The 143,359-nt window shown below is 27.0% G+C and overlaps 5 protein-coding genes and 2 long non-coding RNA genes across 8 annotated transcripts; 5 read left to right on the forward strand and 2 right to left on the reverse strand.

Moving 5' to 3' along the window:
- The first annotated feature begins 21,921 nt into the window (after positions 1 to 21,921).
- LOC132921554 (uncharacterized) lies at positions 21,922 to 54,119 on the forward strand. Of its 2 annotated transcripts, XM_060984629.1 has the most exons (5): positions 21,922 to 22,116; positions 30,641 to 30,859; positions 32,138 to 32,759; positions 36,076 to 36,331; positions 53,367 to 54,119. In XM_060984629.1, the coding sequence occupies exons 1-5, from the start codon at positions 22,072 to 22,074 to the stop codon at positions 53,551 to 53,553; spliced, it is 1,329 nt and encodes a 442-aa protein (XP_060840612.1). In that variant the 5' UTR covers positions 21,922 to 22,071; the 3' UTR covers positions 53,554 to 54,119. The 2 variants fall into 2 exon arrangements, with proteins under 2 accessions (XP_060840612.1, XP_060840614.1); XM_060984631.1 differs by lacking the exon at positions 36,076 to 36,331 and having other exon boundaries at positions 21,927 to 22,116.
- Positions 45,270 to 48,497, forward strand: LOC132922552 (uncharacterized). The gene is made up of 5 exons (XR_009661029.1): positions 45,270 to 45,314; positions 45,346 to 45,648; positions 45,761 to 45,977; positions 46,044 to 46,295; positions 46,362 to 48,497. It is a non-coding gene; the product is annotated as an uncharacterized LOC132922552 (long non-coding RNA).
- Positions 54,120 to 62,431: 8,312 nt separating the features above from the next.
- On the reverse strand, positions 62,432 to 67,043 carry LOC132921518 (phosphatidylinositol N-acetylglucosaminyltransferase subunit C). Its single transcript, XM_060984582.1, has 2 exons — positions 66,493 to 67,043; positions 62,432 to 63,782 (listed from the first exon to the last, which is right to left on the reverse strand). Exons 1-2 carry the CDS (start codon positions 66,569 to 66,571, stop codon positions 62,860 to 62,862), a joined length of 1,002 nt encoding a protein of 333 aa, XP_060840565.1. The 5' UTR covers positions 66,572 to 67,043; the 3' UTR covers positions 62,432 to 62,859.
- Positions 67,044 to 74,734: 7,691 nt separating this feature from the next.
- On the forward strand, positions 74,735 to 81,092 carry LOC132922170 (UDP-glucuronic acid decarboxylase 1). Its single transcript, XM_060985531.1, has 8 exons — positions 74,735 to 75,221; positions 75,880 to 76,139; positions 76,534 to 76,819; positions 77,763 to 77,876; positions 78,564 to 78,751; positions 78,823 to 78,955; positions 79,901 to 80,034; positions 80,682 to 81,092. The coding sequence occupies exons 1-8, from the start codon at positions 75,125 to 75,127 to the stop codon at positions 80,757 to 80,759; spliced, it is 1,290 nt and encodes a 429-aa protein (XP_060841514.1). The 5' UTR covers positions 74,735 to 75,124; the 3' UTR covers positions 80,760 to 81,092.
- A 1,686-nt stretch (positions 81,093 to 82,778) lies between these two features.
- On the forward strand, positions 82,779 to 84,120 carry LOC132921771 (carbonyl reductase [NADPH] 1-like). The gene has a single exon (XM_060984968.1). It carries the CDS (start codon positions 83,018 to 83,020, stop codon positions 83,849 to 83,851), a length of 834 nt encoding a protein of 277 aa, XP_060840951.1. The 5' UTR covers positions 82,779 to 83,017; the 3' UTR covers positions 83,852 to 84,120.
- Positions 84,121 to 87,542: 3,422 nt separating this feature from the next.
- Positions 87,543 to 115,423, forward strand: LOC132922734 (LIM homeobox transcription factor 1-beta-like). The gene is made up of 7 exons (XM_060986400.1): positions 87,543 to 87,764; positions 91,480 to 91,735; positions 106,505 to 106,731; positions 107,241 to 107,413; positions 109,687 to 109,870; positions 111,848 to 112,033; positions 114,962 to 115,423. Exons 1-7 carry the CDS (start codon positions 87,743 to 87,745, stop codon positions 115,162 to 115,164), a joined length of 1,251 nt encoding a protein of 416 aa, XP_060842383.1. The 5' UTR covers positions 87,543 to 87,742; the 3' UTR covers positions 115,165 to 115,423.
- A 22,228-nt stretch (positions 115,424 to 137,651) lies between these two features.
- On the reverse strand, positions 137,652 to 139,181 carry LOC132920550 (uncharacterized). The gene is made up of 3 exons (XR_009660736.1): positions 139,022 to 139,181; positions 138,214 to 138,394; positions 137,652 to 137,840 (listed from the first exon to the last, which is right to left on the reverse strand). It is a non-coding gene; the product is annotated as an uncharacterized LOC132920550 (long non-coding RNA).
- Between the last annotated feature and the right edge of the window lie 4,178 nt (positions 139,182 to 143,359).

Here is a 143,359-nt window from a genome sequence, read left to right on the forward strand (position 1 = left end):
TTGATAAATTTTTAATATTTTCATTTTTTAATATGTTTATTTTATATGTTTTGATTTAAAATAATTTTGATTATTGTTAACCATTAATAACTTATTTCAAAAATAGACGCATATAAAACATAAAACACATGGTTTTATTATGAATAGAATTACAGATATTTGGTTTACTACCGTTTAAAATATAATCTTTTTTACCACACACACCCAGTATTTAACACATCCGATTAGTTGGTTTTCCTATACCATACATTTATCTTGCAGAAACTCGATCATGTTGTTTACCTGTAAATATTTCACAAAAACAATAGAATATTATGTAAACATGTACATAACATATTATAGTTTAAACCACAAATAAATTGAATTCAAATTTGACTAAATACAGCAGTTGTGACACGGTTATAACTCCCGTAATCAGTAAAATAAAGATTACTGCTAATCACAGGGAAAAAAATATATTTGTACCTACACAGGCAACATCGCATATAATAATAATAATGCCAATGCAGCAATAACTAATCAGTGTATTTTCATACACTAAAACGTTAAAACTAATTATACATAACTTGATCTATAAAATGATGCCTGTAGTTATTATAATAAATACATTAATTGAATCATTACGTCATAACGTAATACTGTAAATATTATTTACTGTATTTTACTTTATTTTAACATTGTATTATAATGATTTAGAATTCAAAATTAGCTTTTAAAGTTGATTATATGGAAATGTGAATATACTTCGTTTATTTCTGAATGAGTTGTCTCGCAAACAATATATTATTTCCTGTACAACTAAAAAACACTGTTAGATACCTATTTATAATAATTCATTAATACCTTTTTTTGCTGAATTAATTAAAATTATTTTTACTGTAGTGCATTTACTATTTTTTTTATAAATAATTTAAATAATCCATTATTTTATCAATAACATTATACTCGATCAATTTAAAATCAACTGTTGTGCACGGTTTTTTTTTTTTTTTTAACTGTAATTCAAATATATTAAAATATTCTATTGTTTTTTATTATAAATAAATTACACATGTTATTTTACTAAACGAAGTTAACATTTATTACAATTTAATAATAATTTATACAATATTTTAAGAGTAAAACATAGTATAAAAATAAAACTAAAAAGAAATACTTAAATACGATTTTAATTATTACAAATTGTTAATATACTATACTATAGGTATATACCAATATACCAATATTTCCCTCAAATCATTAACACGCGTAAAATAAATGAGCTCAAGATATTTAAGCCTAGGTTAGTAGGTTATAAATAATATAAAATCCAAATATGGTATTCAAAACAGTCAACGTACTAAAAATGAATTGTAAATAGGAACACTAACTTGATATTTTTATTTTAAACTCCGATTTACTACGTATAACGTAATTAATAGTAAATACCATAACCATCTGCACAAAATGACGGATTATTTTGTTAAAGTCAAGAAAAATTAACTCTTTAAATTTCACTAATTATTTAATCATACTTTACATGTACAGATACAAATTAAATAATATTCACCATTTCCTTTTATGATAGCAACATGAAACAACTACATAAACATTTCAGTACATTGCGAGCTCCACTCAAAATCGTTTTTTGATGGTAATAATATTCATATTATATTATTATTATAAGGCATACTCTAAAGTTAAATAATGTTAAGGTAATTTAAGTTCCACATAAACCCCACAATTCCTATAAAGTATAAATACCTTATGGCACATAAATGTATGTTTTTGAAATTAGTAAATCTTAATATATTATATTAAAATATTATTTAATATTGGGTATTGAATATTTAAATCAATATTATAGATAAGAATATAAATTTAATAAAAATCAATATAAATGGTAATAACTTATAATAATAATTTATACAAGATTAAGTTTTTGATAATACGATAATCTAAATTTGTTGTATAAAATATATTTATATTTAGAATTTAGAAATTAGAGATTAAATTAAACTGTTATTATTTATAAATTAGTTGTGATTTATGAAATAAATTACTCGTAAAAACTAATAAGATACCCCAAGCTTCATTATACTCGTACCTATGTGTACCTGTACAACTTCTCCTCAAATAAATCCTTGACGACTTCATATAGTATGTCAAATGCTAAACGTATTTATTATTTTATTGCCTATGTAGTGAAAGGGAATACATTTTTTGAAACCAATATCAACCTTTTAATTATTATGGCATTTTATGGTATGGCTTTTGCGCATGAAAAAAAATGTGATACAAGTATTATAAAATAAATATTATTTTATCGTAATAATAATATTAGTCACAATTAATCTGGTTTCCGGTCTTGTTAAAATTAAAATTTTGTGTAACTATAAGTTAGCTCTATTATGTAGTTCATTGAATGAATATAAACATACGACTTGATAGTTTACAGCTACCTATAATAGAAGTTTTAAACTAAAGCCCAGTTATTCCTTCACTTGTACATAGTTATTCACTGTTGGTATTTATTCTAATTAGTGAACTGTGGTAAATCATTATAAACTTAATAGTTTAGACTTTAATTGAAAGCTGTTTTCTAAAAAAATATTTTCTCTAATTTAGTAACCAAAATATATCATTAGGAAAATCGTTATGTACCTCAGCTTCCAATTCACCATTAATTAAATTAGTAATTGATAGAAGCTACGTGTTATGCTTAAACTGACGTGATTGTTATTATTTAGCTTCAGTATTAAACGTAACAATTATTAGTTAGGGTATATATTATATATTGTACACAGAAGCAGGGTGATTAGTTTAATAAAATTAGCTTGATTATCATTCAAAGCTTGTGTGTTATTGTTTTGTATGTTTTATAATTTTAAATCAACACTTCAGGAGAGAGAAATATATTATTATTTGTTATACTTAAATATATGTATTTAAAAGTACTTTATATACATTATATATATAATAATCAACAAATTATTGTTATTTCTTATTAATTATACACTATACAAGTAAAGTAAAAATATGAGTGTATATACTAAGAGCTTAACATAATACCTTTCATTATCAGTACACTATACACTGCTCATCTTAACATTATATAATAACAGTACACTTAGAAATTAGTTAAGTACATATTTATTCATTAAAATGTTCAAAAAAAATATTCTGCTTTAGACTACAAATTACTACGTGTTATCGAATAAAAAATAAGTAAAAAACCTAATGAAAAATAAAGAATAAAAAGTATTACGTAGGTTTAATGAATTAAACATTTAAATGATAAAAAATAACTTTATTTATTTCATATTTATTATTTTACATTTAAAAATTTTGTTCAATAGTTTTTTTTTCGTAAAATAAAACTATTGTACAAAGAGTAAATATATTTACTGTGCAAAGTTATGGTACAATTATAACTTATTAATAGAATGTCATACAAAATGCTTATAAATGTTATTATTAAAAAAATATTCATCGTAGAAACTTGAAACACTCCACTATTATTTAAATTATATTAATATACTTAATTCAATGTTCCAAATATTTAAACTATTTTCTTAAAAATTTATAAGGATTTGAAATATTCTAATTTTTTTCAATAATATTCATTTTCATAACTAAAGTACATAAGCTCTTAGAACAACCTAAAAACAAAAAAATTTCATGAATACTATTATTTTTTTTATATATATATAAATTACCCAAGATCAAATTATGTAAAATTGGATATTATTAGAGAGAAAAAAACTAAATTAATTAATTAATTAATAGCAGCTAGTAATATTATATAGGTAATATAATATATTACATTTGGTTTGATAACAATTATTTCAACCTACTCTATATTAAAATAGTATGTTAAAATACTGTTGTAAAATCAGTAGCTCAAAACTCAAAAATTACAAGTGTAAAAATTGTTAAAGTAATTTTTTTTTTGCCAATACTTCTGTTGAAAAACTTATTGAATACTGAACAAATATAATTTTGAAGGATTTTACCATCTTAGAAATTTTGGTAATATGATGGATAAGTGGCATAGTAAACTAACACTGTATTCGTTTTTATAGAAAAAGGTATCTGAACCAAAAATAGAAAATACAATAACAGAATAAAATATAAAATAGAATATTATTTGTCGAGACTTCCGCAAGATAGCATGACATTGTAATTAATAATTATTAATTCATGTTCTAAAAAAATTGTTTGGATAAAATGGATTTTATCCAAAAATTATAATTTGTTACCAAGGAATAAATAACCAGAGTTGTCTCAAATCATTAAATGTGACGTAAAAAACTCCATATTATTTTGTAAATAATAATAATATATATTATATTAAATCTTTGGTTAGAGTATATTATTAATATATTTAATGTTTGACGGTTGACATCTCGTGAAAAGTGCACAGATTAATTTAATTGGTAATAGTTATATAAAAAAAAAAACAAAATTAAATGATGAAATAAACGAAAAAAAAAACAGAAAATTATTAAAAAATATTGAAACACATTTAAATCCAAATTCATTTCGTTAAAAATAAAAAAATCATAAAATTATTTAGTGATTATTATGGTAAAAATAAAGTATAATAATAATAGGTTTAATTTTATATAAATGCGTATATTTAAAAGTTAATTGTTTTAAAGAACATTTGTTACATAACTTCTGTTATCCCAAATGTTTTTTAATCCTTTTTTGTACCAACAACTATATAAACATGGAATTGGTGAAAACATAAATTAACTATATAAAATTAATTACCATGTTTAATAATAATATAATTTATAATTTTACCTTTAAATTACAACATTATGCTGGTTTTGATTAAAAGAAACAGAAATCTGTTGAGAAGTGAATGCAGTTATTATAACATTACAAGACGATGTTTGATTACGATTTACGAGTGACGACTGACGTTTTGCATCTCTCTATAATGAGTACGAAGTGACAGTTGTATAACTTGTATTTATACTTCAAAATTAAGAATTAAGCACATTCACGAATCTCGAGGAATTAATTACGAAAATATTCACAATAATCAGAAATAAAACAGATATGAAGAATTCTGTATTACTAATTGTAGTATATTATTCCATATTCATTATTAATTTAATCTGATAAATATATCGAAATATTTACTACGAATGTATGCTGTGACACTAACATAATATAGTTCATTTAGGATAATTGGACAATCGAACTTAAAAGATTTTTTATGATTTCATAAGAAATATATTTCTATGATGAATTTAAAATTTAAATTACATTTTTAAACTAATAGTTAGTAGTTTTTAAATTTTGACGAATGAAGTACCAATAATACATGATATCTAAAATAAATGATTAAATATCAATGGTACAAATACGGTAATATATAATTACATTATATATTATCTATTATTATATTTATTAAATGGCTGTTATGAAATTATCAGATTACAAAGACTTATTTAATTTACACAATAGAGGACATAAATATACAACATAAACTGTTAAACTTCACAAATCACAATGAAGTTTAATTGAATGTGAACTAAATGAGATCAAACTAAATTTTATTTGCCTAAAAAATACAAAATTTGTTTTATTATAATCGACCTATTGGTACTTTATTTATTAATTTTTATGTAATTTGTATTAATTGATCAATATTTATTTTAAATGCATTTATTTATGAGTGCTCTGTTCCTTTTGTTATTTTTTTATATTATACTCAAGTTAATTAATTATTCATACTTCTGTCAATGATCCTTTTCGAAAGATCATAGTCTTTGTTCCATTACAACATTATTTTATAGTTAATTAAATTTTTTTTCTTCTTAAAAAATATTTACATGCGAGGGCCCCTGTGCAGTTTTTTAATTCATTAAAAATAATTTATTTTTCATATTTTTGACCAAATGATTTATCATTAAATTCAAATTTATAGGTTAGGTTAACAGCTTACTCCTCAATGACGATGTATACATGACACCTATTTTACCGTGTCAATTTTATCTATTCCCTTGTTTTTTGTATATTATAAAAGTAATTTTTCTGAATTTATATAAGTAAAATAAAATACAACATAATTTATTTTTATAAATGCTACAAGAATTAAATTGTTTCTCAATAACATTTCACTATTATTGTTGGTATAATGGTTTTAATTTGAAAGTTCGTATATTTTATTAAAACAAATTAATCAAATACAAATCAATGTGAACAAATAATTAATTTATGAGTTATATTAAAAACAAAATTAATTATTATTTTTTGAAACTCAGGCATGATAAAATAAATATAAAGAACTTTAGTCAGTGACTACATTATGGTCGTTAGAATTTGAATTAGCATGTATAAACTAAAATTTGTGATGTTATATTATATTATATTTATCATATTTCAATATCATTATATATTTATATTTATTTAATTCAGTTATTTTATTTTCTCTTCTCTAAAGTGCTACGGTAAGAATATTTATTTTATTATAATATACTATATACATATAAAATACATTTATTTAAAAAATATTATTTTAGATAATCATTCTAATGAAATACTTAATGACGAGTTACACTTAATACTTGTATTTTACATTAGTGCGATTACCTACAATTGCCCGTTATTTTCTCTCTAAAAATACATATTTGGTTTAGCTTTACGAGAATTGGAACTAATTTTAATTATTTTTAGAATATTATTTATTTGATAAAAAAACATTTTCATGAATCATTTCAATCATTATTAACTTTAATAATATAATATTTATTATGTCATAAATGTCTGACAGACGATTTAAAAAAATTGGATTTTCGGATTTATGTAGTTTATGATAACAAAAACTTTAACCGTAGCTATTTTTATAATGATGTATTGTCAATTTTTACAACTTTTGTTATATTTAATATTGCATAAAATAAATAAAATAATTTTATAATGATGATAATATCTAAGTAACCGACTAGTATTCAGGTATTACTGGATTAGACGCATCAAAGCATAAGTTTTGAATCTTTTAACTACTGTATTACAAGAAAATTTTCTAAACAATTAATTAAAAGTATGTAAATTATCTTATATGGATTTTTATAAAATTATACATTTGTGAGAAAACTGAAAATAGGGTAATTAAAATACTTAACATAATAATTTGTAACTACTTAAAATATTTCAAATATTTCTGTGTCAATAATATATTACACTATTAGTATAAACCATTCAATTTTTTTTGATCAATTTTATTTTTCTGTTCTTTATGATTCAAATACATATAGCTGGATTCATTGCATAATTATTTTAGCTTTTCTTTGGTCTTTCTTAAAATTATCTTTTTTCACCTAATTTCAGTACACAGAATTTTCTTCAAAATCATCCTTTTTAAAACTTTCGTTATTCAAATCAAGTAGTTTTGTGGTTTCTCAGGGTCCAAAAGGTAAATATGTTCTAGGTTAATTTATAACATTGTTAAGAACTGTCTTCGTTCTCTTTGACATAAAATATAACCTTTTCTTTCTATTTTTGAATCACCACACGACTACATGAGAGCTCCATTACTTAATGCTTTTGCATTACTTCCTCTCATGCACCATTGTTTATAATGTTTATAAAATCAATAAATTAAATTACATAGTAGTTATACTAGGTGAAAACTGAATTTACTCTTCAAAGATCCAAACTTAACGAAGGTTCACGTTTATTTTTGTCTGGCTTAACTACAATCGAAGCAATCGTGACTAATACACCCTCTAACAGTTCACCGATTTCCCGCCTAGGTAACAGTTACCTTCGTATACCTAACCTAATCAATCTGCAGCCACCGCCTTCAACAAAACTATTAACTGCTTTTGATAAACATTAATTTCATCACCACAACAATTGTTTTGCTCACGTTACAAGTATAGACACAGTTAACGATTTTACATAATCCGTATGAAATAGTTTTAAATATGTTCATTGAATAATAATATTTTTTTTAATGTTTTACTATACAAATTATGATAGGTGATGTGAAGGTGATCCCTTCAATTATGGTATTGAAAAATGTCGCTCTGCCGCCTTGAACGATTAAAAGGTCGATAAATTGATTTCTGACTGACTTCATTTGATTGTATCCGATTTTTATCTATTATCAAAAATATGTATGTTCATAATAAACATAATAATATAACTGTAAAATCTTTATTTATATTTTGTAACCTACGTGTTATTTAAAATATATACCACGAGATTTAACGAATATCACTTTCTATGGCTATGTATTGACGGTGTCGAATATAAACGAGAAAAAATAATTGACTTGGGACATTATGTAATATTTCACACTCACCGATGGGACGAATATTTTATCGGCCGTACCCAATTATATTAGGTACTAAAGATAATTTAGTACTTGCAGGTGATTCGCAGAAACTAAAATGTATTCAAAATTACATTTCCTCCAAATAATATATATTAAGACGAAATATGGTAATATGATACAATTGTGTTATTATTGCGGATATGGTTGGGCGAATAAATAACGACATTGGGGATATACTCGAGGTGAGTAACGAGTACATATGGAAACTATTTAAAAAAAAAAAATGAAAATTATTCATCACCGATTATTTTGATTTATCCCACTAACTTTTTTATTCTGAACATCACTATTAATAATTCACCAAGTTAAACAAGCAATATTGTAGTTATACGATTGAATGGATTAACAATTCTTTGAAATTCATAATATATTGTCTCATACATTATTATTATTTCCAATTTAAACTGTAGCAAATACCTTTGATTTATATGAATTTTACTTCAATGTGAATTCGATTCAATGTTCGTAGAAAGGTACTTATTAAAATCGTTTTACCTCTACCGGAAACCATAAGCAATATTGGTTTATTGCTATAGGTACTACGCAATACTGCTTCCTCTTACGTGAATTACCAATTGTATTTACTATTCGAAACTAACTCTGAAACAAGGTAGATTTTTCAGTTGTAAATACTTGAATTGTGTGCAAGTTTTTATTTTAAAATCCGTATTATTTATAGAAAAATGCCTTTATTTCTAGTATAAGTCGTAATTATAGTATGATTGCCGACTGGTAATATAAAAGAAAAATATTTCTTTTGTACCTGCACTATTTCTATTTCTTTATGCACTCCGTTGCAATTTTCCTGTACGCACTTTCCTCGGTGTCGTAACGAAAGCAATGATAATAATTCATCGTATTTAAATAAAGTATTTTGAATATAACTCAATTGAGGCCGCTTGTTGAAATATCTTTTGGTTTTTTAAAAAGTGTTGGTATAATGGATTATTTTCTTTGCGCTTCAAAAAATTATAAAAAATTGAAAATATTTCTTGTACAAGTAGCTGATTTTCACTACTGTGATATTGTACTCAAGTATTCATTTTATAATTTAACATTTATTATGACTGTTAATTTATTTTTATTATTTAGGTATTGACTATTTGTTTGTAATTACAACTACTAATAAGTTATATTGGTTACATTATATCTTATAATATGACAAATAATTATGACAAGGATAACATCATTTAGCGTCAATGGAAAAATCAAAAAATCTTTTATCTATTATTATTGATTTTTAAAAGATCGTTCTATGAAACAAAACACTTTATGATATAACATATTTACAAAACGAAAATATAATATGCGTCGATAGTAGTTATATTATAGCATGCGGAGTAAGTAAAATGCCACGATCGTATTCAATTTCAGAATACGCGGATGATGAATAACACTCATATAGTAATATAATATAGTATAATATATAATATATATATTGTGAATATATAGTAAAATTATTTTAGATGTCAGTGAAATGTTTTCGGTTAGTCTTGTTAACAAAATGCTTGAAGAAGCGTCAAGTCGCCATCAATAAAAATAAATAAAAAACAAAATAGGGGACAAAATTTACTTCTGCGAAAAATTTGTATTTTACCTGACATAAATAACCGGAATGATGGGAGAACGGTGGTGATCGACTATCGGACAAATGCCGATAGACAATGTGGTGCGTATGACGTGAGCTGTAGTGATTTCCGATCTACCACCTTGGTAGCCCCTGTAAATTGTTTTCGACATTCTGCGGGCAAGGCTAAAAGCACACAATTTAATGTCACACTTAAATACATATACGTTGCATGTTTGTCGACGAGTAGTGGTGTTAAGAGCTCCGAAATTCAGTAGATTCATTCCATTACACGCGTCTACCAAATTTCCTGGGTAAAATATATAATTTATGCTCTTTTCTAGAGTATAAAATATTATTAGGTAAATTCTTGTACGATTCATATCATGTAGTGTACCGCAGATATATAACCGTATTATTATTATCATTATTATTAAAATTGTTATTATTATTATTATTCAAGTGTAGAGGATTTATAACTGAGAGGTTTTTAATCGATCGGTATTGTTATATAAAATATGATTTTTGGCATTACAGCATTTAACGAACGATAAAATAAAGATTTTATACACTTTTCCAGTTATTGCAAGCAGCGGTTGTACTGTATATTGAATTAATATCGTTTATGTTTTTCGACGAAATCGGATTGTTGTCCGCAGTTACAGGAGCAACTGCATAAATCCGCTTCTTTTTCGATTTATATAATATATATAATTTTTTTCGTCAAGCGCCTAACGCGATTACTGTCCGTTTCAGTGAATCTTACCGTTATAAGATATTCCACTCGATTCGACAAGACAAAAATATAATCTACGATTGGAAAAATGTACACTTGACATCGAAATTTTATTTCGTTCTGAATATAGTCTGTCAGTGACGCTAACAACAATCAATGCATATATATATATATATATGTTACAAGGACACTATTTAGAACATGAAGGCTAAAATCACATAATACACCAATTGTCAAACTCCGAAGCAAAGAGGATCGCAACCAGTGCTGTGAAAAATACTTTTCAAATAATAAAGTATATAAAATACCACTCAAATAATATTTATATTTAACAATTTTAAATAATCTTAAAATACAAAAAAATAATTCGTTTTTATCAAAAATTTGTCTATTGCATTTCAAAAACATCAATGACATTCAATATTGTATTCAAATTAAAAGAAGTAAAAAATAATTTTAATTATAAAATAAAATATAAATATAATTTATCATTGATACATAACAATAGGTGTGTCACAAATCAATAATCTTAATAATAAACACGTGATACAATATAAAGTACGAATACGATAGTTAATAAGCCTCGCTAGTTCGCTACTCTCTCGCAAATTAAGATATGAAAAAAAATCCAAAAATGGAATAAAAAAGTAAAAACGAATACTACTCAAAATAATGTGATATCATTTTGAAATACTCATACGCAATGCAAATACATATCAGATTTATAAATAAGATTAATGAAAAAAGACGTAAACCAAATTGTTCTAATCTTTTTATAATATCAAGAGTCCATGAATAATAATTATCGAGACAAAAATGATGGAGTTTATTTTGATTCTTATGCAATCTCCACTATTTTTATTACTTAAAATTTGTAAGTTTGTCTATACTCTGTGATACATAATCGTTATAATGTTGGTATCTATAAAAGCAAAGTAATTAACAAAGATTTCAAATAGAATCATATTTAAAATATATATAATAAATCAAAAAAAAAAACTGATATAATAGTATTAGCAATTCAGGACCTAGTAAAAAAAAGTATTTCAAATACTCTCAAAACAAATAAAGTATTTAAAAAAATATTTGAAGACTCAAATACTTTTCAAGTTACAAAACTGGTGACCACTCCATTTTTATAACTATTCTGCATAAATTTTTAAGCGAGTCATTGTTTCCCGGGTTAGGTACTTAATATTTTGTTCGATTTAAAATACCTCTTTAGAGTAGTTGAGTTGTTCCCGTTTTCGACATAAAAAAAACATCATCTCGCATCCAAAAAACTGAAACATTATAAATAAAAAAAAACGGACTTATAATGTGTACTTATTTGTACTTAGAGTTTATTATATATAGGTATATTTAAATTTTATAGGAGATATTTTATTTTTCACTGCGGCCACAATAGACACGCGCCAAAATAAATAAGCAGCGAAAAAAATATTTTAGTTCGAAAATATTATATTATATATAAGCAACCCCAGTATAAATAACTGAAATATAATAAAGTGCCGATCATCCGATTGATTCGAAACGCTGCACGTCGAGCGCCATGACGAATACCTATATCGAGCAAATAAAGGCGCGTAGGTTTATAATATATGTTATACAAACAATATATATATATACGTACACACACACACAAACACATATAATGATATATAACGTACAGCTACAGATATTCTGTTTGTGAAACCTCCGTTGAAGCCACCGTGGACACACCGCCGAGACACAAAATCGATTTTACTCGGCAACCATACATCCAAAACTCTGTCCGCGAGTTATTGTATATATAGGTATACGTAACGGAGTTTGAAATGACGTGTTGTCTTTCTCGTCAGCTCAAAAGAGCATCCACGTACCAAAACATTATTACGCGTATTATTATTACGCTATTTTAAACAAGCCTTTGTCATATAAATATGTCTGTTATAAGCAAATAACACAACTGTTGACAACAGTGTTGCTGGTATAAGTATTATTACTAACTCTAGCTTATGGGTAAAACATAATGTGTGTTCTACAGTGAATTTTTACGACATTTACGAGTTACGGATATGTAAAATATTAAAATTTGAAAATATCATAATTCATAATTTAAATTTTAAAGAACACGGACAATACTCTTGCATTTAAGTTTGATTACAGATCAATTCGATATGGAATTGAACAACACAAAATCGGAACTCCTGAACACAAATCTGTCGTATTGTATGTTTGGAAGACGGAAACATCACATACGGATGTTGTGGCATCAAACCCGAAGTATTTCTCGAGCTGTATTCATATTGTACACTATATACAGGTGCTTAGTATCGAGTATGGAGGGTTGTTCTCGTCACGTCGGTTCACTTTATATACGTCATTTGCAGTTCCCCGCTAGAGTGTTTGGTGAAATTAGAATAATAATGCTCGAATTTAATGAGCCGCTATTTCGGATTGAACACACTTCATCTCGTGCCGTTGGCTGCATTTAAATGACTTAATGGGTTTTCATATTATCTTCAACCTGCGTTTATTCTGTGCCACTGTTTTGCTGTTTATCGATTATTTTATTATTATGATCCATCGTAAGTTTAAGAAACATGCGTACAGGTCGTGTTTTATATTATCAGCATATAAGTGACAAATTTAATCATGTGTGATATTTGTTATTTCGACTGAAATAATACATAATACATATACATATATACTTACTCTGAATTAGCTCTAATTCGAATACAATAAATATTGTATCTTTATTCTTCAAATACCTGTTGGATTTTAATAATAATATTTAGTATTTTTAAAAACAAATACTCGTTTTGATAATTATTTTTAAAATAATAAAAGTGATAATTTTTAATGGTTTTTAATATCATGTTAGAAATAAACTCTACTTAAAGTAGGTATTGACATTTATTTTCCAGTATTATTCGTTATAGTTATATATTGGTTACTAAAAAGTAAAAACTAAATATTTATTATATTTATATTTTATACAATATGGGACTGGTAGATACGCAATTTACGTACTCGTTACTCATTAATAACTTCTTAAAATTACTTGTTATACAAATGTACCTATATTATTATTTGTGTTAATGATCTGACTTCACAAAAGTGAACTAAACATGAAACAACCATTGTAAAAGAAGAATATACATTTTCAAATAAAATTCACATATCAATTTTTAAATTGAATCACTGTATTTTTAATTTGTTATTAACTCATAAACTGTTGAATAAAATGAAAATATTCAAATGACGCATTCACATAGCTATAAAAGTATTGAATGAAGCATTAAAGATTTAAAGGTTACATAATATAATATAAACCATTACAGAAATAACTTAATTCACTGAAGTCAAAGAATACAAGTTCATCATAGACCCATATATTTACTATTGTGATACAAACATCAAACTAGATATTATTGTTAAAATTGTAGAAATAATCAATATTATAATATGCGAGTCTTTATTTAAATATTTAAATATGCATTCGAAATTTCATATTTTTTTTCAATATTTTTACATTTCTATAGAAAAAAATAATAGTGAAAAACTTTGCCTGAACTATTAATATTGTGTTATGCGTTTTTCATCAAATATTGGTGATTTTGACGGTTTTATAATTTGTACTTAAAAAAACTTTAAAAAATGAAGTTTTTATCATCAAGGTTTTTGCACTTAAATAGTACATTAAGTATATTGTACATTTGTAATATAAATAGGAACTATATTTTTTTATTATTTTTGTTATTTATTGTATAAAAATATTTATTTTAAACTAGTAATAATATTATATTATCAAATGTAAAAATAAATTGATAAGGACCTGTACTCCTAGCACAAATTTATCTTATAGAAGAAGCTGCAATATTTAAAATTTAAATTAATTATTAATAAAATGTGCAATTTACTATTGTTACAATAAAGTTATTATTATTATAACTCCAAGAATTGCCATAAACGCACTTACCAAACCTTCTTGACCAAGAGGCAGTGGAAAACTTGATACTATCGTTGATGGCGCATGTCACTGGTTTTCTATCACAATCAAATTCCATCGGCAAGGACTTTGGCAAGGTAACCTAACCTATCAGTATTATGACTAGATTAAATAATATTATCGAATTCATAAGAATAGTTAGTATTAAGTTTCTTGTTGTAGAAAAACTAGGAACAGAACAGACTTAATAAGGGTCGTATCGTGGATAGCACATTATTGTGGAAAACATGTATAGAAAAATGAAAATAATATGACGAAATGTCCAATTAGTGTACTTATCAATGTATTTGTGAGATGCTTTCCAACACACTATGAAACACCACTATAGCTGTCCGGTCGTTTTCAAAGAATGGCACTATTACGAAAATAATTTGTGGCCGAAATTAAATATTGTTTTGACAAAAACATCAAGTATTGATTAACATAAATAATAATAATATAATATTTATAATATAAATTATATTTAAGTTAAATAATCGTTAAATATCGTTTCATATCAGTTATTATTATGTACCGATGTTTCATATTTTTTATTCTGAATAAAATTAATATTGTAATATGTCGTTAATACCGATCTAAATAAATATACATCGTTAATAACATTTTTACAGATTTTATTCGAAATCGTTATTTTATCGAAGGGTTTTTTAAAATTATAGGACTTAAATTATTATAGGAACAATTTCGAAAAATTAACTTTGACGATAAGCATTCTTTGTCATTTTGACACGACAAGTTGACGACTTAACTACTCTGTAGACGTTTATTAATCGTTCACACTGACTTGAGATTGAAGTTTCATATAATTAATCCATATATAGCTAGGTAGTTATACCACTCAATATTCTAGTTCCTTTTTCTTTTTCTTTTTTAATACCTACATAATAACTTACTATGGAATTTAAGAAACGATTTAACGTTAAAAAATGAAAATATATATTTGGAAAAATCTATCATAATCTGGGTATTTTAATACTCACATACCGGCCCGAAATCATAACTAAATATTATGTTATTAAAAAGGCACGATATTGAATAATTAAATCACCGGAGATAGATTGAAATTTATGAATTTTAAATAATATTCATAATAAATGTTTAATTCGTATTAACTATAGATTACAATCATCGGTTAATCGTTGAGTTTTAATTTTTCTGGTCAACACTGTCCACAATATTAATATACACATAATTTACTGCACTTTTTCTTATGGTTTTTTAGAATGTTTATTTTAGTCTGAAAAGCGGTTTAATAATACGAGTATGTGATATTAAACGTATTACACTTTGGTGTGGGTCCCGCCACGGTCTTCTTTCACTGCAGGTATTCGGTTAAAACTGATAGTGCGATGGCAATATGTTTTGAATGGAATTAACTCGTCGCAGCAGAAACGGGTTATTACTTATTCCAATCAAGACACTGCTACTTAGTCCCATATCCTCGTATACACAACCCGTTATAAAATAGGAGCTGTAGTCGTCGTGATATATACACTGCAGCGAACATGCAATAGTGAAAATAGTCGCGCTTATGTTATATACTATACAGTATTGTCTGTAATATATACGAGTATAATATATTAGGGACGCTGGACTTATTCGATTTAAAACACCATCCCACACTATTAATTCAATAAAATTTAAAACTACTTAGCTCGAAACGTAGTAGTAACTATATATATATATATATGGGTCGGTAGCCGCGGTCTAAACACTCGACATTAGGCTTGAGAGCAGAGTATAGTATTATACCTTTTATACTATATGTGTGTGTGTGTGTGTGTTTGTGTGTATAATACTACATCCGTCCTTGCGTGGTGAGCATAGAACGGCTATTACGCGATCCTTTCTAACGCTGGACATGACATTATCGCATTTTATACGAATACATTTGGCGCAATTGGAATATACATAACAACGAAATGTAACACTAATATTAATTGTTGCACAGCGGCTGTATTGTTATACATACTAATAAATTAGTAATAATATAATAAAATGCAAGCAATAGGAAATGTTTTCTATATTTGTTTATATATATATGCATGTTTTGTCTATCGTTATTTTATTGTTGAATTGTAATAAAATGAGACGATTTTACCCAAAATAGACACATAAATGGTGTCTGTGCAGGAACGAAAAAAACATGAATCGTGTGCCCAAATCATATATAAGTTGGTTGCATTGAAATGTAAAGTCATCATCATGTCTCATATCAAAATATTATAATATGTTTATTGTATGTGTGTATGTATATAATAATACATATATAATAATTTTGATACACAATACAGGTTACCTTGATAAATTAACACAATTTTCTCACCACCAACGTTTCAAGAATAGTTTCGCTTGTACAATTGTACCCTTTATATTTTGTTTTATCTTTCCACATAGGTCGTCACATAAATTTTTACATATTATTTTGGTTCAAAATTAGTAATTGATTCATGAGAATAATTAATCTTAAATTTATTACAGAACTTATATCGGGTTACGATGGTGGTCATTTTGTACATATTTATAATAATTGATTTGTTTTAAGTTTTAGTGATTAAAAATATATTCACTTTAATGACGACCCAGAGGACCCAGATATCTCCTTACAGCATAGAAATGTAAATACAGTTCATTTTTGACAAATTCAAATGTACTATCCACGATACACTGTGCAGTTGCGACATAATATTTTACTAAACAAATATATTTCTATACTTATATTGTTATTATAATCGTAATTGTATTATTCAAACTTGTATTTGTATAATTTTATATACATATATAATATATTATTTACTAATTAGAATATTGAAACAATGTTTAATTGATTTCGAATTAATTTAAATGTCACATTAGAAAGGCGGTGTTGATGATGATCCAGATAATTCTGACGAAGAAGATTTTGATGTATTCAATTTAGCTGTAGATTTTAATGAAAACCAGTTAAATTCAACTATAAATATACTTTTGATTTACCCTCTCAAAATCAACCAGAGAATTAGCCAAAAAAAATAAATAAAATAGATTTATAATATGACCACGTACAATTATTTCAGTCAATATTGTACTCATCATAATTAAGTATTTGTTTATATCTATAGTACAAATAACTAATTTTTGTAAGAACCTATTTAATAATTTGATAATAGAGTCCAATATAGTAAATTTATTTTTAATTTAATATTCACATTTTAAAATTTTCAAAGTAAAATAATTCAAAATGTTAGATTAAACTAATGTTATAGTTATTTTTTCAACTTACGTCATGTGTGATACATTTAACAAAAATAGATTTCCGAGCACAATTTTGAAGATTCAAAGTAAATATTTTTTTTTTGTTAATATTTAGCATATTTTACTTTAGAATTATTTTTTTTTCTGAAGTCAAAGTTAGGATGTAAAAATTAATGTGTGCAGACTGCAGACTAGGGTTAAGATTTAAATGCATGATTATAAAGTATATATTTATTTATAATGGAAATAAATTTCGTGATTGGACACCCTTCTCCACTTCCGGCGAAATTATTTTATTTATATGACTGATTCAATTTATTTTACTGTTGATATACTACATTACTACATTAAGCTTATCCCATTTTATACACATAATTATAATTTACCTTATTTATAATTTTACGTAACAATAATACCATGAGCCTCAGAAATGTTCAATTCGTATAGACTATGATAATATATTCTGAAAGGTTTATGTACATTTGGCTTTAAAAATTAAGTATTTTTGTATACAAGCTTAGATGAGTTCAAATAATAAACTCAAGTCACTTCAAGTAATTTACAATCATTAGGCTGTTAGAGTTTCAGCCATTTCATAAATATTCATTCGGTGACAAATTAGTGGGCTTTAAATACGTTATTACAAAAAGAGAATAAATTATTATTGTTTTGTACGTTTTTCCATTTCAACAAATGTTTTTCTTTGTTCGGAAGAATGTTTATCGACACCCAATATTTACGATAAACATTATATTATAATGCGGTATAAAGTTTAACATGAATGGCGATATTATAAGGTTTTGTTGTTTGTCGCCAAGATGTAAGTTCATTACTATGTTATATAATATCCTATAAATATAAACTACTTTAATAATAAAAAAACACGTGTCACGTGGGTAATTGATAGGTACATACTACACGTACATTATATTATACCTACCGTATAATGGAAATTTGAAATACACGTAAACGATGGGAATTATGTTAAACCAAAGGGTTTTCAAGACTACACGTGGTGCAGTTTCCCAAAAACACAGCTAAAAATAATATATAATTACGTCCATCTATAAATAGATGGTTAACTGTAAATCTTGAGTAAAACACAAAGCGTTTATCTTAAATTAATTAATAATGTTGTATAATTGCGCAACGTATATCTTGACTGTTTTTTATATGTCTTATACCTGTTTAAGTACTCCACAACACAAGGTAACTTTTTTAAAGGCAAATAGTAAACACATTTTATAAAAAAAAATATTAATATTACAAGTATTATTTTTTCGCACAATTTGAACTCATTAAAAAATTACTTATGAATGAAAATTATATTTTTGAGTTTTTTATTTTTTTAGTATTGTGCGGTACATTTTTTTATTTGGTATCCCTATGTAAAATATTGTACTTGAATTTTGTTTTGTAGATTATTTAATTATTTAAAAAATAATATTTCCAAAATCGTTAATTATTTTTGAGAATATGATTATTTATTAGTAATTAGTATAAAATAATTATCTTATATAATATTGTAATGTATTATCATTATTTTGTTTTTATGGTTTTTTAAAATAATATAATACAATTTTGATAAATATTTTTTGGCACTAACGATGAGGTTATTATCTAATGTAATTCAATTATTAATGAGTATATTATATCAACTAAACGATTTAAAGTTTCATTTATAAATTTAATAAGCGCATTCACGGCATTTGTCTAAGGTTGGAGGACTTCTCGAAAAGTTTCTGAAAATTGGTTTTATAATGATAGGTATTATAAGTATATTGTCGGTATTCGAAAATTATATTTTTGACTGTAATAATTAATATATGTTCAGCAAGTTTCCGTGTATGACGAGAGTATTTCTTATTCGAAATCAGAAATTGATCATATAATCACGTCTTTTCTGGATATTATGATTGGTTAAAGCCATGGTTTGAGGTATTATTATTTTTATATTTATTGTCCTACAATAATACTGCAGTCGAAGCCGTCTTGTCGTTATTGAAAATTCGTAGCGAGACTTTTGACGAAAAAAAAATCGTTCTACACGCAACAATACTCACAGTGAACATTCTTGACAGTTATTTTTGTCTATGTCTTTTAAATCGTGAATTGGACGTATATTACATTTCGGTGTGTTAAAATTACAAAACGTTCATATATATTATTTCCGATAAAAACTTATATTATAAAATAAATGTACAGCAAAAATAAAACGAGATCTGTGGAAATCGTTTTTACAGTTCATTGATGATAAATGACTCTTGGATTCCACGTGACAACACTTGTCTAGGACACATACCAACACATCTGTTACCATGCATTTAATATACATACTTGCAAAGCGTGAAATCAGTTTATGCGTTTTTGTAATTGCATTTTCATTATACCTCATAAAATAATGTTTTTTAATTATTAAATTATTTTTTTCACTGCTATTCAACGAATAAGAAGTATAATTAATAATAATATGTATATTTAAATTTATCTATAACATTACAATTGTATTTCCCCCCTCGTATTGGAATTATATTATTCTATTTTCCGATGTATAAATGAGTATTAATATATATATATATATTTTTTTGGTATTGAAAATGCCTATTTAATATATTATCATTGAACGTGCTTATTTCTCATTATAATATACTTATTATCCATAATTTTTTGATGTATTTAAAATTAATTCCAATTTTAAGTTGTGTATTGTAGGTATACTAATATAAATTATTTTTATAAAAACATAACAACATACTATGATAAAAATAGGTTACTAACAACTACAAAATATTTAATCTAATTCAAATTAATAATTTTATAAATTTATTTTTTATACAAGCTTACCACTCATTACATTTTTAAACCAAAAAATATAAATTTAATGAATAGGTACTATAATAAATAATACTTATTAAAATAATAATTTAATTTATGGAATAAAAAATGCACTTTTATAACTTATCCGATCAAGTATTTTTTATTCTTCATTGAAATTTATAAAATAAAATTCAGTGTTGTTAATAATATTCAATTTATTTAGAAGTCCTAAATGTCTTAATTTCCTTAATCAGAGTTATAAAAAATTATGTTTATTTAGTATTATAATGGTAAAAGCGAAAGTGTAATTAAATTTGCTGTATTAGTACCTACTTACTACCTATTAATTATTATTTTTTTTTTTTTAATTTAGATTATGGTTATTGTTATCTACGTATAAATTTAAAATATATTAAAATATAATTACAAAATGCATAGGTAAGTCGCAAGTAGTTCATTAATTACAATGATTTTTGAGCTTTTTGCATTAATTCTTTTTGCTATGTATGTGTATGTGTGCGCGCGCGCCCTTAATATATCATACACATATGAAATATATCTTAAATCGCCATCTATATAGGTAATAATATCTTACGATACCACGTTCAATTAACGATCCGATTTACTGCCATAACCAAGTCCTACCATATCGCGTCGTATAATAACGCGTCAAATCTAAACAACACGCATATATTATATACTATTTCGTGCAACCCGAGTCTCGGGGTCTCCTCGGGGCCATAATTTTCCGTGGAAAACGACAAAAATATCGCATAGGTATATACTACGTACATAAAATATATTATAATATTATACATGTATAAGGACTATATAATTCTACGATATATTTTTATTACGCGGATGATTATTATTATTTTATTCGGTTATTCTCCTTATTAATGCATAATTATATTATAATAATAATACATCTCGATCGTTTGGCCATTGGTCGATCCACCGGTGTGTTCCGTCAAGACCTGCACCGAAACGATAGTACTGCACCGTTCACAATTAGTATATATATATATGTATATATGATGATCATATATTATATACATGTACACTGCACGATTTCCCGTAATACTCGCGTAGGCGTGGGTGGGTTGCGCGCGCGTGTGTGTAGGTGTGTGTGTGTGTATGTGTGTTTTTTCCGTCTGATTTCCATTTAGCTTTTTGCGCGGCCACGCGATGCCGAGAGGCGCTTGCGTCCCAGCGGGTCCCGCCCGCAGATAAATGAGCGGGATTCGGCTGCGGAGACGTCACAAAGTATTCGCGCCGCAAATCGCCGGTGGTACACGGGCACGGCCACAGCATCACCGTCGTCGACGTCATCCTCGAGCCGCACGCTACGCAAGCACGCCGCACAGTCAGCCGGCGCCCCGATGAAAGCCGCAACGCTCCTGGCCGCCTTGGCCTGCCTACTCGAGGTAACCGTTTCGGTCCGATTAATATTAGACGGATTTACCAAAATAAACACTATATTGAACGGACTTCGTGTTATATATGTATATGAATATATATTAAGAATTTGTATGATGACGTATATTATGAAACTAATTAACTGCTAATAGATAGATACAAAATCCGAAATAAATAACCATTTGAAAATAAAGTAAAATAAATAATGATTGTTAATTAATCAAAATTAAGCGTCAATCCAAATATTAAATATAAAATGTAGTGATGTCAATTCATGATCAATGTTAATGATTCACATTTTTATGATAACTGTGTTTGGAAATTACAATTTAAATTTAAAATTCAAATCCGTATTAAATTTATAATCTATTTAAATATGGTTGATTCGTTAATCATATCATGATTAAATTGCTGGCTTATTATATACCTATGTATATATTTTTATTTTATTTTGTTAATCATTAAGTAGAGTTCGTACACGTATATTTAAAGTATAACTATATCGTAACAGAATAACAAGATATAAATTAGTGTATTAATATAAAATTAAAAACACAATAGTTGGTTAGTTGAATAATTTATCTCAAAATTAAACTCTAATGAAAAAACAACAAAAATATAAAAGCTGAAATCGGAATGGCCCTATTCTATTTAAATATTTGTACTAAAATTAAAATGTTTAAATAAATATTTTTAAGAATTAAAAATCAAAATAATCAATAACTAGGTAGTTAATATTTCACTCGGTTCACTAAGTAGTATATATTAAATATGTATGTTTCTGAATTTAAAAAATAAATTTTAATTCAGATTCAAAGTAAAGTAATGAATATATCATGGTTTTACAATAGTGTGATTTTGTAAAAAAAAAAATGTGTACACGTCTGCCTTTTCATTTGCATTTTTGGAGCATTAAAAATCCTTAAATCTTCAACTTAACATCAGAGTAGTTTCTGTAGAAAAATTGATACTTTCATGAGATAAAATTCTACTTTTATGAAATAATTAAGAAAAACTAAAATAAAAATAAGACTATAAATGAGATTATATTGAAACAATTCGCACTTTCTAGGCATGGTATTGTGTTATTAGAACTTTTGGACTATTTATAAACATAAAAAATTGTTGACTTTTATTTTCTATACATTTTAATAAAAATGTTTATATTATGTTAAACAGCTTGAAAATTGAATTCAAGACTCGTCTTAAATTGTTATCATCGTAAATATACAATCATTTCAACAGTTTAAAATTCAAATTTAAGTCATCAAATTCGTAAAAATGTGTTGTTAAGAATGCATACAATTTTTAATATTAATACTTAATACCTACTTGAAAATGTAATACAAGAGTTCTTATACATTTTTCTTACTAAAATTTAAAAAAAAAATGTTAAACATTTATCGTTATAACATTAATTTTTTTATGTGCCTTTGAAATTAAAGGTTTTATGACATGGATATTCGAATGTATAAAATGATGTTTGAGCCGTTTAAGGACACAAACAATTTTTGTTATTTTTTTATTATTCAGAATATATTAGTAGTTTTGAATAATAAGCTTATATATTTTTATAAATTTTAATATTATTTAAATTATCATTTTGTTTAACGTAGACATTTCAAAATACTCAGACTAATTAAAAGATATTTATACTTCATAGCTTTATTTGAAGTGTTTATTTCTTTTTATTTATAAGTGTCAATAAGAAATTGTATGCAAGGTTAAACATTTTTAAAATTGTATGCAGTGTTCATTATATATTTTATTTATAGTTATTTAAAAAACATGGTCTTGATTTTTCTATACACAATGCAATTCACAAAACATTTAAACTGATTTCAAACTATTTAATCAAAAACCTATACTTAATATGATATTATAATAATTAATAATATCAGGCACGTATACAAAATACAATTTCGGAGAGGGTTTACAAAATGACATTTATTATGTGCCGCCACATAATAAAACAATTTTTTCCTCGTTACTCGAAATTATTTCGGGGGAGGGGGGGGGGGGGTGAATCCTAAAACCCCTCTGAATACGTGCCTGAATAATATAATAAAACATAATAATGTATGTAATATTTTAAACAAAAATAAATTCAACGTACCATACTTAATATAGAAAACTAAATTAAGTGCTAACAGTACTTAATATAAATTAATTTTAAAATATCCCTAGAAATCAATAAAAATAACATCAAAACCGAGAAGAATTGTTTTTCGTATGCAATAAATTATCATTAAATTTAAATAATCTAACGAATTTGTTATGGATGTAATAAATAACATAAAGTGTTAAATACTAATTTAAGTAAAGTTAATGTATCAACAAATTGACCAAATAGAAGAATTAAAAGATAATTTTAATAAATATTACTATTTTATAAAAATTATAAAAATGTTATAGTATATATTATATTTTATACATTTAAAATGTATTATATTTTATTAAAATTGTAAGCAAACTTATATATATTAAATGTAAAAACATTAAAATAAAAGGGTTACTTCATATTTTATCATTTAATTAATCGAAGCATTTAACTTTTCGAAAAAAAATAAATAAAAATATGTTTTTATTTTATTAGTCAATAATATTTAGCAATATTTAGCAATAATAATATATGCTCGTAGTTTAATTCAGATAGAATAACAATTATACTTAAATATAAATATTAAATGTACACGCAACGTTTAACATATTGATTGATCAGGATTTTCATACGTCTAGTGGTTGTGTTTAGATTTTCCAATCTTTAATGATTATTTTTTAATAATATTCATATGGTGTATTTAATGGTGAAACTATAATAACTTCGTATTCTTGAAATATTATTAAATTTAAAAAAAAAATAAATGTATTTAAACTGTTATACTTGCATAAATTATCTAATAATTTATGGTTTTAAAAAAGGAGATAATTTATGATATTGTAGTTTTATACATCAAATTTTAAAATTAAATAATTAATTAAAACTACACAATGCTAATAACAAAAAGTAAATAACTTTAAGTTGTAGAATAATGTATTATAATTTAAATAATTTAAATATATTTTAAATGCTGAAAATTCTTTTTATAAACTGTTAATAGAAATGGATTAGCTTGCTTAAATACTTTCCGTTGTATTATAGTTACGGTAAATATAACATGCCATTCGGGCAAACATTATCACAGTATCTACCAAGTTATTAACTTCTGTATAATAATATAATACATTTATTTCATAATGCTCTAAGAAAAACTTTATCTAAAATTACTTTAAAAAAAATAACTTAAATAGGTACAAATATTTATTCACGTATTTCATTTGTAAAGGTTCTAGTTTAAATAGAATCTCGTGAAATAATTATAAATGATAAAATATAGAATAATTTTAAAACCTACTTGATAGTTTTATTACCTGACAATTGAGAATGAAAAATATCTCTATAACTTAGTTGTTATAGACGCTTATTAGACACATTAGAACCGAATTGCACAAACAATCCTTAACGATTTAATGAATCACTGGTAAGCTTATAGTCCCTTAAACATGATTTAATGGCCCATGGTTGGTCCATTAAATTTTAGTGAACCATTAAATTAATAAATTCTTTATACAACTCAGCATATTTTTGATAAGAAATATCTAAAATTAATCAATAAACAGAATAAAATTTCCGTGATATTTAAAGCACTTATGTTTATTTAAAAATGTCTTTAATACTTTAACGGTTTATGTTTATATATATATATATATATATATATACATAAATTGTTTTATTTAAGACATAAAATGGAGCTTTCAATATTGTTCTTTTTAGCTGAAAGATTCGAATTTTAATGAAATCGAACATTTAAGCAGTACTTCATAATTGAATCTCATAAGACCAGACTGTACTGATTAATAATTTTTAGACATTTATTTAATTACATGTTCTTAGTTTTTAAGAGGTGATTTAAGAATTTGAGTCTATATTTTATAATTTTACATTTGGATTATAAAGGTATAAATACCTTTAATTTTTTCGTATTAATAATACGAGAAATAAAATTTAAAAATAATAAATACTTCAAAGATACGCCAAGTTTATTTCCATATGAAATTACTTCACATAATATATTTTATTATAGCATTTTGCAGTTCTTCCATATCATAAATCAAGTACAGGAAATACGTCTTTCGTGAAGGTATTTGATGTTTTTTTAACACATTAATTTATAGTAGTCACGAAAAGCAGTAAGTTTATAGTATAAAATTGTGTAACAACTTGTATAGGATATTTTCATTACGATATGGCGTTGTGTATAACAACCATATAGGCATAATAATAGTAGAACTACTAAAATCGTTCATTTTCAATTGAAATTTCCAATAACAGTGTTCAGTAATAAACACAAATCTGAATTAAATATAGTAGTATATATATTAGTTGTATTCGATTGGAAAACTTAAAATATAAATCAAACGCGGGGTATTACATAAGAGTTCTTATCGTGCGTATCTACTACCTACTATAAAAACGGACTGCAGCCTCAGTTATAAGCTGTAGACCAGCCATCTAGTCGGTTATGTTTATTCGGGCGGGAAAGAATAAATATTTAATACCAATCTAGAGAGTAAAAAAAAATTAATACATTTTAGGCTCCAACATGTATACTTTAAAAATTAGATTTTCAAACGTTCCTGATGATTTTAGATTTTCTATTTTACACTTACCAAGAATTCTTATCTTTGAGACTTTAATATAATTATACTTTAAATTATTAATATTTAATCAAAAGATTAAAAATATTGTTCCGATAAAAATCCAAAATAACATAATTTATAAATATAATTCAATGATAAGAAGAATATTGTGTCCCATATATTTTTCTTTTTTTTTCAATTCACGTAATAATTGATGTCTGCACGTGTCAGTCATCTCAGTTACTCATTCGCAGACGCCAAACCCTCGTCCTCAAATCTGTTCATCAAACTATTTCTTTCAAGGTAAATAATTAGTTTTCTTTTCCAATTCATAATTTTACCAAAAATACTTTTAGGTTATTTTTTAAACCTTAAAATATTCATAATTTATTACTATCTATAACCTATTGATAAATGTAAAGTTATTATTATTTATGTTTAAATTATCAAAATAAATACAATATAATAGTATAACAGCTCAGAAAATAATATTTATTCATTCGATAAAATAATAATCTAAGTATATTATTTTAATATTGTATTAAAATCATAAAATTATAAATGGGGAAACAATATAATATAACTATATAACTACGAAACATAAGTATGTAGGTACTTTATATTATACCAACATATGGTACTAGATTTATTTTAATAGGAAATAATGTAGAATCTTATTTAAATCATCTAATATAAAAATTAATTTTTAAATTGAATTAAAAACCGCGTAATACTATACTCATATACAATTAAAAAAAATCAACTGATTATAATTAAAGAAGAGTAGAAAGAGAGATTATAAAATGTTTTATGCATATATTTTAGTACAATTATAATTAATGGATTGTAAAATGTGGAATTAATTTTACTGTTTAAACCAAACATAACAAATTAATAATTACGTTTTTATTCTGGTTGATAAAATACACGCCTTTTTTAATTTATTAGCTACATTTACATTACAAATACATATGAGTTCATAAAATAAATATGTTTAATCTAATTATTATGCATATTATGCATGAATGCATCATTATAATATTGAAAAAAGAGTATTTTGATTATTTAATATAATTGTCTTGAAAGGTAAGTCCTTAAACAGTTCGAAAACAATTTATTACATTTTTTGACATTTTTATGTGACAATTCAATACTATTTAATACTTAAATTTATGGAAATAATTTATATGTTATATATTATGAATATTATGTCGATTATGTAAAAATATTTATTGTGCAAATTTATGTATATGTTAAGCTTTGTTAAAACAAGAAATGCTTGTCTCTTTAAAGTGATTGCATATTATTCCTATTTTAATAACATTTTAAACGTATATTTTATATTTTGTAGTGCCAGGTATAGTTTTATTTTTATATAAATAAAATACTGATTAATAAATTTAAATAATTTAAAATTCCAATTATATTCAAATAAAAGTATCCATACTTATTATGAAAAATGATAATATTTTAACTACCTAGTATGTACATGCAACATAGTTTCATACTCATTTCTTAAAATGACAATAAAAGACAATTACACGTATTTTATAGATCCATGTAAGGAGCTTATATAATATATATTATTTATATATATATGGTGATTCTTTTATCATCAAACACTTATCATTTCAAAAAGTGTTGACTTTTTTCAAATTTTTTAATTTCATGCTTTTCTAAAACTATATATAACACTTTTATTTTTTTCACTCTTATATTTAATAGTGAAATCATTATCAACTTTTGATTTCCAAATGGCAATCTATATTTAAAATGTCATGAAATAGTAGGGCTACTTTTTTTATCCATTTTAACGTTAAAATTATTATTAATAAAAATGTCATACAGTTTGAAAAAAACATGAAACAAAATATTTTGAAAAAAAAAATGAAAAAAAGTCAATACTTGACAAAATAATGAGTGTTTAATGATAAAAGGATCACTCTGTATATATCACTCATTGTACCTACTTTATAATAATAAATCAGAAAATTCGAAAGCATTTTTAAAAAAGTCATTAATTAATTAATAAAAAAACCTCGACAGTAGATCCTATTGCGTATAAATGCTCTCCTATAGTTCTGGCTGGACATTCAATGAGAGCAATATCAGTTAAAAAAAAATCAATTAAAAGGGCAATTACTTCATGTTGTAGGGGAACCGATTTAAATCGTGTCACTTTTATACCACAGGCTGTAATCAATATATTTTTACAACCTTCCGTTTAATTTAGAATTTCGACGAAATATGCACCAATTTTTAATTAAATATTTATTATATTACACAAACATGCACATCATAATACGTTTATTTCATATCATATTATACAATGGTTTTATATAAAATCTGTAATACAAAAAACTTGAACGATTAATGTATCTAGGTGAAAAGTCATGATACCTTTTAACTACATACTTTTCGAGTACATTATATTGTGTATACCGTACGGTATGCATCAGATCATTGATCGCCTAACTAAGAAATTATATGTTTGATATAAAAAACACAAGTATTATTTTATATTATACAAAAAGAATAACTTAACTTTTTTTTTTATTCATATTTTGTCTAATCCCCGTCCATGACAATAATATAACTACATTTGAATATAATAAAAACAAATGTGACGTAATAATTATCGTACTGGACGAATGTATGTAATATTTACATTGTTTGATACAAATTTTTATACTTGTATTATAAAACTCCTAGTAAGAACTTTATCAAATACCATTTGTGTTCAATATCCATTCTACAGATGACAAATAGTATTTAATGAATCTTATCTATGTATGTTAGTGACATTTAAAAAATTGTATATCTGCCACGATAATATATATAACAAAAAAGAACCATCATTGTAAAATCAATACATATTTCTCAATGCACTCAGAATCTAAAACTTTAAAAATATAAAAATATACGTGAAAAATATTCCCAAAGGATAATGTTAAAATTTTTTTGAATATTCTTAAATTGAAAATCTACAACAAGTATATCCTTTGATGTGAAGGTTATTTAAAAGAGAATGTATGAATAGATCTAAGATTCGAAACTCAACGTCAGCAATTCCATTTGAAAGGAAAGCTAACCACCATATTTCGGCGAACAAAAATATGATAAACGAAAAATAAATACGTATCAGACGAGTTCAAATATACATAGTACATATACGTATAGAATATTATATAAAATACAGAAAAGGTATACACTTTTTTAAATAATAAATTTATCTTTTCACACTATCATTCAAAATATACGTAGACAATTCGTTTTACTGTGCCAATCAATTGAATTTAAATTTTTTCTAATTGGTACTTGGTACCTGTATAATATTATTATATGACATAAACGTATATTACATTATATTATATTAAAATTATATTATTACTATTATTTTATTACAATTTTCAATGGCAATACCAGAATTGTTATAGATACTAATATTCGATGTCAAAGTCTAAAAATATTTCGTAAGTTAAAAAATGGGCGTCATTTTTTGTCATCAACAATTTACACTTAATCTTGAGTTTAATACCGTGGAATGTATGTAAAGACATACTTTGAGGTAACCACCAACCAGGGCAACGGATAACCCGATATTTTATGGTCAAGGAATGCAACCCCTACGTAATCATTTAAATGTAACAACGTTAAAGTGATGAAAAAAAATAAAAACCTACCCAAAACGTAATATTAGCCCAAACTTGACATGTGGATTATATAGTTTTCGTGATAAATGGAACATCTTCGGGAGCACATAATACAAGTATAGAATTCGGCGGGGGCCCTTGAAAGAAAAAAACCAATTTCGTCTATCGTATAATATGTTGAGGTTATATGTTATGGCAGGTCTCGCATGCATTCCCGTTCAATTTCAGCAAGAGGAATTTAGATTCTCTAGCCAGAACCGGGCAGTTACCAGAATACAAAAGGTCGCTAGCTTCATTGGCAAAGAGTGGACAATTGCCCGAAAAATTGGTTCAGGAGAAACGGATGTTGGACGTGTTGGAGCAAGCAAGCGATGCAAACTCAAAGGCCATCCAAGAGCAAAGAAATCGAGTAGTAGAGGTACTGTGCAAAACAATTTTTCATTTTATTTTTCATAATATCAAACAATATGCGCGTCGACGATTTATCGTTAATCAAATAATATTGAAACCTATGAGTAGCGTTATTTATAACTCGTGTCAAACATAATATAGGTACCTAATGTTATTACTTGATAAAAAAAAAATCACCATTGCAATTTATTTATAGTAGCAATGTATCAAAACGTATTATATAAATGTTATTCAATCGTGCAGCATAACTGTACCTATATAATGATATGATTTTCAGGCTTTTGACACCCAACAGTTTTATTGATATCGGAAATTTCACTTCCAATATTTTTAGGACACAGACAATCGACATATTAATCGTGGTGGCTAGCGATTAACGATTACGGTAGTTATATAATATATACCACAGTCAACGTTACGAGTTAGCAATTATTAATTTAATAGTTAGTTATGACTTTATACGTTATGATTTAGAAGTAATCGAAGTAATAAAAGCAATTAAATAAAGACATACTCAAAAATGTATGCAAAACTTCACAATTCAATGCAAATTCAAAATTAATTGGTTATTTTTTTTAATCATTATCATAATAATATGTTATCAAACATTAAATTCAAATGTTTTTAAATTATTTAATTTTAATTTTATATTTATATTAATATTACTATTACATCTTATACAAGTTTATATTATTTAACATACTTCATAAATAAAAATACTTCAGTATAAAAATTATATAAACCCTAAATGGTAGATGTTATAGGTACAATTATATAATATATTATATACAAAAAAAGGTGATGAGTTTAAACTGACCTAATTAATTTTAATAAATACTTTTGATTTATATTTAATATTTATACTACATAATATTAAATATATGAATAAATACTTTTGATATCCATGTTTAAATGGTCTCCACGTATAAATTAACTAAATCAAATGATACATTAGTAGATAGAAAATATGATATTCATCTCGGAGAAACACCAGTCTTTTCAGGGTTTAATTTTTAAATTTATATTATCAATTAATTTGTTAAGTGTGGATAATTCTAATTTGTTATTCTTTTTTTTTATTAATCGTTTAGCATTCCGTTTTTTGTTATAACTTATAAGTTATAACTTTTATAAGTCTACTTTATCCGATCGCAATAGACTTGAAAACAGAACTTTACAAATGCATACATAACTTTATTTATTTTAATATATTTCAACTACTCCTTTATCTAATTTATCATTGCCATTTAGTTTAAATGATTTATTTGTGAATTTTATTTTTAAGGAAATCAAAAATTTGGCATTCACTGGGTTAACAAAAAGACAAGCAGCTTCCGAGCCTGATTTTCGTGACGAATTTAAATCGGACTTGAGGAGCATATTAGACCAATTTTTGGAAAAGTTTGGGACGACATATGACCCAGAAAAGGTAGAGCTGTTTTTGACCAACATGGCCGACGAAGTGTTCGAAAATCATGGTGTAGTTTCATTAGACCATATTCGATTCTTGATCGAGACTGGTTACTTCCAACCAGAAATGCGCGAAGAAGATGATGTAAAACCAGCCGACGGAGACTCGTCGCCAGACGACTATATCGCCAAACGATTCATGGCCTCGCTAGCCCGGACTGATAACATGCCGTTTTGGTACAACAGCCCGAGGTACGTCGCCAAGCGGTACATTTCTTCATTGCTGAGACAAGGAAGATTGCCTTACGGATTCCAACCCACCACGGAGTCATCGACGAAAAAGCAAGACTGGACCTCACAAGATGGCCAAAAACCCAAGAGAAGTGACGCGACGTTTCAAAATAGCGAAGAGTTTATACCCGTGATGCAAGGTAGCAAAAGTTTGCAGAGTATTATCGACGACTTGACACAAGAACCTATGCAAAAGAGATACTTAGGTGAGTACATACATATATTTATCAATGACATTATCGTGGTTAATAACGATGGTTTAGTAGTATTATGTGTTGCACATTTGTAAACGTAAATAAATGGTTTTAAACAAACGTGATCAATACAGGGACGATCATAACAGCATTGATAGCACAGTAATAATAAAAATCGTGGGAATATTCATTATCCGTAGAATGAGGAGTGGAGAACGGAGAAAAAAAAATTATAAACGATACTTACTGGGTTTTATTCATTTGACTATTCGCTTGACGGTTTAAATATTTTTTTTAAAAAAAACGCATTTGTTTAATATCTGAAGTCGTATTATTTATTCGTTACTTGTTTGTACGCAATCCTCTTATTTTCGCGAACAAATGGAATTTAATAAAATACACGCATATAAAAACCATGATGTACGAATATACGTGTGCGACATAATTGAATTTGTTTGATTTCCACTCTGTGTATACGCTTAGTCTATTAATTCCTATAGCGATGAGAAAGCCTGTTGCCCGTTGTATACGTGTAAATTGTATTTACAGTCTGTCGAGTGTGTGAATGAATTGAACTCTGATAATGCTCGAGTGCTTGCTTGCGTACGGAAAACGTTTGATTCCTGTCAAACATATTGGGTAACAAATTGTTATCAGTTTGTCTAAATTGTTACCTGACGGCATACATAAACAGGTGCATGAAACTCCGTGCGTTAAGCAAGCAAGGAGTTACGGGTACGATCGCCAAAGAAATACACGGTAGATAATTATCGAAATAACTGTTTAGCTATAAAATCAATCAATAGATAATGACAGTATTATAGGTCATCATCAGAGTTCATCTCGTTTTATACATAGACTTTTTAAGTATTCGTAATTTGCATGCATGTTTTCGTGTCTGTGTTGTCTAAGTCTGTAATATAGATTAAATTATATTATGTCTCTTAATAGAATATTGTATATTAGCATTGAGTACAAACCCCGGAAGTCAACATTTATAATCAATAGTATAAGTTTACAGAGGTTACGAATTAATATCCGCCTCTGTTACACCTATAATGTCGAGAAACACTTTTATTACGTTTGTAAGACTTATGTAACCGGTGTAAATGTATTTCTATTTATTTATGCTATGTTATTTATAAAGTTTATAACGTCTATACGTATCAACTCATCTATGTATAAGGTAATTTCTTCAGCCTATTACACCATAATATATCACATTTATTATTTTTATGACCATTTGAAAGTCAGGTAAATACAACAGACATTTTTCAACAGTTGTAAAAATACTTAACATGCAATTTAAAACTATTAGAGATTTAATTTACTAAAAATAATTATTTTTAATCTACAAAATATTAAAACTAAACATCTACTAATGTAAAACTACAGATTAGTATTATGATTTTATGACGAAGAAATTCAAACATACATAAACTATATAAATTCATCCAATATACGAAATAATTTTTATACTCTGAGCAGAGCGATAAATGTATTGGTTTTATGATGATTTATATGATTTTTTTATGTGTATATATTTACATATGACTGCTGTTTAAAATATTTAATCAATAGATAGGTATGTCACAAAGTTATAGAAAACGTATTTATTGAAATGATAACATATTATTATATAATATTTAAATATTTATATATTATTGAATAACATACTCAATAATTATAATTACATATATATTTAGATAGTTACGACTGCATGATTTTATATTGGTTTAAAGTATCGTATTATTTTTTTAACTATTATTTGAATAATTTATTTTAAAATAAATCATAAATTATTCTTTTTTTATGTACTTATTAGCGGTACATTACTTTATTCGAAACAAATTGTATAAGTGTAGTAAATGGTAATATAATTTGATTTAAAATGCATAACTCTAATTTATCGTTTCTACCTGAAAACAAGTCAAGTACATATAAGATGATCAAAAAATATCGTTCACTCCACAAAAAATACAAAACGTTAAGGCGTTAATAACTAGGAAAAATAGGTTTTTATAACTTTATGTCCCAATAAGCATAAGATCAAGCACATAGTAAACCTTTTAAAATATATATTATTCTTTGGTGTATAAATCAATAATATGTGTATGTATTTTTTTATACTTACTTTATACGAACTTTATTTGGATATATTGTTCATAAATAATATAAAATGCGTATAAATCCCGAGATGACAAAATTGAATATTATTGCAAGAAGGTATGTGTAATATATACGTGTCATGGAATACTTTATTATATTGGACACGAATAATAAGAGACGAACGAAAATTGTTTTATAACAAAGGCATTTTTATTTTCGATTTTTCACGAGACACAATAAAATCAAAAAAAAATCGTAAAACTCTCCGATAAAATGCAATAAAGTTACAAAGCTTAACATTAAACAAACCGTTGTTTTATTAGGCGGGATTAATAACTTTGAAATCAGGTTGAGATTTGTTCGACGACGCCGTTTCGCTCATTACGGAAATAATACTTATATTTTGTTTTTTTTTATCTCGACGTACCTATTTTTAGTTTTAAATGACAATTATTGAATTATTGACAACGTGGTGATTTTTGCTACCGAATAGGTGATAAATGACGAGCTTATTTCGTACATGTAGCATATTATGTTGAAGGCAAATAACGAAACAATTTAATTCAAGTTTTTGCGTATCATATATTACGATAAATGTACTCTATAACATAATAACATTAAGTCTATATTATATCTATTATACGTTGAGTAATATTATTGTGATTTTCTATGTAGTACATAATGATTAAGTGTTGTGTTTATTAGTTATTATTTTTTTTTTTTTTTTTGCAACAACCGTATACACGGTTAATGATTATCGGAAAATGTATTTTATGTAGTTTGGATTTTAATGTGATAATATTACGATTTACGTGTATTGTAGTCTTTGTTTGTACCTATTTATACATAATATATACTATATCAGACTCTCTATTTTCCTTTTTTAAACACCTACCTTTGTAAAACGTCTATTATAGTATCGTGTGTGTCGTAGAGTTTTGTTTTTTGTTGTGTCGTGTTTTCTCCATATTTACATAATATTATGCATTCTATGAGTAGTCGTATTTTTGAACTGCATAATATATCTAAATAATAATAATGATAATATAATATTATCCATCATAATTTTATTCATTTACAAGACCACAACATTTAAAGTCAATCGTGTGCTTTTTTTTTTCACTGTCGTGTGCGCCGACGACTGACTCTCGATGCCGTGCTCGTGCGTGTGTGTGTTGTGTGTGTGTGTGTATGTATGTGTGTGTGTGTGTGCGTGCAGGTGCGTTATCACGCAGCGGTTGGATGCCCAGAGGATTCGCTTCGACGTCGTCCCGGTCACCGGCCTCGTATCACTCGTTCGGCAGCACCGGCCAGAGTGGCTACGGAAAGAGACACTTGGCCGCGCTCGCCCGACTCGGCTGGCTGCCGTCCTTTAGAAACCCTCATTCGTTTTACATGCGCAACGGCAGAGGGTCGTCGTTCCAATGCGACATAAACAAGAGGACATTGGTCGACGCCGCCACCAACACCTCCGAGTAAGAGTTACGAATGATTATATTGTGTAAAACGGTAATGTTAACGCGTCTCGCACGACGCACATGATGATGTGTGTATATGTGTGTGTGTCTGTGTGTAAGTGTGTACCTACATATATATAAATATATATGTATATATTCTGTTCTATGAATCGGGTCCACTTTCTCTATAACTCGGACTTATTGAATTCAAATTGAAATATTTTTGTTTGTGCGTCGCTCTGTTGAAAGTATCGAAATGTGTAGTATGGAATTTCACGACACATATTTTCGTCGGCATTTCTACAGAGAAACGATCTTTTACACCTTTACCCAATTTCGAAATTGAATTCTAACAAACAGTAATTATAGGACCAACGTTCATTCGTATTATCCATCATTGATGTTAAGTTATTTCCACAAGGGGAATTTACATTTAAATACTTATTCACGAAAGCCTAAAAGTGTATAGCCTATCTGATATCCCATGGAATCTATTGGCATATTTTAATATAGTTCAAAGGCTACTTGCGAAAATGAATAAATGAATAAAACGCTTTAAGAAAGTGGTGTTGAATGCAATCATTGAAAAATTTTATGTTTATTTATATATTATATTTCCTTCACAATGTAACGAAAAAGTGTTAAAGTATTAAGTAAACACTAACATTGTGGTTTACTGTCAAATCTCATGCATATCGAATCCTATCATGTAATTATTATTCTGTGCCTAATACAGTAAAATAAGTTTGCTTAAGAGGACGCCAAAACCGCGTGTGTTTTTTCGGTCTTCGTGCAACATAGAAAATATTTGTTTAGTAAAACCAATCTTATATGCTTAAATAAACACTATAGTGAAATTACCTATTATCAAACTTAAAGATAAGAAAATTATTTGTATTTTCTCATCGGTTTTTACGGCATTCCAATTTTTAAGCGAATTATGAGTATGTAAAATATTAATATTTAGAAACGCTCTTAATTCACTTAAAAATGTAAGTATCGTAAAATAAACCATAAGAGAACACAGATAATGTTCTTTCCTTTAAGTTCTATAATAAGTCATTTCATTAGAATATTTAAGTTAAATACATAATTGGTTCTACTGCACGAAAATTTGCCATATTGTACGTTTATGAAAAATGGAGGAGTAATACTAATACACGCGGGTGTAGCGTCCTCCAAGTTAATTTATTGTATTAAAATTGCATATACAGAGCGCCGTGTTACAAAAATGGTCAAAATAATTCACATAAAATCCAACAATAATAATTGTTAGCTAATTATTAGCGTACTCTTTTATGTTGATAAAAATGTATTGCCTAAAACAAATAACATTTTAATAATTGAAGTCCTTTTCGTATCTTTGAATCTAATATTAATAATCACATTAAACATCAAATGACAATAGCCACAGCTCACCAAAAATAAAATTATTGTTTAATTAGATATTAATAGGTACGCATTATATTATACTATTATAATTTCATCGTTATGTGCAAAACTATAAATAATTTTTATTTCATTTATTATTTGTTATTTATATATTATTAACTTATTGATTATTATAAATAAAAAGGTTAGAAGTAAAATATTATTTTTTTTATCATGCTTTAAATGTAAATTATTATTCTACCAACTAATAAATAAAAACCAAATTTCAAAATTATTTTTTAAATATTTATACAAAGACAGTTAGTAGACATGAAATAATTAAATTTATTTAGACATACGATAAGCCATGTCTCTATATTATATTATATTGTATAACTTATTTTCTTTGTCTTCAATTTTTCGTAATTTAAACACTTGTAAAATGCAATATTATGAAACTAAATGTAATTTAATTTAAAAACATTCTTTTAAAGTATTACACAACTTAACGAAAAACTGGGTTTATAATATTATGCTAAATTCTAATTAATGTTTCTTTGAAGCTGCTGTTTCATAAAAAGTTTTACATAAATGTTAAAACTTTAGGAATTCCATTTCGACTAAAATTGATAATAATTTTGTTAGAATACAAACAACGTATTTATTAGTAACTAATTATATATATATATATGTATATATGGTTTTTATTAGTTTTAAATTGAAAATGCTTTATGTAAAAATATTAATCTATGAAGAAATTATTAGGCTATGTAGGTAAAAATAATGTAAAATCATATCTTACGTTTTCGTACGATATGTTATTCGATACGACTATAAACACGTAACGGTAAAAAAAACCATTTGACAAAAATTTTAAAACCACTAATAAACGTGTATTTCAGTGATTTTGTGGATAAAATATGATGATAGATAGATAGCTATGATTTATTATATAATAAATAATAATACTGTACGCCCGTCACGACACCTAATTTAGATGTTTGTACATAAACATGCTGACATTCACGATATTTTAAACGGAGACAGCCCACGTAAAATGTGGACTGACCCACGAGAAAGTTTTGATGGATCGATATGGCTTGCTCGTCCGAGATAATATATAGATGGATCATATTGCTCACATAGTCTCCATATAAGACCACGAGTTATAATATGCAACCCTTAGGTTTTTTATCCCGGAGTAATTTTTTTCTTTTGTCATAATTTAATAAACTAATACGCGTCGCCATGTAATCCTTTTCGACGATCACGTAGAGTAATATTGCAATATGCAGACTCAGTACATGTAATTCCTCGTACGTGAGGGAATCTTTCGGCCGAGGAAATATGAGGTATTCTATCCGCAAATGCTTCTTCTAAATATAAATATACCGTGATTAATATGTGCAGCTACATTAAATTATTTATTCTGTTCCGGTATGACATTGTAATATAATAAGCTGTGTATGATGTAAACTTGTCAGTTCGAGTCTAAAGTTCTCTGTTGTTATTTAGGACCCACATATATTATTTGGGACGCAAGCGATAAGAGCGAGATTGATAAAGGCATGAAGAACGTTTTTAGTTTTCGTGGCTTATATTTTTTAAATTATTCATAAGCAATATTATAGCTTAGTACCTATCATCGGTATCGGTATTGAATGAACTAAAGGTAATCCTATAGTTGTAATCCTTGTAGCTGATTGACAAGTTATTCAGTACCGGGTACTCCTACGGATGCTTATTGAATGGTCAGTGGATTGTCTCGAGATACTTAGCAAATTTGTTTCAAACCCCTATTCTTCCAGTCTTGATCTTTTTATCTTTTGTTTATACCGTTAATAATTACTGCCGTGACCGACCAACGTATAGAGTGATGTGTATTGCCAATAAGTCATTTCAAATTTCCATTGTTCTAACCAAATATTGGTTTTTTGCATACATATATTGTTTTATAATATTTTTTAATACATATAAGTTATCTATACTTTGAGCCATTGCCTGATCCGTAATAAATAAATAAATATATTCAATATAATTGTGTATAATATATATTGCCAAACATTGAAAGTTATACTGACAATAGGTGCATTTTATAATAACAGTCTGATAATTAGATAAATATAATATAAAATACATATTAATCTATGATACTGGAAAAGAAAATAGCTCTAAGTTTCTAAAATAACATTTAATCGTATTACATCGAAAACATTTCTACATAGCATAGTCACTAACAAGCACGTTCAGAATTCAACAAATCGCAAATGTACATGCTGTTGAAATGATGCTTTATTTTATTAAATATTTAATAAGATCCTATAGGTATTTTCTGTTCACCGGAGGCTGATACTACGTATTTCGTTCAAATCCCAGTGGCCGTTGTTATGAACGCTTTTTTTTCGTTTTTTCTGGACACGATTCTAGATAAATAATTTAAAATAAATATACAAAAACCAAAAGTTCTCGTTTATACTGCATAATGTATAATAATATAATTACGTTCCGAGCAAGGTGTTTGACCGTATAATATGCGTACGGTCGCCTGTAATACGCCCTGGACCCGAACCTAAGTAAAATCACTAAAATCGGAGCGCTAGTCTATCTGTTTTTGTTATTTAATCGTTTGCGCCGATATCGGTAATATACATGTCATACTATATTGCTATTATCGCGTCGACGCAATAATGACGTGGACAATTCCGACGAAATTTAATAATATATTGCACACGGCGTAATACCCCGGGCCGGCCCGCGATCAAGCTCGTATATATTTTCTCCATTCGCCCACACCTCCCCCCCTCCCCCCCGACGACAGGACAAAAGATAATAATCATATAATTTACGAAAATGCTTTGCTGTGGATATTATGTAATAATAACAACCGAGCCGACAAGCCGTGATTGATGGCGTGGACGAGGGGGATCAAGATCGAGACGAAAACCTAACATTTTCTGGTAGTGGGCGAAAATTCTTCGCGGCTTAATGATAACAACGGCATTTGATATTATTTAATATTATGCGATATAGACAGTGACAAAAATAATGTACAGCAGTGGTATAATAGCAACAGCGACAACAACAATAATAATAATAATAATAGCCGTGTTTGACCGAAGGAACGTCGATTTTAGTGTTTTTACACATGACCGAAGTCGCACGTGTTCGCGCCCGACTCGAGTAGATATTATTATACGCGTATTGCATTCTAGTGTTGAAATTTATACATATATATATGTGTGTTTAAAAATGACGGCTGGTGAAATGTTTTCGTCCAAATGGTGACTCTCGCGCGTTATAACGAACACGCGTGCCCCCTACAGTCACGTTACGGCCGGCGCAAACCATAACATAGCGCGCGTTGTACGTCATATAGAACGTTTGGTTTTATTGTTGTTTTTGAGGAATTTTTTTTTCTCTCTACACTCCGACGTGACTGTAGTACAGCATAATAATATACGCGTGTACCTACGTGCCCTGTTGTTCGGCCCACGCGCGCCCGTCAAAAGATTTATAGTTTTTATCGTTTTTCTATATTTTTTTTTCCGCCTGCGCAGAGCTCCGGCAAAGTTCCGGACACCGAAACGTGTTAATGCGCAAATCAGCACCCTCGCGACGACCGTTCGCGTCTATATTATATAATACGCGCTTTCGGTGCAATAATATTAATATTATTATTACTGCAGATACGGACTCGATCGAAAAATCGCGTACACGCATAAATCTCGTGACGCTTTCGTCGGTTTCAAGTTTTGATTACATTTTATGGTAACCGCATTCACGTATTGGATACTGCCGCGGCAGCTGCTAGCCCCGAGAATTATTGATATTTCCAACTTTTCATATCTATAATTGAATCTTTTCGACCACATCGTTTCGCGACTAAGCCAATTTGTTCGCGCCAAACAGCATATGCGTATTTTCGTGTATATTATATAGTAGGTGTTTTCGGTTTAGAGTCTGTTTGCAGAATAGTTGCGCACCTACGTAATTAATAATCTAAAAACAAACTTGTTAAGCAAACCTACTTTAAATATCATCAGACACTATATTATGCTATATTTGTTGTGATAAATACAAACATTTAACGAAGTGCACTGTTGATGCGTTGGTGATGTATAACTTTTATCACGAGTGTGTTTAAATATGATTAATATATAGATTTAAATGTGAATTAAAATGTATCTTATACGTTTGAATAGGGTTTTATCCATTAGAAAACCCTCATTTTAAATTTAAAATTCTGAAATGTAATAGATACCAATCAAATCGTTCGTAATGTAAATAATTTTACTAATAATTGTAAAAATTATTAATAGAGGTGATACGATACGATATATCAAGCCACGAAGGTGTACCTAATACTATTTTTTAAATATATCAATACCAATCTACGTCATATATAGCTTTCAAAGTGATCTACCAATGATAGCTTAGTGTGATTATCGTATTAAAATTAATAATTATATACATGAATTGGTTCGTTTTGCGTCACAGGATTTGGACTGGTATAGGAAATGTTGGTTTTAAGCATAAAAGTTTTATTTTTATTTTTACCAAGTGTTATCGACGATTTTGAATTATCGGTCAAGGATAATAATTGTATAACAATATATTCGACATTCGTATATGATAATTATATCGGTGATTAAAAGCCCATTTGACTCAAAAATAATATTTCAATAATTAAATATTTAATAATGATACAATGTTTTATTTTTACTAAACTATCGGTTTTCGATTAATTTACATTTACGCTATAACAACATCGTCGAATTGCGTTATAAAGAACAGGGGTGACAGCGGCTCTGCTATAGATATAGTCGGAAAGGTTCATTTCGAAGTTCCGTTTTTCCTCAATATCATATAATATTCAAAGTATATCACATATTATGTTATATAAATCAAAATGACCGCAGTATGGTAAAAATAATCTAAAGCTATATACACTTTTCAACGGACGAACATTATTCAGTGAATACCTGTACAATAATATATATAAGCACATTGCGCACCCTAATAATTGGGGCTGCTTTTGAAAGTCTATTATAAAGGTCATTATTTTGGTACAATAATAGATTGCTTAATGGAAACTTTTTTATTTATTTTTCAATACTCTACTTCATAATTTTAAGTTTTTTTCAACTTAAATCTAAATGATCAATTGGGTATATATTATATTATGGCTACATATTATTTACTTGTAGCTATATTATTATATTATATTACAATGGTCGCAATCGCCAATCGAAACAGAAAAAATCGAAATATTAAAGACGAAAATAAACGAAAATTAGGCCAATCAGCGGCCCTTTGTGAGAAATGTGTGGTAGGTATACAGAGATCGATTAACGTCAGACTAAACAACAAATTTTACTTGATTCATTTTATAAATGTTATCAACACCTACGTATTTTTCTCACCTACGCTGAATTAAGTGATTGTGCTACTTCATTGCACGTTCACAAGTTATTGTTTGTATTTGATTTATTATTTATACAATAGACGAATCATATACAGTAATAATGTATATTATTTTTTTTTATGAATGTAATACAAAAAAAGAACTAGAACCTGTGTGAGTATTAATCATGTCTTATGTAAAAATGACGTACTATAAAGAACTAAAATAAGCTATTTAATTTTGGCAGCTATTATTTTTCCTTGGATAAACTATTGATACCACTCAAACTCGGTTTCAGTCTAAGTACATTTAAAAATCACCCAAAATTTTTTTTTGAACACACGTCCTATCTGTAAAATATGTAGTTTTAACAAAGAATTAAAACAAAAACCTTTGTTGTAAACCCAATATACTCTCGCTTTGTTTTGAATTCAAAGTTATGAATTATGGTTATTAACATCAATACGAATAAATTAAATGCAGATGGTGTCTTCAACAGCGATTTGTTCTTGTCGTCAATCCTCAATACTTAACCTGTATATTAAGGAACTTTTACTTATTTCCATTTTTTCACTCTTTTATCATTATAACTTTGCAGTAAAGTGTGGTTAGTTCGAAATAATACTTGTCAGCCTGTTTGACAAGAGTGAACAGACTGTCACTTGTCAGTCTGAAAACAGTGAAAACACATCAAATTCTGTTAACAATAATTCATATTCATCTTTTCAAACGTAGTTAAACTTATCTCATTTATTATCCTTGTTATGAGCTTTTTTCTATACAAATAATTTGCTTCCTTTTAAATATACAAAACTGTTTTTTTTTTTTTTTTTTACTACTCACATATTTTTATGACAAATAATTCTAATTTAATATTATCTAATAGTCTAATATTGTCTTTTAACTTTTGACTACAATAAACAACAAAAATCAACGTGACTTACAATTAAAAATCTGTTTAATAGATACTATATAATTTATGTAAACAAAAAGTATAAAATTAATAATGGCTTAGTCTTATATAAGAATATATTCTGTACCAACAGTTTCTGTTTATGTATTCTACAACATATGTAACTTCAAGTTGTAAACTTGTAATTTATTGCAACTTTTAAAGTACCTATATAGTAACTACGTTGCATAGGAATATGGCTAAGTACACTTTGGCATCTATGATATGCCGCATCAGAATTATTTATAATTTTGTGTGATCCAACAAATTGTATTAGCGATTAATTAACTTAAATCTAATCATTACTTCATAATATTTTAATATTTAATTTATTAAAATATTTATTATAAAAATAGAATGCCTATGGGCTACAATAAAAACTTCGTATATTAAATAATAATTTAAATAGCAAGGCCAACCGTTTATCAAAAGAACTGTTTTAATTTTTTTGTTTAGGTATCATGCATGATATAATTGATATATTTATAACACATTAGGTAATAATCAACCATTTTTGTGAAAAATAATTTCGTTGTAACATTCTATAAAAATTATTATTCAATAATAAAATCATAATTAAGATTGCTTAAATTAATATAACGTAAAAGTGTAAAACCTATTTAAATATACAGGGTGATTTTTTTATCGTGAACCAGTAAATATCTCGGTAAATATTAGGAATTTTAAAATAATTTTTTTTTTAAACTTTCTAGGTTTTACTATTTTACACTGTGTTACAAGTTTGATAATTTTAACTTCTTCCCTTATTTGATAAAAAACTATCAACTTTCGATTTTCAAATGGCAATACATATTTTCGATAACGAAAATTTATAAACATACTGAAAAAAATAATTTTAACGTTTATAGAATTTAATTTCAGTAATCCGTTCGCGACTTATTACCGTTTAAATATTCGTTCAATTTACTGCTACCGGGTAGTTTATCAGACCCAACAGTAAAGACCAGAAGTAAAAACGAAATGATATCTTAATTTAACAATACCCATAACGATCATAATTGATAATAAATCTTAGGTAGCAAGATAGATAAACAATACTGTTAGAAAAAAAAAATGTCCTATCAACACTCCCACCAGAAAACCGTGGTGTCAGTGAGCGACTAGCCTGCCGCATCGAGGTTGAATCAGTTATAAAGTATAAAAATAACATATTACAATTTACTATCGTGGTTACATAGTACATCACTGGTTACTGATTCTTGGTATAGGACTTATCACGTATTATTTTAACAAAAAAATGATAATAAATGGCGGTTAACTGTTTCTGAAAACATGTGTTTATAGGTTAACTGTTAATGTTAATTTTCCATTATCAAATATCGAATATTAATTATTAATTAATTAATATTCTTTGAACGTTTAACCACAGAATACGTTTTAAGTAAATACAATGTAAATGTGTATTATTTTAAATATAAATTTAAGGTTTAAACCAATTATTTCAATGCATATGTATTTTGTGATAGTGTTTTAATGTTGTATTTTGGTTAAACAATTTGAATTTAATTAAAAGTATACTTCAATCCAATCAGCATGTGTATGACAATTAGTTTTCATACTTTTCCTACAACTTTTTATAATTTATTGGTAAGTTCAATCTAAAATTAATAAATTAGAATTTTTTTTTTTATTAAATGATTTATGCATAATATTATTGGCAAATAATAACCATGGTTCTAATATCTTAATTTTATTTCAGTGGCAATTCGTAGAATTGGTGTAATTAATCAAAAATAACAGTGAAATATATGACTAGCTCAATTTGACCAGCAATTAATGCAAATTCATATTGCTTTCTACTGGTACCTATCTGATGACTATAAATTAATAAATAAAATAAAATTGGAATAAAAGAATAAAATATACATATATCTATATTATATTTTAATCTTTTAACAAACTAAACAATCTATTATGTAAGTATGAATTTTTTTATAAAATAAATAATTTGATGTTAATTATAATTTTTGTTCATTTTTTAGGAAATTTATTTTATTTTATTTCAAATTCCAATTGCATTTAATAGTACTAACTTTTAATTCAAATATCTATAACAATATTGGATGAACAAATACAAATTGCTGTTTTGGTTAGCCACAGCATAATACAGTGAAACTTCTAATTAACGGTCACCAAAGGGACCATAAATAATGACCGCTATTTAGAGGTAGCTGTCCTATAGAGGTGACCATTAACGGAAGTTTTACTGCACATCTCACCTGATAACTTAATAAGTATGTATACAATTTTTTTTGTATAGAATCAATTCTATAAATAATTTAATGTTTTTTTTTTTTTAGTTGCATTCTGATAAAAAAAATAACAGTGCAGCATCAAGACCAACTACTTCTAAATTTGTAAAAATTGTTGATGATCATATTAATAGTTAATTGTATGTTTAAATAATTAGGTTAAGTTATTGGTACATAACATAAGTAGGGCGGCGCTTTCCATTACCGCACAAACATGACCCAATACCGCACAAAGTGTATAACCCAACACCGCACACAAAAATAGTACGATACCGCACAAATTTATAAAAAGGTATAGCCTAATTCCGCATACAACAAATGGTACGATACCACATAAATTTATTAAATATAAAAATTTTACATAGAATTAAATAGTTAAAAATAATTTTTAGTCATAATTTTTAGTAGTATTAGTTATAATAGTAACACAAATGTAATAATTTAAACATAAATGTTATTGTAGATACCTATATTGGTTTAAAATGTAAACCAATTTGTACACTGTGAATACAATCTTTTACAGATAAAGTTTAATAATGTCGTTATAGATAATTGTCGATAAGTGACGATAATCGTCCAAAATATAAATGTGCGGCAATGGGATATCCAGTATTTTAAAATCTGTGTGCAGTTTTGTCCCATGCATATTTATAACGGGCGATGCCCAAGTAGGGCTATGGAGTTTTTATTAACCTAAATTAGCAAATTAAAATTTTTTTTTTATATCTGAGTGCCATTTTTATGCAATATATTAAAAGATTTTTATATCATAAAATATTAATTAAAAATTAACATCATTTCAAAAATAAGTGTAAAAATCAATAATTTTTTAAAACATCCATAGCCCTAAAAATATGTTGTACTCTATGTATAGAGTAGATAATGTAAAGTATGTTCAATGTTCATTTAATTTGTATTAATTTATCTAGGGTAGTGGACATGTTAAGTGTTAATATTTTTTATTAGGTATGACCTTACCCAAATCCTGCAAAAATTTGCACTACGGAAATTTGTTCATGTTCTAGTAAAATTATTAATAACTAATGTGTTTATTGCCTTTGATAATTTAGTATTGAATTAATGTCCATTATTTGGTCTATTCACATACAAGATAGTTTTAATATAAAATGCAAATCATACATTATACGAAAAATATATACTAGTATAACTTATAATTATAAATGGAAAATCGGGTAGGCACGATGTACGAGCTCTAGGCCTATAACCTTGTATCAGATTAACAATACAGGACTCATTTTCTCGATGCACAAACCATTGTAATATCAGTCTGATGTAGGTTATTTGTCATGTCACTTAATTTGTGTAATCAAAATAATTTACCTATTCTATTTTTTTTTTAGTATACATAGATTGATTTGTAATTATTTTTATGTTTAATGAAAAGAAAACCTTTAATGGAAGGGGCATTGTAAAAATGTATAATTAGAAAAAAAGAAGAAATGTGTGAATAGACCTTTAACTACTTTAGTCTTAGCTCTATACCCTGAATCCAAGTACATATGGCAACCATATACATTTATATCTGCACATTTATGAATTATTTTTCTAAATACATAGAAATTGTTGATTTACTTTGTTTTAAAATGAAAAAATGTTATCTGTTTAATATAATCATTTACTATAGTAATTAAGATACACCATATTGTTTTTTAAAAAATATTTATTTTGTAATTTACTAATTATAACTCATCAATCTAATATAGAAATATAAATTATATTAAATAAATACATATGTATTTGTATGTATTTGGAGGACATATCTTTATCAAGACGCAAAACTTTAGTTTGGCAGCAGGACGGTGCTCCAGCTCATAATAAAAATATTGTCATAGAGTATTTAAATTGCACTTTTGGTACAAATTGGATGGGAACGTACAGTCCAAAAATATGTTGGCCACCTCGTAGTCCCGATCTGACTTCGCCATATTATTTTCTTTGGGGTTATCTTCAAAGTGTAGTTTACAAAGAAATGCCTGCTAATGTAAATGATCTTAAACAAAAAATTAAAGATGCTTGTTCTAATATCTCAAATTATGTTTTAGTGAAAACTACTACAAATGAATTACTTAAACGACTGGCAATTTGTTTGGAAGTAGATGGTCATCAGTTTGAACATCTATTAAAATAAATTATTAATAAACTTTAATTGACTACTTACAAGAATTGTGTATGTGTTTGTTTGTTTTAATTAAATTTTGAACTTAACTAATCCTTACTTTCCTTACCAATATTGGAAGCTTTTATAAATTATAAGGTATATTCACTATATTCTAAGATGTATGTATTTCAACCATGGTTACATAGTTCTGTGATAATATTAACTTCATACTTCCTAGGTTTAATTTTGAAACATGAACTAAGATATAATATTGTTCCATGGTATACAAATTAATTTAGTTAATATTGTTAGTGGTATCCCTGGTATTGGTATTATAGTACTTTTCTATGCTATAGTAGTACAAAACATTATAATATGTAAGTATGTTACTTATTTTCTTTGTTTCATATAATAAAACAACTTTATAAATGTTCACTCTTTTTAAATTTTTCATTAACTTTTTTACATTTATTAATTAGTATTTAGTTTTTTAGTAGCCACTAAACAGTAGGATTAATATGTTCAAGATGTTGAAATAAGTCATAAATAATTGATAGGTAGTTTTTATTCAAGTTTATTGAACTTATACCAAATAATGGACATTAATTCAATACTAAATTATCAAAGGCAATAAACACATTAGTTATTAATAATTTTACTAGAACATGAACAAATTTCCGTAGTGCAAATTTTTGCAGGATTTGGGTAAGGTCATACCTAATAAAAAATATTAACACTTAACATGTCCACTACCCTAGATAAATTAATACAAATTAAATGAACATTGAACATACTTTACATTATCTACTCTATACATAGAGTATAACATATTTTTAGGGCTATGAATGTTTTAAAAAATATTGATTTTTACACTTATTTTTGAAATGATGTTAAATTTTAATTAATATTTTAAGATATAAAAATCTTTTAATATATTGCATGAAAATGACACTCAGATGTAAAAAAAAAATTTTAATTTGCCAATTTAGGTTAATAAAAACTCCATAGCCCTACTTATGTTATATACCAATAACTTGACCTAATTATTTAAATATACAATTAACTATTAATGTGATCATATCATATCAAGTATACTTTTAATTAAATTCAAATTGTTTAACCAAAATACAACATTAAAACACTATCACAAAATACATATGCATTGAAATAATTGGTTTAAACCTTAAATTTATATTTAAAATAATACACATTTACATAGTATTTACTTAAAACGTATTCTGTGGTTAAACGTTCAAAGAATATTAATTAATTAATAATTAGTATTCGATATTTGATAATGGAAAATTAACATTAACAGTTAACCGCCATTTATTATCATTTTTTTGTTAAAATAATACGTGATAAGTCCTATACCAAGAATCAGTAACCAGTGATGTATTATGTAACCACGATAGTAAATTGTAATATGTTATTTTTATACTTTATAACTGATTCAACCTCGATGCGGCAGGCTAGTCGCTCACTGACACCACGGTTTTCTGGTGGGAGTGTTGATAGGACATTTTTTTTTTCTAACAGTATTGTTTATCTATCTTGCTACCTAAGATTTATTATCGATTATGATCGTTATGGGTATTGTTAAATTAAGATATCATTTCGTTTTTACTTCTGGTCTTTACTGTTGGGTTTGATAAACTACCCGGTAGCAGTAAATTGAACGAATATTTAAACGGTAATAAGTCGCGAACGGATTACTGAAATTAAATTCTATAAACGTTAAAATTATTTTTTTCAGTATGTTTATAAATTTTCGTTATCGAAAATATGTATTGCCATTTGAAAATCGAAAGTTGATAGTTTTTTATCAAATAAGGGAAGAAGTTAAAATTATCAAACTTGTAACACAGTGTAAAATAGTAAAACCTAGAAAGTTTAAAAAAAAAATTATTTTAAAATTCCTAATATTTACCGAGATATTTACTGGTTCACGATAAAAAAATCACCCTGTATATCATTACAATCGACATTATCAATATTAGGTATTTATAATTTAATCTTTTATAATTTTCTATTACCAAAAACAAATATATATATGTAACTTATTTTAAAAATATTTGCATACCTATGCATAACATAAAAAAAAAAGAAATGTTATCTATATAATGGTGATTTTTCTGAGGCCCGAATGTTATTTCTCTTAAAAGACAAAATAATATTATAATTATAATTTTAAACAAATGTGGAGTAATGTCTATCACGATTATAATAATTCACATAATGCTTAATGTTATAATATTAAATATTTAACATTTACCATGAAAATTGTTCACAGTTAATAAACGTTTCATTTATTCAATTAAAAAAAAAATTTCGTTTATTGTGCATAGTAATAATATGTTTTTTTGGAATGTATTCAATTATGTTTAGCACCGTGGCACAGGTGCCTATGACGATAGATATTAGGTACTTAAGTTTATTTTGTAAAAATTATTCATCTCTAACAAAATAAAGTATATGTTCGTAATAGAAAGTATAAACCCGTTTGTTGTGTAATTACTTTAACCCTCATTTATTTAAAAATTCTTTTGAATTTCTTCACAGAAATATGTAAAACACGCTGTCCCGGAAGGGTATTTTATTATCTTTCGTCGTTTAGTAAAAATAAAATAATGATAAAATTACGCAGGTATACTAGGTTTAGGAATTTATAATATAATACAATATGTTTATATTGTATAAAAAAATAAGACCGTATAAAAACTTTTTTCTTTGTATAGAGCAATATTCAAACGATTATGTATTATATACATTTTAAAATATGGATTATTTATTAAGCTGATATTTATGAACACTTCTCAGGTATGGAAATATTATTTCGAAGAATCATATTCTAATGGATAAAGTAAAAAAATAAGATATTGTCATTTAACTGGTTTAAGGCCTTAATAAATGAAAGTCTAGATACAAATGGAAGGATAGGGTGTGTTATGACGGCTGTTTCCCATCAAAATTCTCATGCAATACGTCTCAAATAATACGTTTAATTTTTAAGTATTCAATTAAAATCCAGTTTTAAAACTGTACTATATGTATTTGCACGGATGGTGGTTGTATAAAAATTAAATTATTCTATATGGCATATTGCTTCACCAAAATTTTTCTTAAATAATATATCTACACAGTAATTCTTTTAGAATATGAAATTAAAAATGTATGTTGCCATTCAAAAAATTAAAAAACATTTAACATTAAAACAATGAAAAATACTAAAGAATAAATTCTTAAAAAACTTTGTTTTATTTCGACTGGAAATTATGTAAAAATAATATTTTCAAAAACGTTAATAGATTTTGAAATAATGAGTGTCGTTTGATTAAAGAATCACTAGTACATATATAAATATATATTTAATCTAATTTTAAATATGAACGTATAATATCACAATAAATTTAGACTAAGTTCAATTTACAAGTATTTGTACAAAGTATTTATATAGCTATACGTGAAATTACATTGAATTTTATCTAGCATTCTTAATTTCTTATTAATTTTAAGTTTTATAGTCTTATAAGCTTTTATTTTTTTATTTCTTTTCATTTATAATTCATAAACGTTCATAACATAGTAAATTAAGTATTTAATTAAAAAACTTGTATGAATACTTTTTTATGCATGTCCACAGGTTTGAACTGTTATAGGTATTTTACTACTGATATGCATAAAATAAAAAAATTGATAATGTCAATTTATGTTTTCAACCATTGTATATTTATATGAACAAATAATTTTACAAGCTTTATATTTTTATTTTTAATGGATTGATACTTTTTTGTGGTAACCATCACAAGAACAATATTTTGGCGGTTTCGATATTGTATTATACATTTATATTGATAATTATAGTTTTTTGTTTAAAGTAACGTCACCCCACATATCATCGTCTTACAATTTACAAATATATATGTTTTATATGTTAGCTACCTAACATTAGCATAATTCAGAGGAACAAATTTGTTATTTAAAATTTAATTTTTCAAATCAATTAAATACTCTGTGCATAGATATTACAAACAATGAATTATTATCAATAAATTGTATTATTATTATTATTATTATAACATTATTAATACTTATATTATACTAGGTAGTAGGTGCATATTTAAGTTATTTAGAACTCATTTTTTTTCATTTTACTTATCTATTTTTTTATTTTTTTTTTAGAACAAGTATATTGTACTATTGTACTATTATATACTTTTGGCCAGGGCCTGATTTAGGCGTATAGCCATAGTCCCCTCCACAAATGAGTTGTATAAAACAAAATAATAATTTATTACAATTTAATATTTACCTAGGTACTTATACATTTTCACAAACATAATTATAATGCTATATATTTTTTTACCTCTACAGGCTACAGATATCTTGTACCTATTATTTTCATTTACATTTTACGCTAATAAGGATTAATTATCTTATTTTTTTTGAAATATTATATGTTTCTTATATTTATTTTATATGATGAAAGTAGTACACTAAAAAAAAAAAATAAGGTTTATAAAAATCCGAGGCCCTCTAATAAACGGAGGCCATAGGTTGCCTATCCTGCATAATGGTAAATATGGCCCTGCTTTTGGATTTTTTAGAGTCCAAACATTTTTATATATTTACTAGTTACAAATCCATTAATACAATATTATGAATAAGTATTAAATAGATAAATTGTAAAAAAAAATGACTTTTAGCATCATATTTATGTAAAATGATTTAACAAGATAAACTAAAGTGCCCATTTGTTGGATCTGTTGGACTTTTTTACATAATTAATACCTAATATACTACTACCCGTCTAACCACATTTAACATTTTAACAATATACCTATAGTACAAACTACAAACTTTTACACCGATGACTTCACCATATTATCAATATTTCAACAGCGCTTATTTATTTTTATTTTATCGATTTACAGCGGGAACATCGAGAATACTGAGCGGTCGTTTGAAGAACTCGGGTGGGACTACCAGCAGCCGTCGGCAGCAACAGAACAGGCGCAAACAGACGACGGGATGAAGAACAAGAGGTATCTGCTACTGCCGGCCGTGGACAACATACTGTTGCGTAGGCAGTACCCTCATTTAGCGACAAATAAAATTTAATCTAATACTAAGTTACACGCTTCGCCGACGTATACAATATTAAACGAACGTAATGTTTTAACAATAATACATAATAATATATTAATATAATATAACGTCATATTTACCTCGTTGTATCAAACATAATATTCACCATCCGTCCGGTACGGCAGCTGCACACTGTTATAATTCACAATAAATTATCTTCACGATATAAGTATTATGAGTTTATGACGTGTGCCCTGTCGGACTTACCGGACGGGTAAGTACAATAATCGACAAAACCTTTTTATTGAAATTTCTCAAATTATAAGACAATAACTATGTGTGTTTCTTAATAATTAAATTATCGTACGTAAAACATATATAATAATAATAATAATAATAATAATAATAATATGTAATGTCTGTGTGTTGACAAACTATTTAGCTTTTGCCACGTTAAGAAAAAAAAAAAAAGTATCAACATTTAAGAATAGGTACTAGAACATTACAATTCTCTACATGGCTATTATATTGTAGACGTTTATCCTCTATTATAATAAATATATAATATAATAATAAAGTTATTTTAAGTGTAACATAAATGGAGTGTCTTAATTATTTATGTAAACCTAATTTATGCATCGTTCAGTGTTTTTATTTTGAATAGACACGGGGGGGGGATAACTTTGCCTATAACGATTAATCGAATTAATACAATTTACACGATGCAGTTGATTGTCCAGAGTTCACTGAGTTATGGGCTATTTACATCAGAAGCGCATTTAAGAAAAGTGGTGAAGGTAAGTGGCGTATTTAGGATTTTGTCAAGGGGTGTAAATACATTGGCAAACATATAATTTCCTCGACAGGGAGGAGGGGTAAACTTATTATCACTGTTTCTCAAAAATATTAAACATTTATATACCGAAGTTCGGTACTGGCACTAGCGCGAGTGTTCGACTATAATGAGTACCTACTACCTAGTGAATTATTATGCTGGATTAAAAATAAACTATTATTACAATAATAAATTATAAAAATAATTATTAATAACTCGTATTTTACCGTTTAAATTTGATTATTATTTGTATTTCATTTAATTATGGGAATTTATTGTTTAGAATACCTATTACTTATTTATATATACATGGCTTCGTCATGCAATATGTTTTGAAATAGCAACCAAATGCTTATTATTAAAAGCATGATAATATAGCCATATAGCCTGATCGTTAATAACAATAATGACAGCATTTTACGATTTACGATACTAATGCCTAATGGTTTTCAATCATATACGTATTTAGCAGTAAGTCGTGTATGGAATACAGCCACTACGGGCATCAACCATAATATTTCCAAATTCTTAATACATCAATATTCAATATTATAATAAAGTATAGCGTTTTCGAAAATGTTATTCTTTATTTCTATTTTCTGTAATATACGTATGAAATTATTAAACCTACCAGTAAAAAAAAGACCAAGGGGGGATCTATCCCCCATATCCCCCAGTAAATACGCTACTGGGGGGGGGTATTTTCAATGATGTCACATATATTGAATATTGATATTTAGTATATAATATAAAAAAGCAGTAAGATTATTAATAATTCAATAAAACATAATAAATTACCTATGTATTTTTAATTCTTTAAAATAAGATCTATAATATCTATATTATCTGTAGTTATAATATTTATACCAATAATTATTTTTAACCCATTTTCGGTATAACTATGACTTAAATTTAATAACAGTGTAAAATTTTCAATTTAGAGACCAAGAATTACATTAAAAAATTTAAACCAAGATTTTAAGGGTGTAAATAAAATTATAAGTAAAACTATAGTAAAAAAAAAGGAAAGACATCGTAACTAAACATAAAGGGATAATTGAATTTAGATATATTATAAAGAAACCTTAGAATAAACTCTATAACCCAGACCCGGTTTTAAGAAACGGTCGTAACCAAAATAATGTTAATGGGTTTCAGGTTTCGATTACAAATTGAAGAAATACTGTAGAATTAGTTCAAGGTTTTGAATTGAATTTCTTTTATTTCAGTTTCGTGTAATCGATATTAATTTTATAGTTAAAGATAATTAGAAACTTGAAACATTCCGATGTTTTTTCAATTATCATTTTCTATACTCAATAAAATATTTAAACTAAATTTAAGCTACCTATAGGCTATAGGCTTTATAGGTATTTCTAGGTTTTTTAAGTGTCCGTAAATATGTTTAGGCTTAATAAAAAAACATTCAAATTTAATACAATATTCCACACAAGATAATATTATAGGGCATTTAAAAATATTAAAAATATAGACATTTTATTTTTTATTATTATTATTTATTTGAATTTCAATTGTTGACAACATTAAATATTTAAAGAAACGATTTTCGTTGTTTTGAATTAATTTCAAGATATTATTCGTAAACACTTTTATATAGTACACTTTTACATTTTTAAGTATATTAATATATTTATGCAAGTATATATATTGACATTTTCATAATATTTAAATTAATGTTAAGTTATTACCAGCTATTTATTATCTATACCTACCATGAAGATGCAGACCTGTTCATACATTCACACCGTTCTACGGTAAGTTTGCATTGGCTTAACAATTAAAATATAAAATGTATAGGTAAAGTGCTTGCTAATATTTAACATAGTTAAATTATATAATAAATGCGACGTTTTAGAAAAAATTAATACAACCCACTATATTAACAATTATTAATTATAGTAAAATAAATTATATGTAAGAACAATAGGTATACACCTTGATGTAGCCACGTAAGTATATGATAAATAATAATCCATATATTGTAACCTAATCAGTGGCGTATTTACAACTTTTTTTTGGGGGGAGAGGGTGAAAAGTTTATTACATTATACATTTATATAATATATGAATATAGTCAAATTATAAAATGAAATCAAGTTTTCTGTTCTTATTTTGCTAAATCATCAATCCCTGGTAGGTACCTAAATACACTACTGAACCTAATATACACTAATACAGTGTGTTGAAGAATAATGGTAACATAAAATATTTCGAACACATGACTTTAAAATTCTGTTTAGGTTTTTTTACTGCATTAAGGACTTGGTCGTTAATATTACACTTATTTTTGATAAATTTCGGCGTATGCACAATAAAACCAATTTTTTAAACTGTAACTCCCCATTTTGGAGTTTAAATTTGAATTACTTTAATATTGTTAAGCAACTTTGACATCAAAATGTTCTATCTTAATAATTGGCTTACCAAGAGTGAGCTAAGTTTTTGATTTATGTATATTATGTATTTATGTTGTATTTATCATATTTTTAACAGTCTATCCACAATTCTACAATAATCCGTGTGATGTCGTAAGTAGGTACCTAGAGCACATTTACATTATTTATTTAAATTATTAACTAAAATATCTAGTGCGAAGTACAATTTTTGTATATAATCTAAATAAATATACACAAATGTACACATAATTCCATCCTTTTATACATTTTTCTGATATATAATAATTAAATTATTACTATCAAAATATTTTAGTTTAAAATTTCTTCTAAAAATATCTTTATTCTTATCGATTTAAATTGTAATTCTTGAATAGATGGGTTTAGATATTTATTTATAATTTCTAAATTTACTGATACATTTATAGTAAAAATACCTATACATAAATTTGCCTTTAAATGTGTTTTGTAAAATTATATGTAAACTGTTAAAAAATATGATAAATACAACCTAATATACATAAATCAAACTTTGGCTCACTCAGTAAGTCAATTTTTAAGATAGAAAAAAATTGTATAAATCAAAGTTGCTTTAAAACATTAAAATAATTCGAACTCATACGCAAAAAGGTGGTTACAATTTAAAAAAAAAGGTTTTGTTGGACGAAAAACTAGTTAAAAAATTTTAATTTTTCAAAAATTTGGTGTACCTAATAGTTATACTAAGGCTTTGTGCAATAAAAAAAATCATGGTCATACGTTCAAAATATTTAGTGTTACCTTTATCGTTGAACACACTGTTGACTGACTTCGTTCAGAATTATTTTTCGTAAATAAACAATTATCATTTAATTAAAATATAACACATCTGTTACTAACAGACTGTTAAGATACAGTAACCTACTCAAATACAAGGTACACTTGACACCTAATTTACAACATAGCTGTTACTTACTTGTCTGCTTTTTTATTTTAAATCTTAATTATTTTAAATTTCTATAGATATCTGAAATTCATTCTATTACACAAAATGTTATATATTAGATTCTGAGTATAACGATGAATGTATTAGTTTTATAATAATGTATAATTTTGTGTATGTGTATTTTTTAATTTTTATTTTTTTATATAATAATACTATACTATATAGCCATGTAGGTACATACAAATTAATTTATGAACAAAATGAACATTAATTAATTAATTTAGTTTACACCAGTGCTCATGCCGATGAGGAGTTAGAGGTTGTATCCCCCCCCCCCATTTTTTTACTGACTTTCAAAAAACAACTTATTAGATATAAGAGTTGTTTTAAAGTCATTACTTTTGATTATTAGTAATAAGTTATTGACCTATATAAGCCATAAAGCCCCTTATTTCATTTATGTCTTTGGATCACCACGATTCATTTATTAAACGTATTATTAGTTATAACATATATCCCCCCTCCCCGTTGAAAATTCATAGGCACGCCGCACGCCATTGGTCAGACCTATAGAGTATAGGCTACTGAATACTGGTAGTTCTGGTAATGAGAAACGCCCGACTAAATTTTGATTAAAACTTACTACTTTTAAGAAACAACAGCAACACTGCTGTTTTGTACATCATGAATACCACAAACAGGCATGTATCTGAAACCTCATCTTGGGAGGGGCGATTAATTTTTTTAGGAATAGTCCAAAATACATTTGTGCCGGTGTACTCTTATATAAAAAGGGTTGCTCATTATATATTATAATTAATAATAAATATTAATAATTAGGGATGAGAAGTTATAGGACTTGCATATTTTTGTCTATGTCTTGTATTTATAGCTATAGATAGGTGAGCTATAAATCTGTCTCATAACCTAGCGAGTTCATTTTTTAATTTATTTTACATATTTGAGTACATTTTTTTAAGAATAGCATACCTATTAAATGTTTTTCATGCATAAAAATGCATATTTAGTTAATATTATCGAAGATTATACTTAAATTAAATATTTTAATCAAATAATATACTAATATACTTAAATAAAAATATAAAAATATCCTCTCGGACAATTGTCTTCGATTACACGTTGACAATCTTAAAAAAGCTCTAGTTGTCCAATGTAACAAATTTAAAGGTATGAAAAATAAATAAAAATTAAGTGTGAGTGTGACAATATTTACAAAAATTTATAATTTTTTTTAGATATACAGACGTTGAAACAAGAAGCCGTCGATGATTAGATGCTGATATTTTGACGTTGTTAATAAATTGTATTATATTATATTTTTTTTAGCACATTTTCGTTTTTTGTGCATATTTTGACAATTTTTCCTCCTATAGGTAACTTCTCATCCCTATAGTTATAAGTTATAACTTATAAGATAACCTCGCCCCCTCAAATAAGTGCCTGTACCACAATGCGTATAAATTATATAATCAGGATCAAGCCAAAAATAATTAAAACGTCAGATAATATTGTATTTATAAATTTATTTAGCAACAATTTATACATGTAAATTAATAGGCAGTTATACATTTAATAAACAATGTATATAAATTATTCGGCTTCGAATTAAAAGACCGAATTAAGCCGAATCATCGGCTGGCACATAATATAGTATTATCAATAGAATAATTATTTAGGAAAACTTATTGTTACTTGTTAGTCATAGATGATAATTCTTAAGCCCATCATAATACTGCTATTTTTATTTGACGGATAAACATGGTTGGGACTTATTGGTCCAACACGGCATTGAAGAGCGTTTACACACGAGTGACGAGTGTTTGCATGAACGTGCACAAATCATGAATACACGATATTGATATTATTAATAAAAATGTATGTACGTCTTATTAAATATCACGTGATGGTCGTTATACATTAACAATACAAAACTTTATAAAAAAAAACAATGATTAAAACATATTATATGCATTAACAATAGGTATATCTATTTTACGAGCCGCGATATAGGTACATTAGGTATTATCATTGAGTATACCTACTCATAATCGTGAATAGTTGTTGTGATTGGCGTGTGCAATGTACAATATACAATTAATTATAAATGATAGTATTATTATATATATTTAGCTAAAAAATAGAAGTGCCAGAACCCAAATGGATAATAGACATCGGAAACAATGGGACGAAAAATAAATTTAAAAAATGTACTAATAATTAGGAATGATAATGCACGCAGATCAATAAAGAGAACAAATTATTATTATATATTTGTTCTTTAAATAATAATGAATAGATTTATTTATAGGTACCAATTATACCTACCTACCTTATAGTCGTTATGCAAATATCTACTGTTTATGCATATATTCTATAAAATCAAATATTGTATTATAATAATCATACATTGTATACCTATTTATTACATTATTATTTATTAGGTAATAGGTACTGATTTTGATTAAATAATCCTGCACACTGTCCGTGACGTGTGTTTTAGTTGTAGATACGCATTGCACTATCTCAATTAGTTTGTAGAACAAATCATACAATTCAGAATATTATATAAAAATAACGTATCACGTATGATAAATGATAATAATCGTCAATCGATCATTTTTGTTATTAAACTAGACGTATAAATCGTAGGCCATGGTTTTGTGTCACGAATTATACTCTGTAAGACTGTAATTAAAACATTACCACCCAGACAGAGCTGTAAACTATCATTAATTATGATAATTAATTACCTATGTAATTGTAGAAGTTCTAGCTCAAATAAAAAAATGTATGGGTATAAACTAATTCTTTTTACGTAAACCACTCATTATTTCTAAAAATTTTAATGTTTTTATTCGATTGTTTAAAAATAATATTTTTTTAAAAACAAAATAATCACTATTATTAAACGTTTTTACTACGACATAAGACATTATTAATTTTATATTCCTACGCCGAATATTTTTCTGAGTATTTTTTTATATAAAAAAATGTTGAGCTGAGTGGATTGTCCCGCAAATATTAGTCCATTAGTCCATTCATTTAAAATTTCAATACTTACAAGTAAAATTATTAATTAACTGCTTAATTTAAATTCAATTTTTATTCATCAAACAAATTTGAAAAATATTCAGCTTCGCAATATGAGATAACGATTAAAAATAGTAAAAAATATAATTGTTTTTTTACTATTTTTTACTACTTTACTACTTTTTTACTACTCTATTACTTATTAGTTACCAGGTACCTATTTAAAAAATAATATTTTCAAAATCGTTAGTAGTTTTTTAAATAGTGATTGTCCTATGTTAAAAACTCACAACAAATGACATACATAATTATTATTAATAAAATATATTGGTATTTAGATTAGCAACACGCGTGAAACAATGAGATACAAGAAGTACATGTTTATTATCATTGTTACAGAAATTTTGTTGTGATTTATTATAACCATTGGCAATCTGTGTTGGATTTAGTACAAATCTGTAAGATATCAGCTCCTTAAATTTAAATTTAAACTTAGAAGTATGACATTTTACAAACTTGTAAAAGTTAATGCTATATTGTTCAAAAAGTCAGAAAACTGACTAATCCAAGTTAAAAGAGAAAAAAAATGTTGAATTTCAGTGGATGAACATATTTGTGCAGAGATCATTTGAGAAAAATACATAAGCAAATTTACATCACAGATATTCAAGAAATCAATACCAATTATTACCATTAGAACCCTTGAAAATTACATTAATTTTTTTTCACAAAATTAGAAATATCTACATAGAAAATTTAAAATAATACTTGTTTTTTTATACTCTGTTCAAATAATTATCTTAGTAAGACACTTGCAATATATTTATAATATTATACAAATCAATTTAAATGTTTTGATGTCTTTGTACTTACAACATGGTCTTAACAATTATAGTTATAGTAATAATTATAACAAAACATATACAATTTACATACAACTTAAATGTGCAATAATCAAACCAAATAAATTCAAACAACATTCATATTTCTCGTGTTATTAAATAAATTATTACACACCAATTATTCACCTAGTTTTGCCATCTCTAATTATTGTAAAGTGTATGAAATAATAATACATTATATATTAATTATGTTGCTATTTGAAAATGCAGGGATAATTTTTTACCACTGCATAGTATATATTTTAATTAACATAATATTATATTCATTTTAAAATAAAAGCTTCTAAAAATAATTGTAATTTAAAAGTACCAATGATATCATTATACCATGCATAGAATGATACCTAACCAAAAGAAGTATAAAAATTGATTTATGAAACCTCAAAAATAATAAATATTAATATATTTGAAACTGAATTGTTTAAATATCTGAGAAATGTATGAATATTTTCATTAGTAAATTTAAAAAATCATGATTTATTAAAAATTTAAAATAAGATCCCACACAGTACTAACCCCAGTGTACTGTAATTTAATATTTATAACTCTGAATTAAGTATTCATTTTACTACACAAAATTGATTAAAAGTAAAATTCATAGTTTTTTAAATGTCTAATAATTTATTATTCATACAAATTGATTTTTTATTAAAAAAAATTATAACACAATTAACACATTTTAATAATATGACAATAGGTAATTTAGTCATTAACATGAAACTATACTTTAGAGTTGGCATCACCATGAAATAAAATATAAAAAGATAAATAAAAGAACAGCATATTAATTGATAATAAATTATTTAATAATACTAGAATTATATACTGGTGGGATATATCTTAACAATATGGTGAAAAAATATTAAAATTCAGTTAGCATAACACATAGATGATATCTCATAAATATATAATAATTAAAATTAGAATGTTCAACTCATTTTACTATTAAAATAAAATAACAAACTTTAAAAAAAATGAACTATAACACGCAATGCTTTTAATTTTATTTTAACATAGTTTATAATTAAATACAACCACTAGAGTGCCATAAAGGAATTAACCAACACAATTTGGTTTCAATTGATAATAAATTACTTATACTTAATACATAATATAAGAATGGTAACTTTGTGGAAAACCAAGATAATAGTTACTGGTTGCCGATAACACACATCCTTAAACAGTATTTAATTAGAGAACCCTCATCACTTGTCAGTCTACATGAAAATCTTTTATTTTTATATCTTGCACAATAGCTTCATCCCATGGTCCGTAAATGTTGTCTTTGAATGAATGCCATTTAACAAAATAGTATGGGCACATCAGATTAATGAATAAGACAGTGAGTATAAATAGTCCACTCATTAATGATGACACCCTTACACATAATACAAAGGTAACAGTTACAAATGACAATAAGATGGTAATGGAAGATTTGATCGGCGATAAAAGTATTGGTGATACAGCAAAACACTGTACTGCTATTGTGATAAACACAAACACGTGGAAAGCTGTTTGTAGTCTTGAGCACAAACAGATTGAACCGAATAAGGCAGCATTTAATGAAAGCGATGTTGATACTATAACTGCAGAAACCCCATAATCAAAAAATACAAGATGTACACACATCATTACCGTAGTTGTGGCATATATGGTGTCAGTGCTTATAGTTTCGGTCAATGTTTTCAACACAGGTGATAAAACATAACCAGATACCACAAATGCACACGCAGATTTCATCAACCATAATGGAATTGTTTTGCAATTTTCATAAAGCAAGAGGTAAATGATAAAACTAAAACTTGTAGTAGAAATTAGCAATAATAGAGGAGAAATTAAATTGCAATTCAGAGCATAAAAAGATAATGCAAAAATTACCACTATACATAATCTTTGAGTAATTAAACCAGCTCCAAGGATTGCTTCTAGAAGTGTAAGTTTTCTTACATGAAGGTTTTTTCTCAATTCTTCTAGGAAAGACTTATCGGTATAGTTATCTGGATAACCTTCATTGGAATAAAGGTTCTTTTTCCATGGTTTAAGCTTTAGGTGACCACGAGGGTGACCATTACAAATAGTTCCATTTTGATATTTTACTTTAGTCGAATATTGGGATGACTTGACAATGCCATTATCTAAAATAAAACAATTTTATCATTAATAAATGAATTTTATTATAAATATCTGATCAGAAAGATATACAATACTACAATTTCAGAAAATTTCATGTAGAGTATAACGTAAAAATTAAATGGTTTAATTTAAAATTAAATAAGAACTGTCTTTTAATTAAAAAAAAAAAAACTAGTTTAACAAGATTATTTTCATATGCTCTAAAAAGGTTAAATTAGGTTAAGTGGACAAATGCTAAAAGTTAATAGTTTCAATTGATGATTTATATAATTACCTATGTTAATTTAGTAAATTGTACAACAATATTTATTTTATTTTCCATTCAATGTAAGATACCCACTAACATGTTATGGTCCAAAATTTGAATCATTTATAGATAAAAATAAACAGGTATATTATTGATTTTTTTTTATACACAGCCAGCTGAATAGGCTTGTGAATAGGCCAAATAGACTTTTCCCATGTGTAGTTTTAAACTAAAATGCAACTATTTGTATAATATTTACTATAATTTGTACAATTTAAAAAGATTGTAAAAAAACTCAATAGTGTTGTCAGAAATGTATTACATATAAAATGCCTATTCTCCTATATAGTATACATAAGGATAAGAATAATATAACATAAAATATAGAAATTATACATTGAACAGCATTTAACTGATTGAATTACTTAGGTATAGCTAAAAAATTACATTAAATATTATCATAAAAACAATTTTATGGGTTTAAAATTCATAAATTATTTGAAAAACATAGAATTCAATATGTATTGTTATAGATATAGTTTCAATATTTTTGAATCATATAGATAGCCATTTTTTTAATTATTCAATTAATAATATTATTTGTATAATTTTGCGAATAAATTATAGAAATAAAATGAAAACAAAAGTAAATATTGTAGTTGACACTATAACATTCCATGAAAAAATCAAAATAAAATACATAGTTTACCAAATAATAATTATTCATAATGTAGTATTAAGTAAATACTAAACATTAAGCAATGTTACTAAATAATATAATTTTTCAAATAAATGTTACCTATTTATTTATTTTGAGCTTATAAATAAATTTATTTTCTTAAAGAAAAACATATTCTTTATGATACTTATGGCTTTATAATTATAGCATGGCATATCCGGGTAGTTTATAGACACAGCTTATAGGAAAACATACAGTTTGTAGAGAGAAAAAGAAAGCATTTTATCGCAACAATGAACTTATACAGCTGGTACATATTTTATCGCATGTTCTGCTTTATTTATACATAAATCTACTTATTTTTCTATTTCTTTAAATTGTCAAGCTTTATTTCTATGTTTAACTTAAATTTATCAATAATACACTATCTACGTAAAATTAAATACAATATGATAATTGATTGGTATCAAATGAAATATTTTAAGAAAACTGAAATATATCATTAATATATTATCTATTAAATCTATAATTATCTATGAGAACCTACCTAATAGAATATTACATTATTAAAACTTAAATTAACTACCTAATACATTAAATCATGTCAAAAATCAAAATAACACAATGATTATAATATGCTGTTGTTGAGTGTTGGTATCATAAAAAAAACCAAATGGATTGTACCATTATGCAATAGGTAAAAATTGAATATATTAATAAAACATTACCTAAGCAAACCAAACAAAGCACTGTGATCTAAAATTTAATAAAATATTTCAGTGATATAAATGTATAATAAAAAAAATATTCCTTCATATATCTAATAAGTAAAATATAAAATATAAATTATTACTATCACAATTTTTGGCTTTTTCACTAAGGCTTTAATCTTTATTACTCCTATTATAGTTTTCATTAATTCTTTAACTGACTGAAGTTATAGTTTTTTTTTCTTCACTTTTCATACTATTATATAATGGATTTGAACCCTAAAGATAAAGTTACATTTTATTCAAAATATTATGTCTTTAATGCCTATATAATTTTCTTTAAGATGTTTGAAGTTTTTATTTTTAGTTTCTTGTGATTATCCACTTATTCGCTCAATTGATACATGCGGCCACAGATATATGTGGTTATTTAACCTATTCTATAATACAGCTATTGAGGATTACTTTATTATGACTAAATCAATAATTAGTTATGAAAAAATGAATAAAAACAGGCAACTAATCTAAAGATAATTTTGTTCTTTATAAGCGTTAACAAATAAGCGGGTATGTTGAAAAAATAAATTGAAATTGTACGTTTCTGAAATATTAATAAATAGTTTTTTTATATTAAATTTAATTCAGCAATTATATAGATAACAAACAAAATAAAATATGTAATGTATACCAACATTTGCTCAGAATAAAGAATACTCATTAAATTATTTGATGAAATTAACAATGTTTTCAAATATATATAAATTATTTTACAGAACAATATTGATTATGTAGATAAGAAAAAAATGAACATTTTTAAACAATTTTAGTTATTTGTGTAGGTACTACTTATTTCTTTATTTACATAGTAATTGCTTTAATTTTTTGGAAAAATGATTTTAACCACCTTTTTTTTTTAAATTTTAGACTACTGTGCAGCGCATGATGATGATGAACACGGAAAAGTGATTAGATTATAATGATTATATACTAAAAAGTGTAGGTATGGTCGGAAAACTGTCTGCTATATAAAACTCTACGGCTAGCCGAACTTAGTGTTCGACATCCGTTCCACTTACTTTTACCGGATGACAGGTACGTCGATTTGGTGACATCAGTCATACATGACATCAAGGGACGGCAGTTGAACAGAAACATGCGTGTCGCGATTCAACGGCCTCGGCGACGTGAACGGCGGCGGTGGAACCGTCATCAACTGATAAATATGCCGACGGAAACACAAACCAAATGCAAATGATCGTTTACCCAAAGACGAGTCAAACATATTATTTAATATTTTGTTTACCAGCGAAGCGCACACGCCTCTGAAATCACAAGATAATCGTTACTAATGATATGCATTATACCTATTATCATAATATATTATTATTCATCATATTTTATCGTAGTTGTCGTCTGTGGTTTGACTGGTTTCGTCATTCGTTATGGTATGTAATAAAATAACATTTTTTACTATATTATTTTTATTATCATCATCGACGTTTGAAGGACTCCGCTGATAAGAAAGTGATAATGTCGACGACGACGATGCACTGACTATGCACGCACAAATCATGGATCTTATAGCAGGAAAAATGTCGCATTTTCCATGACGCCGTTATGTCGTTTATCAATTTCCACGATATTATAGTCCACTGCAGATTTTTAATCTAAAATAATATTGATTATTGATGAAGACGATGAAGTATTGAACACAAATAATTAAAGTATACGTAATAACTAATAATATATAATAATTATAATAAAAAGTACATATTAATTCGTGGTGTTAAAGACTGAGGTACCATATATTATATAATAATTTACTATTGTAGAATAATTTTTAATTTTTTTTTGTATGGTAAATAATTATTATATACGTCATGGCAAAAAGTTTCAAGACTTCACAAATAATATTATTTGAATTGCTACAAAATTAGTAACCACTAAGATCGTTTTTTTGTTTAAATAACCTATTTAATTTTTTTAAATTTAAAATTCAAATATCTATAGGATAAAAAAATGTTGCTTATTCTTTTTCGGAATGTATTAATGGCAATAAGAACATTATGAGGAAATATTTATTACAATAGTATCTGTAATAGTGTAATCTATATAATTTACATCGTTTATATTTTACAATATTTTATATTTTTATAAACGATTTTCTAACAGTAATTTCACACTTGAACATATTATTATTATTATTGTTATTGTTAGTCGACGATGCAAAATTTTACAAAAATATTAGTTAGTATTAAATTACAGTTTGATTTAAATAATATTTCAAAATAATTAATGTTTTACAATTATATTTTATTTCTTTTTCTATTTTTAAACCCACTAAATTTTATTTTATTATTCTCTGGGAAACATTAATTTTTCAAAAGTTACTATACAATATGCCTACCTATATATTATATAATATACTCGTACAGTCGTACATGATACTGGGGTCTGGGATAAAATATGATTTAAAATTTTCTTTCGGTGATCATTTACATTTTATTAGAAATAGGGCTTTCGCTAAATAAATATATTTATTTATAAATTTTTAATTTATATACAAATAAATTTTTTAAAGCGGTCTTTTAGACGTTTTAGAGATAAATCTGCATTTCCTGCATTAGTCTGATTTCATCTTGACTATATAATTTATATGCACTCCTTATTTGTATAGTCAAATTGCACATTCAATAGGCGCAACTAGGTCAATATTTTGGATGCTGTACAAATTGTAAAGAATTCCCAGACCCCCAGACACCACACTGTATATTCATATTAAAAATAATTTTAAATATGTATATTTATGTACTATTCTTCGACATGTGTATAATGTGTAATGTGTAAAACTGTAAAACGCTATTACATAGCTTAACAAAATAAAATCGTCACAACTGTTTTAAGTGTTTTAACATAGTTTTTTTGTCAAGTAATTTAAATTGTTATTATGTAGTTTAGTCTTCAGGACAACGTGATTCGCTCTCTCGAGTCTCGATTACTCAAATCTACAATAACGCCATTATTATAATTATTTTTATTCAGTTGAGCACTTTTAAAATCGAGCTAATTCAAACTAGAAGTAAACTACAACATAAAAATAAAATACATAGATCGGCTAGATCATCATCAATTTATTTTTCAGTATTTTTTTTTTTTCAATATACTTTATATAGATACCTATACGTCGGCACACCTACTATAACTTAATATATTATTTATTTTAAAATATGGGTAGTAGGTAATATCTATTGGTAATAATATAAACAATAAAATATTTGGTTTTTATAAAAATACCATAAGAATTTATTAACAATCAAATTTAACAATTTACTTGTGTTAAAACGAATTATAAAGCAGGAAACCATATAATGCGTTCGAATTCATAATATGCTATCCTGCTCCTGCATCCTGCTATAGATAAAGAAAAATAGTGTTAACCTGAGGTCTGTGTTCAAAATATTCCATCATTCATCAATATATAATATAATAATATTATTATGATTATTGAACACATATATGGGTGTGTACAAACTTTTTTCACGGGGTATTATGCCTGCAGTTTATTTCAAAATAGTTCAATCTTTGACTTCCTTTAAAAGGGCATAAATCAAAAATGTTTTTAAATTAATTTTCACACAATTACAAAATTCATAAAACAATAATCAATATGTATGAGGAAAAATATAATTTTTTGAAATGTATTGCTAATAGTTATGAATTTAATTTACGTAATATTCTATTATATATAGTTTTCTAATCTTTAATAAAAAGGATAAACATTTTTAAACTCTTAAATATGTAAGCTTAACTGATTTTTGTTTTTAATACGGTTTTTAAACTATACCTAAATTAAGAGTAAAGACAAAAAACCAAAAAAAAGAACAACAAACCTGCAGCTAGTCCGGCATCCCCCTACGCACGCCAATGCTGTTATATTGTTCTATACAACATTAAATAAATTAAAAATTATTTTATATTATTTTGTAGCTAGGTACATAAAAGGCAGGTTCCACAAATCACCTGTGCAACCTGTTTTAATAACGTCATGGCGTCATATCAATAATGCCACATATATACCCTATAATATAAATGCTGCAGTTTTAAAAAGGTTCTTAATAATTGCGTTCGATTTAAAACGAAAAAAGTCTACTATTTAACGAGTTTACCAATAAATTGGCATTGATTTATTGAATTGTATTCCTTATGAAAATATTTACAAAATAATATACTCGAGATTATAACCACTCCTAGAGATAAACAATAAACTGTAAACATCATATACCTGCTACAACATTACTTAATATTTCAAGATTTCCTATAAATGAAATACTTTTTTTTTATTTGTTATTATTTATTATATATAGATAGAGTATAAAAGAGCTAGCTATGTAAGTATTATAGAGTATATAGGGTAGAGATGGCCAATTTGCGGCTCACGAACCACATTAGCTCTCGTCATTGTCAGACGCGACTCGCGTCTTATAAAATTAAAATTTACATATTATATTATTATTATAAATTTAAATATTTAGGTATATAATTTTTACATTTATGAAAAATTATCAAATTATATAAAATATATCATTGTATTTATACAATAAGTGGCCCATAAACGGCATAAACCTATTCATGTTGACCACCCCTCGTATAGACTATAGAGTATATAAAATACTCGTAAATTCCTTGACATTTTATTGATGTAATTATTTAATATAAGTTGCTATTGTAAACATGCTTACTATTTTTATTTTAAATCATAATAAGTAAATAAAAATTAATATACTATAATTAAATCGTTTAGGTAGGTACTTTAATCTTTTTATCACGAAAATGGCGAATTATATATTGGATATTATAGTAATTATTATATATACAATCAAATACACCATACAGCATACACCGACTACCTAATACACCACTGCTTGACTGCTTGAAATATTAATTGCAGTTTTTTTTCTGTATTATACGTGGGGTTTCTCGGTGTTTTTAATCAATGAATTAACAAAACAATAAACGAAAAAAACAGTAGAATATACGTAAATCGACATTGAAGTTTTTAAATTGTTTTCAAGATTTAATCTCATTATATTTAATATACAAATACAAGTACAACAAGTGTATACAATCCAGTTGTACATTAAATAATATTTTTTCCAAACGGAGGAGTAAAATAGCCATTCGTTAGCTTTAGAACGGCGAACTGCGCCTTAAAAAGAACGTAATTCAACGGAAAACTATCGCGGAAAACATGGTTACGATAGACGGTACTCACACCACAAACTAAAATGAAAATTCTAGAAACCGTATAACAAATAAATACACCGTCCGGACATATGTACTTGAACATAATAATAATCAATAACTATTAATTATTATTATTATTATATTCAAGTACACCTATACCTGTATTTGTATAGATAACTTTATTTAACCAATTAACTGAATTAACTATACAAATCAAATCTATTTGACTAAAATAAGTTGTACTATAGGTTCACAATCTATCACAACTATATTGTAAAAAAAAAAAAATAGAACTTAATTTACTATATTTTATTTTGAATACAATCTTTAAGTGGGACTCTATATACAACTAATAACTATTACTTAATTTAAGTATGATCCAAGTTCATTGAGCTCAATATTAATTCATTATTTATTTATTTTTAATATTACCCAGATGTAATCAGTGGCGTGCTCACGGGGGGGATCAGGGTGTCATATCCTCCCATTTGGATTTTTTTGTAATGATATAATATCTACATGAAAAAAAAAAATATAGGGTCTGTGACAAGTCAAAAATGAATATCCCCCTCACCCCTTTCAAAAAAGCTGAGCACGCCACTGGGTGTAATAAATATAATAATAATAATAAAAGTCTTATCTATTATTATTTAGTGAGATTCGTATGATAAGATAAAGTTGCGTCTATACATTTTCAGTCAAAATAAAAACATTTTTAATAATAATTAATTAGAATTTTTATTTTTTTCATCACAGCAATTATTCTATATTCGTATATCATACACCTAATTTAGGAAATATTGTTACTTTATAATATTGTTCAATACTTATATATTTCATCCGGGTTTGATACTAAAAATGAAACGTGCAGTAACAACGCTCATTATGCGCCGTATCTCCAGTCTCAAATCATAACGTTTTTCATATGAAATTTCATATTAATACGTCTCATATTAAAAATTAAGACTAAATAAAAGGTAGGTATCAGCTACTTGAAAAAATTCAATATAAAATGCATGACCTAAATATTAAATAATAAGGTATTCTTGTCGTAGGTATGCGGTCTACCGCACACTTGTCGTCTACGATTTACCACGCATGTTTCTATATGTGAATATGTCTATACCACTACCACATAGGTAAAAAAAATCATAAATTAATACAAATATAAGATTAAAATATATTAATAATAGTAATAATTCAATAATATACACGTCACAATCTAATCCTAATATGGGCGCAACTAGGGGGAGCTTGGGAGTGCTTAGCACTCCTAAATTTTCTATACTGTTTTTTACAATGTTTGTAAATTTTTTGTTTTGATAGTTAATAATTTACGAGTATTGACCAGTAAAATTGATATGATGGATATTAATGGATATTTATGCATATTTCAAATGTGTTTATTATTGTAGACGGTAAGGCCTTCAGTATACACAAATACGTAGAATCTGAATTTTTTTTAAGAGGACGTAGTAGCCGCATGTGTTGTCTCCGTCTTAAACACGTACGACATGGCAAATTTCGTTTACCAGTTTCAGTATTGTACTGTTAGTTTTTATATTAGAGTGAATTTACCTATTATAAAATTTAAAGGTAAGATTATTATCTAGGGCCTTGCGTAGCTTTTTAATGATATTATTATTTTTAAGTAAGTTATGATCTTTTTGAAACTGTACATTTTAAAATGATCATAGCTGTTAGATCCTTGCAGTTAACAATTGCCTGTGAAAGATCTTTTTCTGTAATGCGAAGAAGTGAAGAATTGGCTTCTAACAAGCATGCAACAAAATAGTTTTAAAAATCTAGCTTTAATATGTATTAAAAGAGAAATTACCAATATATAGCAAAAATACTGAAAACATTTTAAATAAGTTTGCATTAACTAATAACAGAAAAATTAATTTATTATAACAATAGATGAGTATTATGATATTATATGCCATACTATATTAAACATTTTTTTGTGTAAAATAATTTTGCCTATCATAAATAATGGGGGAGAGGCTCTCATGTTGTACTATAGGTTTTAGCACTCCCATACATTTTACCATAGTGCGCCCATGAATCCTATACCTAAAAATATAGATAAAAAATATGCATTAATTCATTATATATGTATATAGGTATTATAGGTACAATATAATATGTCAATATATTGTATTGAAAATTAAAAATATGTTTTAACATTTTTTTAAAAGCATTCAAATATATTATCATTTTTATAGGCGCAAATAGCGTTTGAAATTTGGGGGGGCTGAAGCCCTAGCTGCTGAATGAAGCATTTATGCAACTAATCAACACCTTATAAAAAATTGTTGAATACAACATATATGTATACGTATACGGTATACCTATATAGGTATATACACAATAATACAATATACCTAAGTACCTAACAGGTATACCTGTTATTATAGTATACTGTATACTTTATAGCCGGTATAAGCATATAAAATATGACGTATATTTACATATAATTTGCTATAACTCAAAAACGAATTATTATTGTAAATTATTGACATTTTTACCAAATATTTATATTAGCGTTATCTATTTACGATTGAATTTTCAAAATATTTCAACTTTTTTTAAGCTATTTATAGACAATTGACAATCTCGATTTTTCTGTTTTTTTTTTTTTGAAATGCCTATAAAAAATTTGGCAATCCAAAAAATCTTTAAAATTTAATACAAGGTTTGTTATAAATTGTACTTATTGTAGTAAGTCACAATTTTTGTTTATAAGCATTTAAAGTTCAAATGTTTATATATCAAAATCGCGAAAATATGCAATGAAATTTGAAGGTAAATTTAAGGGCAAATTCAATACTGCTCATCCAAATATTTTTAAGGTTATTGACGTATTAATAAATCTACAATCTGAAACTCAAATTAAAGCTCGAAGTCAAATTAATACACCAAGATAAAAAAAAAACAGGAGCTCATTGCTCAAATAATCGATGAGTTTTCCTTAAATAATATAACACGCATTGAATTTATAAAAAAATCGTGCCAAAAAAATTTGCCAATAATTTAAATTTTTGATTTTTTTAAATTTTTTTTATATATATACACATATTTTTTTAACTTACTATTTAATTCACAATAACGCAATAATATAATATGCTATTTTATATAATTTTTTATACATTTTTTTAAATATTTTTTAAACTAAAATAATACGTGCTTTTTATATTTAATTTTTATACATTTTTTTATAATTTACTTAGTGTTCACCAATACATTTTTAACCACACCTCTTTTGAGACAGTCCTAAGTCTGTATGAAGTGGGAAGGAATTTGTGTTGTAAAAAACCGGAGCCGTTTGGGTAATTTCCTGTTTGTAAAACCTTTTTTGACGGGAGCCGTTTAGGAAAACGGGAGCCGAATGGGCTACGTCCGAATACACGATTATAATAAGTTCCTTCTTTAAAATCAGTGGGTAATCTGTGTATAGGTATTAACCATTAGATAGTTACTCAAGTTACTGTGTTTATAGATAAGTATAAATCCTTTATTTACTATCAATGGGCTATGACTATTACTATATAGCCCTCACAAGTTCGCCATACCCACCAGAGAATAGAATAATATGGCTAGGTATGAATTTTGTAGCTGTTGTCTGTTGGCTGTTATAGAAATGTCTATTTATCGGTGTAACAAATAATGGCCCGTTTAAGGAGGGAGAGGCAAAATGTTTTAAGTCTAAGATTAATATTTTTTGAATTGCAAAAAAATAACTAAAATTATGGATGGAAAATCATTAATTTTTGTTAAAATATGTTAAATATATCAATGCGCTAAAATGCGAAATCATAATAATTGTAAAAGACTAAAATCGTGTGTTAAAGCCATTGACTACTGAGGTAAATGACGAATAACAATACACGATATTATATATTATTACCTATATTATATATTTGTATTTTGTATCAAGCTCAACTGCTCAAGTAAAGCTAAATACCACAACTAACGTTAAACGTGGTAAATAATGCTAAATAATATCAGATACTAGATATCACGGACCGGTTATCAGTAATCATTTCACCCGCCACCCAACCGACATCTGTTTTGCACGTCGTCGGTGTGACAGTAACAATAATAACAAGTATTAAAATCAAAACAATTTCAGCATTCAATATACATTAATAATATAAATATATCATCAAAAAAAATAACAATAATATTTACCAATCGTTAACACAATAAAGTCTAACTAATAATAATATCTTTAGTTCATTTTATAGTTTATGATTATAATAATAGCTGGACACTTGATGGATGACAAATAAAAAAATAAAAATGTAAATGATAATAATTATATTATAATAATGATACATCGTCGGCCGTCGTCGTTCCTTCTGTCACACCGTCCCCCCCGCGTCATTTATTAACGTACGGCAACTAAAACGAATTTTGTCCGCGAAACTTTCGATTACCAACAATGTTCGTAATATCATTATGTACCCGTCGGACACGTCCAAGTATAGACGTCAAATGTTGATCCGAATAAATGTTTTCCTGGCATTGGTAATAGGCAGTGGCCTGCTTTCGTTGGGTAAGTCATTATAGTCTGTGATTCGTATATTATGCATCTGTGTCGAATTTTCCTATTTTAATAATGACAATGGTTTCGAAAAATATTTTATTGTTGTCGTTAATTATTGTATTACCATTATGAGAAAAAATAGGCCCACATACTACGATGAGAGGAGACCATCGTTTTAAAGTGAAAATTACCATTTTTTATTTTCAATATAATTGCCTGCTTCTAATTTTTTATATTACTTATATCTTTGTTATTATTTTATTTTAGTCTTGTTGGCTATTTAAGTACATTGGTGATATGTTTCTTGTTAATAACCTGATAAATTAATTTTACTATTAAACATTAAAATACACAAATCTATAAAAAAAAGCAACAGTCTTGGGTAAAGTTAATATTGTATTACGAGTATAATGTAAAGATTATCAAAAAAATTTTCGATTATTTAAATTATTTGTTTGTATTGATACATTAGTTGACCTTTAAATCAGAATTTTAAAAAATGTTGCAACAAAATATTCTTTTTCATACTGAATACTTGTTTAGCATCTTTTGATACTAGGTACTACAGTTTTATAAAAATAAAATCTAAACATATAATTGAAACATTTGAATGCAAACCGTACATATTATAAACTGTTATTTATATTTTGATTGCCTATTATTTCAGGAATTATCTATTGCCTTGTATCAAATAATGGTACTCCTAAACAAGAACTTCAACTATCAAACAATAAAGAGTTTCAGCTCTTTGGATCTGCTGAATCCGAACAGAATATAAATCTTATTAATAAGTTGAAAAAGGACCTGGCTATTGCAAATGAGAAAATAGAACAACTTGAAAACAAGATGCAAGGATTTGATGAACGTATTAAAAAGCCTTATCCCAATGTCAAATATTTAAACTATCGTTCAAAAAAGCGTATTCTGGTAAGTCAACAAAAATGTACCCTCATCCAAATTCATAAATACAATTTTAAAATTAAGATACTATATTTAATCTCTTTCTCGTATAGCTGTATGCTCTTATTTTACAAATAAAAAATTATAAATACTTATGTCTTAATGTTCTTTAGCTAATGTGTTATTTTAATATAATCATTAACTAATCTAATGAGCATAATGAGCCATATTGATGAGGTTCTAAAAAAAAAGCTTTATTATGAAGAAGGTTTTTTTTTTTTATTAAAAATTAGATTTACCTAATCAGAACTATAAAATACTTATTATTGTGATTTGTAAAGCAGTTTACCAACCTTAAAATTGTATTTACTATATATTATATATTTTTCATTTTAAATAATATTATATTATAATTTTTCAGGTCACTGGTGGTGCTGGTTTTGTTGGATCTCATTTGGTCGATAAATTGATGAAAGCTGGTCATGACATTACTGTCGTAGATAATTTTTTCACTGGTGTTAAAGCAAATGTTGAACAGTGGATTGGCCATGCTAACTTTGAGTTAATTCATCAAGATATAGTCAATCCTCTCTTTGTTGAAGTAGATGAGATTTATCATTTAGCTTCACCTGCATCACCTCCACATTACATGTTCAACCCAGTAAAAACGATTAAGACTAACACGATAGGAACAATTAATATGTTAGGTTTGTAAAAAAAAAAAAATTATAATATAACAGAATTTATAGTAAAATATTAAATCAATTATTTATAATATACACATAATAAAATTCAAAAATAATAAATGCAATATAGTCATAAACTTTTCCATTATCTTTTATAAGTAATTAAAAATTATTTTATTTTATAAATATTATAATCTCTGTTTTATAAACATATAAGATATAACATTTGTGTTCAGCTGTTACAATTTTGTGTCTTTGGCTTTAATATAATAACAAATTAATATATTATCAAATTTAAACTTCAGAACATTATCTGTGTTCTCGGTTTATTTATTTTGATTTTCAAACTATAAGCTATGATATTTTTAAATTTTATATTTTACATGTTGGTGATTTGCTCAGAAAATAAATTACTGTAAAAAAAACAATGAGATAACACATAATTGTATTACCTCTAAATTTTATAATAGACTAATTAATTTTAATATTAAAGCCAACAACATAAATTTGGAATCACTGAACTCAAATTTACTATGGTGTTTGTTTGATGGAGATGGCACATGCTGGTTGATATCTTCCAAAGATTAAGCAATATTAAATATATTATAAATTATATACAATACAATATTTAACATATTAAATAATTAAATATTTTTTCTCAAGTGGTTCCAAATTCACTGCTATTTTGAACTGTAGTACAATTACAAAATTATTTTTGAGAATACTGTTTCTCCTAAAACAAAACATTTGAAGTAAATACATATTTAAGACATCAAATCTGTATATGATGTAGTTTATTTGTAGTTTTATATACATTTTTGTGGCTTATTTATATATTATAATAGACAATACTATTGTCTTGTTTTATTTGAAAATAAATGTATGAATTATAATAATTTGTATAAGAACACATTGAAAAATAATATAGTTCTGAATTATTATACTAAGTACAATTGTATTTTAGGATTAGCGAAGCGAGTCGGTGCCAAAGTCTTGATTGCCAGCACTTCTGAAGTTTATGGTGATCCTGAAGTACATCCACAGCCAGAAACTTATTGGGGACATGTCAATCCAATTGGTATATATTCAATAATATATAATTATTTTTATGTTATTAAGGCTAGATTGGCCTGATGAGTTACCGAGTAAAACTCGAAGGGCCGGTTATGAGTATTTTTTTTCAATCCGGCGCTGAATGTTATGATTGTAATTTGATGTGATAGCATATTTCTTTGATAGAATCTTATTACAGTACTTTCCTATTATACAAGACTACCATGATTTTTGATAACATCACAATCCTGTTATTTAAGACTACCAAAATGGTACTTTCCTGTTATATGAGACTACGGCTATTTTCATGACTACTACCCAAGACTACCTGTGTTTTCAGAGGTGTTTCACAAAACAACCGCAGTAATCTTATATAACGGAAGTAGTCGCAAAATTAGCCGTAGTCTCATATAACAAAAAAGTATCATTATTACAAATTTTATTTGATACATTTTAGTATTCTGAAAAATATAGCCCAAATCCTAGAATATTAAATGCATATTTTTTTATTTTATGTAGCTTTTCTAACAATTGTGTGTATTTTAAGTTGATACTTTAAAAATATAAAGCTCATTACTCTTTATTAGTTTTAGGACTAATTAATATTTTTAAACATTGTATTTAATGCATCAAGTTCTAAGCTTAAGTTTAACTTTATGTTATTTATTGTTTAACATTTTCATCCAATAACCAAAATTATTATGTGATTTAGGTCCACGGGCTTGTTATGATGAAGGTAAAAGAGTTTCAGAAACATTGAGTTATGCATATGCAAAGCATGAAAAAGTATCTGTACGTGTCGCCAGAATATTTAATACCCATGGACCTCGAATGCATATGAATGACGGGCGGGTAGTTTCCAACTTCATATTACAAGCTCTTCGAAATGAGCCGATTACTGTAAGAAATACAATATCATCAAATGTTCTAACTAATAATATATTATTTTTTCAATATTTTTTTTTTTGTAGGTGTATGGTAGAGGTAATCAAACACGTTCATTTCAATATGTATCTGATCTAGTTAACGGATTAATTGCCTTAATGGATTCTAATTATACCCAGCCAGTCAATCTTGGAAATCCAACTGAACATACTATTAATGGTAAGTTTTATTATTGATTCAATACCATTGTAAAATTTAAAGATTTTTAGCAAATAAGTATAGAATGAATACAGTTTTATAATACTATATAATTGTATTAAGTGTTAAGCAATATTTTAATATAGTTATCAATTAAATTTTCATAATTAACCTTATAGTGCATACTGTCGTTCTTGAATAATAACCACTTTAATATGTTTCAAAAAAAAATAATAACCAATATTATTTATTAGAAGTCATACAAGTTATATGGCCTACTAAAATGTAGATATTTTTAATCTCTGTAAGATAAAAGTAAGTATATTAAGACAAAAACATAAATAATATATACAGTGAAAACTCTTTACAACGAAAAACTCGTAAACATTACATAATAATGGTTGGTTTGCTTTATAATACATTAGTCAATTCATTCTCTATAACTTATAGTCACTCTCAATAACAAAACAATATTTTATGTTTCATAACACAATTTACATGTTATCATATTATAAATTATAAAAGTAATCGACAAAAATGCCAAAATTTTCAAGAACGATTACATTCTTTCATTATTTACTTTTTATATCGTAATAATACCGTTATTATCAATATCGAATATATTCATTTTATTATCAACGTAATTTCTAATAAAAATTTTGTTTTTTTTTTAAACCCTCTATTACGAAAACTTTCTTTAACGAAAGAAATCTCTTGATCCCTTCAGATTCGTTATTAAGAGTTTTCACTATATGTGTCCAATGTGTCAATTTAAGTATATTAAAAAAAAAAAAAGTGTACCAAGTCAACTGATAATAGTGCCTAAAAGCTATGGTGTATTATTGTAAAACACATAAATAAATAACAACCACAGTTAAATGTAATTTAAAAACAAAGTTTTTTTTTAATAGTCCAATTTACCAGTCAATTTTTGATAATTAATAGTTTATTATTTATATATTACAGAATTTGCTGTAATAATTAAAGGACTGGTTGGTGGAAAAAGTAAAGTAATTACAACACCTGCTGTAGAAGATGACCCACAAAGAAGAAAACCAGATATTACAAGAGCAATGACTTACCTAAATTGGAAACCTAAGGTATTTTTTTATGGTTTTGTAGTTTGTACTATAGAAATAATGTGAATTATATTATACTTGAATTTTCATATTGGTCTTAATGTATATAATTATTGATTAATATTATTTCATACGATATAAACATTATAAACTAAAAAATTTATTTGTTTTAAAACTAACTATAAACTTTTTTAAACTTTTTCTTTTTGGCTCTTGAAATGCTAGGCTGAAGTCATAACTGTTCCGATGAACTTATTATTATCCTATTAATCCAACTACAAGTTTGGAGAGACTATTTAAAATAGTGATTAAACAATTTTCTTTAATATAATATTATCAATTTCATTCCTGGTTTTAATAAACATTTATAAATTTACATTAATAAAATAATAGAGTAAATATAAATGTGTATGCTTTTACATACAAAAGTAAATAATATTTACTGTGTACATGCAGTGTGGCATGTCCACTTGTAAATCTGGATTTTATAATAGTAAAATGATTATACAATTTAAAACTATAAGCTTTACATCAATAATCAATGTCTTATGATCACGGCTTATCTATTATAGTATATATTTTAATCTTTTGATTCGATTATAGCCATTAATTATTTTAAAAACAGTAATTTTATTCACTATAATTAACATAATGTTCTTATTTTACAGGTGGGCTTAAAAGAAGGTTTAAAAATGACAATTGATTATTTTAAACAAGAAATAAAGAAATCACAAAAAAATGTTTGATATACAATATTTAAATATCATATTATATTACTTATGAGTTATTCATTTTTATTTCAATTGGTGTGAATAATGATGTTTTTATATGTTTTATACAATTAATTTATTTTAAATTTGTTAATAATTGAATTTCAACTGATTCTATGAAAATTTAGCATATTATGTAAATGTAACAATTGTTTTTTATTTATATTTATATTTATTAGTATTTTTTGTAAACTTCTGTGATCTCTATAACATTTTGTCTTATTGTGTTATGTAGTTATTTTCCTTTCGTTGCGTTTGTTAATTAAATCTGTTGAGACAAATTAATATATATTTTTTTTAATTAAAGAATTATTAATTGTTTGTCAGCAAATTACCTATATTAAATCATATAAACTTTAGTTTTCTACAGTGGTAGATAAAGGTTATAGGTCTAACCCGTAAATTACATAAAACAATAAAGAACTCACATGCCATTAACAATTTAAATAACGAAATAGACAATTTTTACAAATAAATATGAAATAGCTCATGTTATTAAAATCATTTCAATGGTTTGATGAAAATATTGGATAATTTTTGCCTTGGCATTAAATACACAGTAAACAGAATCAATAAATTGATTAAAGTATAAGTTCTTTATTATATCAATAGAGAACTCATTATTTTTTAAATATAATTAATTACCATAAAGATAGGTGGTAAGTTCTAAGAATTCTGAAGTGTACACATTTCTATAAGCTATGTGCAATAATTGATTATAAATACTTGTTGATTTGTAGTACCACAATGGCGCAAGTAACATAATGAGGTCATTATTAATTTTAAATGTTTGATTTGAAGTCCATATAAATTCAATTTGATTAATTGAAAAAATACTTAGCATTATGTGTACAATATTTATAATGAATATTTTTAAACATAAAAAAAACTGCTTCTGGCTATACATTTTGATAAGATATTACATAGGTAATTAACAATAACTTAGTGCTTCATTATATTCATTTTCTTTTATTAGTAGGATTCTTTAAATTTATATTTATAGTTTTAATTGAGTAATTTATTGACATTCTTGTAAACAGTTTTAATAAATAAATTATAGGTCTTCCATCACGTTATTGATGAAAAAATATTTGTATTTAGTGATAATTCTTGCTTTCCCTGCTTAAACGTTAGAAATCCATAAAGTAAATTTAACAGAAAAATAAAATTATAGAACTAGTAAGGAACCAACTATAATAGTCGAAGACGTAACTGAGGAACCTAAATAATAATTTTTTATACTCGCGGGGCACACTTCGTTAAAACTATTCATCATCTATGATTTATAATTTACTGTGCATACTTTCCCACTTTATAAACTAAATGCTTTTTTTTTAGTTTGGTCTGTACAAAAATGTTCTTCACAGACATTATTATTATGAATTTAAAGTTTGAACCCTAAAGTATTTCGACCATTGGTTTTTTAAAATTTCATATTTTTGAATGAAAACCAAAAATAGTTTTTTTAATATATATTTGCGACTAAATAAAGAAATATTGTTATGCATGATTCTTCAATGATTAAAATCTGCTTAAAATAAAATAATGTGTGCAAATGTACAATTAATTGGGTAGAAGAAAATATATAATGAAAACTAAGAGCCAGCATTCCAGCAACAAAGAAAATAGAAATTATCGAATACACCAATTATTAGCAAAATAATAATATACTACTATTGTATTTTTAACAATAAAATGGTATGTCTTATCATTTATTTTAATATATTGTCATAGCACTCATAGCCTAAGCCCTAAAGTTCAACGGTTGACTTTAGTTTTTGAAAGGATATCGAATCTTATAAAGTTACAAGTTACAACTATTACAATTCACCAAAACGATTAACGAGAATAAAATATTAAGTTCATAACCTCAAATAATAAGTATAACCTGTAGCGCTCGTGAGTAACAATTATTGAACTAAAGCAAAACAATAATTGATAAGGACTAGTCGTCGGACCTTATCATCATGCAAGACCGCAGAGTAAACAATTATATCATTATTATGATAGTGATGTTACAGGACACGAAGGTGATGTTTACTTACGTACTTGTTATATAAAATATACGACAGACGTCTAACAATAATCATTAATCAGCAATCGCAGTACAGAAACTCATCGCGACAGATCGAGTCCGTTATTCGACGTCAGACCGGCCGCGCGAGCGATTCACTCCGACTGCATCATCACCCATTCGCGGACACCGACCTGCAAGAGACGACACTCTCGCCGACATGGCCGCCAGACTGGCAATAGTGACGGGCGGCAACAAGGGCATCGGGTACGCCATCGTCAAGGCCCTGTGCGGGCTGTTCGACGGCGACGTTTACCTGACGGCCCGCGACGTGGGCCGGGGCGAGGCGGCGGTCGCGCGGCTGAACGAGCTGGGCCTCAGGCCCAAGTTCCACCAGCTGGACGTGACCGACGCCGGTAGCGTGGCCGCGTTCGCCAAGTTCGTGGCCGACAACTACGCGGGCATCGACGTGCTGGTCAACAACGCGGCGATCGCCTTCAAGGCGGCCGCCACCGAACCGTTCGGCGTACAGGCCGAGGAAACGATACGCGTCAACTACTTCGCGCTGCGGTCCGTGTGCGACGCGCTGTTCCCGCTGCTGGTGCCGGGCGCGCGTGTGGTCAACCTGTCCAGTTCCGCCGGCCGCCTGTCGCTGGTTCCCGGCGACGAGCACAGGCAAAAGCTGTCGTCGCCGCTGTTGACCGTCGACGAGCTGGACGCGCTGATGCGCCTGTTCGTGGACAAGGCCAAGGCCGGCGACCACGCGCAGGCCGGATGGCCGTCGTCCGCGTACAGCGTGTCCAAGGTGGGCGTCAGCGCGCTGACGTTCATACAGCAGAGGGCGTTCGACGTGGACGCCAGGGCGGACATCGTTGTCAACAGCGTCCACCCCGGATACGTGGACACGGACATGACCAGCCACAAGGGGCCGCTGACCATTGAACAGGGCGCCGAAGCTCCGGTGTACCTGTCTTTGTTGCCGGCGGGCGAACGAAACGTCAAGGGCTGCTATGTGTGGAACGACAAGACCGTTAAGGACTGGTGTACGTGTTAAGACGCACACGTCCGTGCGGCGTAGGTGCTACTCGTCATATTAATATCTATTTCGATATTCACCGAACGGTTTTTCAAAATAAAAAGTGCCTGTTTTTTAACTTCGCGCACTCGCTATTCACACACACACACACATTCTGTATACTTATTACTTATATTAAACAATATTTTTTTTATATTTATTATTCGATTTAGTACTGCTCAAACTGCGTTACTTTATTTGTATACTGTTTTTTTGTTCTCACAATATAATATTTTTTTAAATCGCAATCACTGTGCATTACTTCTTACAAAACCCGTTGTCGAAACTTTCGAAAAATGTATGTTTGGTTTCTCCTGAGAACTGATTTATTGAGAATATTTTAACGACTCGTAATACAACAACTAAAGCTGATCTTTGTAAGGAGTTGCCCGTGGCATGTTACCCTTCCTTAAACTGTCCGTTAAATGTGAACTGTACATATTTTTAAGACAATAACGATATTTTATTGTTTGTGTTATCTATGTTAAGTTAAAAAGGCAATTCATCTTTTTCTATTACAATTATTACCTACGCATTGTATTGTTTCTCTTGAACATGTGCAACTATTTCATTTTTCTCCCATAAACTTTAGTTTTAGACAACGTATAGATTATATACTTGAAATTTAATACGAATTGTATTAAATCGGCTTGCACCGCCTTAGTTGCAGCCTTACAAACTTTTGTCTGATTAATTTTCACTTATTTATTTGATTCATTTTTTATGTCTGTTTGGACTGAAGATCTTAGACCTTTTGACTTTGATCCTGTTCAAAATAGGTACATCAAAACCTGAGTTTGTATCGTTATTGAACCTTGAAAGTTGAAGTTACCATGTCTTGTGAAAACTTGGAAATTTCTAAACTGATTTATACCAAATTTTACATGGATTTTACTTGATACTAGATGAGTGTTTATAGCTTTGTTTCTCAATCAGTGTAAATTGCTACTGGGGTTCACTCTGTCACTCAGGAATTTCGTTTCGGACGTTTCGGCTCACGAAAATCTAATATTTTTTGTTTATATATTGAGTTTGATTGGTTACAAATATAAAAAAATAAAAGATACTATTATGTAATCTATCTATACAAAAATTAAAAATTAATTTATATATTATATGTTTATAGCTTATATAATATACACACAACGAATTTACTGTACCGATTTTGACGACAATTTTAGAGAATAGTTTGGACCCCATTCGAAGTTATACGAAATGCTATGTACAATCTACCACAGATGGATGGCCCATTTCGCACGCGTATTAGTTCACAGACCGAGAAACTCGGTTTGCCCTTTAACTGAAGTATAAACTATAACCTACATAGCACCGTATTATATGTTCGTTCATTTTTTTTTCGGGAAAATCTAATTATACAGCTTATTGTATATAAAATGTACATTGTAAATATTTTATATTATCAATAAGAAAAATAATCTCTCAACGTCAATCTTTTGAAAATACGTTTTTTTTTATAAATGTTTTAAAATGTTGTATTACATACTTCACTTATTACCTATCCATAAATCGAATCTAATAATACTTATGTTATCTTATTCCATTTCAATAATACTATTATATAACAAATAGGTACTTTTTATAAAAATAATTCTTTTAAAATTGCTTCTTATCTACTACGGTGTTACATCAATAAAGCGATAACAAAATAATGATGCACCTATATTCTTTATCCATGTATGTGTAGCCGTGTAGGTATTAGCCATCAGGTTTAATCAAACAAAAATATTATTATTAGGACATTAACAATGTGGCATTAGGCAATTAAAAAAAAATATTAGGAAAATAAAAAAAGGTGGTATTAGGGCAAGTAGGTTACCAATCTGACAAATAGTAAGATATGTTAAATTTGAATTCAATGAAAAAATATTGCATAATAGTGTACCAATACGAAAAATGATTTTGCAGAACGAAAACGATCGATCCTATATTATTAAATATATTTACATGTGTTATGGTAGATTTGATAAAATCATATTCCTATTATTTGATATAGTAATTTATTTTACTACTAGTCTAATTAGTAAATAATAATACGGTAATTTGAATTACATTTATTATATTATTACCTAATTATTTTAATAGTACTTATATTATATAATTCAATAATTGATATATATATAAATATATTAGTGTTATTGACAAAACAATACCGACTTACTGTAGAAGGTAGAATGGTAAGAATAAGTTAATGGTATAAACAAGACAAACAGGTAATGGTTTAAAATTAATTTAAATATTTTGAAAATTTCATTGTGTATAGTAAATAAAATATAGTAATATGCGTAAAAGTCTCAAGTCACCACTCCTCGTGGTGCACGTAGATATATTATGTTTGAATTACAAATAAAATATTATAAAATCGTTATTCTTGGTTTCAATTTCTTAGGTTTCAGCAAGAATTACTTATGAGAAATATTGTATTCAATTGTCAGTGGCGGATTTAAAGGAGGGCCCGAAGGGCCTTGCCTCCCCCATTTGCATAAGTTAAATACACATATTTCAATATTTGTATGTATTTGTTAATTACTAAAAAAAAAATTTAAAAAAAAAATTGTGATTTAATATTTTTAAATTAATTACTATACTAGAATAACTTAAGTTAAATTCTCAAACTTTTTCAACGGGTCTAAAAATATTTACCAATATTTAAAAAAATTATGACAACCGCATTTAACATATTATTTATTAGTGATTGATATGAACATTGAACACGTATATTAATTACTCATTTACAAGTCGATTAATTTTATCAACAGTTTAAAACAGTTCAGTTACAGAAAAATTAAAGATAAAAAAAGAGTTACAACGTATAAAAAGGGAGGGTAACTGCCCGTTTTAATTTCCCTTTAAAATGCCCTTGGAGGGTTCATAAATAAACATAAGATTGAAGAATTAATATAAGGGCAATATAAAATGATAGAATAAATTGTCTGTTCCAATTATTTTTTATTTTATTATTTCTCTTATTACATGTCAATATGTCATTACTCATTTATAAATAATTTTAAGTTTAAAGTTGTAATATAGAAGTAGGTTAATAATTTCACAACGAAATTATACGTTTTGCCCGTCTCATATATCTAAACTGTATTTTTTTTATAAATACATTTTTCGAATTTATAATTCAAAAACCATTCTAATAAGTATACCGATGAGTACGACGTATACCGGTACACAAGAATATGGAGGAATATTTTTCGATCAAAGTATATAATATATATCAACCTATACTTATAGGTATACACGATGAGGCTGGCGTGATGAGTTCGCTTTGCTGGAAAGGCAGCAGCATCGGTGTCTATATATATATATACAGTATGCCGCGCGTCCGTATTTGGATATATTTTTCTTTTCCTCGTGCTCAAGCCCAAGGGTCACTTATCACGACGGTGGTCAGGGGGCGGGGGTCGCGGAGACGTGCAGGACGTGGACGATGAGAAGAAGGTCGAAAAAGCCGGCGGAAAGGGGACGGAGAATGCGATGACGATGGAGAGGTGATGGCGCGCGGCAAGAGCCGAGGACGCGTTTTCCGCAACCCGCAGCGGCGGCGGTCTGCCTTTCCAGCGGCCGCTTTCCGAAATGACGCGGCTCCTCCCCGTCGCTCGGATCGGACACGCCCCGCTCGCCGAAGTCACGCACGGAAATCCCTTTGCACCCCGCGCGATGTGCATCAGCCGCGTCGAGTCGTGGTCCGCTACACCGCGGCGTACACATTTTACAATCGTATAGCGTATATGCGTTCGCTCTCTATCCCCGCTAACACACTGCTATAATGCCCACTATTTGATACCGGCTTTCTCGTTTGTTTACATCGTCGCGCCACCTCCGCCGCCGACGTCTGCACTGCGGATGACGCGCCGAACAAAAGCAGGTAAGCGCATAATCAAAACGTTAAACCAACACTATATATATGTATATATATATATACTTACCCATATGGCCATACGGGTATGGGTATATTGTATATTATGTAAAATGTGTATAGGTATTACGCGTACAATCATTCGCGTGTGCCAGCGTGCAGGGCGTGTGTGTGTTTAATATGTGTGTCGGTGTGCTACGGGTGGAATATGGAAATAGTAACGCGATGCGTATAGGTACGATATGCGACAATACATAGATATACGGAATCATAGGTTGACATTACCACCTGCCCGCGTATGTTATAATATAAGTAATATATATATTCTTGAAACGCCCGAGCGTTAGACGGGAGACGCGAAAATGCGTATAGTATAACTGTTTTCATCACATATTATTATACTCATTGTGTATATACCCGTTCAGTATTGATTGTACATAATAATAATCATCTCGGGTGATGTTCTTGTGTATTTTGTATATGACACTTATGTGTAGGTATTATGATAAATCATTTCTCTGCAATCACTGGCCAATTTTTATTGTTAAATCCCTAGCAGCTAGGCCACTCAATGCTACTAGAGGGTCAATTTTTTTAAAGTGAAAATCTAGCGAGCCAGAGAACATAGAAAGCAAAAACAAAAAAAAGGTCAATAAAATTTACAATTGACATTTATAGTTTAATGCTAGATAAGAATTTTTTTACAATTAAAATAAAGATTTATTAAGATAAAATTATCAAGGGAATAGTAGGTAGGTACCTATTTGAGACATATCAAGAGAGAGGGGGTCTAAAAGTCATAGGTAAGAACCGGGGAGATTAAAATAATATTTTCTACGGCCTATTATACATAGATTAATATTTGAAAATGTTTTGATTAAAGGTTCTTTTGATATTGTAAATAAGTAGAATGAAATATAAATAATATTTAATAATAATAACATTTAGATACGTATACATATTTAAGCTGTAATCTTAGTAGTTAGCGATTGACGATTGTGGGAGGAAGGAGTGTGCTGTTTGAATGTTTATAAGTAGATTTATTCCAAGTTAATTTATTTAAATCATAACATATCAAATTAATCTATAAAATTTATTAATAAGTTATTTTAGTGTTTAGTCGATAAATGCAAAATACAATTTTATTATCATTTAATGATTGATTCATTTAAATTATAAATACCTATATACTTAATACATAATAATATGTTATAATTTATAATTAAATGTTTATATTTTGTGTATTGTACATAAATAGTATATAAATACAGTACAACTATACTAGGTATTCTAATAAATAAATATATGATTTATGGTTTTAAAAAACAATTATAATATATTTTTTTAACGTTGTATTAGATTAAGCCATTAAGTGCATACTATTATGCACTAACTTGGATTGGTATTTGTTAAAAATGATTAACCATGACACCTGCAACTAAATGTGAAAAATATTTGGTCTAATGTTTCTAGGAACACACACTGAATGAATAGGCAACCAGTAAATAGTAATCCAAAATCATAATATAAATGTACAAAACTACAAATCAATAACGATGTGTAAAATTATGTAAATAGTTACCAATTATATTATCATTGATAAAAGTTTACATTTACTTACCTATTACATAAACAATTCATAATTATAAGTTATGGTTTGAAGATTTAAATACTTAAAATAATAATGTATATTTTTTAATTACACTGAATAGGTAATATTAGAATATAAATATTAGATGTGCTACTAAATGTACTATCATTTATGCAAAATTTGGTATTTAGTTTCCATCGTACATATTTTATGCAACATCTAATAAATATGTAATACTTATAAAACGTATACTACAACTTTTAGGCGTACAGCAAGGGTAACCAACACAAATATGTTCGCGAGTCACATGGATAAATGATAATGATACCAAGAGCCAACTTGTTTATAAATACATTTTAATCATTTTATATAAATCGGTACGTTTGTAATGTTTGTATAAATGTATAGCAAAAAAATTAAAATTTATAATGATAATAAATAAACTTTGATTTTATAAACAAGACGTGAGCTGCAATTCAGACACCCCCGACGTATAGTATTTTCGGAAATTTATCCGCATTTCTATAGTATTTATTTATTAATCACAGCATATAAACAATTGGATGAATATGGTAAATGCCAAATGGTAATAATGCTATAGAAAGAGAAAATATATAAAATATCACCTATATAGGTATATCATTAGAAATTAATAGATACCTATTAATATTCATTCATGAACATGTAGTATCTACTGGAAAGTGGTAAGAATTTGAAATTATGTGTTGTAAAGTTTACTAAGAACACTATAATATAAGCACTAATAAGTAATAAATAAAGAATAATGATAGTTAATATTTAATATTCAGACGGTTGGACTACAAATAAAATGTAAAAGTTTGATAATATTATCAGTATAATAATAAAATACATTTGATTCCTTACATTTAGATGCTGTGTATTTTATTATTGTTGGGTATTTTATACGTTATATAATGGGAATAAAAATTATATTGAGTGCAACAAATTTAAAAAATTTTTATTTACAAACTTTTTGAAGACTTAATAAATGTCAATCATCATCCGAGGGGTAACTTATCTATATGCCCTATAGGCTAGTACGGAATTAATAAAGTCACATATGTGTGCGCAAAGGGTAAACGTCTGTATTAAAGGATTACATAGGGAGACCGCACGTGCTTCATATATGCACGTGTGTTCAAACGTAGTTGAATATATTTTCTATTACAATGACGATGATCATCAGTATAATAAAATATTTTATCATTATTGTCAGCTTGAATCAAAAGTATTACATACAAATACTAAACTATGATACACCAAATGCAACAAAGTATAATTGGGATTTTGTACATCATTTTTACTTAATTATGTATTATAATATTATACAATTAAAGTCTATCTCTATAGTATATATTATTTAAGATTTTTAAAATAAAATATACATATCCAGCTAACAATAATTTTATTTAAGGATAGAAACTACTGTATTATTCATCAGTCATCACTCATCATATCAATTTTAAATAAAAATAGTGTTACGTATAAATAAAAATATATATATATAGTTTGATAATTGATGTATATGTTTTAAATATTGTAGTCGAATTAATACTTGTTCATTAGTAATAGTAATTAGTAATCAACAATTATCAAATATGCGCGATAGTTAACAGTATAAAAATTATTTGTCTAAAGATAAAAAACATTAGGATGATAAATATTTTCTTTATTAAAATGTTTTAGTAATGAATTTGATCTTAAAATATAAAAAATAATATTTTTGTATAATAATTTAAATTTGAATATATCAAAGTTATAGTTTAGGTACAAGAAGTTAAATCACGAGAAATAAATGATATATATATATTTTTTTTTGTTAAAAATTTAGCTCATGCTAGTCTATTATTGTTTTTAATGTTTTTATTTTACAGCATTAAAAATTAATATATTACTAGAAAGTAATTATTATGCATGGATATATTTTAATAACTAAATTTAAATTTGTTAACAAATATTATATACTCATTTATATACAGTTAAATATAATTTAAGTGCTTAAATTTACTTAGCTTTACTCAGATGTGGTAAATTCATATAAACTGTAAGAAATTCTATTATTTTTGTTGTATATTTATGTGTTTCATATTATGTGTTGTACATTTTTCAAAGGAATCGAGATGAAGACAGCTTTAGGCGTAGTCAAATTGAAAATGGAACCAATTTATGGAGACGACCCGTCAGAACCGGCGGCAGTGTCCACCGTATGTGCTAAATGTGAGTGCACAATTGCAGATAGGTATATTATGCGTGTATCCGGTCGATCTTATCACGAACGGTGTCTTAAGTGCACGACATGTGCGTTGAAGCTAGATCGGTCGTGTTTTGTGTGGAACGCAAAACTATACTGCCGTCAGGATTATGACAAGTGAGTAGAACATAAAAAAGCATACATCTATTACCTAGGTAATTTATAACGTCTTGTGTACTTACTTTTTTTTTTTTTACAAAAATCCGAAAATCGATTTTCTGAATAGTGTTTTAATTGATAAATAATAATTTTTAAAAACCACAATACAAAATTGTACTTCTTTAAGAAACAACTATAAGAAACTACTTTATTACACCAAAATGGTATATTCTAAAACATAAGTATATATATATATATACTATATATTATGCAAATTAATATGAATTTTAAAAATTTAAAGACACGTGTTTAAACATAATTAAGATTTATAATAAAAAATATAATAATTTAGAAATAAAAATATATAATAATAATATTTCTGAAATCAAAGCAGTCTTGATGATGTAAAAAAAAAGAACTTCGTATAGCGCACATAATTATGGTTGATTTATCTCGCAAATCTATTGTACATACTATATAGATAATTTTTAATTACGTGTAATTAACTCAAACGGGTTTATCAAACACCTAAATAAAACAAGTAGTGGTACATCACTACTTTGATAAAATAAATATATTGTTTATTTAATGTTCATGTTTATTTTTTTAATTTCTTATAATGTTTATCTATTATATTTAATGACAATTAAACTGAAAACATAATTTATTTATTTAACTATGCAGCAGAAAATATTGTCGAACTGAAAAAAAATTTAATTAGAGAGTTATTTTCATACTAAGTTTAAAAAACTTAATACCAAACCGCATTAAAAAGCGAATTCAAAAACATCAATTTTACTACTATTTAGGCACTTACTTATTAATAAGTAAATCTAAATAATATTATATTTAAAATTTAAAAATGCGATAAAAACTTACTATCTTATCTAGAGATTAGAGTGGTTATATACATATTTAGTTCAAAGTTCAACTGAGACATATTAAACCTAATCGTCTAAATACTGAACAATACCGAAAACTTGCTGCATATACAAGGTCAAAAGTCCGTTCCAAAGCATATGGTTGTTCATTCACGATCCGTCTGTATCTGGTTTACTAATGTTATATCATAATATTAAGATGATGATAAAAATAATATTTATCATTATATTATGCTCATTGTGCTTTGCGCGCCCGATCGTAGGGCAAACATTTGCGACAGTTTGATGCAATTCAATGTACGGCCCATGGATTTGATTCAGCCCCGCACAGCGTGCGTACTGTCACCAAAGTATTATGAACACAACCCTTCTCTACAACTACTGCGCAACAATTGCATTTTTCCCGAATTGTTGTTTCATAATATTATTTTTTTCATGTTACAAATACGTACGTATAAGTATATATTATTATTTACGTTTTAATAAAAAATATTCTCTTTTGTCATGCCCGGTACGATGCACACTCAAATATGGCTATATACAACGTACCGACTCGATCATATATATAGGTATATATATATTAGGTATACAACGTAAATAATAATATACACGACTTTCCACAACATTCTGGTTTATCAAGTTTACTTTATATTAAATCGGATTTTTCAAAATGTCAAACATATACCTATTACCTATATATACATATTACATATATATATATATATATAATAGATTAATAGCGATTTTCGTATCGTTATATATAAAATGACATGGCTCTCTATCGTGATGGCGTAGTTTTTGTTTATGCAGCCTATTGCTACGTCAAAAACTTTTTATAAAAGTAATCGGAGACTGTACATTGGTTTGAAAAAATTACTCATAAAGATAAACGAAAATGACAACGTTAACGGTCGACGCCATAGTGGCGTAACTACGAAAAAATCTAAGGGGGGACAATATAATATATTTATTATTATCAAAACCCTGACACCCCTTCCCTCCCCCGGTTAAAATATATACCTTTATCCGTTAGGAAATTGTTAGGGGGGCAAGTGCCCCCCTTGCCTCTCACAATTACGCCACTGGTCGACGCAATCGATATCGTATGTTTAATAAGATTGCCAAAAAGTGCTGGGTTTATGCTACAGGTTCCTATTTTTTACAGACTCAATGATGTTAGGTGGCAAAAATCAATTTATTATTACGATCACATAATTATTTTTATATATAAGTCTATGAAGATGTTTACTATTAAAACTGTTTTTGGTTGTCGTTACTCATTTGGCATGTATAATAAGTATAAGTGTTTAGTATCATTTAAAAAAACAACGTAAATAATTTAGTGGATTAAAAATATGGACTCATTCAACGCGTTGGGACTGTTGAGTAATATTGTACCTTGTTCAATATTAAAAAAACAAACAATGATAAAATTTTAAAAACTGTGATTTCATGTGGCAAAAAATAAAAATAATAAAGAACCGTAGATATTAAATTTAATATAACATAATTACAAAAATAGGTTAACCAGATAAGAAATAATTTGCCTTTTAATTCTTTATTTCTATGGGTATTATTATATTGGGAAACCCACTATCTACTACAGTAGAAAGAGAATAACAATTGATATTAATTGCCCCATAGGCCATAGGAACACTAAATGGTGGATAAAAAAGCAGGGCACGGCATAAGTAGTTTATTGGAAGTTTATTGTATATCAACTACTATAATATTATATAGTACATAGTACAGGTATACCTATTACAGTATTACCTATGTTCTATACCTATATGTACCTAATACCTTACCAAAATATTTAATTACAATACTGTGATTAGTGTAATTTTTATTGTACAGCAATAATAATATAGTAGGTATTACATTTAATATTTTACAACTTTAAAAGTATATTTTAATCTTCTTATAGTCATTTTTTTTATATTTTTGTCTATTATTCATTATATTATAGTAAAAACAAAATATATGTTCAAACAAAAATTACATCTACACAACGTATACTACAGTACTGTAGCCAGGATTTTTTTCGGGGGGGGGGGGGGCTTTTTTGATGGCCAATCATGACAACAAATCAAGTTTGCACTGTACGTATTTCTGACAATATAATTCATATAATTATACATATTATCTAATCAAGATCAAGTAAATGTGATAAGAGCAGCGTTGCTTTATTACCACAAACGGTAATTAAATTAATAAAATTATTGTCGTCTGACATTTGGGGGGGGGGGGGGGCTTGAGCTTGGAAGCCCCCCCCGGCTACGGCACTAGTATACTATATATCTATTATAGTGGTGTAGCATAATTAATAAATATAGTGGTTAAAGTTGTTTAAAATAAGTAGGTACTTTAATATCTTAACTGTTACTTGTACGCTTTTAAAAATAAAGATATATCTATGTAAGTACCTATTCATGCCTATAATTTTATGAAAAATTTGATTTTCAATACATTATATTCATAAAACACTAAATAATAAAATTTCACAAAAGAAAAGTTTGAAGTTATAACAAACGCAATTAAAAAATATACCACCCAGGCCTACCTGCTGTCAATCTCTTTTCGCTAAATTGCGTCACGTTATGGTACATCTCAAACCTCTCATTACACAAAGACGTAAAAATTGTTAAAGTTTATAGTACAGCTAAAAACTACTAAAAAAAATTCCAAATCAATCAATCTCACACAATTCACTATAGTATCTATCTTAGCCCGTAAATCTATCCCAATTAATTCTCCACGTCGACTAAAAAGAAACTGGCGTCGAGTTCTCTTGAATTCCGAACTGTATTAACTAAATTGAATTCCTCACTACTCCTCTCTCCCCAAGCCAGAGGGTTTTCATACTGGTGAGTCTCTCTCACGTATATTTCACGTTATTTTTTGTTGTTGTCTTAGTTCAGCTACACAATTTACTTATTATTGTTATATATAAATAAAATAATATTACAGATTGTATTTATACTTTTGTTTCAATAATAATAATAATTTAAAAAAATAAAAAAATATATATTATGCAAGACGTTTTATCTACATAATTTATTTTATAATAATATGGAGGATGGTGTTCATAAAATAAACCAGGCTTTATATAGGGGAAAAAATATGCGAATGAAAAAAGTGGAGTGATCCACCCCGCCGCGTCTACTACCACTTCGATCACAAAGCTCACGGTCATCATCCGCTGCAGTAAGAATATTACATAAAAAATAAAATAAAATCGAAATTGGTAGTGAAAGAGAGGTTTGGGGTGGTGACTCGACGTGCACATATAGCCACGATTACTTGCACTGAACCACCCGGCTATAATACGCATATTACCAGGCAATTATTATATTATCAAATCGATTTCGTGACGGAATATATTATTAATGTGTATAAGTAGGTATATTTAACACACATATTATAAAGATGAAAGGGGATCTAACAGCAACGGTTCCTCCTGGTTGCAATATTATTATTATACAGAGCGATTCCCCAAGTATGCTTATTGCCTTTTAATTAAATAATGCAGTTATTCAAAATCTGATTTTTAGAATTTTTAAATATACTTTAGTCCATATTTTAAATTATTAAGAAATTTTTTGTACTACTTAAGGAGTATAAGTATTTAGAAGACGCTAACTCCTGTTTTTAAAACAAGAACCCTCCCCCTTTTCTACAGTAAATTATTTAGCAGATATTTTTTTCTAAAAATATAAAAGTATTTAATTTAAATTCAAGTGAGTAGATTTTGAATTACTTAACTTTATTAATGTTATGTAGTTATAGGATAATAGATCCACGATATTGTTTGTAAGATATTATAATGGGGGCCATAGTAAGTTGAAAATGTTTGTGATTAATATTAATTTATTAACGTTTATAATTTTTAAAAATGGTTCAAGTACGGTTACCTACTCGTATAATAAACACTAGATGTCTAGATCTGATATTTTTCGATTGTTAGGACTATTATCCTTAGTATAAACCTTGTATTAGCTGAAAAACTTCTTGTTTTTTGTTTGAATTTTGAATTGAGTACATTAAATTTAAAATAAAAAATTATCCACTAAAAATAGTTCGCAATAAAAAAAGAAGAGTTCTTGTTTGGAAACCAGAAGCTTGTATCGCCAGCTAGAGGATAGAAAACGTTAGTTTGGTACAAAATGTTTCAAGGATTTGAAAATAAAGTCTGAGGTAAATTTAAAAATTTCGGAAATGATAATTCGAGTATAATTCACATGGTATTAACTGGAATAATGGGGGTGAGTGTTGGTGAATCACTCTGTATAATATTAAACGTGTATAAACCATAAAACGACGACAACAACGCGTCACCGCGACGCGTGCGGTGGTTTATACGTATATTATGTGCGATTGATTCGCACGCGCGACGACGGACCCGAAATCGCGCACGTACACACCGCCGGTGTAAGGGTGTTAGGTCGGGACGTTTATGGCTAGCGCGTGGCATCGGCGTCGGCTTCCGGGTGGGCCTCGTGGCGCTACTAATGCCTCATCGCCATCGTCGCCACCGCCGTCCCCGTTGGCGTTTATTGAATTTACGGCCGCGGTGACTTCATTTACGTCGTCGTCGTTGTCGTTGTCGCCGCCGCCGTCGTCACAACTACGCCACCGCAGACGACGGGGTGACGATGTGTATTAATTATATTATACGGTTTTATAAACGTATATATAAAATAGCTCAGCGCGCATTCACAAAACTATAATCTATATGTATACATCTGCATCTCCTCGCACACCCCAATCCGCCGCCCGCGGTAATAGACCGGCACGCCTGCGGATTTGGACGGAAGCAGTCGAAAATAATACCACGCGACGTATTGTAATAATGTAATATATTAAAGTATATTAGCCGTCTGCAGGGCCGTGACACAAGATTGATTTTTTCCAAAAATTAATTCATGTAAATTTTCCAAGTATAAAATATATAGTTAAATAAGTATTATATCTGTTTTATGTTTAATGAAAACGCAACATTAAAAAAATCATCTACTCAAGGAAGTCGCGCCGACAAGTTTTTAATACGAGAACTTTTTAACGTTATTTAATGTTAATTAAAAAATTTAAATCCAAAACAACCTAAATATTAAAGGCAGTACCTACTTCTTTTACAAATAAAATTAAAGTGATCAAAATCTTACTGTAGCCTTACAATTCTCAAAACTTTTCTTAATTATTGAGAAAAACAAATAAAAAAATGTATGCAAAACTAGTTTTCTATACATATAAAATTGATTTTCTTATTTTGTTGTAATTTTATGATAATAATAAAAATAATAATTGTAACATTTTCTATACGTCATGGTATAATTTTCAATATAGTTTCTTTTTTTTAGCTATTTATAGATGTATATGTAATTATTTATTATTTTTAATTTTCGATTATTACTTATTTATCAATATTTTCTATTTTTCTTATTTTACGTAAAAAAAATTAAAAAATTAATATTATAAATATTATAGGAGTGTACTTATAATTTATTAATATCTAATATTACGTAATATTTCAATCGTGGCCAATGTACAATAATACAATTTTAAAAAATAGGGATATTATTATAACACTCATATAATAAATACAATGTTTTTAGAAAAATCAATTCAGCTTATCACTTACCGTATATTACTTATAAGTTATAGTAAAATAAACTATTATAACAGGAATATAAATATGTATATTATAAAATAAACGTATTAAACTATTAATATATGCTGATTGCCGGTTTGCCCGTTTTTTCTCAGAATCGTTTTTCGTACGCAACGATATATCGTTGAATTCAAATTTAACACATACATTATAGACTATAGTGTCCTACTCAATGACGTGGACCACTGGACACACTGTACAGCAAACCGATTATTTACTTTCCCCCCTTTTTTATTTTAAACTACTGAAACAAGAAATGTATTGGTTTTACAATTATGTGTTTTATTTTTAGTTAGTTTCATTTGTTTGGGAATCAGCCAAGCACTCGAACATTTAACTGTATTCAAACAGTAATCTAAATTCCTCCACAAAATTACTAAAGCACCGTTCTATGTTTCAAATCATACACTCCATGTATCCACAAAGACCTCTTTGCAGAGCTGTGTGCTATTAGTTCAAAATGTCATCAAAGTCTACCATCTAGATTCTAGACCCATTCCTATTTGCACAACCACTATATAATCCTCTTACTCTTATTACTGGAAATTGTTTGCTGTAATATTCTAGCTGATACTGCAGATGAACGTTAAAACGAATAATGCCGTTATCTACTCGTACTAATTAAATGAATCAAATTAAGTAGGTACCTAGATAATAATAAAGTTTCGTCGATAGACGACTTTTCGAATTAGGCTAGCAATTCAACTTTCATGTATAAATATATATTTTAGTAATCACCATACTAAGGTAATAATTAACGTTGTTTTAAACAAAATTCTAATTTTTGTCTAATTAAATCCTGTCAGCATAAAAATTTTGAAATTTTATTTTTTAATAAATATATTTAGACAATAGAAGTAGTACTCATAAGTTATAAGTAGATTTTAAAGTTAAGGATTACTAACATAATTTACGTGTGTTTCATAGCCGTTTATATTATTAAAGTATATTATTATAAATCAATACTAAATGTTAACAATTATAACTTATTAATATTATATATATCGTTTTTTAAAATAATAATTACCATTTACTATAACGTCCATAACAATAATTTAGCATCTATATAAGTTATAATAGATTTTTAATTAGAAATAGAGTAAAGATATATAACAAATCACATTTTTAAATAAAAACAAAAAAAATTGAATAAGTGTGTATTTATTTAAATTCTGGTGCTAATCACTCGCTAGCACTCACACAAGAATATAGACCTTCCTTATTATCTATCATAATATTAGTTATTAGTTACACAAATTTATTATTTATGCTTTAAGAAATCCTATATGACTATTAAAACAATGATTTTTTTTAATGATTAAAGTATATCGTTAATAATCTTAATATTTTACTTAAATTTATGAAAAACTTAAAAAATGCTACTACACATAAAGTGTAGTTCTGGAATTCAAAGACATAAAAATAAATTATTGCATTTTTCAACGGAAAACGTCATCGCTCTTGATGTCTATCCCCAAGTGTCATGAAATATGAGTAAAAAGTTTTACATGTTTGTTCAATTCGTTTGCTCATTTTGGTAATGTTCCAAACATTTCCATAGGTTGTCATGATACTTTATGTCATTAAATTGATGGTGTTTATATTTCCAGTCATTAATCATATTTTGAATATACTCTAAAGCATGTCTATACAGGTACATACTTCAAAGTCAAATGTAACTTTTATAGAAAATATAATAACTGAAGTATATTAAAATAAAATTAGAATTAAAATTTTTTTTAATATTATTCTTTTGGTAAATTAAATTATGATAAAAATGTATTGAGAAATGAGATAAAAATTTGCAATAATTTTACGCTGCAGATAACCTGTAGTATAGGTACTAGTTGTATACTATAATAGTTTATTATCAGGATAATATATATGCTAATTAGGAATTAGCTAACTCACTGATTACCACGAGAATAGAAATGGACCTTATAATGCACAAATCTTTATTTTTATAAAATTAGTTAATTTTATATCTTTTAATTCAAAATTGTAAAAATCTTTTTATAATAAATATTATGATTAGGTTAGTATAATTATCTTACTCTAATTACTGAAAATTGTCTGCTGCACTATTTTAGCTGATACTGATGAACCTTAAAAAGAAATAATGCTGTTATCTACTAATTACATGAATCAAACTAACTACTTAATCATAAAGTTTCATTAATTGACGATTTTTTGAATTAGGCAAGCAATTTAACTTTCACGTATACATATATATATATTATATATTAATAATCACCATAGTAAGGCAATAAGTTAACTATATGTATTTTTAATTTTTAATTCAAAATTGTAAAAGTCTTTTTATAATAAATATTATAGTAGCAATTCTAATTATCTACTAGAATTATTATTGAATGAGTGGTTTCTGATTTTATTAACTTACATAGGCTGAGAGGAGTAATAATTAAAAAACCATTAAGACTTATTATGAGTTGCATTCACTTAGTAATCTGTATTGATGATAAATTTAATACGATATTATTTATTTTAAATACAAAACTTTTCCATTTTAGGTGACTCATTTTCTCGTGTAAAATTCCATTATTTAATTTTTTGTCTTTTTCTTATATGTACTCATTAGGAATTATGTATTATTATTAAACCTATTTAAAATTATTATTTCAACGTAAAATATAATATTTTATATTTCAAAGTATATACAAATGCTCGGTGTTAGGAAATATAGTTAACAGATCAATGAGTCGAATATTTAGGTCCCTAACCACTCGCCTTGTTTGTCTGTCGTCTCGTTAACGTCAATCCAAAAGCGATCAATTACGCAATTACACGGTGTAATTCCATGAATTGCGTTTCGATGACGTAGCACTACCATAATAGATATATATATATACACACCTACGTGCAGTGTCCGCGAACGCCCCCGTCCACCCTCCTTGCGGGAAACACGTGTTTTTTCAATCCCTATAAATAGTAAGGGAGCGATAAAAATGTATATATAAATATATGAATGGATTCCCGCAATCGAAGTCACGTTCTCCTCCCCCTCTATATAGTCACAATACATTCGGCTACCGCAGAACTCATTGTTTTTCGTTTTTTTTTTATTTTACTATCGAAACGATATATACGCGGAGGGGAAACAAAGTAAGGAAAAAATGTATATACAACTACACACACACACGGTGGTGATATATATATTTTATGCTAATAAACGGCTGACAGGGAATGGCTAGCGAGGCATTTATAATCATTGAATTGCCATTAGAGGAAGACAGAGAGGTACAGTCGCGCGCGTAATACGTATAGAACCGTTCGCGGAGGGTATATGTGCGCGCATAAATAATATACTGTATTGAGATTCGTATGAATTTCACCCCTTTTTGACGTAACGCGAATTAATAAATACGACCTTTCGACGTCTAGGGTGCTGTATGAATTTCATTAATCGCGTTTACATATATTTGCCACTGTTTGTACTATAATATTATGTAGGTATATCTACGCCATATATGATATATATTTTATCAGTGGCAAATATTGTTTAATGCGTGTGTTTTTTTTTTTAATTAGTTTTATATGGAAACCGGAAATGTTCAGTATAAAATATATACTATAGGTATAAATAAATAATAATATTAACAATTAGCAATACCTATTCAATGTATATTATAATATATATTATATATAGAATGTATCATATAACATTCGAGGTTAAAAATGGTTCATTTATTTAAAAATTATATTTTATTAAGTGTTCGTTTAATATGTCTTTTCATTAATTGAATTACATTAATTATTTATCATTAAATCAGTATTATTTTAGGATAAATTCAAATATTTCCTGCTTAAAGGTAAATTTGTAAAATATAATATCAAAAAAAAATTATAACATCAATAGTTATCATAGCAGTAGATAGTTGTATCTAACAATAATTATTATAAAATAAATTACTATACGTATTAAATAGCAAATAAATATATAAAATATATTTTAAATATTAAAATTTGCTCCACCAATTGTATTGTTTATATTTATATTAGATATATGTTATATAGAATATCGAATAAAAAAGATTCTAGGTTTAGAGGTAAAATAAAATGTAACAATCACTCCCTTAAAAATAAGAATAAAATCTTGAAAATGTATTTATAGGTCACGATTTAAATAAACACAACAGTTCACGTTAGTTATAAATTCAAAAGTTCTTATACTTAGTTCGCTTTTAATTTTGTTTTTGGAAACTGTGCGGGAAGTTTCTTTAGATGACAATATTTATCATATACATTTACTTAATTAAATTTTAAAAGCCTTTAATATAAATTTAAATATCAAATTAGGTATTATTTTTTTCTTGTAATCCCGAATAGTATAATTTAATAATTTTAAAATTTTAAATAGATAGGTATTTTTAAATCGGTAATATTATAAATTATTGAATATAATTTTTATTTTTTTAATTTTACTTATTTGTTAATTATTATTACAAAAGATATAATCTAAATATTTTAAATAATCTAGTTTAAATGTTATATATTATATCAATTCGTTACATCATTAATATAATTTATATAATATATGATATGATATTACACACACACAAATTTATTTATATAACATATCTGTGCACGTGTGTGTATATGTGTGGGGAGGGGGAGTTTAACCTAACTGTCAATATAAAAAAAAACATGCTGCATTGATAGTTTTTCTTTTTTTCTCTTTTATTGGCGGGCGCAGTTTGTGGCTAAAAGTTTTCGGTCTCTTTTCTTTACGGTCTTAAAAGGGAGGAGCCGTTTGTTTCGGTGATAAAACCATAAAGAAAAAAATAGAAAAATAACACACACACACACACACACATACACATATAAGTTTGAGTGTGTAAATAAATCGTTTTTATTTTATTCTTGAATTTTGCGGTAACACGTGCGCGCATACGTCTTACGTCACCGAAAAAAAAGTAGGGGGTGAGCAGGTGCAGATATTAGACGGTCACAGCGATTTGTGCCCTTAGATCGGAGGGGAAAAAAAGAGGGATGACAGTATAGAACTTGTTTGTAACATATTGTCCTTCTCTCTCCACGGGTCGCCCCCACCGTTACCGTAACAACCGTGAAAACGTCACGTCGTATAAATATAATGCAAGTGTCGTCGGGCGGATGAAGGGAGAGAGATCCGCGATGATGCGATGTATAAAAACAATATGTTGCACCGACTATACTTTTGACTGCTTTTTGGGACCCCTTCTACGAATATATATATATATATATACCTCTATTAGGCGGTTTGTTTTTATAGCTCTACAGCCCCGCGAGTTTTGTGTTTGCGCATGCACGTATATAGGTACATATTTGTATTTATATGTATTATGTTTATGTATACTTGGTATATGTTTGTAGCTTTCTATAAAGCCTACCAAACGGCATAGCATTTATGTACATACACACGTGTAGTACACACGCTTCTGTGTGTTTATATATATATATACGCGGGACGTATACAGATACATATTATTATTATTATAAGACTTAGACAACCTGAGGTTAAACAAATAGAAAATTCGTGTGCAGTAAAATAAAATAGTCGAGAAAATGAAATTTCCTTATATATTTGCAAATACTGAAAAATCTATATTGCCATTTTGTATATTGTAAACGAAATATTGAAAAAATTCTTATTAGACGTATCGTCGATACATCTATAAGATAAATTGTATTATTAAAACGTTAGAAAAATACAAAAATTAGATCTTATTAATTTAATTTAATTTTCAAACCGTACTTTTCAATCTTTTCATTTTTTAATATAGTAAATTCCCGTTACAACGAATACCGATATAACGAAAAATCCCGTTATACGAAAGTCATAGAAGTCCCCTGCCGAAAAGCAGGGCTTATAACGAATTTTTGTTACAAAGAAATTTCCGTTATAAACAACAAAAAAATTCGGTCCCCAGGAGTTAGTTGTATCGGGATTTTACTGTATTACTTCATAACTAAACTCTGTTAAAATTTCATAAATGAATAAATTAAATCTACTATATAAAATTTATTTTGGAATAGCAAGAATAACAGTGCATTTTTCTAGATAAAAAATGTGTTGAGTTCAACTTAATTTGATTCCAATAAATCAAATTCATGTCTGTGTTTATATGACTCATATGAGTTATTTTGCAATGCTCGATTTGTTTACTTATATTTATTATACTTATAATTAATTATATTAAAATATACCTAAACAAATATTTAAATATTTATAATATGTTGATAATTTTGTATTTTGAAATTGTGTGTGATTTTAGATATTTTATATATATTTTAAACAAATACTATTTTTTATTTAGGAATAAATTTAGATGATCAGTGGGTGGGTACGTGGAGTTGTTGTTTTTTTATAAAGTTTGAAATTTCTATGCACTTTGCATTGTTTTCCAAAGCTTACTGTGCGATGCTCATATCGTCACACATTTTTTCATGTACTTTTTAATGAGATAAAAAAATTTATTTTACATTTTTTTTAGTTTTCCGTTCATTTTTTAAAAATTGTTTAGGATATTTTAGAGATTTTGGAAACACGATATGAATTTGAAATTTTATTTTCAGAATTTACTCACCAATATTATTTTCATATAAATATAACAACTTATAAAATAGGTACTCGAGTACGATGATCATCATAATTTTTATTTGAAATGTCAAAACCTATAGATAACGAGTCTAATAAACGATGTTTATTTAGAATCATCAGTTGAGATTTAGCTTTCTGTATAACTTTTTTCTTAAATTTATAACAATAGGTATACTACTATAATACTTATTTAAAAAAACAAAAATACATACTTAATGTATTTTTTTAATAAATTTAAAGTCATTTTTATAATGTATTTTTAGAGTTTTTTTAAGGCAATAAAATCCCAACCCTACTTATTAGTTATTACTATTATTACTTATAAGTTACAACTATCTACCTAATAATTAATACTATGTATATGATATATTGTGTTTAGTACATCGAATTTTCTCTAAAAGTTTCAGTTTTCATTAAAGCCTGTCAGTATTCAATAAAGTTATGGTTAATATAACACCTCCTGCAATATTAATCAATTTTAAGGAAAATTGTGACAGTTTTTTATTGTTTATTACACACAAATACAGTTTATATAGGTATTTATTCGTATATACTCAATTTCCAACAAACCAATAAAGTTCTGGAAACCAATTTTTTTTTCACAAAAAAAATCATTAGAGTTACTCTTGAGATCGACCTTTTAAACTGTATTGTCTAAAATACTCCAAAAATCATGTTTATAGTATTTTTTAAAATATTTAAAAAATTGGCGTGATTAAGTTATTTTCAATTAAATGACTCAAAAAATTCATATTGTTTTTCAAAACACTATAGATTATGAAAACATTTAAAATAGCATACAATTCAATTTATATGTTACGTGCATATGATAACCAAATAATATAGAAAACTATACCGCTCCCAATCCTCACCCATATCCCCGTATCCGGCATCCCACATCATAACTTATTCTATACGTCAATATTTAGTGTTACGCATCGAACTGATACCAAGAAGTAATTTAAAGTATAAAAGAAAAATGATAAAATAAAAAATAATCAACTATTTTATTTCAAGTATGTTTGCTCAGATATACGCAATAATATACTTTGTTTGAGAGGACTAAAGAATCCGTTTATTTGTTTTCTCGAACGCGAAATATAAAAATGATTTCAAAATAAATAAAACATATAATCATTGTGGACTACATAAAATCAAATAATTTTAAATATTATTAAAAATAATTATATTTGTGACTTTATGGGCTTAAAGAATTTCTAAAACTTAATGATATGATGCTATATTCATTTTTTTTAATAATAATGAAACAAATGAAACACAAATGTATTTTTAAAATGATAATTACAATTAGGAGATATCAAAGTTCTAAAACAATCTATATCGTACGTTCTCCTTAAAAAGTATTAAAAAATGAGCTTTCTACAGTACCATATGTGTACATGGCCGATAAATATAAATTATATGGTACATTTATTGCAGAGTAATTTTTAAGCAAGTTTCTCTAGTTATAATCTAAGAATAAATTGGACAAATAAAACAAAACCAGCATTCATAGACGTAACCAAAAGTCCTCAATAGCCAGTCCTCGACAAAAAATTAAATAATAATACTTAATAATTATTAGTTTTTAGTACAATTAAATGCAAATTAAATTTATTTTATTTTTGTTTTAGATGTGTATACCGTAGTTGTGGCAGTTGTGGTGATCATATCGCTGCTGGTGAATTGGTAATGCGAGCAGGCGAGTGCGTTTTCCATGAACAGTGTTTTGTGTGCGTAGTGTGCGGTATACGTCTATGCACTGGTGATCAGTATGTAATAAAGCATTCTCAGCTATTTTGTCGTCCAGATTATGAGAAAGAAGTGAACATGATGAGAGATGAAATCAACCGAAACACGGGTTTGTACTTTTTTTTATATAAATAGTTATTAAGAAAGACATTATAGCCGAATAGTTTAAAATTCAAAATTGTAATTATATTATAATCATTCATAATCTATTCGCAAATATTTTTCAGCATAGTATCTACCAAAATTAAGTTCTACAGATTAAAAAAAACCTAGTCTTTGATTTACATAATTTTGACTTAATTATTTTCAAATAATAGAAATAATTTTTATAGTAAAATAGATAAAATACTAACTAGATAGTCTAAGTCTAATATTACACTTTATATGGTATAGGTAATATGATCTATCTGTTCGCAATTTATTTTAATTACATTTCTGAAATGTATTTATAGTGTCATCGATGGATTATTTGTTCATGAAAAAATTCACTAATTTATTTTTTTTACCATTTTAACATTTTAGTGTTCTGTACAGAATACATTGTAAATATTATTTACTTAATAGAAATAAAAAATAAATACATATTTCTATAGATATTTATATGAAATATGATTATAGGAGAATGGAGTTATAACCACGATGGTCGCCGTGGACCTAAGCGCCCTAGAACGATTCTCACCACCCAACAACGGCGTGCGTTTAAAGCATCATTTGAACTAAGCCCAAAACCATGTCGAAAAGTTAGAGAAGGGCTAGCCCATGATACAGGCTTAAGCGTTCGTATTGTCCAGGTTTGTCTTAACGTGTTTTAACAATTTTACGTTAAATATTGAAAATAAGATAATCGAATAGTGATGTGTAGGGAACGAATTTAAATGTTCTTAAAAGCACGAAAAATGCCTTAAAAAATACGATTTAATGCACTCATAACCGACATTTTTTTTAAAAAATGCATTAAAAAAATACTTTTAAAATTATTTTTAATATTGAAAAAATTTGTTTAATTATATAAATATTTATTCTTAGGTAATTATTCGTATCATTTTCACCATCTTCTAGTTCTCTTATTTTCTTTTTACTTGGAAAATTATGTCCAAAAAACGAATATACAATTTAGATAGATACTTTCGTTATAATTTTTACCTTGTATTTCATAATAGCACTATATAATCAGGTGCTGCTTAATTTTTATCAAATTTTATCAATCTATTCCTATGTAAAAATGACTTAAAAACATAAAAAAAAATGCAAAATAAAAGTTACATTTTTTAATTTTTTAATGTATGAAATTAACTTTGTACTTGGCAAGCAATGTTTTCGGAAAATACCTATAATACTCTCGTATATTTTACTCTCTCTATTGCTACTATTAATCATGTGAAAATGTGTTTGTGTTTGTTTATTATGTCCAGTATTCCTGTGAGCCGCTATATTCTGGATCAGAAAGCTATTCTTAATTTTATTTTATAAACGATTTTATACATAGCATGTTGTTATTTGTAATGAACACTTTATTCGCATATTTTGCAAATATTTTGGATATTTTTGAGCTTTTTGCAGATTTTTGTATAATGATATACTTCTTTTCCTGTTCTTTTTGTTTCAATTCATGAACTTAAAAATGTAATACAATACAGTGTTAAAATACTTATTAATTGATCTAAAAATAACTAAAAATATCACATAATTTTTTTTCATAAACGTTTACTGTATAAACCTTGACTTACTTAGATATTTAAACAGAAAATAATTATTTTTCCTCAATCGATATATATTTTTTTGTTATTCAAAAACTATTAAATGTAGAAAATATTAGGGACTCGAAATATTTCGCCATTACGTATATTATTATTTTATAAACACATACCTAATGGAATTTTAAAATTATTTAAATTAATTTGTTGTTATTTATATTAACATAATTTTACACAGTAGTCAGAACTTAACCTAACCAAAGCTCGGCACTGAATGCAATACAGTTTAACATACCAGATTAAAAACATATAATAATAATCAAATACTATTAGAAATACATACTGATCCATCCATAATATTTGTTCAGAATCGTTTTGTATGAAATTTTTTGACATTAAATTCAAATATTGAACACATCTATTGCATTGCATACTCAAGACGAAGTATGTACACTTGAAATCTACTATACAGCTGAGTAATATTGTTTTATCTGTTTTAAATAAATATTGATAAAATCATATTGTATCAAAAGTATTATTTAGTATTTTTTTTTTATGGTTTGAGTTTTGAACATGGTAATAGATAATTTGTATATTATTAATATTATTTGATAAGAATACTTTTCGATTAAAATATAAGTTTTAGCTATATTCATAGAACAGACGTTTAAAACTAATGTTGCATTCTAATTTTGGAATACTCGATAATTATTCATACACACGTAAATTATTAGTTTAAGTATAGGTGAATTGTTCAGTAGTTGTTGGTAAGTCGATTTGTATATTTCTGTTATTTTGCATATTGCACTGCTCGTATTCCGTTCGTTGTTAGTTGTGTTGAAATATAAATACCTATCTTAGTTTATCTTGATGATATAAAGTAAAATGACTACCAAATTCTACAAAACATAGCACTGATTTTCTATATTATACACATGATAAAAAGTAAAATTCAAGTGCATGTGTAATAATACACTATCAATTGTTCTCAAGAAATATCTCATAATATTAAGTATTATTAGTTTAGCTTTGAGAGCAAAATAACCAATATCCGTGGAGAAAATATTTATTTAAATCTATAATTGTTTATCAAATAGATGTTATAAGGTTTTAAAATAATTATAAGCCCTATACGTATAGTTTTTTACTTTATAACATTTACAATTCATATAACATTAATTTATCATTCTATTACCTATTAATTAAGATAAAGCTGTTTATCAACTAATTTTAGAGGTACCTAAATAAGTATATTATCTATTATAGAAAAATAAATCGTGTTTCATCACGAGTCAAGGCAACAGGCGACTAAACTGATTTAGTTTAGTTTTGAATATTTTGTATTAAAAAATCAATTGTACATATTTTAGGTTTGGTTTCAAAACCAAAGAGCAAAAATGAAAAAGATTCAAAAAAAAGCAAAACTTAATAGCAACAGTTTAGTTGCCTCGTCCAATAATAATAATGGAAATAATAATTGTAGTGGTGCTGAAAGTGGTAATTCGTGTAGTTCGAGTGGACTTCTACAATCAACTATAAAAGATGAACAATACAGTAAGTATCATAACATTATATTATATACGCAAGTATATAATGTTTTATTTGTTTGTATACCTCTATACCTATATCTAAGATTCTATCTATAAATTGTAATAAGTAGGTAATATATTAACCATCAATCCCAGGATCAAAATACCAATTAAACCTGATGGCGTATACCTGAATATATAATAAAACATGTGATGTGTGTCTTATTAGTTTTTCTAACACTTAAAATTTTAAGTTTTCAAAATCTCCCAAACCGAAATTCTATATATGTATGTGGAATTCAGTGCAAATGTTATGCTACCACTGCCGTGAACTATAAGACAAGGGTCGTACGCGTTACCAAGGAAACCAAGACGCTCCACCCTCTGTCGATTTTCAGGCCGAAGAAACCTCCTACCCCAACCCCGTATTTATTTTTGGGTATCTATATTTATTAATTTTCTTCATTTACTAACATACCTACAAAAACTATACAAAACTTTATTTTCCAAGTAGTTTACCATATGTATATATTATATATGATAACTTTTCTCAAAAATCAAATAATTGAAAGTAATTATCAATTCTTTAAATATATAGGTTATATAATTATAATGTATACATCAATATCGATTAAAAGTAAATAATAAATGTGAAATTTTAGTCATAATAAGGCTTAATTACTTAAATAATTTTAAAACGCTGTTAAATTTCAAATTGAATTTAAATACATTTATACAGACGATAATTCTTTATGTAACGTCATAAAGTTTTAATAAAACCATGAATATGAAATTCCTACACGAGTATAAAAATTAGTTACCTACATCAGTTCTTACACAGTCACATAATACTCGTATATTGCACGATAAATTTCTCTTGTGTGCTTTTTATATATTTAAAATGATAAAATGTGGGCCAATAATAGATTATTGTAAATTGTAATACATTATTTATGAATTTCGATTCACCCATCTATATAATCTAAATGTATTTAGTAAGGTATAAATAAATGATTACAGTTCGTAATGAATGTTCGTATGGAACAATCCAAATAAAATATAATTTTTTTTTCTGTTAATTTTATTACTATTGCTCAAATTAACTTTTTTTAGTGTTTTATATATATAATTATATTGATTTTATTTAAGTAAACGTATAAGATTTAGGTAACACCGAGCGTGTACCTACCTAAATAAGCACATAAAACAAACACATTTTAACCACGCCGACCGGGGAGAAAATTAATTAATTTATTATTATGTTTCATTCATTCTTCGTCATCACGATAGCCAGATGCCAATGCACTGGTCATAATAATGTATATTATATATTATTCATCCTACCCCTTCTTGTTATAGCTTCTGGCCGATGCCCCACCGTGAAATCTAGGTTAACCGAAAATCTGTTACAATAAGCTGACCTGACCTACCTCCTACTGTAGGATGTTTAAACCACAGAATAACACTGTGCTCGTTTACCTCTTCGGTTATTCGAATGCTTGCAAATGAAAAACTACTTACAAATAAGTAATGTTGTGCCCAACCATGGCGACTGGAATTTCACCACCGCCAACATCTCTTAACCTTAATAGATTTTTACGACAATTATGTTAAACACTACAGTCAGTTGGTACAGAATATGTATAGGTAATCAAATGATTACGAATCATGTAGACACGTCGTAAAATTCCATTATTTTTTTATGTTTATCGTATAAAAGCACCTATAATAAACGTTTTCATTTTTAAAAATTACCTTTTTATCAACAAATAAAATAACCGTTCATGGATTTTTAAAAATATATAATTATTTTATTGCACAGCGTGAATAATAATACTTTGCCATGTTCTTCTCATTGCTATATTCTAAATTATTATTCCTCTTATTTAATTTTACAAAATGAACGGTACTATAATAATTTTATAATTTAAAACTATACTAAATTTTACTGTTGGTCCTTTTAAAAGACATGCACACTCTTTTTTATAAAATAATTGTTTAGGTTCTGATGGTTGTGAAGATGGTGTATCCGGAAGGTTCGAAACGACCCAACAACAAGAATCCCATAGACAACCTCAGCAACAAATGCATGAGCCTTTTCACATACGACACCAATCTCCTGCAGTTGTAAAACAAGATTCTATGCCATCGTTTTTACAACAACAGCCTTTTGGTATATTTGGTCAAGGTAAGTTATACTAATTTTATGATTTATGATATAAACAAATGTATTTAAAATTAATTTGTGTTAAACATATTATGAATGTTGGCTAAAATAAATAAACTTTACATAACTATTATATTTATTGATTTTTTTAGGATCTTAGTAATAACAAACTATTCTTTACATTTTACCTATACTTACAAATTATTTAACAACCTAAGTCCTAAATTTACAAATTTAAGTGTAATTAGCTATATTTGTAAAAAAGTACATAATATACATTCTTAGAAAATTATATACATATTGTACCACATAGTGCACTTAGTACCTACCTTCGTTCTACATGTATTTATTTGAAAATATTAAATAAAACTGTTAATTATAATAACTAATAAATTATGAGTCACGCGAGTTTTCAGATTTAAAAAAATTTCATTTTTAATTTGAGTCTTAAACAATATCAAAACAAATAATATATTATATACCTATTGTTATAGATACATACATAAATATTTGTCCTTATACCTATTTATAACTAAATTAATTAATATAAATAAATGGTATACTCTTCGACGAAAGTCATATCGACAATTCGGTTACGGTGGTATATATTCATCCCCCTGGTGCAATACAACGATGGTACATATATATACTGACTGAATTTTCTCTTCTGCTCTTTTGGTTGCAAATATAAAAGCCAAGACCTAGAAAGCATTTAGCTAAAGGGGAGTGCGCGTATAGAGTAAAGGGAGAAAAAAAAGAGAAAAGAAAAAGGAAAAAGGGGAAAAAAAAGGAAGAAACGACTTTCCCCCTGAAGATTCTCCTCTCCCCTGCACTGGCGTCTTAAAGCTCCCGCGTTATTTGTAATGGTTCCCATACAAAACCCTTAACCCCACCACCACACGTCCCTCTATAATGCCCGTCCTGGTCTGAAGAATTTAATATTAAACCCGCGCCCGCTGTGATCGAAGGCTATATACGAACAGGGGGGATAATCCCTCGTCCCCGCGCCGCTGGTTTTATAGCTGTCAAAGGGATTTGTAGAGGGGGAAACGTAGCCTGTGGTGGCAGACGAGGGGTGGTAGGGACCAATAAAGACGCGGGTGGGTGACACGCGTACACTCCCCGTCGCCACCACACCCTCTCTAGACGTCGTTGCCTCCGATCATTTTGCCAAGAGAAGAAAATAATAAACGTGCGTATTAACGCCCGCGGGGACTTCCTGCGGTGTGACCTCCACACACACACACAACACATCGTTTCCCCGTTTCGGGCGCGCACGCCAATGACGAGTTCTAGCTTATACAAATATAGACGTAACGACGACGCTTATTTTCTTTTTAGTTTTATTTTCCTTGGTCGCAGGCCAGTGGCAAAGAATACGCGTTTCCACATATTTTCTCCTAAACTGTTATTGCATTTAAACTATATATATATATTGGTATGAATTACACGATTTATGCTTCTAAATGGTTCATATTATGATAATTGATCTTTTTTTTCATTTTTTAATAAATAATTAAAATATTTTACAATGTGATATTTACATAGAAGGTCATGTATAAATTTTAAATTAAAGCCATAATCTCTACACAAATTTTGTAAAAATATTTTTTTTACTATTTTTCTTACAAACTTCTAAAGCATTTTATATAATTATTATAAACAAAAAAAAAAAATCATGCCTTTTAGGCCTTGAACTTAAGGGTTAAATAGTGAAATGGATATTATAGAGTTATTATACGATATCATATTGCCTTTAATCCACTCCAGAGTGTTACTCCACTCCAAAAAGAGACAAATATCCAATATCCGATAACTATATCCTCTCAAGGAAAAGCTTGTTGACCGTGCATGTATCGTATATTCTTAATATTAAACTAGTTTAACTACTATTAAAACCTCTTGAATAAATAATTAAAAAATAATATAAATATTTGAATTACTTTATTTAAAATAATTCAAATGTATAGGTCATATTATTTTTTTGTAGTACTACCTATAGATACTAATTTTTTTTTTGCAAAACTACATAAAAATATTTTTGTATTACTATATACCTATGTATTGGGCAATAATAAACTATGTATCCTCCTAAAATAACTTTTCATTAACTTTTTGATATTTGAGATAACCGGTCGAATTTCGTTGGTTGTTTGAAATAAAATACATTTGTTACCTAGCATGTATTGCTGTATTTGATCCTTTTGTGTTTTACTTTAAATAATATGATTGAGTGCCGATCTAATTTCATTTTATACATTTTCAATGAATTTTCATTTGTAATTCATTTTGTATACCTATATACTTTCAGAAATAAATTATATAGCTATTAAATTGATCAGTTTTAAATAGCTTATATAGTACATTTTTTTAGCACTTCAAATGTTTAAACTACATAATATTGTCATTATCATGTACTTGTATAAATCAAATGTTATTTAATTTTTCTAGAACTATTAATCAATAACAATTTATTTTTGTAGATAAAAATAAAATATAAATACTATAATAATTATTTAAATAAAACAATAATAAAATAATTTCTCAATCTAATAAAAATAGACCGAAGTATTTTTTCAATATTTCCAGTGTTTATTATTTATAAGATGAACCGAAAAATATTTAATATTAATTATATTTTGCAATAACTATTAAATATTTTTTACACAAGCTATTACTTTTTTTTTTAACAGTTAGCAACTATTTTACTTACTTATTTTATTTGAATAAATTTTATAATATTTTTTTTTAGTTTTATTCATTAATATTTATACTCCTGGCTAATTCTCCATCCGCGACTGACACTACTATATCCATCGTAGGTTAACTTAAATGAAAATAATGAACCTTACTTAACGAGTTAATTAACTTGCCTCTAGTCTTATAATTTTAGATACTTCAGTATGTACTTATATTATTATATATTACACTTTATAAATTGTTTTTTAGACTTGAACAACCGCCAGGAACCAAATTACTTAACGCCAGATATTATGATACCTAAACATATTTATGGTGGTTTCGTATCACAGGAGACTGTTATCCGTTGTGGCTCAAATCCAATCGATCGGTTGTACTCAATGCAAGCATCATATTTTTGTAATAATATATCTGATGACGCAAGTTCATTACAATTAGACGAACACCAATAATAAACAATGCATATATTACCTATTATTATTATTATTATTATTGTTGTTATTATTTTGTTTATCACAATTGTTTTGTATTTATTTTGAATGTGCTTAAGTACTAAGTTGACTTGTAATTGTGTTAATTTGGCATAACTATATATTGTTATTTAATAGATTTGATAAAAAAAAAAAAAAAAAAACAATTATTGCAATATCGAAACAATGCTGATTTTACTATTCATCTTATTAAAAATCAATTTTACTTTCGATTTATTAATTTTTAATGATTATCGTTTATTGTTATATATTTAAGTTTAACCACTGCAAGTATGTGGATTATATGTAGTTCCATATTATAATATTATGTTGTAATAATATATATTATTTTATATATTATCACATATCATGCCACTTATACAATATGAATATACTGCAGGTCTGCAGCACGTAGAAGTCAAAGTCTAAAACATTATATGTGAAACCACCGAATTTGTGTTATTCAGCCCTTCAGGACAATGACAATCTAGACGTATAAATATAAAAAGCGATAAAAGGATGAACATAAAAACCAAATTAAATCTTTACGCCTGGCTTTTGTTCTACTATAGTAATACTATATGTGATTACGTACGATGCGCAGTACAGTAGAAAACGGACGTAAAAAATAATATAAAATAATAATCCAGCCGATTGTTTTTGACGACGATCGTATACGAAAATGGAAATCAACGGCTTACTAAGGAGTTTTCAATGGGAGGAGATTCTTTAGTTAATTATACATCTAAATGAATTTTTTTTTTGGGGGGGGGGGCAGAACTAAAGACACGAATAGCGGGGCTTTAGCGGTAATTATATTATTGTTATTATATAGCTTATAATCATAGACTCAGATATATATATCATAGGTAAGTCGTAAGTATATCATAAAAGTGTGTGCTTTAATAACTGTACTATATTTAGAGGGTAGTATTTTATATCTTATAGTGTGTGCTGTGAATGGTCGAGGTACGTTTTTCCTGTAACGTCAGACAGTCACAACTTAGACGCCGATCATGCCCCGGACCTATGTTGACGCCAGACGCTTCGGAGTTCGAGGAAATCGTATTGATACGGTTTGAAGCTTTTATAACTGCTGATGACCGAGCAGTATACACACGAGTTTAGCGACATTTGATTTGTACGTGCTCTGTATACAATTACGTCTAAATGCATAAATCGAAGCACATGACATATAATTATATAGCAGGTGGGTCGATTAAGAAAAAATTACAATTGGCGGTGGAGGACATAACCCCCAACCGTCCTCCCTTCGATAGCGCGCCACTGATAGATATTATGAGTTATATAAGTTATATAGACTTGTTAAATATTTTTTGTCGCCGCGTACGTGCCGACTATCCAGAATCTGGGCTAATCGGTGGCAGCGCCGCGCCGAGTCGGAAATACTGGTGCCCCATATATACATATATTATAATTATACTCGTGTAATGATCATCCGTCGGGGGGAGGGTGGAAAAGATGAAAAAAACAAAACAAAATTCGTATTCGTATTCACGATTCGCGTCGTACACGACTACGCGTATAATATTATAACTGTGCAGTCGGAAAACAGGTGCGCGCCCCACAGCGGACGGTCGCGTAGAGACGTAGTATATCGCCCGCCGGTTGCAGGTGGTGATGGCGTTCCCCCCGCGATACGGCGCACACAGACGGACAACGCGCACCGCCGACGTCGCATCGGCAGAGCGTATTTTACAGTCGTCCTCGCGCAACGGTCATTGTTTTTTTCGGGCCCCGAACGGCCGGGCGGCATAATCGCATTACACACCAATAGCAGCTGCCCGCGTAGGACGCGACAAAAGATAATGCGTTATTATTATTGTTGTGTTCTATATGATATTGTACACGTCGAGTGGGATGAGCTGCATATTATACTGCGTGCACGGATGTCACGCAGATTTTCGTAGCGACAAAAACCGTGACGTCGTCGTCATCGCCCGAAAGAACGTTTTATGCGCGATCGGAATAAATAATACGAATAAAAATCAACCCTTGTTGTGACACCGGCAGCATGATATTTTAATGCGAAATGGCTAATAATAATAATGGGTACGATCGGTCGACGAACTTAATCGATTTAAGTAAAGATGCCTTATTATTATTATTATTATATATACTTACAGTCACGCGCGCAGGTAATCTCGTGGCGTGTTTAATTGATCCGACAAAAGTTTGATTACAGACGACACACTAAAATGAGTATACTATAATAAACTTAATAATACAAGTTATAACATACCAAACTTTATTCACGAGTTTTTTTTATTTTTAACGGGAAGGATATTAAATGCAGTACCTAACCTGTGATTGTATATCACATTTATTTTGGAATCAATACTCAACCATCAACACTGCCACAGTCTTTGGGTTTTATTATTCAATAGTTTTGATGTACGTGAATAATATTCAATGTTAATATACTTATATTACAATTAACATAACGTCAAACAGTAACAGTGTTATATTGTCTTATTATATGCATATAGATATATAGTTTTATTCAGTGAATTTGTGCACTGAAGGCCTATACTCTATACTATAGAATCTATAGACTACAAGATCAGCACCTCATTCTCAATACGTTATTCATCCACAGATCCCAGACTATACATGAATTGTAGTATATAGGTATAGCTATTATAGCTAGCCATTACACGGATGTGGGTTGAATATCCACTGAAGATTTCAGCTTTTCATTATTCAATAAATTCAATATATATATACCGACGAGACAAATAGCCGATGGCATCGTCTCGGGCCAGACTCGGAGTATTGTTGTCACGCAACTGTTGATTTCCAAATAAATCGTGCATAGCCAATATATACGATAAACGTTTTGCCCTCGGCGCGCAATACAAATCCCGTAAACGGTGAGAACATTTTCGCCAACTGCGTTTAACGCGCCCAAATGCCGGGTGCGGGGCGATACGCGACGGTGCGGTGGGTCGTCGGCCAAAGGTCCAAAGGTCTGCGGCCGCCGTATAACATATATAATATATATGTATACACATAACGGGTAGTAATAACATAATGGACCGCGCGGCGTATTATCGTTTTCGGGAGAAATATAAACACGGGCCGGGCTAATTTCACCGGGTTTTTGTTTACGGGTGCAAATAACGTCCATTGTGCCGGGGTACAGTAATAATAATACGACTACGGCGACGACGACGACGATGAGGACGACCGGGTCGCACATTCGGGTGGGCACAATATTGTATTAAGCGCCGCCGCGGGGATGGGATGGTGTGTCGCGGCGGTGTCCACGTGCAACAAAAGATTACAAAACGTCGGGGCACGTGTGTACCGGCGTAGGGGGTATATTATATAATACGATGCACTGTGTGTGTGTGTGTGTATACATATTATACGTCACCGGTGTTTGTACAAGCCGCGAAAAACAGCGTCAGTGATGGCGATTTCCAATTCACACGGACTCGCACGTCGAAAGTATTACGCAGGCTTGCAGGATATACGGCCGCGTGTATATATATATTCTACACATGCACGCGTATACCTAATATATACCTATATATAGGTCTGTGTGTGAGCGTGTGTATACATATATATATATATATATATCTGCAGTAGTGTGTGCGTATAATAATAACGATGTATACAAAATATAATATTGTTCACGGTGGCCGTTTGCGGAGGGTTTTCGGCGTGCTCTATATTAAAATATCATGGTGAGGGGCAACGGAAGTTTGAACAGAATTTTATACGGAATCGCAAAACAAGTCATTAAAAGTTAAAACTGATTTCGGTTCACCGTATAATCAAGCTTAATAAAGGTATTGAAGCCTGCCGATAACTGTAGTTTAAAATAATATATAATCACACACAATATACATCATGCGGCTATATATACGCACATTATATTTTTGAACGCGGTAAGTGTATGTATTATGACGTGTCTAATATATAAAGATAATGATCATTATTGATTTTTTCAACGATTTGCTTAAAAACTAAAATTGCCAATATTTTTTTCTTATTGTTTATTTACCTATGCAATGTCGTATTTATCATTTCTCTAGGGAGGAGGGGGTATTGTATAATTATAAAGAATAATATTATTTAAGTTCCAACATAAAATACTGAAAAATAAATTATTGATTTCCGTGATTAGAAATATACAGTTAGTCTTTACATAACGATTGCACCCAAATAAAATCACTCTAATGCGGCGCTCCTCAGCATGTGGTACGCGAAGAAAATCTCCCTTTATAAAAAAAATTAAATTATTAACATTAAATATTATTTGGTTTATTTGGTGGTGCGAAGGTCGTTTGTAATCGTAATAACTAATAATAAATAATTATAATAATTGTACATAATTAATTTAATTTATTTTTGTATATTAAATACTTAATTCCCATCATTTTGTAATTCCTAATAAAATAAAATGCTACACATGTAACATAAACGTATATATTATTAATAAGTAACAAAAATGGTCAGATGGTACGTAAAAATTTTCAAACTGTGTAGGTGATACACAAATATAAAAAGGTTGAGAACCGCTGCTCTAATGTAAGAACATGATTGAACAATTTAGTGTTGAAAATATTCGATGTATGTAGGTATATCAAAATTTTTAATTTTTTAAAAATCTTATATCTATATCATGATAAAAAATATTTTAAAAAAACTTTTTATTAATATTCAATACTAAAATATTTTTGTCATATTTCAATTCAAGAAAATATACTAAATTCATTAAATAATTCATTATTTTTTTAATCTTATATATAATCAATATTAGTAGGGTAATCTATTCGGTAGAATATATTATTTGTGTACACTATGTAAACATGCATTAAACGTTATTTCGTAATATTACACTGTATATTAATACACATATTAGTATACACTATATCTTACATACTATTGAAATGTATAATGTGCAATGTATTAATATATATTATATTATATTTACCTTATAGACGATACATGACCAAGTTCACCAACGTAGTTTCAAATCAGTTTTAGATTTTAATCGAAAATTCAATAACCCGTTTGAATATTAAACAAATATTGCGAGAAAAAAAGTTTTTCTTCGATGAAATATGTGTTTGTAGAAATCCTGATGCAAATTAAATAGTATAAATCAAAATTTATAATTACTGCAACTATATAGTATTTACAATTGTATGGGTCAGTGTAGCTAGATATAGGAAAGCTGGTCTTTTGTTTGTGCAAAAAAATGAACGAACATTTTGTGTTGGCGTTTTTATCTCTTTAGATTTTTTTCACCCAAATGACAATATCCAAATTAAACCGATATGTTTTAATCTGAAGTCACCCGTTGACACCATTTTTTTTTATTACTAAACCTTAATCCGCATGTTAGTTTTTTTTTTTTTTATTACAATCTACTTTATCCAGAACATAATATATATATATTTTTGGTCACCTACAAAGCTTTGTTTGATGTTTAATTAAATTTTTTTTAGCCTTTATACAAAAAATTAAATATTTCGTCATAGTGTATAAAATCAGTTAGAATTACATAGAAAAAAATAACCTATATTGATTAAAAGATCAAAAGAGCGAGCATAAAAGAGAAATTTATAAGTCTCACCATGGTTAAGCAGATTAAACATCTATCCTCTATGTACCCTTTATATCATAAATATTTAATTATTTTTTAAATGCATACGATTAATTTATCCACAACAGTTTAATATAATATTCAAAGCAAAATAAGTATAGTAAAGACGTATAGTTTATTTGAATTATCAATGTTATCCATTAAAAATCAATTTTATACTAACAGTCTGTAGAAACGTGTTTACCTAAAATGTAAAGGTAATATAATATAATATATTATTATAAATATAATAATTGATGTTAAGATATCTGATATTATTTATCAAATTTTTAAATGAATTTTCTTTTACCACCATAATGAAACCTTTAAAAATCTTAATAAATTTTAGTTTAGAAAATCTAAATTTGTTTTAAATTAATCTTTTACTAAATAATTTAAATTACCTATAGTTCTAAAGGTTTTTATAATTTAATACATCTTTTTCTTTAGCCATAAGCTGAAGCTTTTTGGAAAATAAAATGATCGAAAATCATTTTAAACAGAAATTGAATTTTATAAATTTTTAATTTTGTAGTACTTATGCCTTGTATTTATAATAAATTCCGAAAACTAATATTCTTACTTTGGTATAATTTATACAATACGGGTTTTATTCTAAAGTATGTATTTTGAACTCTTATATATTTTTCTTATTATAAAAATTTATAATAAATTTATTTTAAAATATAAAATAATATTTTATTTTTAATTTCTTTCTTTAATAGTATAATAAGTACTATTACATATTGCAGTCAAATCGCGATAACTCGAAGTTGAAAGGAGATAAAAATTCGCTTCTAGATATCTAACTCGAATTTACATCAATTTATATATAATTTATATTTCTAAAGGGATAAAAAAAAAGTAAAGTTAATTTGTTGTGATTCCGGGTGCCGGGGAAACGTTTTCCTGGCACCCGTATAGGAATATTGATTTTTCCGGGGGAAAATGTTCGGTACAAATTCCTAAATTGGTGGTACAAATTGGTACAAATTATGGTACAATTATTGGCGCAGAAAAAATGTGGATTTTTTAACTTTGTGGTGCCAGGGAAACGTACCTAAGTTTTTCGAGTTATTGAGGTTCGAGTTATCGTGACTCGACTATATTACATAAATAATATGATTAGATGAAGAATGTTGTTTTTAATAAAAAATAAAAATAAATAAACACCTACATAATTTATTGTTTTTTAAATAAATATATATATTATATCCTGCTTATTAAACATTCTTTTATTAACAATATACGTCATATTACATCGTTTGTCGTTCTACTCATCTTTCCAGATCTTTGTGTGTTTATGGTAATTTATCATGAACAATAAACCTGTACCTTTACATGTACATCAAAAAAGGTTATTTGCATTTGAAAATTAAATTGATGTAGATATATATTTTTATAAAAAACAAGTTGTCACTCTATGTAAGTTTCTTAAAAATTATGTATTGGATAAAAAAAAATAATTCTATTTAAGAATTAGTAATATTTTATATCATCAAATGAAAAGTACTTTTTTTAATTTTGTAAAAAAAAGATAAGATTTGTCACCCTTAAAATGTTATTGCACTAGGCCCGAGCCTATTAGAACCTGTATCTAAATATGTCTTTGGATATGTTATACGCAACGAATCATAACACTTTTAGAGTTCTATAGTTTATATTATTATTGTTAACTTTATAATTGTAAATATGTATATGATTTATTCAATTTAAGGTTAGTTTTCAATAACCAGCGAAAACTGTGGGTAGAAATTATTGGATTATTGGCAGTACACAGCATAATTGATAAAAAAAAAATCGGAGAAATCGAAATACGCCTCCTTTAGCTATTATATCATACTGATTTGATAGTTAAATAATAACTCGAAAGTCAACTATTTATTTTTAGTGTATTGTTCTCATTATTAATTTAACAACTAACACATTTCGATTTCTAAAGCAACATGCCAACATCTGCAATCTCTTAGCTGTCTTTCTATTTTATTATATTTTGAAAACGCCATTTAATGGTTCAATATTCAATAATAGGGTCAAATAAAAAGGTATTCTTAACTTGAAAAGAAAAACAGACAACAAACTCCCAGCTTATCTATAGTAGTACACCAGACTACCAGACGTTCGCTATAAACTATTCACAGCTAATTCAACTATTGTGTTACAAATTATTTGTCTTGTTAATGTAACTTATTGTATAGCCATACCTTCCATTTAGCGCATTGAGTATAGGTCAAGAGATATCAAATTTCCAAATAATAGAACAGGGATTTAAACTGCAGGTTAGTTGGTGTACCTATTTATATATATTTCTAAAAGAAGAACAAAAAAATAAAAAGAAACGATTACCTATAAAGGAAAGCTAAATTACCTTTGGAAATTCGACTGGCTTCCGGATCACAGTGGTCATAAAATGTTCATGAATGTAGGGGCTATAGTACGACAAGTCGACAACTACTACAGAAATGATAATAGTAATAATAAAACAGTTTTATTACTAGACGACTATTTAAATCGTATTTACTATGTTACATACACACACAGGACACTACACTACTTCAGATGTTTAATAAAATATAAAACATACCTATAAACTATATAACATATTTACATATATATATATATATAATATAATATATTTAACTGTGACAAATTTGACTAAACGAACGATGATGATTTGTAGGAATAATTTTTGAAAAACCTAAACAATATTTCAAGTTGATTTTTAAATAAAGGAATTTTATAAAATAAAATAAAATGTTTTATAATTTAATTTTAATTTGTATTTTTATCAAAATAAATAGTATTTATTAATGCGTAGTCTAAATTAAAAAGAAAATTACAATAATAATGTACTTATCTCGGTAGTGGTATACACATAATATTTAAACTAATGGAACTTTCAGTTTTCTATAAGGTAATATTACTTTATAAATTTCAAAAAATTATATAAAATGTATATAGTTTAAATGAGTTAATAAATAGCTTAAGGTAGGCCTTACATGTAAAATAAATTATTTTGAGTTAATTATTTATATAATACTGGATTTAAAAAAAAACCAAATTTATATATTAGAAAAAAGGGTTGATAAAGGTATCAAAATAAATATAAATATTTCCACTTAAATTTAATTTCCGAATAAATTACCTTGATGTATAAAAGGCGATCAGAATAATATTAATGATATTATGTATAATATTCGCGAGCTTTTATGGTGTATAATAATTAATGAAGCTATATATATAAGCTAACTATACACCACATGCCAATTAAAATTTTAAGTGCATCAAAAGTGGTGAAATTCTTGTTCAAATTTCGATAAAATTCAGAGTTATTTTTGCTGCTCGGATTCTTCGTAAAGTAAATTTTACCAGATTCAAAATAACAGCCGTTGCACAGTCCTATATGGCTTGAAGTACCATCTTCTGGTTCTGTGCATGCGGCGCGCAGCGGGAAAAAAGTTTAAACAGTAGATTACATGTATTTTGAACGTTTTTACGTGCTCTCCCTTCTCACGTGGTTTTTATATTCCTTTTATTTTGTTTGTATTTGAATTTGAGTGTATACTCGGAAAACTCCACGGGTGGTTGACAACAAATCCGAAAATAATAAGCCACTTTTGCGGTTGTTGTCTGCCTTACTTATTATTGCAGCTTTTGAATAGTTGTAAAAATCAATTTTAAACATTTTTTTATCGACAAAATATAAAAAATAAATAAAATATACCCAGTACACATACTGTATACAATTTTGTATTTAATGTTATAACTTATATAAAAGAATATAATAATATTTTTAGTGTCATCCAGTAATTCAAAGTTATTTATTGAATGTAATATTATATTATTTTATACTAAATTGTGTTTTTACCATACTAAATACATAAATGTTATAATATGCAATAACTAAATTATTAATAAATATTAATATTGGTAGAAAATTTAGATAACATCTAAACATATAATTAGATAATAATCTATAAATCTATCATCACATTAGAAAAATAACTCTGACTTCTGACTTTCGCTGAGTATGTATTGGTTAGAACCAACACATTTGATGTCATCCGCATTTTATATCATGTTCGGTTTTTATGATTTTCTTTATACGTCATGTTGTTCGAAGCTGATTTCATAGATCAAGAAAAATTTCATAATATTATGTAAATATGAGTTCATCATATCATTATGTTTGAAGACATTTTATAATTGGAAATGTTTATAGAGTATATTATAATTTTTATAACGAATCTCTTGTATTGATATATTTCTTTGTTCTAAGTTTTCCAAGAAAATATTTCATTTAAAAAACAAAATGTTGGCATTAATCATAGTCATAATAATATGAAATGCGGTATTATTCGTTTGAATATAATATATAGCCATTCAATAAAATCGGATGCCCAAGAGCGAATCGGTTTTCAAGTGTGCTCGTCACCCTTCTAAATGAGCCGTATGACAGTTATGAGCCTTGAGCAGCCTAGAATTCGCAATTCAAATTTTTTTCGTATCCATGAAAGCGGTATAATATTTACTGTTAGAAAGTAATTGGTCATTCAACAGCCACTTGTGCGTATGGCTGTTTAGTGTTTATTGTACGTCCTCACAAACAATACATAGCATTTATTATAATATATAATGTATACACCGGATATACAATATACGTAATAAATAATAATGTGTGTATGTAAATATTACTATCTACATAGTTTAGACTATAGACAATATTATTTATTGTTTATATTCCAATTTTAATGAAAGCGATTTAAATGTTTTTATACATAAATTAAACTTATAATTTTTTTGTTGACTTGAATAATAGTTATTATATAAAGTGTCCTAAGAGCCCAGGACCACAGTGTTATGGTACTTTCTAAGTATGTTGTATTGTTTTAATATAATATTAATGCGTATATAAACGTATTAGATTTTTTAAGTATTTTATTCTATACATAGGTACAGTTACACAATAATGTATTGATGAGTTTTACCATTTTATGGAATGTTTATTAATATTTATTTAAATTAATTATTTTGTGCTTACTTATCAGTACTAAAATTGTCCTATAAGGTCTGGGACGCAATTTCACACACAGTTAATATTCGTAAGTGATTCCTTAAGTAATACCTATTATTGTTCAATAATATTTATATTTAACAAATAATTTACATTTTAATAAATCAGTCTACCTAGTCCGTAATATTTTTATTGAATATAGAAACTACTAAAATCTATATAAAATAATATAATATTTAATTGAATGTTAACAACTTTTAAGTACCTATTAGGTAATGATGTGATACAAAGCATTTTCATAAAAAAAATTAGAGGGACTAGTACACTAATTCGTGTGCACCGGTAATAGGTATACCGTGATATCAGTAATTTTATTTTTGTTTTTAAGTTAATAGCCAAACATATAAATGTAAGTATCTAAAATGTTATTATATTTTTTGTTATTAACGTTTAAATCGTTTAATGTAAGAGCTTTATTTATAAATTTTCAGCTAGGAAGACGTCGTAGCTTATTATTTATTTTGAATTTACATGTAAAATACTTTGGCCCTTGTCTAAACTAAATCAAAATCCACTAATTTTTAGAAATTAAATAAAATTAACAGTCTTACTTAAATCATGTGAACACAGAGAAAAATAAAGCTTATAGTTTATGTCATATATTTTTTTTGAACAAAGTAAGTTTTGACTTACTGGTGCCGAAAAATATTAATGGAAATCAGTTTTAACAGCACAGGAAATAATGACGAAAATAGAGTTGGCGGTCGTGTCAAAAGCCAAACGGCGTATTATACAAAACAACACGACATGTCAATAGCCTCGACGACAGTGTTATTGCTCGGAGGGTCAGAGATACTATTTCTCCGGGGGATTACATGTCATCAAATCCAGCCATATAGAGGATTCAACAGTACACGCACCTTTTTTCGATAATTTTCACTTAAATATATATAAATGTCTGTTATATATATAGTATTTTTTTTAAATATATATTCCCCTAATATATTTTAAACAACAGTTAAAAATAATCTGTAAGTTGTAACACATGAACCGAAATTTCATTATTGAATAGAAAAATAATTTTAATTAATGAATAATCAACATCACATTTTATTATCATTTATCAGTACATCATTAAGGTGTTATTTATAACCGATCATGGACACGAATTATAAATACAAAAAATTGAAGGTTTAAGCTAATAAAGATATTTAGTATAATTATTTGAAAATATTTTTATTGTAAATATGAAACTTTCATTATATAAATATTAAATAGAAAATAAATAGAATAGCAAAATATCAAGTTAGTTTAACAATAATATTTTCATAGATACGTGGTTAATAATATTATAGAGCGATATAATTACTTGTATATAACCTATATAGTACCTATATTAGTATATATATACCTATACTAATAACCTATACACGTGTGATACCATGCGTCATTTTTATTATTTTATAAAAAATACAATTCAATGGTGAATTAAAAATTTATATATTTTTTTTGTATTATTTTAAAATGTAAATGAATTACATATACATTTAAAATATATGACAAAAATCAATGGTACCAAGGTACATTATATATTATCTATTAAAATATTTATTAAACGTCTAGTTAAAAATATAAAATAACAAAGACTTACTTAATTTACGCAGTGGATGTTATATAAATAAACAACATATGCTGTTAATCTCCATCAATATGGTTCCACGACAAAATATATCGGTAAAAATATCCTAGTTAAATATCCCCGCAAAAATATCCCTCAAAAATATCCCTAAACCAAAATATCTCGCTTAAAAAATAACTTAAAATGTTAACCTTTACTATAAAAGTTGCAATTAGAATAATAATCAAACTTTATCTAAATGTGTGATTTTCGTTATTTTGATAATGGTGCAGTGTGTCATTTTATATGATTGCCTAGCTACAACGCGTGTCGTGAGCTAATAGTCTTAAATTAAATTATTCAATCAACACTTTTTATAATAGATCTATATGTAATATTTAATTTAATATGACAGTATCATTTTAATGTTTTTTTAAACATTTTTTAATTCATTTTTTGTATACTATAAATGTTAATAATATTTTATTGTATTAATATAGTAATAACTATGTAACTTTTATAAAAAGGTTTAAATTTTGAATTAATATTTACGTGGGATATTTTGTTATAAAATATTTTTGTAGGGATATTATTTTTTTGTGATATTTTCTCGGATATATTTTGACGTGTTACCGAAAAAAATATAAAAATAATAACAATATATTTAACTGAACTTGATCTAATGAGACCAATAAAAATAACATAATTTTTTAAATACATTTCAAATTAAATTTTTTACATCTTATTATGTATTTGTTTGAGGACGAACCTTTTATTAAACCAAACTTTTGGTATATTTTATTGAATTTCATTAAGCATTTATACATGTACAAATACATATACATATACATATATCGTGTTCTTTTCACTATATTTTTTTAAAATATATTCAAGTATTTCAAGTAAAGTTATCCAAGTGACTTCTGAAAATCTTTCGTTAATGAACTTAATAATAATAAATTTATTGGTTTTTAAAATAAAATTTAACTATAGTCTCCACTTTCCACTACAGTTTATATTATAATAATCGATACTCTTTAGAAAAAAAATTATGCCGTAATTCATTGTTTGTGTAAATATACTGGCCAGCTGTATAATAACATTAAACAATATATGTTAGATAACCGTTGTTTTGGAAATATAGAGTAAATATTATTTATTGGGCTAGAAAAATTATTTTTAGATTATTTTAGAACAGTCATAAATCTAACGCCTAGTCGTCAATACGAGTGTAGCTCATTAATTATTTTTTTATTCATTTATTTCGCATTAAACGGGTTATTACATATTATAAAAATAATATTATAATCACTATTGTTAATATATTATATGATATTGAAATACAATAAAATAATAATATTATAAAATATATACAAGAGTTTAATTATGAGTTCCGAATTAAAAAATTACAATACAACTTAAATGAGTATACGTTTGGTAAGTTGAACATTTCAATTTCCAGGTTTTTAATGGTTTGCAGAATTCTGTTTTAAGGTATATTACTTGCGTTATAAGTAACTTTTAAGTTTAAATTAAATAGGTCATTAGGACAAGTATTGCGTGTTTAAATAGAGAAAACGGATTAAAAATCAAGACAGAATGATACCAGTTAAAAGCTTATATAATATAAGAACATATGACTAGGTTTCTTTGACGCTATTCCAAAATCTCAAAGTTTAGAATAGATAGCAGTGGTTCATATAAAGAGTGATGTTCACTGGAACTAAAGCATTTAAGTGAGAGGAAACTTAGACATTTTTATTGAACATTTTTCAATTTGGATATATTATTATCTGATTGATAAGGAGATCATAAAATTGATATTCACAAATTCAAATTGATTTTAAAGCATATTTTTGGTAAAATATGCATTAGTTTGACTATGATAAAACTTAATAATTGTTGTAATCTACTTATAAATGCATAATTGTAAATATAACTGTTCAATTTTAATTTAGTATCAAATAATTTATAAAAATCTTCAATCGGACCCATAAAATGAAAACATTTTTACTATCTAATAAAAATATTGAAAAGCATAATTTATCATGAATGTACTTGTGATATAGGCAACATATCGTCTCCGCTCAAATCATTTTTCGTGTACAATGATATATCATTTAATTAAAATTTCACACATTCATTATAGTGACTAACTCGGCACCTAATTTACAGCAGAATAGTACCCACTTTCCACCTTTTTTTCGGTAGGGAAATCATTTAAATAAATGTGTTCATTAATTCAACAATAGATACATAAAATGTGTAGGGTAAATGTAGATGTAGCAAGTGTTAGTAGAAATATATCCTGACATAATTAATAATTAAGAAAACATTTTTTATACAGTAAAGACAACTATTTAACTCACATGCAGTCAGAGATATAATAAAGTATATTTTTATAAAAGATTTTGAAAAATTAAATTAATTTTTAAATACTACAGAAAATGCTAATACCTATTTCTATTATAGTTACAAAATATTTAAGGATATATATTCAGAAATATTGAAAAATGTAATAAGTTTAAGTCGAAATACCTATGTTAATCTTAACCTAAAATTTAGATTATTTTGAGGGATAATAAAAAGTTACATTTTTGGTCTATAGGCATTGAGTTCAGACGTATTATAATAAATAGTACCTATACATACTAGAAACTTGAAATCAAACTTCAAAGTAAATATAAATCTTATAAAACCGCTTACTGGAAAACTGTTTAAAATCTTTTGATTTCTATGTAGAAATATATATTGATTTTACATAATGGTTACTTGACGCTAGCTTTATATATATAATTATTAATTAATTATTACTGATGTAGACTGCAATATGATATTATTATGTTAGAACTCGTATGACTGCGCGTGAACATCACATTTGATTTATCGGAATTGCATACCATTTCAATAATAATCTGTTCGAATTACGATGGCCATCAATGTATCCGTGAGCTTTATAATAATATTTTATAAATATTCGCATAGGTATCACATGGTTGTATTTATATTTTATTTTGTGCAGACTTAAAATTAAACTTGACATATTAAACGTATATCGTCATTTTGTATTAATATTGGTTATAAAGTACTGACATTCTTATTTTGATATGGACACATGACGTGGGAAACGAAGGTTATTTAAGTTGCGACCGGGAAAAACCAATCAGAATCTTTAATATTCTCATGTTTTTCGACCAAACGATATGTCAATATCGCGCGTATATGATAGGTCACGCGTTATGTAAGACGAGTAAGATGACGCGCGTGGACTGAGCGTCACTGGTCTTTTAGAGGCAGCGGCGGCGGAAAGGAAACCGGACGTTTTTTTTTTTTTTATCTCCTTCGACGTGCATATAGTCACACGGAGCCATAATAACAATATCATATTATACTGCGGATCGTCCGCTGCACATCATCAAGTAGGTATCATCTGTATCATCATACGCTATAAAATAATATCCTTTGCGAACCGTTTATTCGAGCGGCGGCGGCGCGTGCCTCATCCCATTCGCCACACACTCGGTCACACCGCCGAATGACCGGAGTAAATCGTTTTCGAGCGTATCCCACACACGCGCACCGCCGCGCACACGGCACACACGCATTGGGCTGGTAAACATTTTCCGGCCAACTAAACCGTCGTATTATTGTCAAACGTCAGTCGCGTGCCGCGGCTTATCTACCGGTGCCCGGGCGACCGGTCCGACACGTGCGCGGGGGCCGCGTCAATTTGCAGCCCGGCCCGGACCGCCCGCGGACGAAACCGTTTTCGTCGTCGTCGTTGCTGTGTGTGCACACACTTCGGTGGCGCGGCGAGAACGATATAATACTGTTATACGTTATTATTATTATTATTATTGTTATACAGTTATATACAGTTATACCTACTGTCGCGAATTTAATAACAGCGCGTCTTCCACGGTGGAAAAATTCCAAAAATATGAACCGATGACAATAAAACGTACTATGTACGAAATAAAAGACCCGAGGTGTAGGACGTGCAGACGACGACGAGACGAACGCGAACGAAAATGATTTCATGCACCTAATATTTTGTATATTATTATATCAAAATCATTCCTTCGATTAAAAAATGAACTACGCCGTACTTGGATGTGGCGAAATTCCTAGGATTTCGTTCCATTATTATACTGTGTAGATTAACTTTAAAAGGGCGCGGGGAATAAAAACGCTAAGAAAATCCCTCCCTATATTTCAACTGAAGACAGGATGTGACCAATGTTTAATATACGTTATTATGTTAGATGTTTTGAATATATATATTTAAAATGTTTTGATGAATATACGAAATAACTATAAAAAAAAATACTAAATTCAACGTTTTCCACAACAAAACCAATATAATTGATTATAGTGAGATGTTCGATAGATTAATATTTATGACTAAAGTACCTATTTTAACATATAAAATAAATTAACGTTATCTACTTAATATAAAAATGTAAAAAAATGTTATATTATTATTTTATTTTTTAAACCTAATTATTGTTACAAGTTTGTATTACAGTGTTAAAAAGAAAGCATAGGAATATTTATTATTTTCTGATAAAAAAGAAAGAGGATATAAATTAATTTAATATTTATTTGATTTTATTACTTATTATGTTCAAAAAATAAAACTTTATCAGAAGTATACTAAAATGTAAATAATGTCATCTTATTGGAGTGTTAATATATAGTACTAGCTGTATACAATGAATGTTTTCTAAATAGCATAAGGACCGTGTAAACGAACGCCAGGGACGTCATATAGGTGAGACGCGTGTCATACACGTGACAAAAAACTGGGGCCCAATAGATTTAGAAATTGATATAGCCTAATATCCGGTGATACAAAGGGAGATAATAATATGTCGCGTACCATATCATGTACATGATTTGAATTTGATCAATAGCGTGCGTATATGCTCTACTATTATACATACTATTATATTGATATAAAATGTGAATATCACGCAGTGATATATAAAAAAAAGAATAGTTACTTTTTAATTTTAATATTACAACACAACTACGAAAGTCGATGGAAATATAATATGATAGACGAAGTAAATCTATTACATTTTTATGTATAAATTAGAAAAGTAAATTACTCATTTTTAGATTTTGCGCGGAGTGATAACGTATAATCAATACAATGATTGCAATGATGTATTTTTTTTTACACATTAATTATAGTAGAAAAATGCTTGAATTTTAACTTCAATATCTTTTCAGGCAGAAAAGTAATTTAGTTGGCACTTTTGGAGGTTAAAATTAGAAATGCTCAATAATATTTAAAATAATGAGGAAAAAAAACTTAAATTTTTAAGCAAAACTAATTTTGGACAAAATAATAAAATCGTTATTCAACGCGTGATACCGTGCAATTTCTAATCATGCCAAAATTTAAACTTCAGACATTCATATAAATATAATATATAAAATTACTTATATGGCTATGTGCAACTTTTTTTTTTTAAATCTACTAATAACAGTAATAACAACTTATTAGTCATTTTGTAGTAGATTTAAAATCCAAGACACAAGGATTAAATATTTTAGGAATTTTTAACTATTAAAAATTAAGCAAATGCTCACGGTTTGACAAATTTTGTCAAAATTCTTTCTTTAAATAGGTAGGTAATTATATAAAAAAAAAACTATAACCACGAATTTTCGATAATTTTAAATTATTACATGAATACCTTATTAGCAACCTCGTATAAATTTTCGATACTTTTCAAAACTAATCAAAACAACATTAATCGAAATAAAAACTAAAAAACATTGAAAATTTAAAGTATTTACGGTTATTTGTTTTTGATATTTAAAATATAAAATTAATTTTTTAAAAACTAGTAAAAATTCCCGTTTTTTTTAATTTGTTTTTCCTGTAACTGTTTTGAAAAATACTAAACATTTTCAATTTTGATCTTTCAAAGTACCTACTAAATTCAATGATCCGTGATATAAATTTCAAAATATTTTAACTCTTTTGATTATTTTACATTTTTTATCTATAAAATATCGATAGGGGTTAGGGATAGCGATTTTTTGGAAATAAACTATTTGGATAATCATAATTCGGAAAAACGGTTCAGAATAATTTTTTTTAATGTGGTAATTTATTTATTTTTACTTTTATTAAAATAATATTATAAATATGAAATATGTAGAAATACTACGGTTAATGGTATTATTTCAGAATCAAAATGAATATAATCTATTACTCAGTTATTAAAAACTAATTCATTACACAATATATGTGTCTGTGTTTAAAATTTTAAATACATATTATAGACCCTATACTTACTGAAGAATTTCGAAGTTGATGATTTTATTACATTTTTTCTAAAACAAAATGAATAATAATATATAACTTAATAAAATATTTTATTTATCAATCAAATATAATGCCTTTGGACGAACTTATTGGTATATTATATGAAACTCTATACAACGATCGCAGTCACGAATATAATATTATAGTTGACAGCAGAGATTCCTTTTTAAATGTAATTTTTATTTTTTTCACGTATTATATAAAATCCAAAAAACATTATATTTGTTTAAAAGCACGACTCAATATTAAAAAATTCTGCAATGACGCGAAAACGGCAAAACTAAATGTACATAAAAAAATATATATACCTTTTTATATTATTAAATATATACATATATATATATATAACTCTATGTTTATAGATGTTGAGGGGAAGTGAATGCATGCGTTGAAGCGTTTTTAATAAAGTGTAGCTCGTTGTACAAAGGCACGTGTATATAGACAACGAACCTTTGTAATTGTCATTCGGCTTCGAACCCGAGATGGATAAGTGGCGGAATGGAGCACAGGGTGGGTTACATGCAGAAGGGGGCGTATAGTATATTATATACTATATATATATATATATAAACAATATACATTATAATATAATATATATAAACTACATATTTGATATGTGTATGTGTATTGTTTATAACACTCAGTTAAGCTCCATTAAATTTTCACTCCTCATTCGGTATTTCTATAATATTATATTATATTTCGCCTGTATTAATATAAACATCAACCAATAGCTATATAGGTTTCTGTATTATATTATATTAACCATTATTATTATTATATAATTATGTACCTATTAAATGTTTATTTACTAATTTAATTTGTATGCCTTATGGATATTAACAATTTCTTATATATATATATATATATATTCAATATTTAATATCCGACAAACATTATCCTGCTGCAGGGTTTTGATTCAGCAGTGGCTGATGAACAATGATATTTAAACATGAAAATCGCATCGCACAAACACCAGATTCTTTCAGAGTACGGCTCCGAGCTGATCTCAATAATAAGCCAGCGCAGCTATACTTACGAGTATGTTTACTGTTTTGTACAGTAATGTAAATAATATTATAGATAGTTATGTATATAAGCTACTTAAAAATTAATTGTATTGCATTTAAAAGGTTTTTATGGGTACCCGGAGAATGTGAGATCCGTGAAAATAATGCAGAAACAATTTTTTTTTCAGCTTATACCTATTTTTTATATTAATTATAGATTGTACATAAAAATAAACCGGCTATGATAATTAAATAAGTATGTATAGTAGTTATTGTATGTATTACTATGAAAAATCGTCATCTAAAAACAACAAAACCATAAAAACTAACTTTCTTACAGACTAATTAATAGACAATAGTAACTATAAAATAAAATATATTATGTGTTGCTTTGTTTTTCAAATGTTCTAACTCGGGCTTACTAATAAAATCAAACATTTAATAAAGTTGCTCTAAGGAATAAGATTATAACAAAACGTAAAAATCAAAAATAGAATTTCTATAAAATTATATTAAGGCGATAAAACTATAAAAGTATCAATGAAAACGTATATAATTTATAAAGTAGATCTGTGTATTTGATAAACAAAATTGTTGCCGTTACCTATATTATATGTTTATTAGCTTAAATATGGAATTGAATAATAAAAAAATATTGCAAATATTTATTATTTCTTAAATATCTGTATGTGAACACTATACTTGGTTACTATAGTGGTTACTCAATTCTACCAGTCATTAACCAAACACTTAATTTATAAATTAATTACCTATACTTCCATATATGGAATTAGGTATACCAAATATACGAATATTGACGCTCTAATTTTATTTGTAATTGGGTGTAATCTACAATGACAATTTTTTATAATAATTAATATGTAATTTAAATCGATTTTTTAAATGTATTATTTTATGATTTACTATAATAAATACTTATTTTTTATTTATTATTATATCCTAAAAAACTAAAAATAATCAAAACCTTTGGAATTCAAACAAACTTATGTTAAAATGTTTTGAATACATTCCGAAGTCGATATTATTTCAAAAATGTTAACTACAGTTTAAATTGTTATTCGATTCAATGAACATATTAATATATTATTATTGGTTTAAAAGCTCATATTATACACTGATGTATCGTTAAACAATCCAAGGATGTATCATGTATAAAAACCTATACTCTGACGGGCTTTTCATATTATGCAATCGGAAAGCATAAGCACACCACCGCCGCCGTCTATTTGCATTCATGTCAAGAATTTCATCCCCCATTACGTTGCCGTTTCACGGATGGTTATACAAAAGCGCGGGGGAAACGGCAAGTGTGAGTGAGAGAGTGTCGGCGGAGGCGACGAGGGGGACTCATAGTAGGAATGGGGTGGTCGAGAAAGAGAGTGGGGACGGAGAGAAACAAAGATAGACTGAGAGGCGACATCCGCGGAGTGCTTTGCTAGCGCGGATGGATAAGGGACGAACGTTGGGTACAAAAATTCCACGGCGTGACTAACAGCTCGGAAACAGCTGTCTACCCTTCCTCGTAGATTTTTGGCAACCCCTGACAATATTAGATACAGCTCGTTTTGCTCGTGACGGATGACCCTCAACATTCCTGACCGACTGGAATTCACTAGTGTCACCCACTTGCTCCATCTCGGTCCACGAACTTTTTTTTCTTCCCCTCCTCACGCAAACGGTATACTCTGTAAATTCGATATGCTTGGTTTTTCACAAAATATACTGACACACTAGAAAACATAAATCCATGTACAAATAACCGAGGTAAAGTTATCCTGATAAATTGTCTGATAAAAATAATCCAAGAAATGAGTATATGATATAAGTTATAAGTTATACATTTTAACTAATATAACTTACAAATTATAAGTATATATAATATCGAATTATCTGCTGTACATTTCAAATGTATAATCAATATTAATTTTATTTCTTGATGTATATAAAGAGCGGTTTTTCTAAACGATATTTGCTCATATGTATACATAATACAATATATTATAACAGGTAAAATAATATTTTGACTTTTTAAAATAGTATGCGTAGTGTATTCTGAAAAAAATCTGACAATATATATCTTTGTTTGATTGATTTAAAAATACATGTATGGTAGACGGTAGTTCGGTAGTAATAAACTTTGTTAAGATATTTAAATTTATTCTTCTATCTATAGAATTTGAATATTATTATTCATTATAGTTCATAATTTATTGAAAGTTAATTATTAATATTAGTAGAGCACAATAAACACGAGTACATATATTTATAAATATAAATTATAACTACAAAATTAATTATTAGTGCCATTATCGAGCTGAAAATAATCTTATCTTGACATGATAATCAATTTCATATAACAAGTTGTATGCCTACTATTTTTATTCTTTTTTTTATTTTTTTTAAACAATTTCTGTGATATTTGTCATCCAAATTCATTTCTTATAAAAGTTACAGAAAATATATTATCTTAACGATATCTGATCTTACATTTTCAATGAATACTTAGGTTTATAAATTTTTTTATTATTATTATTTTTATATAATTATTAATTAACTATCTAACTATTAATAGTTCGAATAATTATTTAATAATTTAAATCTTAACTAATTATAATTTCCTAGTAGGTACCTCAAATGTAATTAACATTTTTATTTATATAACAAGTATGTTGGAGAAGACATATGAACCAATTAACTCTTTCCTTTATTTTTCTCTACTTATTTTTAAAAAAGAGCAGTACAACTTTGTAGTGCTCCTATATTTACTAGACAGAAACAATATCTAGTCAATATTCTAATGACTAAATATGCAATTTGTATTTTTAAAAAAATAAACAATATTTTTAATAAATTATGATATATGTATATTACATTAAACGGGTTTTAAAAAAATAATTTAAAAGGTATTACATGATTACATAAATATTGAAGAATTAACAGTGAAAAAATAGCAAATTATAAATGTACAAAATAAATACATTTTACGTTGTCGTTTTCATAAAATTGGCAGAATAACTCCAGATAGTTTTCTAAAAATAAACATAAATAATTTATTATTAAAAATAATATAATAAGTTATAATATATGTTAAATCAATAATAAATTAGTAAATATAATTTTCAATATAATAATCATAATAGGGAAGAACTAATGTGTAGCACAAAGTAGGAAAAAATAAATTATATACAATTTATAATATTATAATTAAGAAATACTATATTATCATTGCAGTCTTATACAATTGTTATAATGACTAATGATCCACCATCATAAACAATATGGTGATAAATATTTTATAATTATTATAAATAAGGGTTTATAACATTTAGGATAAGATTTATATAATTAAAATAATATTAAAATTAAAATTCTTATATACTTATTTCAAAGTTGTATACTCACAAAGTTGGTAGAGAAAATGTATTCATCGACGAAGTAAAGTGATGTATGGATTGTAAGAAAGTGGGTAAGTGTAGTGGTACGATGGATAGGTGTACACCGGTGCGTACGTATGAACAGGGTAGGTGTAAATTGCTTGAGAAGAAACAACAGCGACCAAAGCGAGAGCGGCAGCAACCAATAACTATTAAAACGATTTTTAATTAATAATAATTCATAGAATGCAGAGTAGATTTTTTTTACAAACATTACATTGTTATACTCTTATTGTTACGAAAATTAAATTTTCTACTGAAGAAATTTTACATAGCTAAAAATTATGTTATGCCAATTATTATTATACAGTTCTTACTCGGAAAAAATTGTAATACGTTTAAGTTTAATTTATCAATATTACGTCTTTGAGTATAACATTTGCTTCTCAAAGCTATAAATACGGTTTTTTTTTTAAATATTGATATAAAAATATACAATAATAAAAAAATAAAAAAAAATAATGATCGTTAACAAATTGTACAATTTTTAGAAGAAAAATGACAAGTAAATATTTTTAACTGTACAATACAACAATGAACTAATTTAATTATAGTAGATATGAAACGCAATTTATAAACTTAAGACATATATTTTTAGACTATAATATATTAAATTAATGAATATTAAAAAAAAAATCATTTATATCCTACCTATATAATTAATAAACTTAAACAAATTTATAAGTACATATAATGACAATATTATTATTTATTAAACCTATGCAATATTGCACTATTTTATATATTTTTTTTACAAAAAAATAAAAACAACTCACCAATAACTTGTACATGATGATGTTTGGATGTGAATTGAGGTGACTCGACTATAGTGAAAAACTCGATATGTATCGATGTAATAACTGTAGATCACTGATGTCGTGTTTAAAGATCTTAATAGTATTTATACTAATTCGGTATTCAAATATCTGTAAGATATCCCACTTTTGCATATTTTATACGATTTTATAATAATATATAAGTAAATAATATGTAATAATTGTTTATATTGTATTTTTGTTGTTAAAAATTTTAAAATAAACCGGTTTGGCAAACCAAAAATCGTGTTTTGGATGTATTAAACAATAAAAAGTGATATCGGAGAAAAACCGGAATAGCTATTTGTAAAATATAAAAGTGTATTATTTCTAACATTATATTATACTCGAGCTAATAAATTAAAAGGTCATGCATTTAAACACGTTAGTGGTCTATTAGATCTGTTGTGAAAAATAATAATAAACCCTTGACATTTAAAATTTGTAAAATGTCAAGATTATAAATTTTATATCTATACCTTTTTAAATGTATTCAGTTGATATTAGGCATATAAGATTATAATATCTAGATCAAACAAGGTCAGCTATACAGTCTATACGACTATATCATAAATATTTAATATAAAAATTTGTCTAAAATTAGTGAACTTAGTACTCGTAGTTAATAGAATGATTCATTTTTTGTTTCAGCCTAATATTACATTAGTATTTAATTGGTTACCGATTACATTATTGAATCAAAAAAATACGATCGCTACTCATTACGATCCAATAAATAACACAAAAATAAATAGCAATTCATAAATTAAAAAAAAATTTCAAATTATACAGTTTTAGTATTTTTATAATTTTTAATACTTAGTGCAAATCTAACATTTAATAGGTATAAATCTATACGAACTATTATTTTATTACATAAATATATAATATTATAGTACCTTACTTATATAAAATGCAATTTCAAAATATAATCTCTTTTCTATCTATTTCATAGTATTGCGTGAACATTTCCACGTTTCATTATTATATGATTCCTTTAAAAAATGTTACTATGATTTTCTCCTTATACAGTATACATTTTACACATATAATATATTATTATTTATTAAGTATTTATATACATTTTACTCACCATTAACACACATTTTGTAACGAACACAGCCATATTATACAATTTTTAATAATTATAATTGTATTTTCTTCTTTTAACACTGAAATAGATATTTTGGATTGGTATATTATTATTATAGTAGGATTGTACATTTGTAAAAAAACGTTTAATTTTAATTTTACTGTAAATATCAATTATATTATAGCTTCTTCAACACATAATTTGAATTAGATACAAGTAAATTCAATTTTTAAACTTTTATCTTGTAATTTAAATGGATCTTTATTTCTTAATTTTTTTTTTTTATTATATTTTTTTTATAAACACAGATTTTTGTTGTGTACAAGCCTTAATAAGTAACCTATAGTATAGTATAGGTACTACTAATATATTGTATAAGTATGACTACCACTGTCTTCACGGCTAAAGAGCTCATACATATTTGATTATAAATATATACATACATTGCTTTATCGCATATTAGGCTTTTATATTTTATTCGTAACCAATATTTTATAACAAAAAAGAAATAAAACACATTTTAAAGAAATAATGTAGACATGAAATTTTATTTTAACAATAAATTTTCAAGTTTTCCCGTGTTGATCAAAAATCAATAGACAAAAAAAACCCCACAAAAGAATATGACAGTACACTTTCGTCATCCCCTTCTATGTTAACGTTAGTCTCATAGAGCTAATCAATCAATAGGAAATAATTGTGCGCAGATTAAAATTAAGAAAGCTTGGTTTAGGAATAACTTAAACTTAATTTGACCTTATACCTAATAAAAACATACGTTATTGTCAACTCTTTAACTATATTTTTGTGAAATGATTACACATTTCTTTCATATTTGCATATTGCATAACAAAATAGTGTAATTTGGATGAAATAGGTTTTCCAATACTAGCCTACGTCAAGGTCAGCAGCTATACGATGTGACTACGAGTTTTGCGTGACCAATATTGATGTAATGATGTAGATACCCCGTAGCCTAGTAATGCCTATACTAAATACAGGAATATCCAAATAGCCTATACCAGCGTTTCCCAATCTCAAGATGAATTCCGCTAGATGTATGTGATTATTGAGAAAATTATTTTATATTAAACTTGAATTCTTTATATTATCTTATTATGATATATAAGCATTTGTAGAGTAACAAATCACTAGGTACTATTATAAATAATATATAATGCATATTAAACCTATAAAAATATTTATATTATATACTTTATTAATGAGATGGTAATATATTATTTCATTTACTAAATTGATTGAATTTTTCAGTAAATTTAAGGAAATCTTATTAAATCTTAGGATGGGGCAATGTGTTGCACGCATTTTTCTTCTGTCGCGTTTACCAGTGTTGCCTCTACGACTCTACCCTACCTCTACTCTTTAAAACGTAACTTATTGTACTGTCCCTTAAAGCAATCTGTGTTTATGTGTACGTGAGTGTAAGTATAGTATATGTTTCTGTTTGTATATAAGAAACAGCAGTAATTTTTCTTCTGGATTTTTCACTTACATATAGAATCAGTCTGGCTTGCCCTCTTTCTACTAAGTCGTTGCGTGATTAATGATACAATTTAATTAAAACTACCCCAAGACACTATACCTTGAAAAATTATCGAAGAAACGACATACTAAAAATGCAATAACAACAAATAAAAAATAAAAAATGTCAGTTTCTTGTTGAAGGAGAAAATAATTTTGTCAATAAAACATATGTTACTAGTGCAAACTACACACAGTACACACCTAAACATATTATTTATATACCTATTATATATATATATATATATACACTATGTCATATGACACGTGGGGAGAGGGGAGGTTACCGCCTGAACAAAATCTACTAAATAAATTTTGATGTGATACAGATATAATAATACAATAATTATTAATAATAATGTTACGGGTTACATACCTACATCTACTATATTCCAGTACCATGTAAATACATAGATATACGTATTATTAAATAGGTATAGAAGTTTATTTTGTCGTCTAAATCAAAATTAATTAACTATAACCTATATTTAAGCATAAGATCAACCAAATGTTATACAGAATACAGATCATTAAAATGTTAACAGTTATTTTATAAAAAAAAAATAATCAATATATTTAATTAAATATACTTATGAATTATAATGCACCCTAACCCCTTTTATTTTATTTTCGATTAACTAATTTTCATATTTTAACAAATTTATTTTATTTCATAACACATAGGGTAGTTTTGTATATATTATAGTCTAATACCACCATATTATAATAAATAATATAAAAATATAATCACTATCTATAAATAGGTATGTTGGCTTTTTCATAACAGTTGTCGGTAATATAAAAATAAATATTATTTTACTTCAATGGCATTTTAGAGTGTTTACAGTCTAATGTCTACACTCATAAAGAAAACAATAGGTATTTTTAAATGATTTTTGGATACTCAGAACCTGAAGAAAATTTAACTCTAATCAATTTCTATTACACAAAATACAACATAAACAACTTATCAACAACGTTAAAATCAAAAGGTCCTACTCAAAGCAACTACCAAAAACTGGGATTTAGCCAGTAATTATAACCGAATGTCTATAAATAGGTATTTAGTATGTCCAATATACAAGTACTTTTATTATTAATATTCAATTTTAATAGACAACACACCATATTATTAAGCATAATATATAAACGATTTGATCATAGAAGCTATAGCCTAAAATGATGAAACGTGACAATGACACGGTGCAGTAAAACCGCGCGAAATAAATTATTAACAAGTTGCAACATACTTAGACTTATTTACAAAAAAAAAGGTGAGTAAGCGAGTCTTTGGTAGGTTAGGACGGATGTAATAAATTTAAATTCAATGACAAATCATTGTATACAAAAAATGTTTCTGGTCGTCTTATTTTTTTTGGTTTCAATATAAACTACTTATTATGAGGAAATTTTATTTAATTTTAAACCTTAGCTATAAAAATTGCATATTTAATACATTTTCAACTGAAAAATACTTACACATTTTTGCAATTTTGTCAAAATTTGAACTTTAAATTCTTATAAAAATTTATTGAGTTTATTTATTTTAAATATTTTTATAATACTACAAGGACAATTAATGTAGGATCTCTTATTAAATTTCCAATCTTATTTGAGGAGAAATAGGTAGCTATTGAATGGGTCAGGCTCGTATACAAAAAAAA

This window comes from Rhopalosiphum padi, chromosome 2 (genome assembly GCF_020882245.1).
Source record: "Rhopalosiphum padi isolate XX-2018 chromosome 2, ASM2088224v1, whole genome shotgun sequence".
Classification (NCBI taxonomy): domain Eukaryota; kingdom Metazoa; phylum Arthropoda; class Insecta; order Hemiptera; family Aphididae; genus Rhopalosiphum; species Rhopalosiphum padi.

Coding starts and splice junctions, on each gene's coding strand:
- LOC132921554 (XM_060984629.1), top strand. CDS start 22,072: ATGAAAGCCGCAACGCTCCTGGCCGCCTTGGCCTGCCTACTCGAG. Junction 30,860..32,137: donor AAAGAAATCGAGTAGTAGAG/GTACTGTGCAAA, acceptor TTTATTTTTAAG/GAAATCAAAAATTTGGCATT. Junction 32,760..36,075: donor TATGCAAAAGAGATACTTAG/GTGAGTACATAC, acceptor GTGTGCGTGCAG/GTGCGTTATCACGCAGCGGT.
- LOC132921518 (XM_060984582.1), bottom strand. CDS start 66,571: ATGTTTCTGTTCAACTGCCGTCCCTTGATGTCATGTATGACTGATGTC. Junction 63,783..66,492: donor GTACCTGTCATCCGGTAAAA/GTAAGTGGAACG, acceptor GTTTTATTTTAG/ATAATGGCATTGTCAAGTCA.
- LOC132922170 (XM_060985531.1), top strand. CDS start 75,125: ATGTACCCGTCGGACACGTCCAAGTATAGACGTCAAATGTTGATCCGA. Junction 75,222..75,879: donor CAGTGGCCTGCTTTCGTTGG/GTAAGTCATTAT, acceptor CTATTATTTCAG/GAATTATCTATTGCCTTGTA. Junction 77,877..78,563: donor GGGACATGTCAATCCAATTG/GTATATATTCAA, acceptor TATGTGATTTAG/GTCCACGGGCTTGTTATGAT.
- LOC132921771 (XM_060984968.1), top strand. CDS start 83,018: ATGGCCGCCAGACTGGCAATAGTGACGGGCGGCAACAAGGGCATCGGG.
- LOC132922734 (XM_060986400.1), top strand. CDS start 87,743: ATGACGCGCCGAACAAAAGCAG. Junction 106,732..107,240: donor TGAAATCAACCGAAACACGG/GTTTGTACTTTT, acceptor ATATGATTATAG/GAGAATGGAGTTATAACCAC. Junction 109,871..111,847: donor TATAAAAGATGAACAATACA/GTAAGTATCATA, acceptor ATAATTGTTTAG/GTTCTGATGGTTGTGAAGAT.